Genomic DNA, 103900 nt, shown 5'->3' with positions numbered 1-103900 from the left:
TCAAAACTGAAATGACTCATCAGTCATTTGAGATGTATCAAGAGAACACCATAAAACAATCTAATCTAATCAGTAAATACCTGCCTTTGATGGCTTTCAAAATTGTGTGACAAAGACTGTGGTCCATAAGGAAAATGACTTGATAAAGATGCATCCTGTTATGAATCGGGCACAATATACACGTCTTCTTCTTGTAAGTCTGGGTAGTTGGAGTTATGTGTTGGGTCATTGTAGTATATCCCATCATCTAGTGAATCACACTGCAGGTACGGGTCCTCTTCAGGTTCAACAGGTGGCCTTTAGAGACACAGTAAATGTTCAGAAAGCACTATTCTGCTGTAAAAACCATTATGACAAAAGACATTTATTATGTAAACTGTGTGTGGATTTCCTTTTTCTTTTTTCACATGGGAAAAAACGTATGAAACCGTAGAGGAGCACACAAAATGCAGACACCAAATTTGCAGATATTACGACAGGCTTGTGCAAAATGGGGAAATTCAGCCATCACACACACACACAGTGAGGAAACGTGAAGAAATCATCCTCTGCTGTTGCTTGGGGCTCTGCAGTTTCATTAATGGCAACATTTCCTCTAAACTCTGAAAAGTCTGAAAACTGAACGCCTTACCTGCTCTGCTTTACAGGATGCGGGCTGTGGCGAGCCGTTTGAGTCGTCAGGTTTTCATAGATTGGACTTTGTCCTGCTGGCTGCTCTCTGATCATGCAGCTGTACTGATGGGGCTCTTCCTGTGGGCTCTCTGTACAGTCCTCCTTTCCACTGTTACTCCTTTGTCCAAAGGGTAACATATCCCTGATTTTACCACGGTATATGTAAACAACCACACCAGCTATGACGAGCAGCAGAAAGAAGACTGTAAGCCCTGCAGCCAGACCTGCAGAGGAGCTGGAGGGAGAACAGTCTGTGTAATTATCTGGTGCACAAGTTCTATTCATGATCTGCAAAGACAAAGATACAAACATCACCGTTTAGACCAAAGAAACATCACTACAATCATCGGTTTTTATCCACAGAGCAATGCACGGCAAGTTTAAAGAGGTTTTAGTCATCTATTTATGTTTTTTTTTTTATCTAAAAAACACAAAAATTACTTATAATGACCAGGATTTATCTCAAAAACAAATATACAACTACAGTTCCAAGAAACTGAAGTATAAAGTCATGGCAACCTGGTTTCTGGCAAAGGTTATTGTTCTTACCATGCAGGAGTGTGGGTCAAGGTCTGTGCTGTGTGTGAATCACACACTTTATCTCTTGCACTCACTCTTTGTAACAGTGAAGTTCCCTTTTATTGAAATCATGGAACTGGTCAGAAGAGCTGAAACCAGAAAATTTCCTGTAAAAAGTCCATCTGAAAATAGACAGCTGCTGACAGCAGTGAATTATAATGGTTTTGACTCAACTCACAAATAGCTGACCAGACCTTGTACTTATACTTATACAGTTATTATTTGGCTGGACATTGGTTATGATGGAAGTATTGATTATGTACAAACAGAAGTACAACATTTGCCAAAAAGAAGATTATTTTTTTAATTGCTTGTGCAGCTGGATATAATCTTTTTTTCAGTGTCTTGTAGGATAAAAGTGTGTGTAAAATCAAAATAAAATGTTAATATGGCTTGAAGTGAAATACACACATACATAGAGAGGGTGGAAGATCTTTTTTTTCTCAGCGTTATCTGTCACAATCAAGCTTGGGGGTTATCATGATACAAAGTGAAAGGAACACACACTCGTTTAGGCTCGCTATTGAGGTCAACTTTATCTCTGCCTCCCCCTGCTGGCGGCCTCAGTCTCTACATACACCCACCATGGTGCTGCATTATGCTTTGAATTTTATTACCTGCCTGTATAACTGCAAAATTTGAACTGAATTTTGAGAACTTTATAAACGAACTGATGATTCTATTTTTATTTTGTGTGGTTCCACTGACTGTAAACTCAAAAACTCGCACATGAAGGTGAGAGTTTCACTACTGTCGAAACAGCATCTCACAGCATTTACAGTCAGTTGGACACACAGCTTTATCTGTTCACTGTGCAAACTTTCAAAGCTGCTCCAGCCTGGTAGGTTCTTAAGCACCAGAGAAAGATCTTATCTCTGTGGATGTTGGAAGATAGAAAGGGACAATATTTCCTATTTCATCAATAATTAGCACACACACGCACACACACACATAATCTCTAATGTGCAGTCTGCACCGGGCCTTTGGCATTCACAGACACTGTTCCATCATAGACAGTGTCTAAATCTTCCAGGTTTAAATTATAAACTGAAGTGAAACATGTTGGCTGCCTGAGATGTTGCTGTTTGTTAGGCTCTTTCTACAGTCTGTTTGCATTAGATAAACATTAACAACATTAACAGAGGACAGCTGGATGCAGAAATCCCCCCGCAACATGTGGGTTTTCCTTGTTTTCACAGGCAACTGGAAAGTTGTATTTTTCCCCAGGAGGCTTATTCAGCAATAACAGTTTAATCCTGCACACAGGCTCTTTTTTCCCACCTGCCCTGGAGTTGCTTCTTTTTCTATGTTACCATGGTTACTTTACAACCAAATTATACTCTATAATGGCAGGTGAAACAGCTTGTGTGCCATGTAGCTTGAAAACACACACACACACACACACACACACAATAATTGTAGGTGTGGTGTTTGAGCTCTCAGCAAAATTACTTATGAAACTGAATATGCATGATGAGGCATTATAATGAGCTCAGCACATTTGTATAAATAAAACTCACTGATATCTCTGTGTGAGTGTGTTTGTGGCTAGTGCTTTGCAGCTTCTGGTGCAGCAGCAACTGTGAGAGTAAATGACCCGCTGCAGTCAAGAAACAGGTTTGGACATGCAGAGATCTTTGTCTACTGATGAATGCATGTGTCTTATTATTCAGTGGGGAAATGCTACACAAATAAAGCCAAAATCAATAATTTGATCCCCTCCTAAAAAACAGATTCTCATTGGGTGCAGGAAGGGTTAAATACTACCGGATGCAGGTCCCCACCAGTGTCAAAAGCAAATCTACACACTTGGATATAATCTCTCCCTCTTTGTCTTACATAAAAGCTCATATGTCACCACGAGCACATCACACAGTGTGCATTGAACTTGTGTGTCTGCTCTGTTAGAGAAAAAAAGGACACTGTTGTGAGTATTTATGCTCAGTCAGCAGGGTTGCACACACACCTCCAGAGGGGGGCAGACACTTCCACTTCCAAGCTCCAGATTCAAGTCATAGACAATTAGACCAATCCAAAAAGCTATAGGTGAATTCAAAAAACAGTGAATAAACTTGATTTTGGATTTTCTGTGGTGTATGACTTCATCCCCCTTAAGTGTAAATAATTACATACAACACATATATATTGTGCCAATAAAAATGATTTATTTGTAGCCAAAGTCATTGATTGACTAAAACAACAATATTAACCATCACCATCCCACTCTTTACGGTTTGATTTCACTAAAACGTGACATGCACCAAAATGTTTTCTTAATTGGTTAAATTTTGCGGTTGTTCCGCAGTCCAGATGTGCGGCGCGTCTCCACTACACCCCCGCGCGGCGACGTGAGCACGCAAAGCCACCCAGAGCAAAGTGCGTCAAGTTAAACGGAGACGACCCAAAAAACACCGGAAGCCAGGCGATATGACTTTCACAATAAGAGCGGCCATGCTACACTAAAATTGGTCACTTTTGACCAGGAAAATGTAACCATAAAATAAAAAAAAGGCAGCATTTCATTTGGATAAGGAGTTCATGCACCCTCTGCGACATTTTGAAATAAATAAATTACACAGTCTGCACTGAAAACATTTTAAAGTTAACCTTAGCGACACCAAATGAAGTAGGTAAGTATTTACTAAATGTAAGCTAAATGTTGCTGTCTGAATGATAAACTATAAAGTGTGGCTTATTTTGCACTTTAATACCGCGCTTCATAATACTCTTACTTTGGCGTGTCTTTAACCGGAAGCTGAGCGTGCTCGCTCCGCGGTACTTCACGCTGACCATTGAAGGAAAACGGAGCAGAAGAGCGAAACATGGCGACTTCGAACAATCCGCGGAAATTCAGCGAGAAAATCGCTTTACATAACCAGAAGCAAGCAGAGGAGACAGCGGCGTTTGAAGAAGTGATGAAAGACCTCAGCATTACCCGGGCTGCGAGGGTAACGACACCGTTCTCTTGCCCTTTTTCTTCCTCCTTTTTGTTTTCAACGAGCTGTCAAATATGCATTGGTAGCGCAGCGGCAGCGGCGGCGGCGGCGGCAGCACGCAGCCAGGGCAGAATAGGTAAACAATAACAAACGACGCTTCCTGCCAGCTGTAGCCTTCTTCTCCTGCTCCCAGCAGGGACGCGGAGCGGAGCTGGCAGGAGCTGTCGGTCCTGAAATGAAGATGGGGATGACAGGGACCCTCGTCCTAAAAAAAAGTTATTACAATTTTTTTTGTCCCACGCAAGTGGAAAGCAAAGGGGCGTGCGTGCGTATTTGACAGCGCGCGCGTCCAATTGCAGATATTCTGCTCGTCTCGTGCTCTCGTTGAGGAGGCAGTTAACCCAAACGACACAAAAAAATAATGTGATGCATGTATGTGTTTGTGTCACTCATGATGATTCGTGGTGTTTGTGTTTCGTGCGTGGTTCAGCGTGAGGTGTGTGCGTGTGCACGCTCCGCGCTTTGCGAACTTGTCCGACAGGTCTTCAGGCCTGTGTGCAACATGGGTGACATTTATGGCAAAGATGAAGGACAGCAGATTATGTGGAGTTTAAGCCACACACAGCCTACAGCACGGGCCTCCAAAATACTAAATCCTATGGAGGCAGGGCTTCACCCTGCTGCAGAGTGGACACACACACACACACACACACACACACACACACCAAGCATGACACTGTGGCAACATACAGAGAAGAGTAAGCCTGTTGTGCATGTGGAAGATACATTCATTATTTTCATTGTAGCATTCTGAACTCTTTTTCTTCAGTTGAATCTGTTTTCATGTAAATGCCGCCTTTAAAGAGCTGATCCAGAGTAACTCTGCATTGTCCTGTTTGGACACCTAAACAGAAGTAGTTCTTTTTTTATGATGGTGTTTTTTTTTGCCTACAGCCTAATGTATATTTAGGATGTATGAGCTGAAGGTCTGTGTCTCATCTCTTTGTCTGTAGATTTATTTTCATCACTACAAAGACAAACCTCAGGAAGCTGTTGTCTGAGCCAAAGTTAGACCTGTGGGAAGCAGGCCTCAGGTTTAGTGTTTCACCCTCTTCGCTCTGTCGCCTCCCTCTGTCTCTCCCCTCCAGTCTCACTTTGATTATCTCTCTCTCTGTTACCTGTCTTGCTGTTTAGTTAAACACAGATTTAGACCACCCTCGTCCTCCTATGTGATCTTGTGCAGCAGATAAGGTATTTAAGAAGTAAACAGTGAGGTCAGAGGCTTATCAATGTACACTCGGTGATCGGGGCATACTAATTGTTGTTATTTAGATTTTCTGCCCTGCCAACAGTGAGCGGTGGGCTTGGAGCAGCAAAGGTCTGGCACCATATGTTCCTGCAGAAAATGACCCTCAGCTATCATTATTAACAACATTATAGACTTTGTCTAGCAGGCCTGTGGTCTGCTCATAGCCCTTTAACCTGGGGGGTTTCCCACCGTTTGAGAACAGATAAGCTAACTCTTGATTTAACTGACGCTCTGCTCTTAGTTACAGCTGCAGAAGACCAAGTACCTGCAGCTGGGACAGAACCGTGGGCAGTACTATGGAGGATCTTTGCCAAACGTCAATCAGATTGGAAACAGCACTGGTGATGTGCCTTTTCAGGTGAGTGACTGGTGTTCCTCTTTCACATGTGAATTGAAAAAAACTTTATAGATATGTTCTAAAAATTCATATGTGTTCTACACAGACACACGTAAGGATCTTGTTGCCTAAGTACTAATATAAGCCACTCTATTAAGAATAAAAAGAAGGCAGAGTAAACACAGAGCTCACCATAATCTACATTATTATCTGCTTTAATAAGTTAGAGTCATGCACAGAGCTGCATGTTAGTACACTGCCTTATTTCACAGGCTATGACTTCTATAGAAGGAGATGCAGATTTCTCCTGCTGGCAGAGGAGTGAACAGAAGCACATTACAGGCAAAGGTTTAATGTGATGCCCATGTAAAATGTGCCCAAATGTAACTTCCTCCTGCCTTTACTGTCAGACGGTCAGCTTGTATTATGTAAGCGTGAAAAGCTGCTTCATGTTATATTCTTTTGCACTGCTACACACAGACACGTCTTTGTTAATAGCATCTCTTGCCATCCATATGTCAGACAAAGGCTATGACACCTACACAGGACAAAAAGAACCGTTTAATAGAGATGACATCATTAGCAGCTTGATTTCCAGAGACAGAGTGTGGTGGGAGGTTGAAATGTTGTTTCCTGTCTTTTGGGTGAATCAGCTCATAAATTACAGCCCATGCAAACATTGTTCAAGTAAGAAACATGTGAATAGAACAGAATGGACACTTTCCTTGTGTTTTCCACATGCAGCACATGGTTTATTCTCTTGCAGGCCATTACAAGTGTAACTAAGATGCTGATGCAATGCATTCTGTAAATTAATGACTTCAATGTTTAAGAAACAAAACTGTGTTAGAGACTCACAACAACATTCACTTGAAACTTTTTCTTACTTTTTTTTTTACAGAATTCAGGGCTGGACGCAAACAGATCCACACGACACCACGGATTGGTGGACAGAGTCTACCGGGACCGAAACCGAATCACGTCACCCCACCGAAAACCCCTGTCTATTGACAAACACGGACGACAGATATCCTTTAGATTCTGCTTCATCTCTGTCTCATTCTCTCTTCTCTGTCCGAGGGCAGACACTCATTCTTCAGGACACGGACCATTTTTCACTTACAGAGGCTCTAGATAATAAGACCTTAGTGGGTGGAGTTTGGCTGGAGAAAGCTTTTTCTACACTAACAGATGAAAATGATCATCATAGTTAATAAGACAGAGTGTGTACACACCCACACAGCTCTGAGAAGAGGCCTTATCAGGCAACATAAGTGAAAACACCTGGGGGGGCTGAGCTGCATGTCTGTTTGTTACATCGCAATAATCATTTCATACATACAGCCTATACTGTACAAATAGGTCATTATACTACATATCTTCTGTTATTGTGCTATTTTTACTATTGCACTATTGTAGTATAATATAGTTTTGTCTGTGGTTGCAAATGACAGTCCTAATTAAGTCAAAGTACGTGTGTGCTGGCAGAATATAAATACAGTGAGTACAGCAAATTAAAGGGACAGTTCAACCGAAGTACGAAGGATTTTCCTGTGGCCTACAGCACTATTTACACTTTTAGATCATTTTAGTGTGAGATTCAGAGTTTTGGAGATGTGAGCTGTAGAGATTTCCGTCTTCTTGTGGTGCTTCACCTTGTGGTGCTCAGAACAACAAACAAAAACGCATTTTCTTCTAAGAAAATCCCCACACCTAGTTGTGAAAGGTTTCTATAGCAACTAATATCCAAACTAGACCAAGCCACTGTATCACTGCACAAAAGGCAACAGGCATCCACCCATGACAAATGTTACGATCCACCTGAGGACGCTCCCTTTAATGTTTTCATCCTGTCATGGAATAGTAAAATAATTCCTACATGAAATTTACAGCCCTCTGTAAAGTAATGTTAGATCCCATTCTGGCTAGTGCTCTGATTATTAACATGTCTTTGTATGGTGAAAGAATTCACACATTGAACCTGCCAAGACTCTCAGTCTCCAGCTGTATTTTCTTAACCTGCAGTCTCACATTGACAGCTGTCCTTATGGCTCGGTGTACCTGTCGCCACCGCCTGATACAAGCTGGAGGAGGTAAGACATCAAACTGTTGTTCCCTCACTCTACCACACCGGCTGGCTTCAATGCACTGTTTACCTTTTATGAAGAAGCTTCATATGAAGAAGCTTCATAAAAGAAGATGAAGAAATGAAATCAGATTTAGTTAAAAATTCTACTTGTTTTCAATCATTGTGGCAGCTCTGTTTGATCAGAGAGATCATAAACCCTACAAGCGGTGCCAAATGTGTGGGTGAGTTTAGCTTTTTGGAAGACCATTATAGACTTTTCATGAGCTTAATACGAATCTTGATGTTCAATCTGTCAGCCTAATGGATACAATCTGTTGATATTTGTGGTGTGTACCCAGCTGAAAGGTTAAAACACTGTAAGTGCTGCTGTTGGAGAGTTATGAGGGGTGATGTCAGTGGCCGAAGGGACAAGCTCTTCTAATGTGCCCATGCAGTTCTGTTGGATTTAAGTATTCCACAACATTTCATGTCTCAAGTGATTTTCTTAAATATTGCTTTTCAATTACCTGAAACAGAAATACAACAGTTACTGGCTTCAAACAGCGGTTTTGTTTCTTGGCTTTACTCCACTTATCACTCTGGGCTTTTACATAATTTGCTGCAGGACAAACTCTGACTCTGCGTTGCATCAGAGCACACTAACTCCTGCCCAGCAGGCCTCCTTCACCGGAGGATCACAGGAGCTCCAGCCAAAACGAGGTGACCAACATTTTAATTCAGACCTCTGTTTTTGTTTTTATATATTGATTATTAACATGTCACCATCTAAATATCATCTGCAAGGTTGAGAGTAAAACATAGTACGTTGCTACCACATCCAGTTGTCACTGTTATCTCTGCTGCAAGCCGGTATGGTGTGTTTAGATCATTTTCATCGGCTGAGCTGTGTTCTTGTAATCCTTTTTGTTTTCTCTGTTGTTTTGCTTTTTTGTGGCATTTTGTTGCTTTCGCTTGATGGCTCAGTCGAGGGCTCTCCAGTGTATGATGAAAGGGTTTGAATGTGGCTTTGAAGGCAGAGGAGGAGAAGTGATTGAAGATGTGAGGCGTTCAAGTGTCCTCTGAATTTAACTGCTAATTTTTTTTAATGTTTTTATATGTTCTGAATGTCACACTTCTTGTTTGCTGTCTGTTTTTGTTTTTCATCCCACATTTAAATTCTGCTTGATCACATTAAACAAAGACATGTGGGCTCCAGTTATTATGAGCTCAAACAAGCTGAACTTCTGTAGACCCAAGAGACTGAGGAGACTTTGCTTTCTTCTCAGTTCTCCTTCTGACTGTACCAGGGTCTGAAGCAATTGAACAAGACGACGATGAAGATGGACAAGAACAGAACTGGGACTGCAAAAAGGTAAAAAAAAAACAAGTTTAATATTCACTTGTTTTCATGTTGTATTTCAGCTCTTTAACTATATTTCCTTTTAGAACATTTCAAGGTCCAAGCCCTGCAAAGTCCCTGGGATCCAGTGAGTATTCTTCAGATTTTCCACTGTAAAGTTCACGTTATGTGAGGATACATCTTCTGAAGCCTAAACACCTTAAAATGACCTTAAGTTAAGTGACAATTTGCACACATTTAATGAAGCGATGTGTTTAAAACACAGTTATAAATTAAAGCTGTCTAACTGGAATTCAATTATTTTCTTGCCAAAGTAAAAGGAGTTTAGAGCCAAAAGATTTACAAAAACACTGCGGGCCAAAAAAGCATCAAGTCCAAATATCTCTGGAGTTTGTCATGGAAAACATTTCCAAATAATCTGCATAAGCTCTCTGGTGTTTGTGATTCTGATCCTTTTTCATCGAGCTTGCCATGGCTGCAGACTTCACAGGGCCCGTCATTTTTCTGCAGCATATTCCCGTCCCCGGACCAGCAGTTGACCACTTCACTGAAACCAGCAGCCCACAACACTGGCGGCTCTCTTCCCGATCTGACCAACATCCAGTTCCCTCCTCCGCTGCCCATCCCGCTCGACTCGGATGATGCGGCTGCCGCCTCGTTCAGCTCCTCGAGCAGCACACAAGGTAAAGCTGCAGACGCTGTTCTGTGAATGGGCCATTTCAGACTTCCTAGTAGTAATTAACGAGCAGGATATTTAAAAAAAAGACAGTCAGAGAGTGTCAGAACTCTTTCCTTATGCTGTGTGTGTGTGTGTGTGCTGGGTAGGAGTGAACACCGCTCAGCCCACAGTAACCATGGAAATGCAGACTGGGCAGGACAACATGGTTCCTCTTATCCTTAATGCAGGAGACTCCCACCAACAGCAAAACCTGCAGCTCTCCCCAGCATCTCCTCCTCTCACACTCTCTCAGGTATGGCCCTGAAAATCAGTCATGGCTGCTAATCATAGTTCTATTACTATCTATTATTATCTATCTATTACTATCTTTCTGTTTATTTTGGGCAGTTGTCCTTTTTCTTCATCTAATTCTTCATCAAATAGATGTGAACTGATGCAGTATTAATAGAAAATAATGTATTTTCCATAACATGTTGGAGCTTGTCATCACTGTGTTCACCCAGGCGGCCATCAACGCCATGAACCTTGAGCAGCAGCTGTCCCAGTATGCCTTCCTCAACCAGCAGCCGTCGTCTCAGCCACATCAGAACCAGCAGGCGAGTTTCTGTCCAAAACCTTCAACACTGTCCTCATAAATTCTTCAATTTTGTGGGCCAATGAGAAAAGGTCAAAAAGTATGTATATATATATATATATCACCTACATTGTGGGCACTTGTTGAAAAACAAAATGCCTATCATCAATCAGTCCTTTCATATCAGTAGTTGTTTTGCACATATTGCTATTTTTTTATCTCTTTCCTATTTTAAACATCATAAAATTGAGTTGTCATTGTTGCTTGGCAACATCTAGCTAAACAGGAAAGGGCTCACAGAGCTCGCAGAAGAGTTCTAAAGTCTGCTTAGTAAAAATTTCAGCATAGCAGACAGGGATGCCTTCTGCTACACAATCTTATTAAACTGGCTGTCAAGAGGAGACATTGACATTACGCAGCACTGCTGCCTGTCCCTCCGCCCTCTCTTCTTTACCCTGCAGCCGTTCCTCAGTCTCTACCAGCTTCAACATTATTACCACCTATAGAAGTATTGATTTACAATGGAAAATAAACACCTGCTGTCCATCATGTAGATGACTTGTTTCTAAAAGTTAAGCCCATGCCTCGCAGCCTTGTAAACGTTAATTTTAGTTTTTCATTTTGCTTTCTTTCTGCTTTGAAACCTTAGATTTAAGTTCATCTCAAACCAAATTAAACCTGAATCTCATTAAATCGGTTCTGAATGCTATATGTTTATCCCAAAGGATTAACCCAAACATTGGCCCTGTGCATGATTACAATCCGCAGTGCAGTGTTTCTAGAAAATCTGCTTCTGTGCCGCTAAATAAATCTCAATTTTGTGCGATTTTCTTCAGAGAAAGAGACAAAACATTTGAGTCAGTCTACTCAGATTTCAGTTGGACTTAAAGTTCTTCATCAAGTCTGAGTGTGCGTCTGCAGCTGTCTGTGTTTTTAACTGGAACGACAGCAGATGTGGGCAGACCTTACTGTGAATAAATCAGTAAGATTAACAACATCTGTACTGACAGTTAATGAAGATGATCTGTTATTACTATTTTCTATCTGATAAATGAGCTGTGTAGATTGTACTGTGGTGTTTTTTTAAAACCCGTCAACAGTAAACTTTTGATATAAAATCACAGGAGATTGTTAAAACGAGTACATTAAAATAGTTAAAATATAAGGATCTAACCTACAAATGCCACTTGCAGCACAATGAAAGACGATGTGTAGTATCTGTGTTAAATCTATACTGCAGTATCTAATGACGACATGATGTCTTTTTATGACTCTGCTGCTTGTTTTCCAGCAGACAGGTCTGGTCCAGCTGCCGTCGTCTGTGAACTGCTCCACGTCAGACAACCAGACGTCCTCGCAGGCCAACATGACCATGGACATGAACACGGTGAGCGGTGCACATCTGCATGCACAACAACACAGGGATGACTGGCAGCCATTTTTATTAGCTGAACTGATACTTTCAGGTGGTTTTTAGCATTTTTCATCCTAGCAGTTTAAATTCAGAGCAGTAATAGGCAGAAAAACATGTGCTGTGCGACGCTGCACTCTCTGATGTTTAAGCCATAATAATAACAGACTAAGTATGTTTCTCTGCATGTTTAAGGCAAAAAGTGAACAACGAATTGTGCAAAACGTCAGGAAACATCAAGGGTGCGTCTGTAAGGCGCTGCTCGTCCTTCAGCTCTCGGCTCTCTCTGCTCTGCTTCTGTTGCAGTGGGAATGTGTTTGGATTACTGCAGAAATGAAGTGCCCTACATTTCTATTCAGCTCAGTGAAAGACTTTGCAGCGTGGGGTCAAGGCTGACATTGTGAGAAAACTCAGTAAGACTGGAGGTCTGCCGTTGTGTTCACAAAACATGAAGAAGACTCTGCCTTTTGTTTTTATGTAGTGTGTTTTAGCCATGCAGCAAGTGGAGCTATGGTTAGATAATGTCAAATCTTCCATTAGATTTCAAACAGGTTCAAACAGAATAAGGATGTTATCATGTTTTAGATCTGTCTCCAAAGACCATGAACCGCTTTATCTCTCTCTATCTCGTGTTACTAGTGTTTGGGTGTCTGTCAATAGACCTGAAGGTTTAAACTGTTGATTTTGATGAACGTCTAAATCTAAATTACTCAATTATACTCATTTGTTATTTACTTTCACAGTTTAATCACTTTTTTGGACTTGAAAGAGAAGATAGTACAACACAAAACAGAGCAGAGTCTCTTCTCTCTGATTATTGGTTTTTGAGGTTCAGTATTTTTCCATAAATAATTAATTCCCTGTAGTTTTGACTCTTCTCTTTCGTTTCTTCCAGATATTTTTTCTGTATATTTAAAGGCAGCACACGGAACTTTCCTTTACACTTGATCCTTTAATTTCAGCATCAAAATCAACTTTTCCTGAAAAATCACTCTTATTGTGAGACAAGCACCACCAGCATATATAACACATAACAAGCACACAGCCTCCAAAAAAAAACACACCCTCCAGTGTGAATAACTCAAATGTATCCTCTTGCATCAGGCCTCCTCCCTCCAACAGTACCGCAGTAGGGTCGGATCCTCTGCCAATCAATCTCCAACCTCCCCCGTCTCCAATCAAGGCTTCTCACCTGGAGGCTCGCCTCAAGTAAGGGCGTGTGAACGAGTGAGCTGCTGGCTCACTTCTGTATAAACCTCACCGTCCCCCTGCATCGTAGTTCTGTGGTTATCGTTGCCGAGTAGGAGTCTGTGGCTGCCCCACCCCTACAGCAGCTTTTTTGTTGTTGTTGATATTAGCAGATCTGGGCAAAAAATGTTTAAAACATTTAAAACATCCAGTAGTATAATGTGTTGTACAAATATGTATGGCATCAACTAAAATTAAAGACGCAGATGACCTTTTAACTTTAGGAAATTAAAACTAACTATTAAAAACTGCTCATTTGAGGGCTTACCTTACAACAACTGATATACTTTGAAGCTGATGGAGGAGTTGTTGTTTTGCCCAGATCTGACCACCGGTCTCTTTCAAGCAGTCCGTCTCATTGATGTGTTGTGATGTAGCTGTGTCCCTGACCTCCCTCCTCTGCTGCTTTTGTGGTATTTGCGTTGCATCTCCACTGTTTCCTCCCTCAGTCTTTTATATCAGACTACAAACTGGAGATTTTTTTCTTTATGTCAGTTTAATGTGTTTTTTTGCATTAGCCTGGCGGTTGAGGGAGCATTAAGGGAGATATTAGTTTGAGGGGAAGCAGCTGTTGGATCTTGTGTGAACAAACCGAACCTTGTTTGCAGGGTGGTGCTGTAAGATAAACTGAACACACCTAAAGTAAACATGAATCAGGGTTGTTAATCTGTGTAAGACTCAGTATAAGCATTTGAGATTTGAAAGTGGTATTCTTAATTGCTCACTGATAGAAATTATGGGTTGTAGAGTACAATCAGATTAATGATCTCAGTCTTTATCACCCCAGACAGTCAGGTGACATTTTAAATCTGCATTTGCTTCTACTGAATTGTAATTGTAACTGTGTGCCTTTGAGAAGCAGACGAAGATGTGTGTGTGTGTGTGTGTGTTTGTCCTGCTGTTTGCTTACCCAGCTCAGTCCTCCCCTGTGCTGAAGTGGCTCACTCTGTAGTCTTGAGGTTATCCACGGGCTAAACGACAACTGACAGCCTGCATGCTCTGATCTCGCGCTCTGCCCTGTGGGGACATCTGCAGCACACACAGATAATTTGGTTTTGAACTAGGAGGAGCACGGGCTTAGAATATGATCCAATTACTTATACATTAAGAGGCCATGATGAAATAGAAGAGAATTTCTGTTGCTGGTTCAATGAGGACATTCAGATGAGAAACTTCAAGAGAATTAGTTCGCCCTGGATGAGTCAGTGGAGGGAGAGGGAGAATTCAAAAAGAGGATTTTCAATGACTCCCTTTATTTCATACCTTCTATTTGGGTTTTGTTAATTAAAACACCAAAAAGCTGTGGAGGAGGCTCATGTCAGCTCCCCTTTGAAACTAAGGCATCTCTGTCTATGTTGGTTTTGAACATTTAGTGAGTTTCATCCAACAGGTATTATGTGGACAGAGAGCTTTAAGAAAATGGCACATACATAATTACTATGAATCAACATGCTTTTAATTTTGTGCAAAAGTATGGACTCTTTATAGTGTTTCTGAAATTCTAAGTTTGATCATTAATAAATGGAACATATACAATATATATACAACATAATAAGATTAACAAATGCTGTGTGAGATGTAGCTTGTCCACATTTTAGCATAGCCGCTTGAATAAAATATATTTTAATAAGCTACAGCACCTAGAGCTTTATACCTAACTAGTTGTTGAATTTTAAAACCTTTCCTTTATCTAAGGAACGTCTCGTTATCTGTACGCAGATGTCAGATATCGTCAGAACTCTGTGTATTATGTAACTTAAAATATGTGTGGAGCTAAAAATCTGCTTCTTACAAGCATCTGGTGTCCTGCCTTAAACGGCAAAATCTGAATTATCTGCCTAAAATAGAACTTCTTCAGTGGGTGCCATGCCTTACGTTGTCTGTCAGTGTTGTTAATACCAACATCCATCAGGACACAAAACCAGATGTTGTAAGCTGATGTTACCTGGTTGTACCTGTGTCGCTGCTTTGACTGTGTCTTTCATACTCTATGTTTTATGTTAAATGTAAAACTGGAACCTGGATGAAGAGTTTTCATAGTGGTGGTCTGCACTAAGCGCTTTCTGCCTGCATCACTGGATGTGACTTACTTGTTATTGCAGCATAACTCCATACTGGGCAGCGTGTTTGCAGACTTCTACGACCAGCAGCTGCCTTCTATTCAGGCCAGCGCTCTGTCACAACAGGTACAGGCTCCGTCTGTGTTCACATTACTGTACTTTAACTTCAGGGATGGCAGAGATGCAGAATTTCTTTCTCCTGTGATTGATAGTTGGAGCAGTTCAACATGCTTGAGACTCCCATCAGCTCTGACAGCCTGTATAACCAGACGTCCACCCTCAACTACTCCCAGGCGCTCATGATGGGTTTGACTGGCCACTGCAACCTTCAGGACTCTCAGCAGCTGGGCTACAGTAGCCATGGCAACATCCCCAACATCATTCTCACAGGTGCTGTTGCAACATATCACTTAGCTTCTTGAGTCATTCTGCAGGTGGCTTGTTAATGCAGACTTTAAATTGTAGAAGAAATCCCAGAGCAGAGTGGAGCTTTTTTATCCCTAATACTGTGTCAAGAACAAGTGAAAGTTATTGTTGATAGATAATACAGACCATCAAAATAAACTGCATCAGAGCGGTGCCTTGAGATAAATGTTAACATAAAAAATGCTAACATGGTGATGTGTAGTAATGGCCTGGTTCAACCTGTCAGTGTTTACTAGAAGTCACTCAATACTTAGAGCTGAGGCTGATGGGATTGTCATTAATGTTTTGTGTCCAACTAAAGAACTTACAATTGAGAGGAAATTGTGTAAGACTAAAGAGTCATCCTACTTTTAATGCTGCTCTGTAGCATGTAAGGGGTTTGTCCTCTGGGCAAAAGTCCATCTATTATACTGTTTATATGTCAGTCTAGCCTGGGAACCAGGTAAACCTGAGAGTATATGTAATTTGCTGAGGCAGAATACTTTTAACCCTGCAGTGCTGTGCCAGACAAACATGTCACAGAGGTCACTGCTTTGATCGGTCTGTGTTAAATCCATGCCATTTTGTGGGTACAGATCTTTAAATCTGTCCACTCCATAGAGTTGAGTTGTTCCTGTAAAGGCAGAGAGAAATGTATAAAGTTGTATTTAACAGGATGTTACAGCCCCCTGAGTTTCTGTCTTTTCCCTGAAATGTATAATTAAAGTGTCCTCTAAGTTCTTATCGAACCATAACAGAGAGTCATCTGTATTGTTTCTCTTGTTGTTGTCATTGTTTTCTTCTCTAATTTTAGCCAGGAGGTTTTACTTCTCTCCCACAGAAACCTCACATAGATGAATACTCATCTTTTGTTTTTATATGTATGTGCTGTCTTTCTGCAGTGAGTGGTGAGTCTCCGCCTAGCCTGCCCAAGGACCTGACTGGCCCCTTGTCCACCGATGTCAGCTTCGATGTGGACTCCCAGTTCCCACTGGACGATCTTAAAATTGACCCGTTGACCCTCGATGGCCTGCACATGCTCAATGACCCGGACATGGTCCTTGCTGACCCCGCCACAGAGGATGCGTTTCGCCTTGACCGGCTGTAAGCACCACTTGTTCACGCTCTGGTGTGTGTGAATGCTGCTGTGTGGGGCGGACTGGTGAAGGCCTAGCCTGGGCAGGGCACCAATCAAACCCAGCAAGAGAGCTTTAAAAAAAAAGATACATCAGTGTTTGAAGACCTGCTGCCAGCGACATACGGTACGGTATGAATCCTGATTCTGTTGTCACTTTTCACCGATGATAAATCCACCTTTAAATTGGTTAAGATGCGTAGTTTTTATTTGGTGAAGCTGAAAACATGAGGGCAGGAACAGCCCGGTGTCTTATTCTCTATCAATGACTGACTAAACTAGGTCTGCAGAGCAAACCCTTGACAAACTCCAGTATATTTATCACATGCCTGTTACCATAGAGTAGCTTGATGACTCAGAGGAAACACCTGTCAGGTTCAGCCTCCCTCTGTGCCAAGCAGTAATAGAAGCTCCGGCGAGGCGATGAATCACTTTTTGCAAATCCAGTTTTATTTATAGGAAATGCTGAATTTTGATTTCCACCATATTTACTAAGCAGTCATCAGTTATTATCAGTTATGCATGAAATCACAAATCACTGTGCATACTTGTTTTGCCTTAATAGCTTTTGGTTTTCATGCAAAGATGACTATAATGTAAATGAGGAAGAAGTGATTTTACTGTTTTACAGGCGGTTTGTCCTTCATAATTGTAATGTATCATTTTCATCTTCGTTTATCAAACCTAAAACGGATAAATGAGGTCTCTAGATGTTTACAGGCTTGTTTTGTTTTATATTTTACATGTACAGAATGTGATAGATTTTGCGTAATGTTATCTATGCAAAACTAAAGTGGTTGATTTAGGACTGTAAAGTAAAATAAAACACAGTGAACCCTTATATATATTTATGTAGAGAGAGAGAGAGAGAGACAGAGAGGAGGCCGAGGTGCAGGTTTCATACAGAACGCACAGACATGGTGGCATGTTGTTTTTCTTTCTGATTAGTATAGATTGTGAGTGTGACAGTAGTAACTCTCCTGAATTACTCCCAAAGATGTGACCTCAGCGTAGTCTGCGTAGTAGTAACACACATATATACATATATATATATACATATATATATTTTTCCAGACAATTGAACTGCCTCTATTCTAGAACAGCATTGTTGATGCAACCAGAATGTATTTGGGTCACATCTGTACAGTCGTGCTGTTGCCATCGTCTCAACCTCATTGCCTCTCATGTCTAGCCTATATTATGTCCTATAGGACCAAAACATGTTGTCACCTGGTGTTTTTTTTTTTTTATCTCTGCCAAGCAGCTACTGTTCTATAATGTGATGTTGCTGACTACAGTGACACTGAATATCAGTTTCCTCGTTATGATCATGTTGCTCCACGTCACGTTTTTATGGTTTTTGCATTTATATTATGACATCATGCTCGTCAACGCAAAAGTGCAGAACTTTATCGTTTTAGTAAGGGTGTGTTACATTCAAGCTCCTGCCAAGCAAACGCACACATTGCTGGTTAAGTACTGTATACTAGAGTACTGTCCTATATATATATATATATATATATATATATATAGATGCCCCTTTGAATGTGGTATCTGTGGTTAAAAAATCGGAGAAGAAGAAACTGCCCTCCCTTTCCTGTGACTGTTATGTGCACTGGACCTGTTTTCTCTGTCTTTGACTAAACTTGCCTTCTTGTAAAAACAATAGAAATATATATATATATATATAAAAGCTAAATTAAATGATAGTTATTTTTGAAAACACTAAATATTCTATTTAACAGAGCTGTTTTTACTTAATCGGTGAGTTTGTATCTGTTTACAGACAGAACAGATGTGACAGGTCCCTTTACTGCAGCTCTGATTGCTAAAGTTTCAGTAAATAAACTCTGTAGGACACTTTCTGTAATAAATCATAGATAATTAGCAGAAGATTCTTATTCAGATGAAAGCACCTGCAGGAGGTCTTATCACAATTCTGTGCCAGGTGGGATTAATAGATCCATATTATAATTCAGTGCAGGTAAAATGAATATTAACGTAACTCTGATTGCTTTTCCTAGTCATTCTCCATCAATATTCCACTTTATTAAAGGCTGTTGTGTAGCTGCAGCATTATGTGTCTGTTTATATGTGTCAAGGTTCTCCGGTTCCAGCATCCTCCACTTGTATCCTCACACTGTAACACATCAGTGTTCAGACAACAGTCATAGGAATCAGTTCAAATGAAGTTGTTAAGTTTGTTAACGTTAATGTTTTTTTTAAGTGTTTTGGGTGCATTTTTATTATTATTATTATTACTTTAATGATGAGACTGCATGAATCTCCTGACACGTTTGCTCCCTCTTTACGGCTCGATTTGTGTTTCCTTTAACCGCTGAGTTCGGGTTTGTTTGTTTGTTTGCTGATATTGCCCTCTGTCTGTTTTTAATTCAGTGTCATGTGTAGACTCGAAGTGAAGCCTAAACGCATCAGATGTATGGTGGTCAGCTTTGTTGGGTACTACGTTTTAAACTGCAGTATACAGTATGTGCTTATTTTCCCTGTGCAACACCCACAGATCTTTATTATGTCATGGTAACTCTATAGACTAGCTTTGTATATCGCTCTGTGTTAGGAACAATGTTCTTTTTGTGCTTTATGTGATATGATGTCAAAATGAGAAAATGCACTGAGAAATATATGTGCTGCAATACGTCATTGTGGCTCTATGTTCTCTGCTGGACCTCCAGACTTTATTATTATTGTGAGCCCGGCCATGTTTGTGGCTTCTTTCTGTTTCTTTTTCTGTAGATAGCTCTGATAGCTGATGTGTCCCCTGTTACTGCCACCTTTTTATGCATCAACGTTCAGGTATCCATTGGTGTTCTTCTGCCAGTGTTTACAGAGACAAGAGTTTACAGCAGAGCAATGTTTGTTTTTTTTTCTCTACCTGAGATGTTTCAGCTCAGATAAATACTTTATTTGGAATATGTGAACCACTTAGCAGTGTAGATTAGCAAAACTATTTGAATCATAATAATTTCAATTCTGTAAAAGGAGGTTTTAAAGTTGTATGGATGCTTCATCCATATTCATTTCAAAGCCCTGAAAGCACTTTTCATTTATTTTACAGATGGTTAGCTGCAAAAAAAATCCCCTTTATGTGTACATTTTATTTGTTTTTATTTGTTAGATTATATGTAGATTATATTGGATTTATAGTTTGTCATCGGCGCTGTAATCTCTTCTCCTTATTGTAACATTAAATCAACAGTTGAACCAAAGTTCAAGACAGCCATAAGCAAAACTGTTGAGTCTCAGAATATTCTAACAGGATACAAATGATTTCAATGGTGGACCTTTGTTTACACTGAACATAATTACTGCAGCATATAAGAGATGACATATGCTGGAAAACTCTTTTCTGCATGGTAGTGAATTTCAAAATATCTTCACATTTTGTCTTTTACTTTGAGTTTTTCAAACACTATTTTGCAATGAAACCATCTGAGAAATAACAGATAGAAACACTGTACAGTATATATATATATATATATATATATATATATATATATATATATATATATATATACAGAGAGAGAGAGAGAGAGAGAGAGAGAGAGACCCATGTAGGTTAAGACATAGGCTGAATCAGGAAGATAATCAGTCAGGCTATGAATCCTGTGTGTGCATTCTGAGGACAGCCCCCCTGCGCTGGTTCAAGCCTCATACAATGGCAGCTAAAAACGTTATTATTATTATTATTATCACGTATCTTGTTTCTGACACTATTCCGAACACTGCAAATGCATTTTACTGCCGTGAAGAGTGCACTATGCTCCCATAGTGGACTCACAGCAACAGGAAACGTTAATGCTCATAATATGCAAACTCTAGCATTGTGCAGCACAGCTTGGCAAGTTTTTTGAGCTAACCCTTTAAAAAAAAGTTCAAATGTTGTTCTTGGAAATTGTGCGTTTTCTATTTTAACTGTTAAAATTGGACCAAAAGAATCCAAGTCGGCTGTAAATGTGTGCTATATTCAAGATGAACTGTACCTGATGTATTTTTCTTTTGTGGAAGCTTCTGTCTTTGTATCTTTGCATTATTATTTGTAAATGAAATGAAAATAAATATATCTAAATAAGCCAAAAATGATCTCTCTATACGTATTATTTTGTCTTCAGGTTGATGTACTGTTGTAACCATGAAGCACAGCAGTAGCTGCATGATAATTGCAGCCCCCATAACTGGCATAACTTAGACTTTCTCACCCACTCCACAGCTTCAGGCCCAGCAGCTGCCCTGCCTCTCCCACTCTGTCCACATGAACGCTTTTAATGAGTTGTTACTGTTGCATGTGGGATGGCTATAACAAATGTAATGACAAGGAAATATGTGGTAAGATTTCTGCACTAGATAAATGTTGTGATTGTACTTAGAAGACTTATAGCACATGTATTATAATTTTATTCTACCACCTCCCTTTTTGCTTGTGTAATAAAATATAGGCTAATAGACATTTATTTTCATTTAGAAAATAAATATATGCAGATATTGATAACAGTTAGAAATGTGCAGGTACATTCACCACTCTGGTTCAAATATACTGATTATGCCTTTATTAAGGGACAGGCTGTGCTCTTTGTGCATTTATGTATTTTAGAAACTGTAGAGCTCCATCTGCTGGTGGAATCCAGTAAATGCATTTAATATATTTCTATAAATGATGCAGGAGACAGAGCCACTGATTGTTGATGAGACACAAAATGATTTAAATAAATTAAATGTTGGCATTTGACATATGTGTTCCTTTGGTCCACACAGCGGTTCAGTCCAGAATCTGATCTGTTGATTAAGATAAATGGAATCACAATGATCACAATAATTGATAAAAATACAAAATATAATAGAAAAGCAATTTTAAAAGTGTATTATTTTATGTATCGTAAGTTGTATATAAAACTGTGCATGTGATATAATATGTCTATCCTGTGCCCGCTGGGCATTAAAAAGGAGCAGCGGGTAACCCCGGGACTGTTGGGGACGTGCATGGATGTTTACTTGGCTACGTGCATACGTCAAAGCGCGTTGGTATCCCGGCATGCAGCAGGAGGCCGTTGAGAGATCCAGCAGCTGGTAGTGAGTTGCTAGAGCGCCGAGCAGGCAGCAGCCAGCAGTCAACAGAGCAAACACTTCTTCCCACTCCATGTGAGATAAACCGAGCTGTCTACCTTACGGGCGACAGAAAATATGCTGTTCGGACGCCTGACGTGTCACCGAAGCGGCTTTTGAGTCATCATAGTCACCCCGTTTTCCTTTTGGAGGATTCCTCCCTCCATCCTCCGGATCGCACCAAACAGGCAATGACAACGGTCTCAGCAACCCCGCAGCAGATGAAGGACCGGCTGCTGCAGGCCATCGACAGTCAGAGCAATGTGAGTACGCTAAAGCTAACAGGCTACCTAGCTAACGTTAGCTTGTTTACCTGCACTCCGAAAAACTCGATATGGTAGTTCGCCCAGTAGGTGTCAATGACATTTTCTGTTGTTTAAAACAATAAACAGTGTCTGTTTGAGCTGGCGGCGACACGTTGAATGTCTTCGAGAGGCGTTGAGTCGCAGTTCTCTAAAGTTGACAGCTCGTTAGCTAATTTAGCCCCAGCGTTGCCTCGATTAGACCGTAATCTGCCGTCAATGCTAGCTGGGTTACATAGCATGCTATCTGCTAACCTAGCTACAACACCAAAGCGGGTTTAGTATATTCAGTGGTGTGAAGGAGCATAATCCACGCATTATCTGTGTGCGGTCTTATTCCACTAAAAATTAATTTCATGCATTTGGGATTTCGTAGTAAATTGTTTCTGGATTGTAATCCCATAATAGAAGAGTATAAAAGGCAGCTCGCTAACTATTAGCCTGATTGCTAAAGCTACGTTTTAGGAAATGGTCGGACCCTTCTTTCTTAAGTTAGTTAGCAGTTCGCTACCGCTAACATTCAGCACAGGTAGGTATACTGAACACTGGGTGACGTTATCGACAGGTTAATAAAACACTCTACGCCTAAAGTTGATCATTTTGTACTCTATGCCTTTGTCCACACGCCACGGTTGTGAAAAAACGTTGGTATGTTGGAGTTTTTTGAGTTGACAAGTTGCCATCTTTACTTTGCAACGTCGTTCTGTCGCCCTGAAGCAGACAGACAAGCTAATGTTCCCAGGCTAACTTGTAGGCTAACTTGCTGCCCTTACACACGTTGCAGGCACGGCTCAGTAGCTTCAAATTGTATCCAAATACAAGGATATTTCCAGCATTACTTCAAGGTATTAGTTTAAGGATTTTCTTCGGAGGTGGCTGACATTTGTATTAATTATAACAACAGTGTGATTGCAATTCTTATTCAGCAACTTCATTCAGCAATATTTGTTTTTCTTGCAGATATGCAATATGGTGGTTGTATTGGAAGTTATTGCCTGCCTTGAAAAGTATCCTATCACCAAAGAAGCACTTGAGGTAAGACAACTAACTACATGAACTATGATTTTATCCAGAGTGTGTGTTGCCAAGTTTGTCTTAAACTCCTGGTCATATTATTATTCATGTAGGAAACTCGATTAGGAAAATTGATCAATGATGTAAGGAAGAAGACCAAGGATGAAGACCTTGCAAAGCGTGCCAAGAAACTCCTGAGGAACTGGCAAAAGCTGATTGAACCTGGGGCTGCTGTGGCTGCAGGTGTCCCCGGGTCTACCAATGGCAGTTCTCACCCCTGCAGGACAGACGCCTCTCCTGACGTTTCTGTGTCAGGGAAAGGTGTCCCTGAAGTCAAGATCAGAAATGATGTTCACAACACTTACTCACCGAAAGCTGAGAAATCCAGCAGCCGCAAGCGTCGGGCAGAGAACAGAGACAGTGGAGTGCACTTACCAGAAAAGATTTCCAAGATGTCTTCATACGATAACTCTGTTTCACCACCACCCACCAATGGGATTGCAGGCAGTCCAGATGCTCTGCCTGACCAGGAGGTTGTCCCGTCTCCTGATAGATCTCGATTAGAGCACCTTGATAATGACAAAATTAACAGAATCCCAGTTAATGCTGTCAAACCTCGTCCCAGCTCGCCTGGAGTGGCCAAACTACCTAGCACTTCTTCTTTGATAAAAGTTGCTGTCATGCAGCAACAGGCCAGATTGGATGAAGGAGGAGGGGGCTATTATCAGGCCAGAAGCCCTCGCGGCCTCAGTACCAGTCCAAGGAGCGTGAAGCAAGATACAATGACCAAGCGCTCTTCAGCATATGCACCAAAAGGAACGCCAATCCCAAGCCCTTCATCCAGGGACTCTCCCCTGTCTTTCTCCCAGCCAGTATCCTCTCCACCACCACAAGCGTCTTATGCTGACAAGCTGCCACATTCTTCCCACAGGTCTTCGATGCACTGGGCAGGTTCGTCGGATATCCCCTCTCAATGCCCACCACAAGATATATCTGCAACACTGGAATCTCCATCAGCCTCCTCCTCACCCTCCCTCTCCCATCACAACTCAGAACTTCACAGACTGACATCTGAGGGTGCGATGCCTGTGTCTGACACAGAAGGGACATCTGTACCCAGCTCAGAGCATAAAAGGAGGAAGTACAGGTCTAGAGACTACTCTGTCAACTTGGATGGCCAGAAAATAGAGGACACGACTAAGCCTGTGCGATTAAAAGAACGCAGGCTAACATTTGACCCTGTCACGGGTCAGATCAAACCTCTGGTACATAAAGAACCTTCTCAAACAGAGGAACCCCCTACTCCTGAACCTGCTGAGCCTAAGCAGAGAACTGAAAGCACTGTACAACAGCCTGCTGTCCCAGGTCCCGGTCCTGGTCCCGGTCCCGGTCCTAATCCCTTTCACCAGACAAACTGGAAGGAGCTCTCTAGAAATGAAATCATCCAGTCCTACTTGAACCTTCAGAGCAATGTGCTTACCTCCTCAGGGGTTCATGCCCCTAGCGCGCATTTTTTCATGTCAGAATATCTGAAAAGGGAAGAAAAGGAGACTAAAGAGTCGAGGAAGATCCACGTCCTGCAGACGGACAGGCCGACAGGGGATTTAGCGGGCGTTAGCCGGGAGGTGACAGACGAGGACCTGAACAGGATACACACAGAGCACTGGCCTGGGGTGAACGGTTGTTATGACACCAAGGACACCTGGTATGATTGGACAGAGTGCATATCACTGGACCCTCACGGGGATGAAAGCAAATTGAACATCCTGCCATATGTTTGCCTAGACTGAAGGGTTTGAGAAGGCCGCTGTCCTTTTCCACTCCTTTCCTCGTCTCCCCACAGAGACGAGACACTTTGTGATTTTGTTTGTCCACCATGAGTTTGGCAGAAACAAACAAAAAACAGGCCTGCTAAACTCCCCTCCCTATGCCTCTTCCTCTTTCTGTGATAATCTCTTTAATATTTTGGTATTTAAAAAAAAAGTGTAAAGATTAAAAGAATAGTTGAGTTTGTAATATCAAGGGCTGTTTCTGTTTTATTTTTCAAACTGAAAGCCACAGAAATGATGAGGCCCGTGTTGCAGAGTACTGCATATAGTAATGAAGGCAAAAAAGTGGACAGAATCATCCCGGATGACCTCAAATGGCGTCACAGTGTAAAACGAGGCATGCTGGGATAATGCTGTTTCCTTTTTATACCACCTAGTCTCTAAACGAGGAGCTACAATTGAGGGTTAAATTTTGAGGGGGAAGACTGGGGTTTAGCTGTCCTGCCAAGACCACCACCATGTTGGTGCCAGGCAAAGGTGTTGATAAAGAGTTCACCTAGCACAGTTAGAGCTGAACATATTTGGCAGTTACAAGAAGCTTTATGTGAGATATAAAAGAGTAAATTATAAATTTCTTATCATGTATACATCTATTTATTTTGACCAGTTCATTTATGGGATGTTCATCAAAACAGATATTAAAAAAAATATATGGATTTTTTTTTTCTGTGTTTGCATCACAATGTTGTCAGCCTACTCTTCAATGTTAAAGGGGACATGTACAATTGTTTGCATGGTCTTTCCTAAAGATTAGACCTGTGCGTTTGGTCATTAACATTCCAGAATCCACCCTTCACTTTCGCTCCACCTTCATACACCATATTGCCAATTCAAATGTTTTCAAATGAGTGGTGCTAATCTAAAATCTGAACAAACAAAATCTGTATTCGCTATTTGAAATATTGCAGAATGTCACATCAGATGGTGTTTGGAAAAAAAAAAGAGACAAATATGTTTGAATGCTGGAACTCACTCTGTCTCCATTCCTTTACGTAGTTTGCCTTCTTGAAATTCCTTGACAATATATTTTGTTTGAGTTTAAACAGCCTTAGTGAATGTACAGGACTAAGACCTCTTATGCACTTGTACATAACGTGTTGGTCATTTCATTTACTGACTTTTTAAGTGTGAATAGTGACTGATGCTACCATGAGTTCTGTGCCCATAGTTTGTTCAGTCTGACACATTTACAGTTCTTGCAGCTGCTTTCAAGAGTTTAGGAAACACCTAGGATGCAGGTTGAGGTAGAATTTCTTTTCATTCAGCAGACGTTAAAAAAAGGAGAGCGAAAGCTGGATGTTCTTGGCATTTTTCCATGTGACAAACGACTAATGCTTACGTTTGATTTCTCTTTATTCTCATCGGTCACTACCACTCCTCTCGCATGATTTCAATTAGGATTGGCTTCTGTGCAGCCTCTCTGTCCATTCATTCTTTTCAGTCATTCATCCCTACCAATGTGCCTTGGTAAACGGTAAATGTGGGTTTTGCCTTCCGCAATGAGAGACCCCCCCCTGTCCGAAAGCTGGGTTTATGGGCGAGAATTTCAAATCCCATGATCTATACGACGCTGTTATATGCACCGTTATTTCTGTTACTTTTTGTACACAGCGATTTATCGAGGGTGAAGCTGCAGACAATGAGAAACTGCACAACAACAACACAGCTGGCAATAAAGGCAAAATGCTACAACTGGTTGATAACAATCTGTTTTTCTGGAGTTTTGACTGGGGCATCTTTATTTGTTCAGTGTTTAACATCTCTCAATTGTTTGAAAATAAAAATGATCTAAATCTTCAGCTCAGTTAACTGACTTGTGGGTCATTTACAGAGATGTGTCCAGTTTTTCTGAAACAAAAGCAGTCAGTCTGTTATCATCTACCTTTGTTTTGGAGCTTCACTTGAAGTTGGTGTAGTTCACCTGTTTATCCATATGGGGGTGCACATTGTCCCTTGGCTTCCTTTGCATTAGTATGTGACAGCAAATGCTGAGAGAGATTTCAGTTCAGTGGGAATTATTTCACTACATAATTTGTGACCATTTGTAAATAGTGTAAACAGTCTTTGTAACAAAATATCCTTATTGAGTGCTGGAGTGACACTGCACAGTTTGCACTCTTGATCCGAACTGAGTGCATATGTGCATTATGTATTTATATTTTACTTAAGTAAAAATAATAGTGGATACTTTATACTTTTACTCCATTACATGTTGCAGCTGCTACCTGTACTTTCTACTCCACTACATTTCTACAGTGTTTGTAGTTACTTGTTACATTTGATGAACACAGTGCTGGACTGATGTGAGGTCAGACTCTGCATGGAGGTGGTGTCACGCTGCCAGCTGCGTTTCTATAATGAACCTCAGTCATGATGCCAGTGCTCTGGCTCAGTTAGCTAACTAGTTAGCTGCTGTCTGCTAACGCAGGTCCATCCATTAAAGTCTGATTAACATGAATTATAACATGAATCTACAGCAGGAATACTGACACAGTAAAAATGGTGAATGCCTGTTTTTTATTAGCAGCCTCTCTGTTCACTTGATGCCCACAGCCTGCCTCATGACACACAGACCTGTCCATAGCTGCTTCTGGACTGAACATGTAAATTACCTACACATTGTCCATTTTAATTATAAGATTATTTCTTTAATTATTTTAACCTGTTCATGTATCCTTTGCAATGGAAATCAATAATATATATTCTATTTACTTTTAATACTTTAAGTACATTTAAAAGCACTTAAGACTTTTACTTAAGTAGGATTGTTGAGGTAGCACTTCTACTTTTACTTGAGTATATATTTTGCTGGGTAATTGTACTTTTACTTGAGTACCAAGCTTCAGTACTTCCTCCACCACTGCATATGGGTCACAACATGTTTGATAGACTCTAGGGTGTCACAACTACATCACTCATTGCATGAGTCGCTGAGCTGATGTAATCACATCACAGATATGAGGATGAGTAACCCCTCCCCTCAGGGTGTATATACTCTGAGTAAGTCCTATGCACACCTGATGATGTCATCATGTGTACTCAGACATACAGCTGTTTTCAGGACCAGACAGGAGAGACACCTGGGCTTAGGTCATCGATGAATGTTCAAAATGTCTTTAATAGGTTAGGTAAAGGGAAAGAATGGATCATCTCAGCCAATCAATGAATCAAACTGACTAATGATTTGTCTGGGCTTTTTAAAAGATACATTCTTTGCTATGGGGCAGTGTTAGTTTAATAGATTCAAAAAGTAGTAAATGTAGTAAATATAGTGTGTGTCCTACCACGCTCAAATCGTACCCTGAATCTTTAGCCACTTACATCTTCCTGACTGCACCCAGTCAATAAATACCACTGTCCATGACTAAATTATAGCTGTCCTGAAAGCTGGCCACGAGTCACTGTGTGCGTACATGTTCATGTTCACAGGAGTGATTACTAATGTTACAGTTGTTGTTGCAACATTAGAACAGTTCAGTTTTATTATAAAGTACAAATCTCCTTTTACAGCCATTGTGTTTGGTTCATAGTAAAACGGTAAGAAAAGTAAAAGTAAAAAAAAAAAAAGGTTTTCAAAGAAAGAAAAGGAAACCATCCTGCCCACTGCCTCACAGCCTCAGTCAGCAATACATGAACTCAAGTAGTTATCTAAAAACCCCACAGCAACAGCATTACGTCACCTCAGGAGCTCTTTACTTCTTTTTTTTTTTTTTTTTACAACTGTGACTCAAAAAAGCGCGACCATTAGTCTCGTCCAGTGCACGTCTGGTATGCAGGGTGGGACCAGAGGATCACTCCCACCATTCAGGAATTTGGGAAGTTTCCTTCCATATAAGGAGTTTTTGATATAAATCGCGGCCTAAGGAAGAGAAGGGGGAAGGTGGAGCCTAGGATGGAAGAACGAGGGTACGACACCGGACGTTCAAGAGGAGACGTTCTATGTACTTCCGCATTAGTTTCAAAGATTATTACTGCGTATTAAAAGTTGCCTACTTATATTCTTGTATTGATTTCTGCACTTTATAAGATGTAATTTAGATGTAAAAGTCTAAAGCTTAATACGTATTTACGGAGTATTATCTATCGATAAGAGGAAGCTCTCCGGCCTCTCCTCAGCAATCAGCAGTGAACTATCTTGACTCTCGGCTCGGTACTCTTCGGCAGAAACCGTAGGAGCGCTCTGATTGGCGGGCGTAAAAAAGAAAGGAAGTATTTAGTCCTCTCCGCGGTTTCATTGGAGGAGAAAGTCGAAGATAATATAGCGCAGTTTTTATTCACAAGTCGGCTTCTCCGAACTTTTTAAACCCCAAATAGAAAACTCACAACGCTCTGACAATGGCTTCCTTCAACAAAGGTCCTTCTTATGGATTATCTGCCGAAGTTAAAAACAAGGTAGGTGTACTTTATTCATACATATTTTATCTAAAGTATCAGTTGAAGTTTTCAACTTTTTTCCCATCATTGCGCTTCTCTTGGAAGCCGAGTATGGGAGTCACCTGGCCTCCATTTTGATATGAGTGTCCAGGTTATAAGGTAGGCAGCGGCGGCGGCTGGAAACACTGTCAACAACGAGACAACAGTTTTTTTTATTATTATTATTGTTAAACTAAACTTTATCTTACATGTGTACAGGGTGTACAAAGTGCATTTTCTTTTCGTGTTCGAGGTTTTCGTCTCGGAAGTTTTCCCATCTCTGGACACAAACTTATAAAACACAGCATGGGCGTTGCCTCTTGGCGAAGAAGTATGTCGTTGTGGCAAAATTGTTACCCCGGTTTCCTGCAGCTTCTTTGCCCCCGTGCAGCTCGCTGACTGGCGTTGTGACCCGCATTAGCAGTTAATGTAATTCACCTATTAGTCCCAGCATTGGGTGGCATCATTTCCCGTAAACTGGACTCATCCGTGTCTTTTCAATGCTTCTTTAAAATAGCAACAATACGTTCCCACTTCCCCCTTGCGGTAAAGTGTCGAGCTGCCTTTCGGTGTCAGAAACCCCCTTCTTCTGCTACTCTGTGAAAGTCCACACCACACACACACACAGTAAAACGGGCTTCTTGTGAAAGTTTTCCTCAAATAGAGAAGCACCTTGTTTATTTGGGCCTGTCTGCACAGCTCTCCACACATACTGATCCACTTAAATACCAGTGCTGATGCCGGAGATTATTCCCCTCATCAGGAGAACTTTCCCTTTCCTCAAATGCAGCACCTACTATCAATGTGACTTTGAATTATTACCTTATTGTTTTTGCTTGGCTTTAAACTTCCCCTTTCTCAATAGCAAATTGTGGTTAAAGTTGCAGCAGCTATCTTTTTAGGTCTGTCCTTGACTCACAGTCACCTTCAGCTGATTGTTTTTTCATCTGCATTCCTTTGCTTTGCCCTTGTATGGCAGAGAAAGGGTCATGTCCCCTCCCCAAATTTCCACAGTCGGCTACATATGCCTGACGTAAAGAAAGCATGTAGACTTCCTCTGTCTTTCAGCAGAGATGTCCTTGAAGGGGGGTGCTGCTATAGAGATGGTATTTCCTGCCATCGCTGTGAAATGTCCGGCATTTAATTGGTTCAACACCTAGCTTCCTTTACCTTATAATTCTGAACGTAGAAATCTGGCATCACTGGGAAGTGAGGAGTTGAATGTCAGCACGGTGCATGTTCATTCATTGGATCAACACACACAGTCCTTTGCTTCATTCACCTCTTTTATCCCAGCACTGCAGGCTAAATTCCTTGAGTTCAGCTTGTCGTTGTAAATTACATCCGTTGGATTCTTTGTGGGCAATTATAGTAGCCAGTGTTGTCTTTTAATATGTGGATAGCCGAATATGGGAAATGTAATTAAAGACTGGACATTCCTGAAGAGTATAACCAGCTGTGAGTGTGGCCAGCTATTATGTTTATAGTAAGTTACCATGTGGTTTAGTTTCTCACTGCCCTCGGGGACAAGAAGGGCATTGTTTGCTGGCTGAAAGTTTGCTCATTCAACACCTTTATCCTTTAACTGGAGGTGGAGAAATATTTACCTGTCTCACTTTTCTCCCATTTCAGCTTCCCAGTGTATTCCACAACAGACTCGGCTGTCGTTTTTACGTGACCGCAAATCTATGTCTGAATGGCCTCTTTCACAGTGTGTTTCTCCGTGTTATCGACTGGAAAAAAAGCTTATAAATCAGTAACACCTCAACAGTGACACCTTGACTAAAAAGTCAGTCTTTGTGCCGTGTTAAGCCCTTTAAATCTCCCCCTCCCTGCCCCTTTTCAGCAGCAGCCTTCCTGTGCTTCTGGAGAGATTTTTTTAGTAGTTTACTAAACAGGATATCCGTGTGTGTGTGTGTGTGTGTCGTGGGTCATGTCGGTGTGACCTTTTTTTTTATTTATGTGGACTAAGTAAGACAAACCCCCCTCTGTAGACACAGCACTCTACACAGAGGCAAAGGGAAACTTTGGGATGACCATGGAATGTGATTACATGCAGTCACAATAAACCTCTGCAGTCAAATAAGCAGTTAATGTTCTGATATATTTATCAGACATATAATTTAATCTGCTAACAAACAAAGAAGAATATTTAAAAATGCCGCCTGGTGGAACACATGTGTGACCTTTGACCTCTCTTTCCCACCAGATTGCACAGAAGTACGACCCTCAGAAGGAAGAGGAGCTCAGGATCTGGATCGAGGACATCACTGGCTGTCCCATCGGCCCCGACTTCCAGAAAGGCCTGAAAAATGGAGTCATTCTGTGCGAGTAAGCAGAGAACACACAAAGGCCTTCATCACCTATCTCTCCTAAATTTGTTAAATGTACAATGAGTTGGAAATGTTTAATACTTTCTTCCTTTCTTTTATATCACAGTCTTATAAACAAACTTCAACCAGGCTCTGTGAAAAAGATCAACCAGTCAGCACTAAATTGGCATCAGGTGAGTCAGCTGGTGACGTATGCAGCTGAGGGTGAGACCAGCTTTGTGTGTTTTTGTAGCAGGTTCATTGACAATAGTGATGATCAGTGTGCGTACTGTTGCATTGTGCTTTGACTTTTTTGATCTCAAAGATGTCAGTACACTGAGTCATGCCATGTCATCATTATACTTGCACAATGACAGTGTAGATGCTTCCTTTGTTTTTGCTTCTTCATTTCTATATAGTACTAATTAACTCTAGCTTACCTTACTGAAGTCCCTTTCTCACCAGACAAAAAAACCCTCTAAGACCGACTAACACGTGTTGTGTGTGTGTGTAAAAGGAAAATGTTGCTATTTCAGCCACAGATTCCACCAGTTTCACTTTAGGCTGCACATCAATCATCCAGTACACAACAGATTCACAGATACTGATATGCGATTTGCCAGTATCGGTTGATAATATCAGCCAACTGTTGAATCGGTTGAACACCACTGAACTGAAGTGTAACCAGTCACACTGATCAAACACCTACATTTCGGATTGGCTCAAAGTTGTGCACACATGATACTGATGAAATGAAAATAAAAGCTTATCTGTACAGACAATACTGTTTTTGGAAAACTTGTGTCATTTGTCGTTTTAGCTGGAGAACCTGACCAACTTCATCAAAGCCCTCACCGTGTACGGTTTAAAGCCTCATGATATCTTTGAAGCCAACGACCTTTTTGAGAACGGCAACATGACGCAGGTTCAGACAACACTGCTTGCCCTTGCAAGTATGGTAAGTATGGTACTGTCGGATATACACACACACACACTGTTGTATTTCTGCTTTAGTAATCACCCTGTGTTTTCTCTCAGGCTAAGACCAAGGGCTGCCAGTCACGGGTGGACATTGGAGTGAAGTATGCAGACAGGCAGGAGAGGCTGTTTGATGAGGAGAAGATGAAGGCTGGTCAGTGTGTCATTGGACTGCAGGTAATACAGCCACTGTTGTTGTTTCAAAAAAAGATTGTTGGTGAGACTTGACTTTGATGGACAGATGCTGCTAACATATCTGAACAGTAGCTCATTGCTGCCTGCAGTGAAACTGTTGTGCAAGTAGAGACACTGTCATGATCTCATGTCGAGCGTAGCATTCTTGCTTGTGAGAGCTGCTCATTGTTCCTGCTGCCCTCTAAGCTTCTGTATTTGTTATTGTTTCTGACACCAGGAAAGATGTCATGTAAATATGAGGGCAGCAGAGGGAACTTACAATAGAACCTCCTGTCTGCATCATCATTTGAGAAGTGTAGCCATGACAGAAAGATGACTGAACCTTTCAATCATATGTTTGCCTCATGTAATTGTGAAATGCAGTGATGTTCTGCATGTTGAGTTTGTGTATAAGTGATTTATTTCAACGTTCTGTTTTAGATGGGGACCAACAAGTGTGCCAGTCAGGCAGGTATGAATGCATATGGCACCAGAAGGCACTTATATGACCCCAAAGCTCATATCCAGCCTCCCATGGACAACACAACCATTAGCCTGCAAATGGGCACTAACAAGGGGGCAAGTCAGGTACTGCAACATTTTAAAACTGCTCATAAATGCTGTATTATAGGACTGCAGTGGAAATAACCTCCAGTCTTTCCGCTGTTGTAAAGCAGAGACTCATGTTCAGTCTAGCAGAAGCTGTAAATTCCTGCAACGACGCAAAGCTGACATTTGATCAGCAATTTGTTTGGAACTTTTTAATGTACGGGAGAAGCTAATGACAGGGGAGAGTGTACATCTGGTTTTTTTTAACCTGTCTTTTCATGACAGGCTGGGATGACGGCTCCTGGGACAAGACGTGCCATTTATGACCAGAAGCTGGGCACAGATAAGTGTGACAACTCCACCATGTCACTACAGATGGGATACTCCCAGGGAGCCAACCAGAGCGGGCAGAACTTCGGTCTGGGACGGCAGATCTATGACGCCAAGTACTGTCCTAAAGCCGGAGACGTCGAAGGCAATGAAAATGGGGCGGGCGGCAGTCACGACTATATCCCAGACTACAATGACGAGGGTTACCAAGGCTACCAGGAAGAAGAGCAAGTGTACCAAGATGATGGGACAGATTACTAAGAGGGAACTGGGGAAGGGATATTTAGAATGAAGGTGGCATGTTCTGCAAAAAAAAATCCTCAAGGCAGGCAGGTGGTTTATTTTTATATCCATAGGATGTTGTACCTTTGTTTTTAGGTCATATCCTTTTTAGTATTGAATGAAATTTTTTTTAGCCCTATTTGTGCAAAACCATTGCTACACATATCATGATGAACTGTATGTCTGTGATTAGTTTTTTTTTATATATTTAAAGTGACCACAAAAACCAAGGGTTTGGCACAACTAGTTGTCTATCCCAGGGATGTTTGTTTAATGTGCCAAAGCCCCACTATTTTTGTTTTTTAGTATTTCTGACTTGTCGGTTACATTAAGGGAGATCCCTAGTTTTTTTTTTCATGGGTAATATGAAACTAAAAGTGAAAACGTTCGGGAGTTTTTTCTGTTGTTATTTTGATGAACACCCATATGCATGTTTCCCTTAATAGCTGTATCCCTGTGAATGAGAATGTACATTTCTTTGTGTTTGTTATTCAGTATCTTTTTCATCCCTTCAGTATTGATCAGTGGCACAGTTGTTCAGACAGAGGAGGGAACAAAGTGGATTTGTTAGAACAAACCAGTCTCAACCTTTAAATTCTGTCTTTCTCGCACTCTTTTTTTTTTTCATTCTCTAATGGAGGAAATACTTGCTTTGTTTGCATAACCAGTCCAACAGGGGAGAAGCTTGTTTTCTTTGGACTTAAGACAGTGGGGGAGTGGATAAAATAATACTCAAGTGAAGTTTTGAACATTCCAAGCAAGAATACTGGATTCTTCTTTTTTTACATCAGTAAAATATGTTCATTATGTGAATCATTAAAATATTGGTTGACATGATACCAATCATGCAATTTTATTTGATCATTTAAGATAATTATTTATACACATTGTGATTTGAATGGGGCTGTTTTATACCTTGACTCTGAATAACAGTTGGTATTTACTATTTCCTCTGGAATAATCCTTATGCCAATGGGAAAATACATGTTTTGGAGACAAATGTTGTGAGTACCAGTGTAATAAAAACAATGTCTTCATTATCCTGTGTTTTTTGTATGGTGGAAAAAATATGCATCGCAATATGTAGGTGTCATATATCACCCTGGACTGGTGACCTGTCCAGGGTGTACCCCGCCTCCCACATGTAGATAGCTGGGATAGGCTCCAGCCCCCCGTGACCCTGCACTGCAGGTCGAAGCACGTTCAGCTAATGAATGGATGAATGGATATATTACTCTTTAAAACATATTAAGGAAATAAAAATAATCAAGAGCACAGGCCTATGAGTAAATTAGAATTATGGAGTAGTAGTAGTTCCACCCCTTGTGATGGACTGGTGACCTGTCCAGGGTGTACCCTGCCTCTCACAGGTAGTTAGCTGGGATAGGCTCCAGCCCCAAGCCTATCATAAAAACGTTAAAGGACTCACAATTTTTTCTCATTATACAATAACTACTATAAGTATTTACAATAAAGTTTATTTCTGCTAATAAGATTATAAAATCAGCAGAGCACCCAGCTTCCTGGCACCATGCACAATTGAAGGAAGGCCTCTACACCCTCTGATAATGGCAGCATGCCTCTTCCTACACCTCCTACCCAGTGCTGCAACAACCTGCCTCTGCTGTTGCAATGTTTCCTAAACCTCACAATCTGGTTTCTTTGTGTTAGACACAAGTCAGACCAAATGTTTTATACACTTATTCACGTAACCATTATTTAAAAAAAAACTTACATAAATGATAATCACACACTAAACATTAATGGTGATGAAATTCTATTTTTATATTATTATAGAGGAAACATTTAAAAAAAGTGATTGGTTATTTAATGACGGTAGCCTATCTGCTGATATGCAGAGCTAACACTAAATTAAATGGTACAAAAACTAGAATGAAAACAGCACACGTTGGTAGAAACGTGAAATCAGACAGAAACTGGATTACAGTAGAGCAGCACCACCTAGTGTTCTCGGAGGGGTTGGCTGCCGGAAGACATTACCGGATGTTTGCCTGAAATCGCGCGATATCTGGCCTAACGAGAGTTACAGCCGTTCTTTTCCCCCCGGAACATCAGGCAAGATGGTAGGTGTCGTTCGGTCTGGAAGCTTGGCAAATCATAATCTACACCCATCTGCTCTTTAAAGTGGCTGGCTGTGAAAGATACTAGTGTCATCCCACAGATACACGCATGAAATAATATCTCAGTGGAAAATTGTTCATCAAATGACTTGGGAAAACAATGTTTATGGGTTGTGTGCTAGCTATGGCTACTACCGTCTATAGCTAAGCTAAACCGGTAGTCTAACGCAGTCTACAGTAACAGCTGATACAAACTATTACACTGTAGTGTAGTTGGCAGTTATGATAAAAGCTGTAAATGTATGTGCGTAATTGTGACAGTTGTTGGGAGTTATGGGTTAAACGTTTGATATTAAATAAACATGCTGGCGGCTAATAAGCTACATACTGACTGGGGGTGATGTCCTTTTCCTCCAGGCGGATACCGAGATCAAGAAGAAGCGTACCTTCAGGAAGTTCACCTACAGAGGTGTGGACCTGGACCAGCTTCTGGACATGTCTTAGTAAGTGATTTACTGGTGCTGAGGCTGCAACAAGCTTTACATTGTAGTCTGTTAGAGAGACAACGTTGTAATCCATAACTTGTAAGCTGACATTCAGTCTATGTTGCTGTAAATCTCAAGAATACCCAAGATGTATGTGCACTTACGTAATACACCAAACGTGTGTAATCTCAAACATATTGTGGTATATTTTGGTCTTCGTGAATATATTCTTTGTCCAAGTGATGGCATGTTGTGCTTGAGATTATGTACTGAAATCTGAAAATTATACATACTGGGATTTTATAAGGGGTAAAACTTTGTTGCCTTTGACTGAAATACACACCACACATCTTATTACTAGAATAAATGTATGAATATGCATACCTTTCTTCAGTATGCCATCTCATATTTGACAGACATGGCTGCCAATTACATGGCTGTAATTTACTTTACCAATGGCCAGGAACTTCACTGACATCTTTGTCCTCCCTCTGTAGTGAGCAGCTGATGCAGCTGTACTGTGCCCGCCAGAGAAGGAGGCTGAACCGTGGCCTGCGCCGCAAGCAGCAGTCCCTTCTGAAGCGCCTGCGCAAGGCCAAGAAGGAGGCTCCTCCCATGGAGAAACCAGAGGTGGTTAAGACTCACCTGAGAGACATGGTCATCCTGCCCGAAATGGTTGGGTCCATGGTTGGAGTGTACAACGGCAAGACTTTCAACCAGGTTGAAATTAAGGTATGTTCTGTTATTCAGACATGCATGTCTCAAAGAAATGGTCTGAGCCTGTCTGGAAGAACCAATGTGGGCTTAAGGGACACATTCTCTCCATAAATGCTAACTTTAGGGTAGAGTTTTGTTCCTTGAGCCATGGTTGCTGAGATACTGGGCACAACTAAAGTTGTCTTTCAACATAAAGTGTACTTCATACATCACTGAAGCCTGTTACATGTAGCATGTAAGCATGGGGCATACGGACAACACCTGGGTGTGAATCTTTTGTCCTTTCATGGGGTTTAGACCCAGATCCATTAGGATGCATGCATGAATAATATATTGGTTTATATAAAATATCTAGACAATAGCTTTAACATTTAACATGCATTCTATTGCAGAATCATAAGAATCAGTCCAATGACTAAAAAGAATGCAGTATGCACACTATAACCATTATGGGTGTAGAACAAATGTGCTGACATTACAGTAGCATCCAAGCTAATAAGTACTTACTGCAACTGTTATCTCCCAAATACACTGGCCCTGAATCCTAAGCTTCTGGCTTTAGACGTGTCATTCAAGACTTGTCTTAAGCATTAGCTACCATACTGAATCAGACTATTTCTTTAAGGGTTGCATTATGTGTAATTTTGTTCCGTTTAGCTTTTAAATTGTTTTTTTTTTCCTATTTTTTGACATGTCACCACTACACACAATGAGTTTTATGTTGTTACTGAGCTAACCGTGTTTGTCCTCTCCACAGCCTGAGATGTGTGGTCACTACTTGGGAGAATTCTCCATCACCTACAAGCCAGTCAAGCACGGTCGCCCTGGTATTGGAGCCACACACTCTTCTCGTTTCATCCCTCTGAAGTAGAATGGCTGTGTTCTTTGTATAAATAAAAAAATAGGTGCTCCACACAATTTGACTGTTGTTTTGTTTTCGTCTCCACAATATCTGAAATGAAAACTAAATTGTTAAAGGATAGAAAGGGCATAGAGAAGTATTTGTCTGTTTAGATGTTTTAATGAATGCCTCAGGTCCCTTAAAGAATTGTGTACAGAATGTTGTCAAAGTATTGTTGTTTCTGAAACACTTTAGTTACACCTAATCACATTGCACCAACAGATGCTATAGAGTTTTTTTTTTAAATAAAGGAGATAACGATATAGACTAGAAAAGCATTTCCTGAAGAAAATGCAAGTTTGATTGCCGCAGCTGAAGCATTGCTTTGAACGCTGATGTGAACGATTGCTCTGAATTGCTGGAGAATCTGCAATCTGAACTTAATTTGCTGAAACACAGTTAAGAATTTAGAAAGATGAAGCTCTTATCTGGAAAAGTAGAAAATGTTTTAATATTATGAAGATATGAAAGAGAAACAGCTGAAGACAAGAACAGTATGAAGTCACGACCTTAAAGAATAGCCTGTGAATATACCATATGAAAGGTCTGAGGGTGGAATAATACCATAAGACTATAAGAAGCTCAGGCTGTGTGATTTGAATGTGGAAAAGTAGTATACAGCTGAAGGATGATCAATGTGACAGATATAATGCTTAAAGTCTGATAAAGACTACAAATATGGCCGCTTTGTATGCTTCTAGTGAGTCAGTCTGTCACCATGGTAACGGCCCTGCCTGCCTGCCTGCCTGCCTGCATCCATGGCAACCGGAATGTTTATCAGCTGCCCCTAACTGCAGCTCTCTTTCCCCCTCCTAATGCATTTCCTATGTAAAACCACCCTCCGAACAACGTCTCATATTCTCCAAACCGAAGACTTTAGACAAAAAATAAGAACACCGTCAGAATCCCAAGAAGTTGCTCTACAACTGGTACGATTTTTATGTCTGGGATGTCGAAGATGTGGAGATGGCGGCGAGTTAGAAAATATGGCAGCTCTGCTTCTCTGTTTTTGGTTTTACATTATGTCTTAATGGAGGAATGACCGGCACTCTCCCCGAACAGCTCGATCTACAGGCAAAACTGTTTGGTGTTGAGTTTTAAGACCGACACCAACAGAACCCAGACCATTTTTCCTTCGAACTGGTGGCCAAATTATCCCTGTCAGATAAAAGGTGCAGACGTGACAGCAGGATAGAAACGCAGAAACTGGTTTAATTTTTTTCCCTCCCGCACTCTGAGCGATGACTCACCCACTCTAGCTCCCAACATTCCACGCAATACACACTAATGTTAAACTCAGAAGAGACCTCAAAAACCACTTCATCTTTAATCCCCTATCATTTGAAGACGGAGCTGAACTTCCAAATTCTGAATACAACTTTTGAAGACCAAGACGTTGGAAGTATTTTAAGCCTCGAATGGTTTCTCTAACTTAATATTTGTAGGAGCAGTAGCATTTTGCAAAATGCATGGTTTGAAGGGCTCTCCCATTGACTCCAATGTTAATTTGAGGGTGGAAAATGTTTAATATTTTTAATATTATAATATTTGTAATTATTATTGAAGGTTTCCGGGAATGTCCTGCATGAGCTGAATCTTTTGATGTTTGAATGGTTTGAATCGGCCCATGCATTCTGAAGATATGCTGAGCCAAAAAACGTACGGAAGAATAATAATAATAATAATAATAATAAAGACGTAGAAGAACAAGAGTTTGATTGCCTAGCAACGGCAATCAAACTAATAAACGACAAAATAGGAAATTTTAAAACATTCTCTGCACCTAGTGTTCTTGGTGTAGCTGTTTTTTAATTGATAAAGGTAAATCAGCATTAAGCCTTATAGAAACGTATTTGTAACATGCTATATTGAATCTAGTTCAAGGGGAGTGATTCGACTTGATGCTTTCATTGATGGTGAGCAAACACCGAACAGCCCAGGCCGTCTGACGCCAGAGCGGCAGTGCGGCTCTGAAAAAAGCACGGGTGTGTACTGCATCAGGGCGAAGGTTCCGCCTCTTTCCCGATCAGAACGCCAGCTGCATTTTGTGTGGCCATTCTGGGCCATGGATACAGCCTTTAGCAGTCACAAAATCTGTTTATTGACACCAAGCTAATAGAGTGTATAACCTGCTTAAGGTAACAGTGGCCACATTGGTAAGTATTTTACTTAATGTTAGCTTGTTTCGTAGCGACGTTTCGCCCAGCGTCTGTTTTTTTCTTTAGAAAATCAGTTAACGCTTGCTAGCGGCTACCTAGCTTTCAGCTAGGTTAACGGTAGCTAGCCACTTAGCTTCCAAGCGAAACTGACAGGGGAGAACTGTCATTTCAAAATGCACCAAATCAAGATTTTTTAAACAGACGCAGTTTAATAACTGCCGGTTTCTAACAACTCGGACTTTCGTCATTCACTTCCAAATGTTAGTAACATTGGTTCCGTTGAAAATTCTAACCTACGTGAATGTGCCGGTGTTTTTCCCGGTGTGACCGAGCAGTTCCAATTCGAGAACAAAGATCTATTGTAGGCTAGCTAAGGTGAACTGTTAACATTAGCGGTACCGTCATTTTACTCTTTTGACTCTGAATCGCCCCCCCTCCCGTAAGATTAGCAGGCTAAAACATACCGGGTATCTAGCTGAGGCTCGATTAGTGTTTACCGTTACAGATTGCAGCCCTGTTCTTTCCATATTAACGGAAGGCATGATACGGCAGAAGCTACGTTAAGTTGAAATGTAATGTTCAGCAGATGTTCCTCATACGTATGTCCACAGCTGGAACCAGGTGTCATCTTTACTAGTAGCTGTGATATTGACTTCGTATGCACGCTACTTGGAATGCTTGGAATAAATCACCACCCTAATGGGTGATGTGTATGTTGTGAGGTCACTGTTAAAGAAATAAATGCCAAAACAGTCACATAAGAAACCACTTGGTTATCTGTACTCTGTCTCCCCCACCCATGTCCTTTTCTCGTACTAGTCTCTTGACAAACACAGATTATAATGTGTAGAATGTGGAGTATTCCCTGAACTCTCTACTACAGTTGTAGACTTATCAGCTGTTTTGTGTTGCTAGACAAACATAAAAGGTCTAACTGGAATTCCAGTAAACCCTTTCTCTCTCTCTAACTGTTACTGTTGAGGAATTGCTGCCCCTGTTTTTAACATATTTAACTATTTTAAAAATGTTATACTGTACTTTGTTCGTAGGTTACAAAAACTGGAGTGAGGATTGTTAACCAGTGAATGCATAGAGTCAAGAAGGTCAAACTTTGTGACAATAAAGAGGGTATCTGGAAAAGGTATGGCATTCATATAATTTCAATTTACTAATGCGTGAATAATATTTAAAAGGACACTTTTTACAGAAGCCATTCAGACCTGATGGATAGGTGCATTTAAAATGGATCAGTTGAAATGTACCAGCACGAGCAAAAGCCATCTGTTCCTACTATATCTTGTCAAAAATAATTATAATTTTTAGTTTTTGCCCCACCGATTAGTTTTTTTTTTTTTACATCCAGCTGTGTGACTGTGAGCATGACTGCTGTGGACGGCCTTTCGGACAGCACAGAGGTGGTGGAGATGGAGGACGTCCCATCCCAGTTTTTCGTGGAGAAACACTCATGGGAGGGACTGCGTGACATCATCCACTGTAGCAGGAAATATTCGGGCATGATTGCCAACAAGGCTCCTCATGATTTTCAGTTTGTGCAAAAGAAGGATGAGAATGGACCCCATTCCCACCGGCTGTACTACCTCGGTAGGCTGACAAAAGCTTGGTAACAAAATGTGCAGGCTCATTCTTAGTGTTTTCTTCATTTTGCTCTTCTGTGCTCCTTTCACCTGACCTCAGGTTAGTTATGCTTTCCTGCTTGAGGGAGTAGAACGTGATTGCCTTGTGACATTAAAACAATCACTGTAATAAATTTAGCACATTTTTTGTTTGCTGCTGTCTTCCAGGAATGCCTTATGGAAGCAGAGAGAATTCATTACTCTACTCGGAAATCCCCAAGAAGATTCGGAAAGAGGCCCTTTTAGTGTTGTCATGGAAACAGATGCTGGATCACTTCCAGGTGAATTCCTGTTTGTGAAGCAGTGCAACCACTTAACAACACAACATGTTATTGAAACTCTAAATATTTAGCTTTCAAGTATAAGCTGTTCAGCAACATGTTTTATTGTAGTCATATTGTATTCATATATACTGCAATGTACTGCATAGCAAATGTGTATACCTGTATCTCTTCAGTGAATTACACTTTTATGATTTCCGTATGATTTCCTGTGGCTTCTCTTAGGCTACACCACACCAGGGGGCTTACTCTCGAGAAGAGGAGCTGCTGAGAGAGCGTAAACGTCTGGGTGCATTTGGTATCACTTCCTATGATTACCATTCCCAGACAGGTCTATTCCTCTTCCAGGCCAGCAATAGCCTCTTCTACTGTCAAGATGGAGGCAACAATGGTTTCATTGTGAGAACACTGCTTTCTTTTTTTTTCTTCAATTTACAATTCATAGGGAAATGGGGGTTTGTAATGTAGAGGATGTCCATATCTGGCACTGTGCTTGTTACAGCAGCTATTATGGACAGAAAGAGGCACATAGGTAGATTTTGTTTCAGTGATACATGTTATCTGATGTCCAATAATCTGTTATTGTCCAACTAATGTAGATGATTGCCAATACTGATATATACACTTTTTTGTTTGCATCAGGTCTCTACTGTTTAAATCCCTCCTAGTGTAATTACGCATACTTTGCTTACAATGGCCCACTACCAGATGCAGAGTTAAAGGCCATATGTAGTGAGCAAATAGTTACATTTGCATATAAGATGTGCCCTGTTTTGTAACAGTTTCTATCAAAGCTGTAGATGATGCTGAGGTGATGATGTCACTTCAGTGATTTGGATCACACACATTTGCACAGGAGATGCACTGAGCTCAGTGGTGCTGGTGCAGCATGATGTTATTGTGCATCCTCATTCGAATGTTTTTGACACATCATCTTGTTTTAAGCAGTCTCTTATTTTATGACTGAGATGTTAAATTGTTAGCTTGTAGGATACTGCTCTGTCAGTGTCAGCTTTGTATTGAAGCTCTGGTAATTGTTACTGAGACGCCCCACTTTGCTTTTGGTTAAGATTGTGTTTGTTGGTTTTAGCAGTCTGCTCCTGTAAAGCCTGTGGAGATAAAGACCCAGTGCTCAGGGACCCGTATGGACCCCAAGATCTGCCCTGGTAACCCAGACTTCATAGCCTTCATCAACAACAACGACTTGTGGATAGCTAACATTAAGACAGGAGAAGAAAGGAGACTCACGTACTGTCATAAAGGTCTGAATGTTTTATACATCATTGATAAAGTCTAACATACAGTTAAAGACAAAATTATTCTTTAATTATTTTCCACATTCTGTTTAATAGAGCAAATAGAATTTAACATTTTCAAACATACTAGTTTTATGGTAAAAGTGTGTTTTCAATTTTCTTGCTTTATTAAACAAAAGTGGGAAAACAATTTGAAAAGTGACATTTTCATTGGGAAGCTAATATTAATGTCTCCAACCCCAATTATTTAGGCCTGAATGTACTTTCACATGAATGTAAATCCTTTTTCTTAATGTCTTTCATTTCTTCCAGGTGTTGATAATGTTAAGGACGATCCAAAGTCTGCAGGTGTAGCGACATTTGTCATTCAGGAAGAGTTTGACCGTTTCACCGGTTACTGGTGGTGTCCCTCAGCCGTAGAAGGTCAGCAGGAGCAGTAGTGTCTGTTTGTGTGCATACATTGTGCTATGTCTATGTAAATAATGCAGAGAATTTTCTTACTTCAGACCCCAGTGGAGGTAAAACAGCGTACCTTCTGTATGAAGAAGTGGATGAGACAGAAGTAGAAATTATTCACGTTCCATCTCCAGCACTGGAGGAGCGGAAAGCAGACGCTTACAGATATCCCCGTACAGGTCAGTGCAGCCATGTACACATGTATAATATATGTTTGTTTTTACATTTTTATATTTTACCCTAATGTCCTATTTTCAGGTAGCAAAAATCCCCAGGCTACCCTAAAACTGGCAGAGATCAAGACAGATCATCAAGGAAGAGTAAGACTTTTACCGACTTGTTCTTTAGCGTCATCATTTAGTGTTGCTAATGAATTTATGTGTGTGTACTTACAGATTGTGAGCACACAAGATAAAGAGCTGGCCATCCCCTTCACTTCCTTGTTTCCTGGGACAGAATACATCGCCAGAGTAGGGTGGACGAGTGACGGCAAATAGTGCGTTTCAGTCAAAACTTTGTTCACATTCACAGACTAATCCAGCAAAGGAAACACAGCTTGCTTGAGGGACTGAAAACATTTTGAGATTTGTCGGTTCTGTGCTCTTTTAGTGGCTGGGCAGTGCTGTTGGATCGCAGTCAGAGGAAGCTTCAGCTTGTTCTTCTGCCTCCTGCCCTCTTCATACCTGTCACAGATGACCCAGCTCTGAGGCAGGAGAGTCTAGAGGCCGTATCTGCTAGCACACAGCCTTACATAATCTATGAAGAGACTACTGACGTCTGGATAAATGTAAGTCCTGTCCCTTGGCACACTCTTACCTTGAAATTCATTTTTCATTGTGTTGTCATAGTATTGTGATTGTAACAGTGTTTTTCTTTTTGCAGGTTCATGATATATTCTATCCCTTTATTCAAACAACAGAAGATGAGTTTACTTTCATTTGGGTGAATGAGTCTAAAACAGGTTTCAGCCATCTGTATAAAATCACATCCCTCTTACATCCTGGCTGCTTCCATTGGACAGAGGAATATCAACATGTAGAAGGTAAGAACCCAGGAGGTGCTCCAGAAATTATTTGAAATCAAATTAGCCAGTATTTGTGAGCGCTTTGTGATCCGGGGTGCCCCCTTATTTGTATAAACTTCAATGCAATTTCCCCATTGTGGGACTAATAAAGGTTTCTTAATCTTAATTTTAATCTTTGTGAGAATAAATAGGTTTTATCTCTCAGCGTGTGAGAACTGTTTGCATCATTTTTTTTCAATGCCAAAGAACAAGTTGAATCTGTTTTCTTTTTTTGCAGGAGACTTCAGATGTGCAATCAAGGAGGAGGTTACATTGACCAGCGGAGAATGGGAAGTACTGGCAAGACATGGTTCCAAGGTTAGTCAAAGGATGTCATTCATGCATGCAGACATACATATTGAATTCCTGCCTCTGCATTCATTTGGAGATACAAGGGTTACACTGGCAGATGGTAACGACTGATTGACATCAGAAGGCATTATTTACGTTTGCAATGTTCTGTCAGGCTTGTACTGCAGTTGTAACTGGTTTCAGGATATTTTCTGCCTTCAGTTCTCTGCTGCTATTGTAAAACGAGTAAATTAATAATAACCTAAAAACTGACAATTTTGTACCTTGTGTGGATATTCTTGTCTTTCCCTTGCTAGATCTGGGTGAACGAGGCAGCAAAACTGGTGTACTTCCAGGGAACCCGAGACACTCCTCTGGAGCACCACCTCTATGTGGTCAGCTATGAGTCACCTGGAGATGTGGTCAGACTAACCAAATCTGGCTTTTCTCATAGCTGCTCAGTTAGTCAGGTATTGCAGTTTTTTCCACCTCAACTTATGTGCACATTTTACTTCTTTATTTAATTACATTTACACACATTCCTCTTGACACATACATAGATACATACAATATATTGCCAAAAGTATTCTTTCACCAATCCAAATAACTGAATTCAGATGTTCCAGTCACATCCATGGCCACAGGTGTATAAAGCACCTAGGCATGTAGACTGCTTCTACAAACATTTGTGAAAGAATGGAGCTCAGTGAATTCCAGTGTGGTACTGTGATAGGATGCCACCTGTGAAATTTCCTTGCTACTAAATATTCCACAGTCAACTCTCAGTGGTATAATAACAAAGTGGAAGCGGGAACGACAGCAACTCAGCCACAAAATGGTAGGCCACATAAAATGATAGAGCAGCCGCCACTGGACTCTATAGCAGCAGCTGCAATGGCACTCTTTTTGCATGTTAGTGGAGGAATTTCAAGTTTCATTGTGCAGATTTTGGTTTATTGTGAGTATAGCAAATAATATCTTTAGAAGAGTTATTAAACAATTTAAGAAAAAAACATCACATTACAAGCCTAGGTTTAAAACACACTGGCAATGTTTTGCTGTATGGGATAAATATTCTCTGACACAGATCCGATCCTCTCTCTCCCTTTCCTTCCCTTTTCTTACGTGGGTACTTTATTTTTCTCATAGTCATCATTTTCAGATTTCTCTTTCTTCTCCCATTTTGCAGAACTTTGACTTTTTCGTCAGCCACTACAGTAACGTCAGCACGCCCCCCTGTGTACATGTGTACAAACTGACCAGCTCAGAAAGTGACCCTTTACATGTGGTACCTGAGTTCTGGGCCAGCATGATGGAATCACCAGGTAAACAACAGGAATTCCAGGCACAACATGTCTTTATGGTCTGTACATGCAGATGGTACCCATGAACTGTATTCCTCATATGCAAACAAGAAGTGACTTGTACTAACAGAAATATTTGCCTCACCTTGCATCATTAAGTAGAAGTCAGCCAAGAGTCAGCAGCTGAAAGTGCCTCTAAGCATCTGAAGAATTCATTTAAAATTATTACTTAGATTATTACTATAAAGTAAATGTTTAGTCGTTTTTTAATTATTGGACAATAACCTATTTTACAAACCCTGTCTTAAAGTGTTCAGATCTAGTTTAGGTTTACTGTTACTGAGTTTACTTATCAGGAAGCCTGACCATGTGTGAATGCTAAAGTACCTCATCTCCATCATATTTGTCCTGTTGCTGTTATCTTTGTAACTTATAACTGTGTGAAAGAGAACTGCACACTGACTTGTGTCATTCCTGGGATTACTTGAAATTCACTTGTTACGTATATACATTCAAAGGGAGGCAACTGGACTTGTAGAGCTTTCAGATCACGTGTGTCTCTAATTGTGACCAACATCTACAAAGAATAGGAAGAAGTGGAGAGAAAAGCCCTGAGTTCCTTACCTCGAACCACCCCCACCTACTGGTTTAGATATGTGGATGAAACATTACAACCCAGCACGGATTGTGCACATTTACGCAGTGGACAGCAACATCAGATTTACTCAGGAGGACACAAAGGACAATAATCTGAGGAAGAATATTGTCATCCTATATTTTATTATATTTTATTAACCAAGACATCCCAGCTCATTTTATCCTATGTCAACACCAAGACAGAAACTGGTTCACCCGAAGGACAGAACTCTCAGGGACAAACGCAGTAATGTCAATATATGCAGTGATCTCATGTGTAAGACTATTGTTTTGTTTAATGCCTGTTTAAAAAGTGCCTGTGTGGATTACAGTTTATGCTAAACCCTGTACCTGCTCAAAGGCCTCATTTCAGAAATCACACTTGTTTGAAGATGTATTTTGAGGTAAATGTTGACTTGGATTTGACCACATTTGTTGTTGATGTGTCTTCCAGGATGCCCAGGAGATTACAATCCACCAGAGATTTTTGACTTCCCAGGAAAGTCGGGCTTCCAGCTATATGGGATGGTATACAAGCCTCACAACCTACTGCCGGGCAGGAAACACCCGACTGTCCTCTTTGTGTATGGAGGCCCACAGGTTTGTGGCTGTCCAGTCCATGCTGCCTCAGTCTGTGTTGGCATCATGTCATGAGACACTAATTGTCATTTTGGACCTCTATTGCCATGCACATTGAAAACAACCTCAAGCATTTTTAAGAATGTTTTGTGTGACGGTGTGTTAGGTGCAGCTGGTCAACAACTCTTTCAAGGGAATGAAGTACCTTCGTCTGAACACGCTGGCTTCTCTTGGCTATGCTGTGGTCGTCATTGATGGGAGGGGATCCTGTCAGAGGGGCCTTGAGTTTGAAGGGGCATTGAAAAACAAAATGGTAAAGTCAGAATAAGTCACACAATGTAACATGTAAGTAGAAATAAGGGTGGCAGTTTAAATCAGCCGCTGTTTGCCTCTTCATCTTCAGGGTCAGGTGGAGATTGAAGACCAGGTGGAGGGGCTGCAGTACGTGGCAGAGAAGTTTAACTTTGTGGACCTTAGCCGCGTTGCCATCCATGGCTGGTCATACGGTGGTTTTCTCTCTCTCATGGGCCTCATCCAGCGACCCAATGTCTTCAAGGTTAGGAGGATTTTTTTTCAGTTCTTCAGACTTCTTGTTTGTTGCTGAATTGTTCTTTGTTCAACAGTGAGCTGTGGACTGAATACATTAGAAGCTGATTAAGTAATATTGTGCTGAATTATGAAATTAGAATGAATGATTTCATTTGTGAAGTTTAATTCTCAAGAAGCTGTGTTGCAGTTGCCACTTGCAGCCACATGGTGTCTGCATTGGACAATATGTTGAGTAATGGCCTTTATTCCACACTGAAGCCTTTAGATAGGCAGCAGACCTAAAACAATCATAGAGTGTATGTTTCTAGCTCCTGTCTGAGCAAGATGTCACTTTTTCTGCCTTACATTCTACATTACATTCTTTACCATTTAACAAAACTTTACATCCGTCTCAGTTGGCTATCGCAGGTGCCCCAGTGACTGTGTGGATGGCCTATGACACAGGATACACGGAGCGTTACATGGATGTTCCTGAAAACAACCAGCACGGCTACGAGGAGGGATCTGTGGCACTGCATGTGGACAAGCTGCCCAGCGAGTCAGTACACACACACATACATACGAGCATCTGTGTGGGATTTCAATTGCATGCATGTTTTATGTATGTCAGGCTGACTTTTTACTGCTTTCCTGCTGGTATTTGTGTTATGTAAAGTCTAGAATTCCTGAACAAATCGGGTCTTAAACTTGAAGTGGAGTTTCAAGTGGAATTTTAAATCATGCCCTTTTTTTAAATGAGTTTGTAATTTTGGTTTTAGATGAGCTCCAACCTTCCTGTTTAAAGACTAAGAACCAGACAGCATGTAGGAACACATAGGGATCTTGAATGCTTAGGATTCCTGCAGCTGAAGTGATATATATCAATAAATCTCTTGTAATCAAGACATCAGTATGTTGGGCTTCACTTTCTTTCCAGAGCTGCATTGCACGTGTCACTGTTTCTCTGTTTTAAATCACATTATAACCATGTAAATTTTGTCATTCCAGGCCCAACCGGTTGCTTATTCTCCATGGATTTCTAGATGAGAATGTGCACTTTTTCCACACCAATTTCCTGGTGTCACAGATAATCCGTGCTGGGAAGCCCTACCAGCTTCAGGTCAGTGTCAGAGACTTGGTTCCCACATCATCAGTGTAATAGTCATATGGTGAAATGTTGAGCAATCCAACTACAACAGCATCAGTTTCCTTGGCCTCCACTTTTGTTTACATTTAAAAGGTTGGTTTCTAATGCCTCACTTTGGTTGACTGTCTGGGATGTTATAAATGATTATAAATGTCTCTTTATCAGAGGGTGAAGGCAAGAGCCTGCTTAGATATCCATGATCCCTGCAATTTGTTGTGGCCACTTGCTGTGAAGGCACCAGCTGTGTATGTGCCAGAAAAATAAACCATTCATGAACTCTGAAGAGAGGCTGTGTACAGCACACAAGCTGTGCACTTTGTCTGTAAAGCATATAAAGATGATGTAATGTGCTTAAATAGAGTGTGTATCAGAGCAGACCAGATGACCCTGCAGATGTACTGTGTATGCATAGACTCACACTCCAGTTCTCCAGGAGCACTTCTACCATCGGATTTTGTGATCCTAATGTTAATTGGTGGCTCTGTTTTAATTTTCTAGGTCTACCCGAATGAGCGGCACAGTATTCGCTGCCCTGAGTCTGGAGAGCACTACGAGATAATGCTGCTGCACTTTCTACAACAATACCTCTGAAATGAGACAACAGGGGAGAAGTGAAGTCTAGTTCCCCCCTCTGTCCTCCTTTACCCCTCCAAATGTCCGCCCATCTTTTATTCTCTGTGATCCCAAACTGTCTCTCTTCACACTGTCATCGAGAAACACATCAAACACCCAGCAGCCGCAAGTCGCCAGTCTCTCCTACAGAGCAGTCATCTACTTCTCACTATCCTTCTCCTTTCTTGGTCTGTTGCTCAGTTTGCTCTCCCTCTCTTTCCCGTGTACAGTCTGGGGTATGGTTTACGAGCACAGAGAGTTGCTGTCTCACCCTGAAAGCTGAACAAAGACAAGGACATATGGAGAAATGTTTGCAGGCTGTGTCACATTGACTCATCGCTCACCCACGTCCTCTACAACCATGATGGTTTTTGCCAAATGTTATTGTGTTGTTTTCCCCCCTGACCGACCTGCGTTATTCACTTCAGTCAGTGGTAGAAACAGAGTTACAGTTCACAGATATGAAATGGAATCTGGGCGCATATTTGCAGACATGAGCTCTCACACTATACATATATAAAAACACAGATTATCACACTCGTACACAGACATGCACAATCAGGTTTTGCAATATCCATACATACTGTGAGCCTGTACCTTGCAGTTTGTTCTAATGAAGAGAGGAAAATCATGGCTCTTCCTCTGTCCACTTGTTTTAAGTGTTGTTTAAAATCAGATATTTTTATGGAGTTTTATCCTTTTTTTTCTTTTTCTTTTTAAATCGCGATGGTGGAAGCCACTCATTGATATTTCTGTGCCGTTTTTTTCCCCTCACATTACATTGCTCGAGATGTCTGCTTGCCTTCTTAACACATAATTTATATTTGCCAAAGTACCTCTTGACTCTTGATCATCTGGTATTTCCTTTTTTTACTGCAATAAAGACAACAGGAGGGTGAGCACTGGAGTCTTACAACAGCTTTGTACCACCGAACTACAATTTGTACATGATAATGAATAAATGTATGAATCGATCAGATGCTTTATTCCACTGCAGTCCTGGTGTAATGGTGTACTTGGATGGTATTTGCTGCATGTCTTGCAGGACAGATCCAGGCAAACTTTCATATATAGTGCCTCAAATATACCCCTGCTCTTCACATGACAGCTGCTCCTAACCAAGCATGCACCACTGCTACAAGTAGTGCTTTCACACTCTGTAAACGAGGATGCAGATGGCCTTCAACCCCCTTCCATTGTGAGCAGTGTGGTTGCCTTGGTAACCTGTGGATAAGATTGGTGAGTGATACTTGCCTTTACCTGACGTCATAGAGTTTAGGCGATGGTAAATATGTATGTAGAATAATAACACATTTATAATGTTTTGAATATTTGTTGAAATTCTCAGATGCATAAAGGAGCCATTTGAAGTGGAACAGCCTTGTTACGATACTGTAAACTACCAGTTTTTGAGTATGTGGCTAAACAGACCGATTTTAACGGTCTGTGACATAACTGCAGTTCTTTACATCTTCTACTGCAGGAAAATCCTTTCATTAAAGCACACACTGTGACAACAAGGCCAGCACTTTCACTGAGAGGTCTGCTCAGAGCACCACTTCCATCAGACCAGCTGCTGCAGAGGTTGATCCTGACGCTGATCACTGCGGATGAAGCACATTAACAGTAAGCCCGACACAGGAGGAGAAAGTGGTGCACTGAAAATTAAAGTTGACACCTGGAAGCTGCTGAAGTTTGCTTGTAGGTAATGTAGCTACTAAGCTGCTGAAGCGTTTAAGGCAAAAGAGATCTGCCACGTGTGGATAAGTGAGAAGGTTTGGCTCACTGGGCCTGTGCTTGGCTGCTAAACTAAACGACACTAGGAATTAGTATATAATTTTATATATATATATATATATATATATATTTTGTGTATGACTTGGATAGAAAAAAGATACAGACAGGAAACAAGTGAGAGCTATTTGGAATGTATTCCTCTGCAAACGTTTCCATTTCAGCTTCATTTACGGGTAGCTTTATTTAGGATACCAACATGAAGTCTAGCTGCCCATTTGTCATTATAATTTGCTTTTTGTATTGTGTGTTTTGTTGTTTATGAGTTAATGTTTTCACTTGATTGTGGTAGCAGTGTCTCAGTGGTATAGCAGGGTTGTCCAATAACCGGAAGGCTGGTGGTTCAATCCCAACTCTTCCCTAAGTCCGCATAGCCTCCAGTGTACTCACTGGTTTATGGTGCTCTTTGCTGGGCTGTGTGGGACTAATTTAATTATATTTATACTGTGTACTGCAGAATTGTACATAGACGCACAACACAGACAAAAGTGTAATTTAAATCAGTTCATGGCTCACTGTGGCCATAAAAGTTTATTTTCTCTTAAAAAAACAAACATGGACAATATAAATTATAAACAGGAAGCAGCAGAAATATATATAATGATTCTTTACAGCACTTAAATAAGAAAAAAGGAACATCTACAATAACAAACTCTCAAGTCAAAACATCACAGACATCACAACAAATCAGTTATATTTCTGAAAACACAGACGACATTCCTTCAAATGCTATGTACAAAACAATGCCTCATCTTATAATAAGTCAATGTGACTCAATATTTAAATATCTCCACAAACAAATTAAAATGAGTGAAGAGTGTGTTTAGTTTGATTCAGATGTGCTGGCAGCATATACATTATATTGTACAAAAGGCTGGAATGGTCCAGAGTATCAGTGTTAACACAGTTTCTGCATCGTAACCCTAACTTTACATAACGCAGCTTATCCATTTAAATTAAGTCACCGTTTGGTCCACACCATAGGCTTCTTAATCAGCCTGCTTTTGAACTCCTAAATATAAAAGCCGCTCTGTTTACTCGCTACATGTCGATGAAGACTCTCAGTCATCCAGCTCATTTTAATTCAAACGTTTGAAGAGAGGCATCTGGACTTGTGGAGTTTTCTTTTTTGAATTTACTCGCAACATAACCACATTCAAAGTCGACAACAGCCAATAGATAACACCTTGCATCTGGTGAGGAGTCTCAGCTTGTTGGAAATGCTTTACGGCTTACAGCACAGTGGACAGGTCTGAGCTTGCTCGGCTCGGCTCGGGGGCCCCTCTTCCACACCAACAGGAAACAGCAATGGTGTAAAATCCGTTGCACTTTCTATTTTTGTCTCTTTTCCATCAGTGGCTTTAGATGTAGGGGAGTGTTTTCAGAAATCAGAGCAGTGGAAACTCACTTAATGAGTAACCTGTGCTTCAGTTTCGAGGAGGTTTGACCTTGCTGTGAGGTCATCATCACAGGGAGGCCTCATCAACCAAGCACCAAGAAAAGAAAATCTGCTTCTCGTCTTTCTGATCTTTATGACTTGTTTTCAATTGCAGCAGGGGCAATCATCATGATGCTGGACTTAAGAGGGTAGTATCTGCCCCTCCAGGTTTTCCAGAAGATGCCTTGTTTCCTCTGGTGCCGCTGCTTGGGTGGAGGGCTCTGGAAGTATCTACCATTTAGGTTGGAGCGACCACAGTTGCTGAACCACCACCCACCTGTAAAGACAGCATTATAGAAAGTTAGTTGTTGCATTGTTGAAGCAATATCACAATTTGGTGTCTGTAAACATGCTCATCATTGTTGCTTACCAGAGAGGTGTTTGGCGCAGTTGGTATCGGTTTTCTGATCGTTGTCCTGGTCTTGGGTGGAGAAAGGCAGACCAGAGGTGGCGTCAGTGCCCAGGGAGCTCTCCAGGGTACTGAAAGTGCCAGCCTCCTGAATCTGGAGTGAGTATTTTGTTTCCTCGCCTCCCAAATGGAAGGGGAGTTGGACAGATGCTTCATCATCACCCCAGTCGGAAAGCTTGATGTTGAGGATGTATCCACCATCTTTGGCAATAGAATGAATCTTTTCAAGACCCAACCAGAACTCTCCTGGAGAACAAGAGTAGAAGTAATGAGTGTTAAGATCTCCTAATATGACCATGGACTGGTCAGTTGTCCCACAACTCAAAGGAGCATTTACCATTCAGGGTGCCAAAGCCTTTCTCGTAGGCTTGCCATAGCTGGTCAAAGTCCACGGAACCATCTTGGCGCTTTTGGATCACTGTCCATCCACCATCTGGACAAAAAGACAAAGAGAGGTTTGTCAGGATGGTTCTATACAGCAAAAAAGCAGCTTCAAAAATCAGAAGAGGTTTAGCTCCGCTCACCTGCTGTCATCTCACAGAAGACTTTAAAGGGCTCTGAGTTAATTGGCTGGATGGTGTACACGCCGCTGGTGCTCTCTCCTCTGAGGAACAGGTCATGGCAGTCTGTTGGCATTTCTACAAACAACAACAAAAAAACATATATTGTTAGGACAAACTGCCTTGTACACTTTTCCCCTAATTTTAAACCACATGTTTTAAGCCAATTTAAAGTATTAATCTCTCATATGTTTTGATTATCAAGTGGCATTTGAGATTCTGAGCTTGTTTACTTCACAGCTTTCATAAGTAGGTCAGTCACAGTTTGACAACCTCTCAGCAAGCGGTGTCTGTGCACAGCCAGAGCCAAGTGTTTGCAAATAAGAGAAGGCAAAGTGAAGATTATCGCAGTGTCTGGAGATATAAATGTGTTCCCGATAATGCCTCTGACCTAGCTTCAACAAGACTCTTTTTCTCTGTTATAAATATGACCTTTCTCCCAGTTCCCAAGCAGACACCCCTCCTTACAGCCTATGGAATTACACACTACCCTTTACATTCCTCACACTCACACTCACACACACCCAACCCCCCTCCCCTGACATGTCACACTTCCCTCACGTGCACAGCAGCCAGCTGGTGACGAAAGCATGCATGGCCAGTGCATGCATGGGGAGTGAGCAGAGGGTGGAGGTTGGGGCTGTTGTCGTAAAGAGACATCAGAGAAGGCACCACACAAAGAGCAAAGAGGGGCGGAGGGAGGGTGGGGGGTGTTTGGCTGCCATGTGCCTAATGAGGCACAAGTATAATAGCTCCCCACCAGTGAAACCCTTATAGTGTGGATGTCATCATGTGGTGCAACTTAATGTTTGAACCAGTCAAAATAAACCTTGAGTGGTTCTATTTTGATTTTCTGGATTGTTTTCTTCGTTGTAGCTCATCAGCTGATCAGCTAAACACAGTTAGTGTGTTGTGACCTTTCCTCTAGATGGGTGAACTTTTGGTGGCTGCAGTCTGCCTCAGGGTCAGGGGTTCTCCTGAACTTTGGCACACTTCTCATTCATTACAATTGTAGAGAAGGAGATGGAGGTGGGTTTGTGTACAGGGATGGGGGGAGGAGAGGATGACCTGAGAGGAGGAGGAGAAGGAGGAGGAGGGATGTCAGACTGATGGATCTAGGGGAAAGGTTGCTCATTCTTGAGGGATGCACAAATGTTTGTTTTACACATAAAAAGGTCTTAAAATGGGGGAGGAGGTGAGTGTCTTCCAAACAGAGGAGGATATCTGTACAAAGTTCACAGATAAATTTAGACTTGGTCCCATTTTTTCCTCCTCTGTTTTTTTATCTTTACTTAGGCACAAGGCCAGTAATCTGAGGAACTCCACATGCAACATGTACAAAGCCTCCCTTTGCCTTTTCCAGGTTCCCCTCCTCTACCTCTACCCCTCCACCTCCTCACAGAAATGATCAGTGAGAGTAATCCTGCTGAGCTGACTGACCCGGGCTGATAGCTCTCAGAGAACAGTGAACTTTCCCCCAGTTGAAATCTTGCCAGAAAGAAAATGTTCCTTTTATTTCTCATTCCTTAAATCCTGCTGATGTCAGAGCTTTGAGGTATTATTGTAATTTGTATTGACTGAACCCAACTGTTGCCTCAGCCACATTCACCTTTTACCCAGTTCACAGCCATGGCCATCACAAGTGTGACATTTATTCATATTTAATGAACAGCATCAGCTTCCCCCTCTCTATCTGCTGTGTTTGTTTCTTTCAATGAAACACATTGAAACCAACATGCTGTAAGAAAGTGTCTCAGCGAAGTCACAGTGATGGACACTGTTAACATTTTAAACTTTTAAGAAGCTTATTAATTTAATTGTGCTGATGTAGGAAAGGCACCTCGTATTAAAGGAACAATGTTCTAAGGATTTTAGAAGCTAAAAGGCCAAACGTCCACCTGTTTCTGGCGTCACGCAGCGTGGAGAAGCGTGTCGCAAATTGATTAGATTCTTTGAGTTTAATTGCTAGTGATTTAAGCTTCTTTGAGGCCTTACTAAACAGATGGTCTGGCACATTTGGCGTCAGGTTTGTCGCCAGCCGACTTAAGACAGTATCAGGAGAGGATTTTGGAGGACGCTTTTTCCTGCTTTACTTACCGATTGGCGAGTCGCGCTGTTCCGCGTCAGAGCTGCTGCTGCTGTTTGGCACGGATGCGTCGGCATTGCTGCTCCGCGGTGAGGCTCTCTGACGTGACAGCTGGATCTGGAATAAAAAAAATAGTTGCTTGTCAATGATTTTAGGAAACACAGAGCACAAAAAAGTCTTCTGATTATGAAAAAAAACGTGCTTGACGTGCGTAAAAGTGGCGGTTCCTTACTTGACTCTGCAGGGTCCTGATGCGCACGTTCTGCTTGTCCAGCTTCTCCTGCTGCAGTCTGATGCGCTCCATCAGATCGTCAATGCGTCTGTTCTGAGCCTCCATCATGAGCTGAGAGAAACATAACACAAAGGTACCACATTTTTAACATTTAGTCAGCTTTATTCAGCGTTATGTCTGTGCGTAAAAAAAACACCACTATGGCGCCACGTGAGCCTTAAAGTTAAAAGAAAAAACTGGCCACCTGCAGGGCTCCACGGAAACCCCTGAAGCATGCAGACACATTTTCACCCTTCAGTGACAAGCATTTGTTCTCTCCAAGCGGCTGTGGTGAGGTTATGTAACTCACTCGCAGCACGGGATTTTCCATCTCACTATAAAGACTCTCTCAGACTCACTCGCTGCTTTGTGAAAGATGATCTGCTCGGAAAGCACAACTTTTCCGAACCCCCTCCACCTAATATTCTCCAAGTTGTAAAATATGACAGCTGCGACCAATTATTCACACATTCTTGCAGCTGATGCTTGCAGATGCCTTTTGTCTGGCGGCCTTTTAGTGCCTGTGCACGTACTGCACGTTCTTTTTACATGGCTTTCAGGCTTACTAACCACCCCCCACCCCACCCCACCCCTCCCACTCCTCTCCACCCACCACCCACTGCTTGCTCTCTCTGCATTTTTAATTTAGTGCCTTTGAGGCTACAGAAAAAAAGCCTCACCATAAAAGACAACTGTAAAAACCACAGAGTTTAACCAGTGCAGCCACACTTTGACTGTGTCTAAGCAGTGGAAAGCCTCATTTAGCCAAACTGATATCATTCCACTTATCTTAACACATTATCATCATCATCATCATCATCATCATCATCAATACAAATGCTCACCTGGATGTTGCGAGCATCACTGTTGTTCTTGGCACCAGTGTTATCATGCAGCACTGCGTCTCCCTGCAACATGCTGTCCACCTTCTCCTCCAGCCGGCTCATCCTCTCACTCATTGTCCTCCTCTCCTGCTGCATCTCCTCGGCCTTCTCCCTGAGCTCGGCCGTGACATTCAGCAGCTGTCCCTCTCTGTCTTCCAGTCCCTGGGCCCGAGCCTTCAGTGCCTCTCCCTCTGCTCGCAGCCTCTGACTTTCCCTCCCCAGCTCGGTTACTGTGCGATTGAAGACTTTCAGCTTGGAGGACACGTCCCTCATCTGGACTTTGGTTTTGTCCACATGCTCCTTCAGCCCCTGACCTAGTTGCAGAAGGCCGTGTGCAATGACATTCACATCATCCCACGCCGCGTACTGGACACGCTTCTCCTTGGTAGCACCACCAGCCGGTGATGCCCCTTTCCTCTCAAAGGGGAAGCCTGTGGCCATGAGCACCACCAGGCAGAGAGTCACAGTTGCCAGAGTTGTCTTCATTGCTGCTCTTGTCCTTAATCTAGCTTCTTGTCGTGTGGTTTCTTGTTGCAGAAGTGTGCAGTTCTCTGCCAGTCTTCTAAAGTTGAATCTCAGAGCTCAGGCTCCTGGAGGAACAGGCACAGCACTGCTATTATATACTTTCACAGCCCTCCAGTCTAAGCTGCGAGCTGCTGCCATTGGCCAGCCGAGGAGAGGGAGGGGTGCAGTTACTCTCAGGTTTCTGTCCCTCCTCCACCTCTCTGTTAACTATTCATGTCAGTGACAAGGAGGGACATGATATAACAAAAAGATCTGTTTTCATGTCTGCACACAGGGAGACATAAATCACATTATCTGCTAGGTGACACCAAACAGTCCATGTGTCTTGGCGTAAAACAAATTGAGAAGTGTTAGTGAATGGAAATATTTTAGACGAGGCAGGCAGGCTTATCCACACATCAGAGCAGGAACATCCTGAAACTGCCTGATAATATTATCAAAAGCCAAATTAGAGCTCACATTCTTCCTATAATTAGTCTCGGATGATTCATTCAATAAACCTAATGGAACATCAGAGCAGACAAAATATAGCTTCACACTAATTCAAGTGCAGATATCGGTCTATTCTACCGTAAATGTTATAACAGGGTGTACTGTACAGGGACCACACACACTCATGTCTGTGAAAGATGAAGCTCTGGCAGAGAGGACTCCTCAGAATGTAAATTCTGATGTGTTTGGCTCATGTCTTAATCACTGTCATTCGGTTTTATGGCCCATCTTTGTGTCATAGATCTCTGATCTTATCCTCACATCACTGAGAACAAATAAAGAATAATAACCATATAATGGTGTATAATGATGGGCTAATAGTCCATTCTTCATTGGATTCCTAAAGCCTAATTAGTCTGGTGATATTCATAAGCTTTTCCCAATTTCATGAAACTTTTTTACTGCATAATAGGAAAATCAGAATGAACTTTAATGTCATAATTTTTCTATATATTGAATGATTTGCTCATAAAACAGTGAAACTGTTTCCACACTTCTCTAAATTGGACTAATCTTGATAACACATAAAAAAATGATTTCGTATTTGTGTGAATTATCAGTGTAAATGAATAAAATTAATGTGCTGATCATTTCCGTACAGAAACCTTGTCCTAAAGCACAGAGAAACATCAGCCTCAGAACCTTATATCAGGATTTCTTAATCGCGGCTCCTCGGATAATGTGAGGGATGAATGTCGTCAGGAGGGGAACATGCGTATGCTTTGGCCTGAGGTGCTGCTCGCTGAGGATCTCCACCTCACTTGGAGGCTGTGAGGACTGTGAGAATTAGGGGAAAGTTCGCAGCACAGAGAATGCCCACATTACAGGGCCTTAGGGTTTTTAACCAGTCTCCACCGGTTAGCTCGCAGGCCATACGTTCTCCACAAAAGAAGGAGCAGGGTTAACCCTCTCCTGTGTGTAGCCCAGACTAAGTAGGTGAAAGGTAACTGGGAGACTGCTGACAGTGCTAAGGATGAGAAAACTGAGCTCCCTTGTTTATGTTCCTGGAATGTGACAAACACCCATTATTTCCCTGAATACCTCAGCAGAGAGAGATTTTTCTCAATGACCTGCTGTGTTCTGGTTAAAAATAGGCTTTTCCTAATCAATTTGAACCCGCCGTTTCCCTTTCAGTGGGAGCACTGAGGTTAATGCAGACAGATTTACCTGTGTTTGTTCAGACTGCAGTGATGACTCACGTCCTCTCAGTACCAGTAAAACAGGATAACCTCAGAACATCATCAGGTTTTTTTGAATAGCTGGAGTATGTTTCACAGGTAAATGATCTGTGTAGAAGTGCGTGTCAGACACTTACAGTAATGATTGAACTTGATGACAGTTGTCCTCTGGAACTTTTAAAGCAATAAGGGTGTAAATGAAGGAAAGCTGGCTTTTTCATATCATACTGATGTCTGTGGAGGTTAAGGGAGGCAGAGAATTCATTTTATTGCTTGTCAAAGAAACATTAAATGGATCTCTGACAACCAGAGTTTGACAGATGTGTTGAAGGATGTGTGGTTTATGGATAAATTATAGTGTGTCAGTCAAGAGAAGCAGAATGTGAGTGTGTTGAAATTGTTTCAGATAATAGTTGTGTAATGCATTTATGCATGGAGTAAAGGACTGTCAGAATATGTGTGTGAAGTGTCAGTGGACGTTGCCCATCCCATATGTAGATTAGTCCCTTATCATTTCTTTTCATTCTCTGAGTGGATGCTATGGATCTAATTTAGTTATTATTATGGATGTAGCTGAGTATTTTTTGCAGCACTTCGTTATTATTATTAATTATAAAGTACAGTATTCAAGTGAATTTTCATCCACTACTGGAAGTCTGTAGACGATACATGGGAACAGACTAAACAAATAGATAAAATAAGCTTCGGTCCCATCTGCTTGCTGTGAATATCTTCGAGGCTTGTAGGAATTTCTCCCTGTATGTTACTGATCATCACTGGATCCACGCCTCGCCACAGCTGCTTGTTCAATTTCCCAAAATGGCCACTCCCATCTCTAGCCAGCATGGTGACCTTTTACCCAGATTCCAAACACAGAACATCTGTAAATCTCAGTGCAGCCCCCTGACTTAGTCATGTTGGAGAGGATGGAAAGAAGAAGAAGAAGAAAAAAAAAACAGGTGCTGGAGGCTTCTGGAGCTGTAAAACCTCTGGTTCCCATGGATAGACTGTGATCTGTGATCTCTTTCCATTTCTGGCCTTTTTTATGAGGTTGTAGTAGCAGATTTCTTTCCACTTGTGTTTGCCAGAAATATCTGAATAAATGTCAATCAAGTGAGGTAGATAAATGGAAATGGTCCATTAGGACACTGTGGCATCATCCCTGTGCTCTTCAGAGATGGTATGATGAGATATTCATGAGAAGCAGACCATAGGTGACCTTTTCAGCTGTCAGCATGCACAGATAGGAGTGGAGCTCATGACGGTTCATCACTGAGCAGAGAGATCAGAGATCACTCATGGACTTGTTAATAGGGGTGCATGATGATGTTGGCATGTCATTAGTATCATTAGTATTAGTATCATCAGTTGGTAAGCATGGAAGAGGGACAGATTTTTAATGGCTATAAACTGCTCTTTGCAAAACTACTTGCTTAGAGAAAGAGGAACCAATTCACTAGAACCCATCAGCAGACACTTCATCTTCAGCTTTGCAAAACTATGTGATTACATCAGCCATAATAGAAGCAATGACATTGGTATGTTGGTAATAACTCAACACAGTGATTCAATGTGTTACACTAACAATGGTGACTACATGTGGCTCAATGAGCCATAAAGAGTTAACATGAAGTGTACAGGAAGCCTGACACACCTGACAGACTGCACTTGATAAGTAGCCCTACAAACAACCAAATCAGTAAAAAGCAGAAAAACCTGCTGACACACACACACAAACACACACACACACACACACACACACACACACACACACACACACACACACACACACACACACACACGCATGCATGCATGCATGCACGTGAGGACTTATAATGAACCAGTTTTTCAATTTTCATACTGAGGACAGCCACGTGACACACTACTGCCTCCCAGTGGTCCAAATTAAAAACATCACTTTACTGTATTATTACCCCCAAGAACTGCATACTGCTGCACATAACCTGCAGTTAGCTTTTAGCCTGCAGCTGTACTCCGAGACGAGGTGTGACTTGTTTCACCTCTGGTTTGGACCAATGCAAACAGGCCCGGGCAGGGAGAGCAGAGCTGAGAGGATATGAGATATTTCCTGTCTGACATGCAGGAGAACTCTCAGATTCTCTCACACACATGAACTTTGAATCCCTAAAGAGGTCACTTTAGAATCATATGTACCCCCCCCCCCCTTTCAAAAACACTTTGATATAAGACAACACGTACAGGGCCATCTTCTTTTCCTTTCTTTACATCACATGCTAAATTTACACACACACACATGTGCTGCATGACATGCATGTTCTTTAACATGTGGTTCACTGACCGCTGTGAAATTTTTCTCAGAATGGATATAACAAGCAAACTCCCGCTGACAGACGACCCGGGTGAGTCTTTTCTTAGACAGACTCTGCTACATGCTCTTCCTTGCTCCTGCACTGAATGACCGTCCCAGCTGGCAGGAAGCAAAGAAAACTGTACAGAATGTACACATATTCCAGTTTGGAAAATTTAAATATGTATACACTGTGGCTGTATGTGTATGCTGGCAGCTCTTTATGGAGCTGGAAGTGATTTACTGTATCTATGCACACTGAACAAACACATGCTGGGCGTGTAAGACTGCAGACACTGTCAGACTTGATCCTCAGGCATAAGTGAACGCATGAGGTGAAACATTTCTTTTCTTCTCAGCACCAAGATGACCCGCTGACTGATACTTATGTATGACAACAGGACAGGTGATAACAAGGAGGTTACTCTGAGTTAAAACTGTCGAGTGACAGTGAAGAAAAAAAAAGAAAAATGAATGATTTTTCTTTCCCAGATTGTCACAAAAAAGATCATTGACTCTGTTATATGTGATGCTATAGACAGATGATGCTTAGCTTAGCTTAGCATAAAAGACAGGAAACAGGCAACCAGCTATCCCAGCTCCAAAAATAATGCAATATACATGATGAGGATCCCTGCTGTAAGTTACTGTTTATTTAAAAAACAAAAATCCATGGAGTCCAAAACAAGTTGCCAAGGTCAGGGAAGAATTCCATACTAGCTGTAAATACATCAAATGCATGTCTATAACGCCTGGGGATTCTGAGGAAGCTGTGGCCTCTAAACGAGCTCTCCAGAACCAAACCTTAAAAATGCATTCGCTGTTTAGTCTCCCCAGAGCTTCAGAGGACACAGCGCTGATTCTTCTTTGTCCCCAAAGTGAGCCCCTTGGTGTGCACCCCCAGCTATGGAGCCTGATTCCCACGAAGTCATTGGCCTCCTGTGGAATATTCAAGCACGCCATACCACAGTGTAAGTAAGTGCTTCAGGTCACTGGGTGTAGGTTACTGATCACAATGATACTTCTTCACCTGCCAATTAATTTTAATCAACAGGAGAGGAGGTGGAAGCAGGTCAGATGGAGGAGACACTTGAAGTGAAAAGGGATCTCACTGTGAAAGAGGCCTGTTCTGGGAAAGATGTGGGTATTGGCAGACGGCCTCTGTCGAGTGCTCAGCAGCTGGTGGTTTGGAGGAGGAAGAAGAAAAAAGGTTTGAATTACACAGTGTTCTCCAGGACAGTGGGAGTTCTGACCTACAGTAAGACTGTAACACTGCAGCTGTGTGCGCTTTAGCACTGACATTTCTGCAGAAATGCAGCTTTTATGTCTCCTATTCCTGCTGCAAGAAGGGAAATAACACTGTAAATTTGTCCAGAAACCAACAACCTTCTGAAAGAAATAACACCTCTAGTGTTAACAAGAGTCTAATCCTTCCCAAATATGACAGCTGGAGCCATGTCACCTAATGACAACTGAAGTAAGGGCCTGACTTAGATACACGTTCACAGTTTGTAAGGACAATCCATTCAAAAGAGCAAAATTAGACTACATGCTGGTAGGTAGATAAATGAATCCATTTACCAGTAGTTTGTGGTTTATGTGTTGCATTCAGTGTCAGGCCTGGTAAGCAGGGAGCAGCATGGAGGGCATCGATGAGTGATGGGGTTTGTGGATGAGGGTTGTAGAGGTTACTGCTAAATAAGGCCATTGGTGTGTTATAACACTGTGTCGAATCACACCAGAAGAAGGGGAAATATGTAGCATGACTGCAGCCACTTGGTGTGGGCATAAAAGGTGATCCTACTGAAGACAAAAAAACAGATGTTAGTGACATACCCAGCATCACATTGAAATGTGTAAAAGGGTCATTGGTCTGCTTTATTTGGCTTGGTTTGCTTTATTTTCCTGTTTCCTAGTTAGGTTTGGTATCACTTTTCTGATGTCTTCTGTTGCTGCTTGGTCAGATGTAGGTGGTTAGGGATTAGATTAATGTTTAAACCTTTTGACAGCTTTATCACTGAAATCATCTATGGACCAACGTGAACATTTTAGTGTCAAACTGAGGCACCATTGTGCATTTACAGAACTATCAGATGTCACACTGACCTCTGACCATCTGTTGAGCCACGGCATTAAAACCACAATAATCTCTAATGAGCGCCTTGATCCACGTTAATCTCAAATCCAGACTCCTAATTGAAATTGAGTGGCCTCAGAAAGTACTTTAGCTCATTTTTTTCTTAAGGCAGTTTTTGACACTTACACAAGTGATGGGTCAAATCTTCCGGGATTTTACATAGAGTAGGTTTTGATTTACTATTGACCCAGGTGTGGGTCCTTCGTGTGTGCAGCTCAGGGTTTTATTGCTGCATTGAGGTTTTCAACAGCTGTAATATTTCCTTAAACGAGTGCCGCTTTGTGCAGCAAAGTTGTATAAAATCAGAATGTGTACATGCAGTCAGACTAACCTGTTAAAAACAACCCAGAGGAGTGAAAAACAGATGTAGCATCAACACGGCCTCTTACCCTTATTTTTTTGGCTCATGTTGAGACTAAACGCTCGCCCAGCAGTGGTGAGCAACAGGTGTAACGTGCAGGCACTAAACAGGTCTGATCACATCACATTTTTTTACACAAGGCCACACCAGTATTTTCACCTCTGGAACAATACTTGGCTGTGTGAGCCGGTGTGTAGTGCCAAGTATGCGTTGTTGTTCCAGGGGACACAGTCCACGAAGCTGTGCTGTTGTGGTGCTGTTGTGGTGCTGTTGTTGTGGTGGTGGTAGTGTTTAGTAAGAGACGTGTTGAAAACAGCCTTCAGCATCAACAGGCTTTGTTATCATCAGCAGCTGACCAACCCTGTGTCACGTTCTCTGTCTGTTGGTGCACCTGCTGCTGGTGCAGTGAATCGTGAGAAAAACACATCTAAGTTGACGTATGCTTTGCAGGCGATGGAGCCTTCCATAAATAAATGGCGGGCTTGCTTTTCTGACCTTTGCACCTCAGAGTCCCCCATTTACACTTTAACTCACTTAAAGCGCATGAAGAATGTCCAAACTGTGTTTAGCTTCACTGCCATCCTTCCTGCTGCCGTCTCTTCATTTCTGGTTTTTAGTTTTTTTGTTTCTGCATTGAGTGTCGTTTCAGATGTTCCTCCTGCTATCCTACATGTGGTGAATAGTTATTTATCCCCACAGCAGTCAATGAGTGCTTTTAAAGACATTATTAGCCCTTACTGAGTGAGTGTGCCATCTAAGTTTTTCTCTCATTGCTGTGAGCTGTGAAAAACCTGAGCTAATAAGAATAGTGTGTGGCAAGGCTACTAAAGTTCAATAATCATGGAGGGACAGAGAGGGGCAGGGACTGACTTTGAGTTACCTCTGGGGTGACTTCTTTGGAGTCCTGGGGGCCCTATTCGTAAATTTGAGGTCCATGACCCGGGTCATAGTTGAGTTCAGAGTGTGTAAATCAGAGGCCTCTCTCTCCCTGTGGAGACTCCATGACCTCCCCGCTGCACATCCTGTCGCCCCAGCATGGGAGAAACAAAGCAAACCTTCTGCCAAGTTCCTCCATTTTCCAACATGTCCCTTAACACCAGTGTAAGGAGCTGCTGTGTCAAGTAGAAACTGCACAGGGTATCAGTCATAATCTTAAGAATCTGTGACCTGAGGTAAATTCTTTTAGAAATATTTAACCTAACAGTACTGTTATATCAAGTACAGCTGCATATATGAAGCAGGAGAAAAACAGCTGCACAGTCAAATCCAACAACAGTGTGCATGATGAAAACATTTTAAAGGCTTCATTCATCTTTTAGTTTAATAATGTTTTCTGCTGTGTAGAACTTGCTGACACAAAGTAGCCTAATGACACAAGTCCTACACTATATATATTTGTGTGTGTGTAAACATGTATATGTGTGTATGTATATATATATACACACATAAATATCTGTCCTAGTGCTGCAGATATCAGACAGTCAGACAGATCCACTGCTGCTGTTTTCTACTGGCTGAGTCAGACCTTGGTGGCATGCAGACAAACAAGGATCGGCCTTGGGGTGGATCCTGGGGTTTCTAACCTGGTATAGAGACAGGGGGGAGATGGTAAACACATGCCTCTCGTAGGTCTGGAGGGGTGGGTGGGTGGGGGGAGATGGAGCGGCGTGGAATCATGATGACAGCAGAGGCCAAGGTGACACTGGGTGTTTTCATGCAGCTGAGGGGCATATTTTGGAAAAACCTGTTTATGCACACAGACGGAGATAAATGCTGTTTATCCAGATTCAATTTCGAATGATTTATTTATTCGTTTTTCTGTCACCCGCTGCTCTCTCACTGTCTTATTACTTCTTCAGTTATTCAGCTGTCAAGTGCCTGCATGCTATCTCTCTCTCTCATAGCTAAATAGCTGCCAGGAATTAATTTGTGGCTTGGTGTCAAATTTCTGTGTTGGTTTCACTGACTTGTTGTTGCTACCCTAGTTGAGCCACACATGTTTTTATGACACAGGAAGCTGCAGAAGTATTAACCATGACAACCAAAAATAAAAACACAGCCCTTTTTATTTTTAAGTCTGTTTTTCACCACGCTGAAACACTACCACGATGTGGTTGGGCTTGGCTTTTCCTTGGTCGGGTTAGGATATGGCACAGTTTCATAGAGGAGGAGGCCGTGTTGTGATTTACTGCATAAGGACTCACAAAAAGTGACACTGTTTGCAAGACACAGCAAATTAATCAATGCTACACTGTGATAACCAATCACACAAATCATTTTAACATCATCCTGTTTCAATTTAACTGAAAAGAGTTTTTTCACAAGTTAATCAGCTTATTTAATACATTTTTACATTTTTGGAGCACCTATTAGTATGGCTGCTTGTGACATCAAGTGAAATATATGCTGCACACAAGCAGGTCAGTTCATACCTGTGTGTAAAGTAGGTCAAAGTAAACTGGAAAATATAAGGTCATTAAACCTATAGTGTACACAAAGCAGCCAAAGAGCACATAACTCAAACTGAACTGCTTTCCTGTTCCAACAGCCACGCGTTCTTTAAGCTGGAATCCAGTCAAATACCTCTCTGCTAAAAAAAAAAAAAATAAGTAAATAAATATACCATATACTGCGGGACAGAGAAGTGCACAAGTGGAAAGAATTAGAAAATAAATATTCTCTAATATCTGTGGTTGTTCCACACTGCAGCATGAGTAATGAGGTGTAAAAGGCAAGAGGCAGAAAATATGTTACATGTTAGCGTACAGTTTGACAAAATGATACCCGACTGTTTACTCTACAGACTGAACAAGTATTTAGTCTGTAAGTGATGCTGCAGAAACTAATACCTGGCCCATGCTACCCTCTGCTGGACAGAATGCATACTCCACAACTGGGTGCTAAAATGTTCCTTCTCTTAAGATTAAGATTTACTTTATTAATCCCTGTGGGAAAATTGAGTTGTAGTAGCAGCATTTTAAAGGGATAAATACAATAAACACAGCAACAGAACATGTGGAGCATCCTGCTGCAGACATTGAAGGACCTGAGTCTCCTCAGGATGTACAGTCTGCTCATGCCCTTCTTGTACACAGCCTCAGTGTTTGTGGACCACTCCAGTTTATTGTCCAGTTGGACCCCCAGGAACTTGTAAGATGAGACTATGTCCACATCTTTCCCACTGATACAGACTGGGAAGGGCCGGGGCTTATCCCTGCTGTAGTCCACCACCATCTCCTTTGTCTTGGCCACGTTCAGCTGCAGGTGATTCTCCCCACACCACCTGACAAAACACTCCACAAGGCCCCTGTACTCATCCTCCCGTCCGTTCTCCACACACCCAACTATGGCTGTGTCATCCGAGTACTTCTGAAGGTAACAGGTCTCAGAGCAGTACTGGAAGTCAGCTGTGTAGGTGGTGAATAAAATGGGAGACAGCACAGTTCCTTGAGGAGCCCCAGTGTTGCTGGTCAGGGTGTCAGACACACAGCTCTGCACTCTCACAACCTGTGGTCAGCCTGTCAGGTAGTCCTCAATCCACAAGAGTAGGGGGACCACTTATTGGTGGAACCAGATGTCAGTTACATGTGATGAGCTTAAATTGCAAGAATATCAACATCAACTCATACACACAGCAGTGCAGGAGCACTGCCAAGTTGTAATTTGCCCTTATGCTCACTTAAAAATAAACCTGCTCTTGTTTCAGTTGGCAGAGATTATTATTTACTGCCTCTGCACCAACATGATATTAATCTGATACTATTATGGAGTCCAAGCTTTTTTAACATTTAACATTTGATCTGACACTTGGAGTCTATTTTACTGTTGTCCTGTATGTGCCTGTAGCCCATAGTTATGCAGTTTAGAAAAACCAGATTTCAACTTAATTACTGAAGATTATGTCCAATGTTCAGCACTTTTTTACATCTTAAACAAGTCAATAACAAAAAGTCAGTTAGCAGTGAGAGCCAACTACTCACAAATAACTGGCATTAAATAAAAACAAGACTTCCAAACATGTCTCAATACCCAAATTTATTTCAAAACATCTGAACAACTTGCAATATAATCCATTGCTGGCGGAACTAAGGTCATCTTCTGCTCCACAGCGACGGATCGGCACCTCAGAGTTTCTGCGGGCACTGTGAAGACAAGAGATCAAACACTTGATTCTACTTGTTTACCTGGACAGTATGAGAGATCAATGTATCAGCAGAGTGACAAACTCATGTTATGCATTTACAGCTACATTTGGGCACGTTTCAGGCTGTGCCAATAGGAAAAATAACCTTTTCACACCAGAAAGTGAGTCGCAGCAATTCAGCAACATATAACTGTATCATTAAAACCAATCTACCTAATTGTCTTGGTGGACCTGTCCCTGTGAGGGCTGGTGTGGATATGCATATTGGAACAAGACATGAGCCCTGGCAGAACCCACAAATACATTCAAATATTGTTGTCTCTATGAAGGTCTGTATGTATGTTAACTTTACAGAAGTGTAAATTCAAGGACTGCCTACAAGATTTTCAAAATACTGAAACCTCTTTTAAGTCTTGTAAAACCAAGTTTATTTTTTAAAATCCGATTAAAGGATAACGTCACCTTGTCCATCACACTGCTCTCACCTATCGCAGCCTTCTGGCTTCTCTTTCAGACTCCAGGAGTGTCAGCACATCTCCTTCTCTGACTGGGCCCTTCACATTTCTGATGATAGAGCGGTTGCTGTCATCCATGAACTCAACACGGACCTGAGGGGAAACATTCAAAAACTACATTATCATCACATTATTCAGTTTGATCATGTCCTTAATGACAAGTGAACTCTCACATGGTTGTCTGCTTACACAGATAACCTCACATTTGACAGTAATTTGCTTAATTTGTAAGGCAATGCTTGGTGCCAGATTCTTCAAAGTTAGAATTTGCTCCTTTTTTATTTATATTAACTTTTTTATCATTTAATTAAATGGCTGGAAAAACAGTCTAAAGATAAAAATTTGTAGTTTGCCAAATAGTGGCCATCTGTCGTTATTTTAATTCATCATTATGGTTTAATATATAATGAATAGTGACTTTATTAGATAATTATTGGACAGAATAAGCAATACTATGACAAACGGATCATTATAGCGCCTTTGCTTCACAAACATATTTTTATTACAATGAAAAGCTTTCTTGTCACCAAACTTTCACTTCAACACAGGTCACACACAGGTATTATCTATAACATTTAAAAACAAGCCTCTCCTCTGCTCCTGAACTCCGTAAATTGTATCAGTTGTGCGTTAGCCACGTTAGCATACCTGTGTACATTGTCCCTGGGAACCAGTTCTTCCGAGCACCTTGGTGACCTGAAAGGAACGTAAAGTTGTACATTAATATCACAGATTTAGAAATATGTCGTATTTTTATGACGTGACGAAAAAAAGCCCAAATGAGCTTCCAAAAGGCTAACACTGAGGCAGCTAGCCAACACCGCGGCATGAGCAGGCCTCCATGATAGAGGCACGAGAGCAGAAGAGCCGCTCGCTATTTGGCAAATAAATGTGAACTTAGCATCAACGTTTTAGCACCGGCCGAAACGTGATACATTAAGGTAACAGTCTATCCGCATAAATGTGTTTACTTTTACAATATTACGTATTTTCTTACTCTTGCAAGCTTGATCGGCTGCACGCGGCTGGCGTCCATGTTGTCAGGTTAGACCGGAAAGGAAGTCACGTGGTGCACGGATACCATATATAGCAACTGAAATCCTTATGCTTGTTAAATTTTTAGTATTTTGTTTTAAATATAGTAAAAACATTAACAGATAAACCCAAATATACACATCAAGAACGGACATTAAACAGTTTAATAAATATAGAAATCTCATTTTATTTACGTTCTTACTTCCTTTTCCGGCGTAGTGGGCGATACCATTCACAGGCGCAGCAAGGGCAAAACCATTATTCACTGTGCAGTATTAACTTTATACTCTGCGGATACACAGTAGATTCGTAGGATTTTCCATTGCTTCCAGGCCAATAAGCTATTGATTTTTTTATTTACTAGAAGTCTCTTTAACTGGGAAAACAATAAACCCCAACATACAATACATATACATTAATCCTCATGTTTCTTTATTTTTGCAGCATTTTTTATTTTTCTGTGCACTTTTTGGGCAGTACTGTATATATTTATTTATTTATTTATGTGTATGTTTATGTGTTTATTTTGTGTATATTTATGATTCAAAACTTTAATTTGACAAATTCTTATTGAAATGGGCACAGAGTACTTGTTCTATTGAACTACTAAAGAAATCTCTGACATCAGGGATTAAGATATCACTGAGGAGAATGCATATAAGGCTTTGTTCACCATGCACAGAAAACGGAGGGAACACATGCATCCAAGCTTATTTTACATATTCAGCAAAAGGTCAAAAGCAATACAGCTAGAGATACTTGTCTAATCTACCTGTAGCATAGCATGAACATCCTGTGGGAAGGCTCTCTGAGCCTCGTTAGCAATGCAATACTGTCATCACAGCACTCTCTCTGGCTATCCTCCTCTCTCAGAACTCAAAGCCTTAAATCACAACACTAATCCTTGTGAACAGTATTTTTAACTTGCGTTGGGACAGAAAGAACAGCAATAGGATTAGAGAATCAGTGAAGAGGCTGAATCCCTAACTCATGCAGTTGATCTTCTTGCACGCTGACTGAAAAGCACGGAAGCTTTCTTTTATTTTTATTCCCGAAAGCATCGGTTTCAGACAACAATACTTTTGCTTTAATGGAGACCTTGTGGAATATTGTTGTTACTGATTTGCATTTACTTGAATAAGACTTGGAACCAAACTCTTCACTTTTGAAAGTTGTCTAAGGAGTGGTCACGATGGCCACAATAAAGCCTAAGTTGAAAGTGCTGAAAAAGCGTCGCTCAAGCCTTTTTGCATCCATAAAACGGGATGTAAGCTTCTCACAAAGCATTGATGAGAAGGAGAATGAATTCCCTTTTTCACAGGACAGCTTGGTGAAACCATGGACATCTATGGACAATCTTGATGCTCCCAATGAAAATGAAGGTGGACGGAAAGAGCAGCTTGCACCAAACCCATGGAATGTAAATATTGTCAACTTGAACGTGGGTGGAAAGGTGTTTCACATCCCCAAACAGTTGGTCCTTCGATACCCGAAAACCAGGATTGGAGTTCTGGCTCTCTGCAATGATCCAGCTAAGCGTATGACGCTCTGTGATGATTACAATGTTCAGAGCAATGAGTTCTTTTTTGACAGGGACCCCATGTTTTTCCACTACATATTTCACTTCTACTGCAGTAATGTCATGTGGGTGATGGATAGTCTTTGCCCAGTCAACTTTGAGGAAGAGATGTCATTCTGGGGGCTCAAACTCAAGGACACTCCAAGGTCTGTTGTAGTTAGTCACTGTGCTTTTCATGGCTTGGTCTGTGTCATGATAATGGTTTAATAGTAGTAAAGCTCTTCCTCTTCTTCTTAGGTGCTGCCGCATTCTGTTTGAGGAGAAACTGGACGACATCAGAGACCAGCTGAAGGTCAACCAGGAGCTGATTGATGAGATTAAGCCGCACCAGGATGATGAGGGCTACAAGTCCATGTTTTGTGGAGCTTTCCGGAAAGCCCTCTGGGACCTGATGGAGAATCCATATTCCTCCTTGTCAGCCAAAGCCTTTGCTGTGTTTTCAAGTCTCTTTGTGCTCATCTCTATTGTTGCCATGACAATGAATACAGTCAATGAACTAAGGGCATACAAACTTGCAGGCAGAACCTACATGGAATGGGTAGAAGTTAGTTCGATCCTCTTCTTTACTTTGGAGTACTTTTTGCGGCTGTTCACCACATCCAACATCAAACACTTTGTAAAGAGCGCCCTAAACTTTGTTGACCTGGTGGCTGTCATGCCGTACTTCATCCAGATCCTGTTTGAGGTGTTTGTCATAGATTCAGAAGATGCAGGGGCACAGGAAGACCTGAAGACCATGTCAAGAGTCAGTAAAGTCAGCAAGGTGCTCAAGGTGATCAAGTTGATGCGCATCTTCCGTATCCTGAAGCTCGCCCGGCACTCCACCGGCATGAGGGCATTTGGTTTCACCATCCGCCAGTGCTCAGAGCAGGTATGGAGGAATTTTTAAATGATCTAACACCTGCTATAAAAACACACAAATATTTCCCTCATGTTCCTTGTTTCTTGTTCACAGAAACTGTAACTTAATAAGAGTGATTATTGTTTTCTATCTTACTGTATCTTATTTATACAAACTTCAAATCATATTTATATAGAACTCATACTACTCTGCCATATGACTTAATGAATTGCCTAATTAACTTGGCATCCCACTGTTACACTTCAGGTGTGCTGTCTGTTTCTGTTCATTGCCATGGGCATCTTCACCTTCTCTGCTCTGATGCATTCTGTGGAGGTGGATCAGCCTGGGACGCCATTCAGCAGCATACCAGATGCATGGTGGTGGGCTGCAGTGAGTATAAAACTTCAATTTGTGCACAATACATTGCTAAAATAGTGTGTATAGGTGGCCCTGTGTGTAATCAAATTCTGCAAATGGCAAGAGTGTAACTTATATTAGTGAGCATAACAAATATGCAGATGCAGTTTTATATGACTTGAATTGATATTTATATAAGAGAGCTATAAGAGAGTTGCCCCACTCTTCAGGTCAATAAATGTTGTACAGCTTGTGAGCTGTAGTCAGCTCTTATGGCTGCCGCTCTTCTTCCGGATCAATTAACTGACTTGGGTATGTTGGTAAGCTCTTCCTCCTGCCAGTGAAGAGGAGCTCATTCACAGGGGTGTGCCAGTATGATCAAACAGTACAGTGTATTTCGGGTGTCAAGGCTTAGGCCTAGCAGGGATTTGTGCTGCCTGCCGAGTCACATCAAGACAAAGGTGCAGAGTCATGTTGTGGGGTCAAGAAGCGGTGAGCTTGTGATGGTGTTCAAGGGTTTTTGAGTTTTATTTCAGTAAATGAACGGTTAGCTACATTTGAAAATATATAAAAATGTTGTTTAACAGAAGACCTGAATCTACATTGTGTCATGATACTGCACAATAATTATGTTCATAAATACAGATTTGACCAAAGAGTACTTTGGTTTATTTACTAAGGTTTATGTCTTAAAAATAATAATAATTTATTAGCTTTGTGTACTGGTGGTCAATGTGTAGAAACAGACATTTGAAGAACATTTATGTTCAAAAGTCTCTACTAGAAATAAGCAGCCCTACAACCCAAAATTCTCCATTTTATTTCATGTTGTATGAACAAGCAAGATTCTTTAATAATAGGTGATTATGTGTAGAGGTCTATGGTCTGCTTTATTGTTCAGAATAACACATGTTATTGTGTATTAGTATAGGCTGTCAGCCCGATTCTCTGTGTTTTTTCCAGTTTCAGTTAAGAACTTGCTTTTTATTTATCTGGTAGCAGCTGTTAACTTATGTGTCTAATCCCCTGTAATACGCTGTAATGCGTCTCATTTGTAGCCAGACCCTGTGATTAAATTCAAGGGATGTAAATGAGATGCTCTACATTTCAAAACACCAAATGAGTTGTACAAAAAAATAATAATAATTTGAGGCCAAATGCTATTTTTAGAACAATAAGCAGGAAAGAAGCTTTAGAGTTCATGTTTCCTGTGTCTATTTGTGGAAATGTCTGACATAGCAGTCTCTTTTTTATCTGTAGGTGAGCATCTCTACTGTGGGTTATGGAGACGTTGTACCTATCTCCTATCTAGGCCGTTGCGTGGCTTTCGGCTGCATCTCCTTTGGCATCATCCTCAATGGCATGCCCATCTCTATTTTGTTCAACAAGTTCTCCGACTACTATGCCAAACTAAAGGAGCAGGAATACACATTCTCAAACACTGAGCGCAGCTTCCAGCTCAAGAAACGCCTGAGACGCAAGTTTAACAAATGCTTCAAGCCCACACCAGAGGACTCTGATGATGAGGTACACTATCGGCCCAGTGGCAGGCAAAATATCCATGAGATTGAGGAATAAGAAGAGCCGCCCAGTTGTGACATTGCTAACCCTAAATGGCCTTATCACTCATGGGTCTAGAAAGTATAAGACCCCATCTGCCTCCAGCCCTGAGCCTGGGGTGGGGGTGGGGGGGTGGAAACAGCAGCAAGTTGAGATAATCTCTAAGCCTCTGCTTTGCACTAACTACTGTTTGCTGAGGCTGATGACTCCTCTGTCAAATGAACAAGATGCGTGCACTGGACAGTTTCTATGAATAGCACCCAGCTGCAGCCATTTTCTGAAATAGATGTTTGACACAAGGAGGTCAAGTAGTAACACTATTAGAGATCGCTTTAAGGAAGAAAAACTGCATTCAGTGGAAGTGCTATTAATAATCAATTCTGGACAAACTTCACATACTCGATATTCTGCACAAAAGACATTTTGACGAAAACGTTTAGCCAGAACCAGCCATTTACAAACCATCGTCTACCTTTGTAGAAATACAGAAAAAGTTTGACATCATCAGCGTTAAGCTCTTCAGGGCACGTGCATTGTGTGTAAGCAAAGTGGCTCTCTTTAAAAAACACACACCAGTCAATCACTGTGGTCTTGAAAGCACCAAAACAGGAGAAGAGGTCTAGCAGGAGGTGTGTCAGTAGCGATCAAGAGCCGCAGTATAATTTTGTTGTCATGGATTACCAGGATTTGCGCTTATGCCTCCTGCCTGGTCAGACAGGGCTAAAAGTCAATTACGTACTGTGCTATTTTGGTAGCACAGAGGATCAGATCAGGTCTCTACACTAAGGCCCTATTTAAGTGCTTACAAGCTGATCTAATGGATGATTGTTTGACATACGATGTATTCCTTAAGTTGGACTGTTTTTGTTCTTATTCACACACAAATAACAGCACTGATAATTGTCATGTAGAAGCTCTGTATTTGGAAAACTCTGCAGGAACAGAGAACTGTGAAAATCTGTCATTGACCCTCAGATGTCAGGATCAAGCTTGGCCAGCCCTGCAGTCAAACTGTCCTTGCACTGTGCTGCTAGCTCATTGGCTAAGTGTATTATTAATGTATTATCCGACCCCAAACGTACTTTACATGCCCTGTTTTTTATGCAAGGATGAGAATTGAAGATAGAGATCAAATTCTGTTTTTTGACTGAGATTTTTTGACAGTGCAAAAATATTTTTGAAGGCTAATGTTTTTTTTCTGTGTCCAGTTTATGTTTGTATTTTAAGCAAAAACAGTAAGATACGGTTTTAAATGATCGAGGTGTGACTGCACCCTGTTTGATATATTTCTAATGCTCACTAATTCCAGTGTTTTCTGAGATAAGTAAGAGACACACAAAACACACCACAAATAATCAGCACAGTCACACATACAACAGAAAATGTCATTGTATATCACAATATGTAAATTCTCATTACCTGTCAAACATAAACTCAAATAAAAAGAATAAAAATTCTTCTCAGAAAAGCATTTTTGTGAACTCAGTCTGTTAGCTGCACTTAGATGATAACTTTCAGTGCCTGCTGCCTGTCTAATTGTATTAACAGGATATAATAAAGGGAGAGATACCAGTGGTTAAATAGTGTCCTCCCCATCAATTAACACTCATGCGACTCAGCCAACCAATAGAAATAGACACAGTCAGGAAGGATGTTTAAAGGACCAGTGTCCGGGATTTAGTGACATCTAGTGGTGAGGTGATTGCAACCACATTTAGCACCCCTCTCTTTCCAAGGAATATGTGATATGGAGTAGAATAGACAACTAAACTAAGACAAAAGAAATAAGAAAAGAAAGAAAGAAAGAAAGAAGAAGAAACTTACTTTAAGCTTAGAAAAAATAAATAAAATAGCAAAATAAGCAAAAACTGTGCACAGAGGTGCATTAGTTATGCATTACTTTCAAAGAGGGAGAACATTCAGAATGTGCAGATGTGTTTACTTTGTATAAACATGGGATAAATATGAATAATATTACAAAAATAAATTAATAAATGTAATAATTCAAAAGGTGTAGAACACTCATAAACAGCATCTGTGCACAGTCTACAATAAATGCTGTGCAAGAGTCAGTTAAGGTGAAAGGAGTAAACAAGACTGGTGTCTCATTCTCGGCACAGCAGCTGAGAGTAATAAACCCGTCATGCTTACCAGCGATATCCTTATTAGAGGTTAGAATGTTAATCATAGCCAGAAGTGCATTGTAGACGTAAAAGTGCCATCTTTCATATTTTTTCACCAGCTGTGGAAATGTTTAACAGCCATCCGTGTCATGATAATGGCTTTAGTGCAGCCTGAGGTGACCATGTGTGTGAATAGTTGCGTCAATATCCTTGACATCTTTCGCTGTCTCACTCTCTTCCAATTAGTTGCCATCCTTCAAGATGTGTTGAGATAAGGTGAAAAAGTAACTGATATTGCAGGGGAAATGGTTCAGTTTAAAAACAATCATAGTTAAACTGCTGAAGGCTAATCTAAAACATCCATACAAAACAATAAGACATGACACAAAAACCACAATAAGGTCTGTAAGCACAAGGTTCAGCATACTTTGAACAAACTGAGGTGTATATGTTGTTCCACAGAACTCAGTGATGCCCTCGTGAGTCTCAATAACCCCAGATGTTCCTCACAAACTGCTGTAATGTATTTAATAACGTGCTGTAGATCAGTGTCAGAGCAGGTCTTTATCTCAATGAGAGTTTCAGCCTTGAGACTTCACATCACTTTCATACTTAGCTCCAGATCAGGACATGCTTTTCCCTCACCAAGGCTGAATACATCTTTCGAACAATCTGTGGCCTCAGCATATTTGAAAGCAGCACCAGGGGTTCACACACTCCGACTATATAAACCCCCTCACGTTCACCTCATAAGTCACCAAAAACGCTCTCATACATTCGTTTTCTGCCTCTGCTGATCAACCGAGGATTGGTGACATATCACACAATGTCTGCCGCTAAGTGCTTGGCGTCTCTGATGGTGGTGCTGGTGGCCGCAGCGTGTGTGGTCCATGCGGAGGAGAGGATTAAGATGTGTGGGAGAGACCTGATACGTCTGGCCGTCTCATCCTGTGGTAACTCTCGATTAAAGAGAAGCATCCCAGACGCAGAAGTGGATCAACATCAATACACTCCCCACGGTAAGTACTTTACTTTAAACATCTTTATGATGTTTTTTTTGCACAAATTTCCAGAATTACCTCTAAATATTGGATGTATTACCTCACACAGGGGCCCAGGACGCCTCCTTAGAGGAGCACCAGGCCCCAGAGACAGACGCTATTCTTCCACAGTCTGATGAGGAGAATGATGCCTCGACTGTGGCTCCTCACTGGTACCCCATGTCCTCTCGGATGAGACGGGCTGCTGGAAAAATATCTGATATATGCTGCGAGAAAGGATGCAGCATGAAAGAGCTGATTCAGTTTTGTTAAACACTGGGGCAAATATCTGTGCTTGGAGGTTAAAAATGACCATGGCCATGTTACCTAATGTTTGAGAAATCATGTAGAAATATGTTTGTAACATTTCCACTGATGTAGCAGACACAGCAATAGTTATTTTATTTTGTCTTATATTAACTTATTCAAGTGCATGTTGTAAAAAATGCTACATTAACTAGTCCCCCCCTATGAGAAATAAATATTTTGATGATCATAAAGAAGTTTAAGAAGCATTTTTTCCTCAAGCTTTTGGATCAACCTGATCAATGCACAGATCCAAAATGGCAAGCCAGGATATCATGCTTTTTTATTTGGATTGTGCAGACAGGAAGCAAAGGAAGTCCAGCAGCAGTGTTTAAGACAGTAAACTCTGAATTTTCTGAAGAAACTAACCTTGAAATTGCAAATGTACGCTTTGAGTAAAAAGCCAGTGTGAGCCTGACAGAGCTAAATCAGATTGAGTCTATTTCCTTCAGTGACACAAAAACAGAAATAATATCTGTAACCCGGACAGGAGGGTGTCATTCTTTCAATGGATAATCAAATGTGCTGCTGATTATCTGCACTCTATACTGCTGTCTGCACTAAATGACTTGGTAAATTAGTTTTAATTGGGGAGGGATTGATTGTTTTGTACAAACAATTAATTTTCTGTGTAATTGCTTTTATTTGCTGCATTATCAGAGAAGAAGACAAGATAAATGTCACATAAGGATGAGCCTGTTACAGCAAATCTGTGTGGAATGAACCACTTTGTAGATTTCATGGGGCCGGACAGATGACCTCTAGTCTTGTAAAGCACTGACACAGACTTTCAGGTCAATAGATGGTGCTCCTGCATTAATACGACAATATTACATGAAAACCTGAGACCTTTACTGTGCGTAAATGTTACCTGACCAGCTTCATTTGCAGCGTTCTTATTGGTTAATATATGTACATCTTACTTGAACATTGCTCAGTTAGGTGCTTCAGTAGAGTTTCATACAGAGAGCACAGTCTAAATATAAACTTGCACTTCACAGTCTTGTATCTTCATGAAAAATGTTGGTAGTGTTGGGTGGAGCTCATTCACAACATGAGCATCATCACCACCTCCATGACTTTACTGAAGATTTGGACACATTAGTTACAGTATGTTGTCTTACTGAGACAAAAAGCTGTTTAACTCTATCTGCATTTAGCCAGTGCTGACTCGGAATGGATCACAACTTTTGGCACTTAGTCATTCACAGCTGCTATTAAAGCATAATTCAATGCATGTAAATAGGTTTTTAATTATGTTTATGGTTTTTATAAAACCAGCGATGTAATCTTTAAAACGAACCTCTGTGAAATTCAAAAATGAATGGTGGAATCTGCCATCCGTCAGCCACACGCACTTTTATTCAATTCTTCTTCAGAGCCTCCGACCCCCCAAAATTCATGGACATGTCTACAGCCCTCCTCAGAGTGGCAGGGCCTCAAGGATCAGGTAAAGATCAAAGCTCTATGTTAGACGAAGCCAGACAGGCACCTCATAAAGGGGCATCTTAATGTGGTCCTGTGGCTGACCCAGGACTTGAAGAAGGAGGATGACGAGGAGACATCTGACAATGAATACATTGGATTTGAATGGCTTACTTCACCTTTAGCTGAAGTTTTATTGTTGATACAAATATATCAAATATTTGCATTTCTCAGACTTTTGCCTTGCCCTCATGCTATGAACTACTAAGTGCCACATTCACAGACAATTAATTGTTACAACAGAGTGCAGTCTAAGCACTGTGATTTGTCAGCTGTAGTAGTTTAAAGTGAGAACAAGATGACTTCTGAGGGTCACTTGGAATTATGCTTTACATAAATAAATAATTACAACTCCCTGATCTTTAATAAAAAGTGTCTGTCTTCATAGCAGTTAAAATATCTGCTAAAAGTCTTTTAGCTATCATAACCATATGTTGTAATAGGACATTGTTAGAGAATACAATTCCAACATTTTGAATCTGTACATGTACAAAAAGAGCTTGGTATCACAAAATGAGACAAACAAACAAAAAAAGTTCAAAGCTCTAAGTACCATAAAGGACTGAAACCACTCATGCACACTTCACTGTTCATGTCAATCAGAGGCTCCGACAGTCTGATTACTGAGGCACTAATGACTAATGATGACGGAACTTTCATTTTTTTTTTAAACAGAGCACTTTCCTTCACTATTAATGCGCAAATAAGGGACTGTATCCCTAACCCTAACCCTTAATCACATTATTACAGCAGCTTTCACAAGGCAGCTACACACCAGTCTTCTAAATGACATTCAGCCAATAATGGTCCATCTTTCACCCCATTATCATCATCATCATCAACGTCATCATCATCATCATCATCATCATCATCACTAATTTCATTGTGAGCTTTTTAGTCTCTAAGAAATGTTTATGAATTGTTAGATATTCAGATCCAGTCAATCAAACTGCTACACACAATATGTAGCCCCACACAAAATAATGATGTGATTAGCATTACTGTCGTATTCAGCTCTAGGAGTTGTACTCAGACTGCTCCTCTGTCAACAGAGCAGGTTGATTGCTTACCCTGCTGCCAAAGTCCAGACAGGAAACCCCCAGGGCAACCAGACAGTGCCATAACTGCAGACAACCAGGAAAGAGCAAGAAATATTTATACAAAAATATTTACAAAATGATGCTACAACCCTCTCTTACGATGAAAGTAAGACAATAACAAAGTGCAGCATATGGTTGGAATCTTACTCACCAGGTAGAATACAAGGACTATATAGGGTATGAAGATAAGAGCAACAGTGACGTAGACAGGCACACTGTTGAGCGCTGTCACATAAACCACCACAAAGTACATGTTGATTGCACAAATCCCCAAGATAACAATGCCTCCCAAAATCTTCCACATCCTAGAGAGAAAAGACACTTTATCAGACCATGGGGATTACTGAACTTACTTTTGTTTTGATTGACAGCATGTAAAGACTACAGCACATTCATGGCAGTTTGTATTATTACAAGATATCAACAACTAAGAAACATTTCACTCACAATTTATTGGCAAAGTCATTCATTATGGACGTTAAACTGGTGAAGGTCAGAATTGGAATCAAAGCAAATGGAAGCTGTTGGATGAGAAAAGAAAAATACAGTGAATACTTCACAAGGTAAGTACTACACAAAAGGAGCAGTAAATATGGCATATGTCAATAAATGCCTTAAAACGTGGACTTTTTAATCACATCCTGACCTGTATGCTTTGAATGACATTGAGGAGGTCATTCATCAGTGTCAGATGCTCAACATCTTTGAAAATGGCTACCAGCAGTGTAGGCATGATGGCGATGGAGCGGGTCAGCAGCACTCGTGCAAAACGAGTACACCGCAAGTTCCAGAAGCCCTTAGCAAACATGAGTGTCACACATGATGGTTTTTTTTGTAAAGCTACACACAATACAATACATTGATATACTGTATACACAGTAGGTGGTCTCACCTCCATCACAAACTGCCCAGAGTAAGTGCCTGTCATGGTTGAGCTCTGTCCAGCTGCCAGAATCCCTATAGCCCAGATGTAGAGAGCTGCAGGGCCAAAGAAACAGCCCAGGACCACTCCCTGAACAGATAAAGTAACATCAAGTCATCTAATTCTCCATCTGCAAATTAATCCCTATCGATTGTTTAATACAACAGAGGTATAACAGAGGTGGGTGATTATCATCAAAGCCACACAGGAAAGAGAAAATAACATTCTTTATTTTATCAAGTGTGAAGAGTTTTAAACATTTATGGCACTAGTAATGCTAACCAGACATACCCCTTTGTAAATGTCCACGTCCAGTGTGGCATTGTTGAGAGGGAAGAGATTTGAGAGGGGACTGCCTGTTGCATTGCACTGCTCATTCTGTAATTAGTGAACATGTCGTTTTCAAAAACTTGGCACTGTGTGCTCACACTTCATCGTTTCAAAATGACAAATGCAAGCTTCAATGGTGCTCTGTATATATTCTTCACACTGTTTACTCACCACCATCATATTAGTTTTATTGTAGAAGGCCTCAGCAAAGACTGCAACAACGAAGACATTGATGAGGAAGGAGATGAAGAGTGCAATGGATGACTCAATGAAGAAGTACTTGTTAGCTTCCTTTACTTCCTTCTTATTCTGGCGATTAACTTCCCGAGACTGATTAATAATGGGGGAAAAAAATTTATTCAATTCTTAAGGACACTTAAGACACAGGTCTTAAAGGACATTCTTAAAGCAGCATTGTTTGAAGGGTCTAGTTTCTAACCTTGACCAGCGCTGAGTGCAGGTAAATGTTGTGGGGCATAATGACAGCACCTATAATTCCCACCGCCTGCTCCAGCTGCGAATGCCCACAGTTGGCACAGTTGGGTACAAACATCCCCTTTAGGAGCTGTCCTTGGTCTGGCTTTACTACCACATACTAAAGACAATAAACAATAGTCAAACATGTTAAGCAGCCACAAACTGCATTAAAACAAGACGGAAACTGTAAAAAGGATGGAAACTTGCCTCATAACCAAAACTAAGAGCCATTACGGTGATCAAAAAAAAAAGAAAGCTTCAAGTTTCCTCAGGCCTGCAGAGATTTAAGCATTTATCAACACTGGAAAGTATGAATCGAATCACATGAATGTAGATAAATAAAGGAGAATAGCACACCATATTTGTCAAAAAACAGGAACACAAATGTGTCAGTGATGGTGATGAGAACTCCTCCCCACAGTGGAATCCTGAGGAGAAAGAGAATAGTTTGTATTTTTGACCCATATGTTTTGTATCATTTAATAAACAGACATTTAAGATGTTTACCTGCCCACAGAGAGAAGGCTGAGAGCAATGGCACAGCCAATGACTTCCTGCATGTCTGAGCCAACGATTGCCAGTTCCACCATCAGCCAAAGGAATATTCGAGGTACCTGCACATAAATAATGACTTCAAATATTTACAGAATTTAAGAAATTGACATATAAACACAGGATTTTACAGGAAAACTGGGATCATGTTAATGAACAATAAGGCATACAGAGTTACGACAACATGAGGGTAAGGCTTACAGTGGGATACTGGCGATTGCAGACTTCAGCCAGGTGCATGCCTGTGACGACCCCAAGGCGTGCAGCTAACCCCTGCAACAGCAGCCCAATGACGGTGGCTCCAAGGAGCACCCACAGGAGCTGAGAAAGAATGAAAGGCAAACTCAGAACAGGACACTACATCCTGCATCCTTATGCTCACTGTGGACAATGTGCTGCAGCTGCAATACAATTGAAACAAGGTCCCTTTAAAATAAAACCACAACATAACCACAGCAGAATCACTTCCTCAAATATGGGATGAAAGGGTGCATTACTTTACTTTTATTCATCACCTGAAAGCCAGCTACAGCTCCAGACTGCAGATCTGACTCGATGTTTCCTGGATCCAAAAAAGCAATGCTCATCAAAAACCCTGGTCCAGTGAAGGCCCAGAGTTTACGGAAGCTAAAAACCTGTACGGGGAACACACACAGGACAATTTTAACTTTAAATCACAAAATATGAGCAGAGTGAGGTGGTACCTGGTTAACATCCTCTGGAATAGGCACCCTATCCCCAAGGTATGTGGAGAAAGGTTCATCCTGGTCCAGAGGTGGGGCAGGAGGAGAGATGGAACTGTACTGGTTTGTCTGAACTCCCCCGTCCCCTAAACAAACCACAGGAAAGAAAAACAAGAAGACTTATATACCAGAGAAGAGTAAATCTACCATTGAATAAAAAAAATGACAGGTTGGCAAAATATCAACAGGTCAGTTAATACTCACTTACTTAACGTAAGGGTTTACAGTCTATACATTTGGCACATACCTATCAGTGTTGCTAGGCTGAAAAAAGAATGTATTGTTCATTCTAAAACAGTGATTTATTTTAAAACTTTAAATTACATGTGTAAACTCAGTCAATATTATAGCACCACATTATTCAGATCTTAAACCCAAGCAAGTTTTAAGAGAAAACAAGAAAGGAAAAGGATTATATAAAAAAAACAACTTTACTCAAAAGCTATATATATAATTATATAAAGCAAGATATATAATTATTCTTTTTCCAACAAATCATTAATTATTTCTTCTTTGAATGCCTGTAGTATTCAGTGTGCTACTCACTCAATCTGGACGTCTCATTCTTTCCTCCCTCCATCTCCAACTCACTGCCAGTCCTAAAGTACACTGATGTCTAAACCATGTTCCTGCTTTTATATGACGCTGCTATGTATGCACGTCAATTACGGGCATGAGGATGTCAATAAAACAACAAATCCCACCCTTTACTCCCACAGTTGAGTTGGACCACAATAACCACAGCCACCAAAAGGCAAAAATGATCGAGTAAACCTCACATATAGTCCAAGATTAGAATAATCTCATCCCTGCATATATACAGGCAGAGAACGCATATGTAGCGCTGTTTGACATAACTGCTTTAGGACATGGTGAGTGTGGCTGTAACATGATGGCCATGTATCAGTTATGTTAAGCAGTTACCTTCCAGGAGGTCTCCTTCTTGCTCGGCCTTCTTTAGGACAGGCTGAGGGATGCCTGGGAACTTGAGAGATAAATATCAGCCTCCCTGCAGAAAGACAACAACAGTTAATGTAGCCTGAGTGAGAATGAAAAATGTGACTGTTAAAAATTATTTTCTTTAACCAAAGAGTAAAACAGTAAGGATCATTACTGCAACCAAATATTCCTTTAGGCCTTTAATAAAAAAACATCACATCAAGACATGATAATAAGCAAAATTAACATTAAGTCAAACAAAGGCAACAAGTGGCAACTACTCACATGAAAGCATTGACACCCCTGGTTTCACTTCTACTACTTGCATCATTTTTCCTCCTTATTGACACATAAATAAATAAATAAATAAATAAACTTAAGCCCCATAAAATAACTGTGCAGTGTCCTTTAAACAATATAATCTAATCGGGGTTAACATGCAAAATCATACCCAACAACAAAAAGAGAATTTGAAACACTAAGCATACATGTGCATGATGTGCTGCTGACTCCTGCACTGTGTGATGGATGGACACTGTGCATGTAGCCAGATCCAAAAAAAGTCTTTTCAGATAAATTGTCCATAGTCGCTTTTGACAAAAAAGTCCCCAAAGGGTTTGTAAAGTTTATGCTGTAAATTGATGACGATGATAATGATGTTGTTGCTCATCACCAGGGCAAAACATTCTAAATGATAGTATAATATTTGTTATTTACATGTTTTATTTTAAATTAAACTGCATGTATCAGTAAGATATATAGTTTATTATAAATGTATTTGTTTATTTGTAATGATTTCTGGAAATCATGTCGCGACCCCTGTGGGGGGTTCTGAAACCCACTTTAGGAACCCCTGTTGTAGATGACAGATGCTACACAACATGAGAGCGAGGTCCTCTGAAAGCACATGACCATGGGATCATGTGCGGTAAGAGACAAGCTGAGACAAGCTCATCAGAGATGCTTTTTCAGCAGTCAAGGTTTCCAGCAGAGAGCCACTTCCTCTAAGTAGTGGTGTCTGAAGTCCTGCCCGCGGGCTGCGATCCTGCCATCTATGAACAGATCTCACTTTCACAGTACTGTCAATTACTTGCCTGTTGCTCAATTATCACAATCACACAAAAACTGAGGTCATTGTTTTTGGACTCAAACATCTCAGAACTAGATTATCAGATAATACATTCTCTCTCTGGATGGCATTACTTTGGCCTCCAGTATGACTTTGAGGAACCTCGGAGTTATCTTTGATCAGGACATTTATCTCTCATATTAAACAGGTCTGTAAAACCGTCATCTGTCACCTAATATTGCTAAGATCAGGAGCATCCTCTCTCAGAGTGATGCTGAAAAGCTCATCCATGCTTTTGTTACTTCTAGACTGGACTACTGCAACTCACTATTGTCTGGACGTCCACATTACTCCATCAACAGTCTGCAGCTGATTCAGAACACAGCGGCTAGAGTTCTGACAGGAAGCAGCCAAAGGATCATATCTCTCCTGTCCTAGCGTCTCTTCACTGGCTCCCAGTGGGCTCAAGAAAACACTTCAAGATCCTTCTCCTTACCTACAAGGCTCTTCATGGACTTGCTCCATTATATCTGCAGGACCTGATTGTATCGTATGTTGCTAATAGGACACTGAGGAGGACGAGCTTTTAGCTATCAGGGATCCGCTATTATGGAACCAGTTACCAAGCTGGGTCCGAAAAGCAGACACTGCCTCCACCTTTAAGACCAGACTTAAAACCTTTCTGTTTAGTAAAGTGTATAGTTACCCTTAAACTTAGTGTGGCCTCAGCCGCAGGTATAACAGGCATCATAGGGCCGATAAAATCTTAACTTTTAGCACAGCTATGCTGCTCTAGGCCTATGCTGTCGGGGGGCACAAACATGATCCACTGAGCAGTTTCCGCCTCTCACCCTCTGACCTCTCCTCTGTTCTCATTAGTCTGGTTCATACTAGTTTTTAAAGTCATAATCTGTGATTGCTGTCTTCCTTGTAGTTTGGTGCCTCTCTCTCTCTCTGTTTGCAGGTCTCTGCCTCCAGACCTGAAGTCCAGACCCTGAATATTCCAATGCTTATTACCTTCACTAGTCTCTGCTGCTGGTCTTTGTTTTAATTATTATTACCTATTGACTGAAGATAGATATAGATATGCATTATAATATAATCACTGTTTGATCTTGCTTGTCAACATCAACAACCTGTCATGTTTGTCCTCTGTAATGTATGATGTTGCTGCATGCTTGTTCCCCTCTCTCTCTCTCTCTCCTTCATCCTCTCTGTCCTGTCTCCCTCTGCTTCTCCTCCTCTACCCGGCCGACTGTCAGCAGGAAGGTTCAAGGCTCAAGGTTTCTTCCTGTTAAAAGGGAGTTTTTCCTTGCCACTGTTGCTCTTAAGGGGGTTCAGGCTCTGGGTCTGTGAAGCGCTTTGAGACAATTTCTGATTTTAAAATGCGCTATTTAAATAATATTTAATTGAAATTTATTATAAATGTATTCATGTATTTGTAATGATTTCTGGAAATCATGTCACGACCCCCGTGGGGGTTCTGAAACCCACTTTGGGAACCCCTGGTGTAGATGTTGTAGATGACAGATGTTGCTACACAACATGAGAGCGAGGTCCTCTGAAAGCACATGACCATGGGATCATGTGCAGTAAGAGACAAGCTGAGACAAGCTCATCAGAGATGCTTTTTCAGCAGTCAAGGTTTCCAGCAGAGAGCCGCTTCCTCTAAGTAGTGGTGTCCGAAGTCCTGCCCACGGGCTGCGATTAGCTTGCTGCTCTTAAAGCAGACCTGCCATATATAATCAGATCTTACCTTCACAGTAGTGTCAAAACTTGCCTGTTGCTCAATTATCACAATCAGTTTCTAAATGTTTTAATTTCAGACAACATGCTATCTGTTCATCTGAATACTAACATTTTAAATTAAACTTTGTTTGCTGTGTGAAATCAAGTAATTAAATAACATAATAGACATCTTGTATTGCTTAAAATAATGTCAGGACTGTTGGCCCTCAGAAACTTTCGCATTATCAAATATGGCCCTCCCTGAAAATAGTCTGGACACCCCGGCTGTAGGGACTACGTAGACTCAGCGCATGCGCAGCTCAATCATAATAGATCCCGTAAAGTCGCTAACTTTGCGTATTACGGTCGGGGGTCGGAAGGGCTGCTACATATGGATCGACAGGTACTGAAAAACTTTATTAGGTGTTCTAAAACTGATGTCAGCGCAGCTTTAAGACGATTATGACGTGTAATTTGTGTAATGGGGTTTGTTGGTTTTCGTAGCAGACTGTCTAGATAACTAGCTAGCTAGCGTAACTGACGTGGTACCTTGTGTTGTAAAACTTTGTTGGGAAGCTAGCTGGGCCGTAACAAGATCGTTTTATTTGGAGTGTTGCATGTTAGTTAACTGTTAACCATGTTTTCGGCACGCCACAGTGACACTGGCTTGCAACGCGAGCATAATGTGTAATATATGTTGATGCTAATGGGGCGGCACGGTGGTGCTGTGGTTACCACTGTCGCCTTCCCGGTTCGATTCAGAATTTTTTCTGTGCGGACTTTGCAAGTTGCCCTGTGTACTCTGGCTTCCTCCCAAATTCTTGGATTAATTGGTGACTCTAAATTGCCCGCAGGTGTGAATGGTTGTTTGTCTCCATGTGCCCTGCGATGGACTGGTCCAGGGTGTACCCCGTCTCTCACCTGTAGTTAGCTGGGATAGGCTCCAGCCCCCTGACATGTAATGTAATGCGCCTTTGGAACTTGTTTTTGGAGTCCTCTGCAAACAATCAACCTGCAGGTAATGTGTCTGTATTTGCTTGTCTCATTTTGCTTGTTGTGTTTGTGGTGATATCTGAAATTGATGAAGATGTCTCATTAATTCTCCCTGAGTAATTTACTGGAAAAATGCATTTAAGTAAGGGGAGGGCCAGATTTGATAATGCGAAACTCTCTGAGGGCCAACAGTCCAGAAGTATCACATTGCTAGCCGGAGTCGCTAGCCACATTTGCGTTCAAACCTTAGCCACATTTAAGCCAATCCGGCTGGAGCCACCTCCGAGAGGTGGTCTATCTAGATATATCCCGATTCGCGTTGTTCAGACTCAGAAAAAACTATCCAGATATATCCGGATAAGGCCTGAATCCCGCTCCAACCCGGATTGATTTCCCCAGTGTGCCTTAATGTTCACACAGGTTTGCTGTGCATGCCAACGAGACGTAAAAACGTAATGAGGTGCCTTACGACAGACGCATACTGAATTACGGTGAAATTAAGTGCCACGGCTCATACACTGTACAGCTGACAGTTTAACAACAACAACGACTGAAAATGTTCTTCAGAGAATCATGCAAACGTTACATAGTGAGTTAAAAACGAAAATAAGAATTGCCTGTTGATTTTGTATGATTTACTTCCAATTGATTTTACTGTTTGGCTGGCGGGCCAAAAATAACACATTTTAAGATAGAAGATGCAGGGCCGTAGTTTGGACATCCCTGATTTAAGTTTATGCTGAACTTGGATGTGGACGTATAAGTTTAATGCAGTGGCTCATATTAACCAGCAGAGAGCGTCAGATAGCTGCTTTCTAACGATGTACTGCACTGCTTTCCTACCATCTGACATTACCACTCGCCAGTCTCCGTTGATGCCGTGGTGGAAACTGATTAATTCTGCCAGCTTGAAGTTGTTACTTTTAAATTTCAGTATTACCGCTTCACGTTCAGGCATTTCAGTTGTGTTCCTGCCACATTTCCTCTCCTGCTGTGATGATCAGTCTCTTGAAGCTCATTATTATAAAATGCTCAATCACCTCAAGTGACACTTGATCTCCTTGTTATAAGAGGAGAAATCTGATCAGAGGACACTTGTAGGCCTCAGCCCATCCTTATTCAGTGCCAACATGAGATGACAAATGCACAGAGGCATGGGGCCTCTTTGATGGGCTCCTCTTCTTGCCTGTTTTGTCAACTGAAAAGCTGCTAAACCAAATATGGAAAATGAAATCAGAGCCTCTATCTCTCTCTGTCTTCCTATCTCTTTGTGTCTAGTTTCAGTGAGCAGGAAAAGCAGCAGGGCAGAATAGCACCTTTACTGAGTGCCAGCACACACACATGCACAAGCACACAGGCACACGCATGCCAGACAGGAGGGTGTGTGTGTGTGTGTGTGTGTGTGTGTGTGTGTGTGTGTGGACTGGTGGGTGTCAATTTACATGTAAATGAAATGGCTCTCATTGCTCTTGTTCCAGCAGTAAAAGTGTCGAGGCTAAAGATACTATATTTGGTGTATGTGCATGTTGCATGTTTTCATGTTTCTATGTTTGCATATATGCTCTGCATAATAGCATGTGTGTGGGTGTTCAAGACCCGGGAAGCCCATTTCAACTCCAGGGCTACACTCATCTATAAAAGCATGTTTTTTTTTGTGCCAGTGTGGATTGTGAATTATATTTTGTAACCTCTGAGCGCATGTGGGTGTGCAGAGGGGAGCAGAAGTCAGGCAGATGACTGACATGTCCATTTCTGTGTGTCCATTATTGTTAGGGCTTGAGGCATGTTCCTGCACAGCATAAACTGTCAGATGTCAAAGGAGTCCTCAGTGCCACGGTGAGTGTTTTGTCTTCTATTGGAAACATGAAGACGCGACTTCACTGTGCGATCATTATATGATGATGTGTAAACTGAACAACATGCTGTAACAATGCATAAAATCTGAATTGATTATATATAATTTAGTTGGTTTATACATGCCTAATTTCCAGGCCTCACAGACAGCTGCAGGTTTGTATATGATTCTACAGGGCTCGGCCTATAAATATCACCTTCAATGCTCAGGTTTTCACTAACATTCCTATTTCTTTGTTTCTTTGTTTCTCTCTGCAGTGACCAGAAAACCACACACCCTCATGGTCAAGATTATGGAGACAGAATTCCCCTTCACACTGATTGCTTTAAACAGAGTGGACAACGGCGGATGAGTTCACAGCATTAGGTAAGGTTGGACAACTGTATGACTGAGTTGGCCATGCAAGACATAAACATACTGTTTATTGACAATATAACTCTAATGGCTTGGGTTTATTGAACTGAAAGTGAGTGAGATGCCAGAAACCTACAAACAACATTAACATGTGGTAATCCCTGGTTTTAAATGGTTTATTTATAACAGTCCTCATTTATAGTCCTCATAAATCTCTACTGTGACAACTGATATTTTATACACTGACACATCTGGTTAGAATAAGAGAACATAATAATTGTATTAGATGATCATCGTAGGGTGTACATGAAAGACAGCCTGAATGAAGTCTTTTTTTATTTCTGCAGCAAAAAAAGAGAAACAGCAGTTTAAATACAGTATGTCATTTTCATTGTTCCAGCACTTTTGTAGGTCCCTTTTGTATTTGCTTCATTTAGGATGACCTCCAAGGCTTGACATTAATCAAATTTGCACTCTTGATGAGGTCATTTGAACTCTGTAAACCAATAAACAGACCATCAGCCAAAGGCACACAGTTCTGCCCCAGAAACTAAAAGCTCTAAAGAAGACATTTCTCAGACTGATAAGTCTCTTGTTCACGTCTGGAAACTCTGTCCCTAACTTCGTTACCTTTCCATCCGGACCATCCACCATCCCCTACTGTGAAGTGAGGGGTCTGTCTTCTTTTCTGCAACATTTCAACAGTCTGACCAGCAGTGACAGCTTCAGGAGCTTCCTGTGATTAGACCCTGCTCCCATGGGAAGAGGCAGAGGAAGACTGAGCTACTAGTAAAACAGCTTTATTGTTTTGTTCTGATGCGCTCTTATCTCCTCTCATCTGCCTAGCTGTATTCCTGGGATTTATGTTATGCTATATATAGCCCTGTTACTACGGGATATAGGAAATTACTTTTTAGGGAAAACAGTAGAAAAGTAGCCCATCGGTATAATTCTAGTACTTGATGAAATGTAGTGATGATGCCCGTTTGTCGATATTTTTTTTGCATACGTTTGCTTTTTGTTAGCATGCCACAATAGAAATCCCCCTATAAGACAGATTCATTACTTTAAATAGACCAATCTAATAAATGACAGGCTCTCAGGAAAAACTTATGTAGATTAAAAAAAACACAATTTATAAAAGTTTTGGAGTTGGTAAAAAAAGATTTCCTTCTGAGAGTGACGCTGGTCACAATTGACACAGTTGATGGTCTTTCTTCTCCACTCGGCTAGAAAATAAAATGTTGACCAAAACAACATGATTTATAAAGGTTTTTATTTAAATGTGCAAACTGTTTGAAGTGCTTTGGGCCAGTATTCAGATTTTGTCTCCTCCAACCTAAATGTCCCCACATTTTTTTGCTAGTGTCTTCTGAACCAAAGCCAATTACTAACTCAACTTTCTTAATTGCCTTCTGCACCCTATACAGTCTTTCATATGCATGTCATTATATTCGCTTAATCTGTCCGGTGAAAGAAAAAGAGCACATGCAGCAAACACTACACACATATACACACACATACTGAGACATTAGCTGCTTCTTTGTCACAACCTTGGGGCCTCTGGGAGGTGGTGAAGCTGAACTAATAGAGCTGAGCTGGTAGAGGGCAGTGTGGCAGCAACAGCAGCCGCTAAACTAACTGCAGGCGAGTTTTCTGCAGCTGCAGAGCTGAATGTGTGCACAGAAAGTGATGCTACGTGCTGGCTGCTGCTCATAATCTGACAGCTTTGCTGAATAGTAGAAAATCCAGTCTTTGTACTGCAGTTAAGATATCTAAGTGGAATATAATTTTTAACTACAACTGTCTGTATGCTGAATGGGAGACTCAATTTTGACAGCATCTACAGCAGTTTAGGTTTGTCATATGACAATTATGCCATACTAGCAGCAGCAATGATTGTGATGAAATATTGATATCATGTTAAAAATAAGCATATAATAATGAGGCATAAATAATCCAGAGCCTCTTTCTGTGTTTGTTCTCGCTGTGTCATATTAGGTGAAAGAAATGCACCTAAGCGACTAGCACAGTGCAAAGTTCATTTGCCAGGCAAATTAATGTTTATGATTCACTCCATACCAGGAAACATTAGCTCACTGTGTTGGTAGAGCAGTAACACCATGCACATTTGCCTAAGTTGCAGTTAGAATGGAAAAACAACATGGAAATGTTACAGTATGGCCTTAGTTGTGTTGTTAAGTTTTCATAATTAATGTGTGTGATAAATTAGGTGACAAATTTGAGTGATATTTGTGACGTGGTGCTGCTCGTGTAACAGTGTGAAGTGGTGAATCTACAGCAATCATACAAGCAGGAAGCCATTTACTTGTCGAAGGCACCGAGAGTCACCTGTTCACATGTGTGCGTCTGTAAATTTAACATGTGAATGCAGATTTGTGTACAACTGTTGAAATGCAGAAATAGGTGACAGAGAAAAGTTGTGTAAGAATGAGTGTAAAAGGTGTGAAGAGAAAAATGAAGGAGAGAGAGGGAGCCAGCGATGGGCAGGCCCAGAAAAGTGATTACTCCAGCTGCTCCTTCACAGCTGCTCCCAATTGCTCCATTGCACCTTTTCCTCTCCGTCCATCACTCCCTCCATCTCATCCCTCTGTACTTGTGTGACCGGGCTGTTTGTAGCTGATATAATCTTGACAAAATACTCCTTAGAGAGAGCACTTAGCAATTTCAGTAATGTAACTACAATTTAAGGTTGCTTGTTGCTGTAAGTATGGTGGAGAGGATTATATCTGATGGGATGGTAACATGTTTGTGCTAAATAATTTAGTGGAAGAATCGATGCTTAAATGGCTGTCTTGACAAATAAATGTTTTTAAATGCCTTACTCTATAAAGTGAAATAAAACACAAGTCTGGAACCCCTCTTACACAAATACTGCACGTCTGTTGGCTTGTCTCCTTTGATATTCCTGTCACTGGTATCAGCTGGGTCCATCTCAGGGGTAGGCTGCTGTTAAAACATGAGCAGGCCATTCAATACACTTCACCTAATCAAAGCTAAGCTGCTTGTGTAACTTCCAGTTCTCCAACCCATCAGGATGTGTGCTGAAGACAAAATGAGAGTGCACAGGCTTCCTGGCAAGCTGAGATGTGTGCGTATCTGTTTTTTTTTTTTTTTTGGTGTAGCAGTTTTTGTGTATGTGTGTGCGTGTGCGACTCAGTGGGACACTTAAGCCCAAAGGTGTGGAACAACAGCAGGTACAGTATCTCTGTACAGTGCTTTTTAAGAAATTGAAACGCTGCTGCTTTGTCACCTCCACTAAGCGGGCCTATTAACAAATATAGAGGCCTAATGGTTCAGGTTTTGGCCCCCTTGTGTGGTAAATGTACCATTAAAAAGGGTTCACCTGAACCTGGCAGGTGCACAGGAATAACTTTACTTTAACTTGGAACCAAAACAGCTACAAAAGAGCTGCCAATGGAAGCATGGTGAGACGCTCACAGTGTGCAGTGGTTAGGTGGTTGGAAAATAGATGAATAAGGAAAGCTTGGAAACATTTGATCGTGTTTTTAAGTTATCATCTCATTTTATTGACTCGTTTTTTAGCATTTCTGCCTTTGCTTTAGCTTCACACCTGTGTGTATCCTTCTGTATAGGTGTACAGCTGCCAGAGCATACTGGGACAATGCTGCCTCTTTGATCCAGTTGTGCCACGTGTTGGATGCATGCAGATCTTTCACACCCTCTCCCTGCTGTCTATTATTACTGGTATGTATAAACTCAGGGAGGAATCTTGAGTGAAATAAGTCGGTGGAATAAATAAATGAAATATATTCATGCAATTGAACAATTTTCTTCAAATCTAGAGAAGAATGATTAGAATTTGGAAGTCAAAGACATGATATTCATTTGAAGAATGACAATCATTTTACAGCTGGTCCACATGCTTAGCTGAAGCATTCAACCTCATGAATGCATCAGTACAATTGTATTTGTGTTATTGTAGCAGAACAATTGTTATTAATACAGAATCACCTACAGTCAACACGAAGGGCTCTCATGTTTTTCAGCTTTCGCCACCTACAACCACCCTTAAGCATGACAGACGCCCCTATGACCTCCACCTCTTCTTCATTTTTATCTTCTTTGCCCTTCCTACTCTTGCTGCTCTCCACCTGCCTTCTCATCCCTCCGCGTAGGTGGGTACTCTCCTCTTTCCCTCTCCATCCTCTCCTCCACTCTTTTGCTCCAGCTGCCCAGCAATGCATAATTAAGTTTCTAATGGTAATGCACCATCCCTCCCTCTTTCTGTATTCTCTCTCCCTCCATTTCTCTTTCTTGTCTTTCTGTCTTTCTTTGCTCTTTTGTGAATAGAAAAAGTGTGAAGCCAGCATGGGATTGCTGGACATCTCCATTTTTCTTCCTCTCCTCCTCGCTTCTCTTTCCACCTGCTCTTTTTAGGGCCGCACTGGGGCCGAGTGCCAGGCCCGTCTTGTTAAGTGATAATGTTAAAATGCTAAATCACACCACCACAGCCACTACTGTCACCGGCTCCCGGCCCACCTCATTCTGTAAAGGGTCTCTGGTTTCACTTTGTGCTGTCATCCTATCCAGTCACACTCATCAATACGCAATGTAGGAGCTCCATCAGCCTGTGTATTCCGCTTCCAACACTAGACAAGGTGATGTTTGAGGCCTGACCGACGACATGTTAACCTGCATGTTAATGAGTTTGGAGGATCAGACTTCCATTCATTCATTCCTTCCATTGTTTTTGCAGTTTCATGTCTTTTTCATATATTCACCTAGTAAAAACCCAGCAGAAGTCCAGTGTAGTAGCTTTGAATTTGTTCATGTGAAATAGTGATAGTCTTTGTAAAAGTATATCTCAAAGCCAAAAATTGCTCATTTCAGAAAAAGCATTGGTGGTGACTTGCACCACAACAACTTTTAATCTCCTACTGGAGTAACACGACTCCATTTGACTCCACAGTTGTTTTATTTACGCTTGTGTGCTCTTAACCAGCTCGCTAATGTTAGGTACTGTTACACCACTGTTAGATCTTTCAGAAATTACTTGTTCTTATTCAGACCCCGCTGCTTAAGCTAAGTGATGGCTACTAAATACCTCCAATCCAAACACTTTAGCCAACACTGTCTCCCAGAGCTGTATACAGCTAAGTCGTAATAACAAAATACTTTTTAATACTATTGCACAAGTCCATCTTATCAGCTAATGCATTTTCCAGCAGCTACTGTACCACTGACCCACAAGTGGCCTTGTCACTAGCTTTAAGGCTTTACAGGATTTAGACTGGTAATGTACCTGGCTGGTTGCTCACCCATAGCTGACATTCGGGTAGAATATCAGTGCTTCATTACTCAAAAGGTAAATCAAAATGTCTGGGTTATCCTGAGGTTTTGTGCAACAACCACCTCTGAGGCACAACCAAATAATTTAGTCTCAAATGTTTTTGTAATGAAATACAAATCTAAATGTTAACCAGTAGTGTGCCTTTACTGGAGTCTGTCCAAAGACAACCTTACTAGGTTAGCATTCATGATTATGTATCTGGTACCCACAAGCACACAGAGGCAGTTCCTGTGTCAGACGTTTCCATCACACTAACTTGAGCCAAGCCTTGAATATAATCCAAGGCCATCTGTTGGGTAGATCCTTCGATATGCTAATTAGCTTGTGCCAATCTTTTGTATTTATACAACTGACATGTTTTCAGTACGGGTGTTATGTCTGTCTATGGATTAACCTTCAATAATAGTAGTCACCTGTTTTTTGTTGGTTTGGCCAGTGTAAAATTTACCTCAAACTGTAGCAGAGGAGAGAAAAGGTATACACCTCACGCAGCTCACATGCCAACTCTGTGCCGCTTATGATTTTATGTGGGAAAATTACCACAGATACCAAGTTCCTATCCATTCTTTACATTCACCGAACTTAATAGAATTTTGTCATTGGTTCAATCACCATTGTGTTATCTAACCTGATAAGAGAAAGTCGCTTTAGATACTTAAATAAAAAGCTTAATTTCAGTTCTCTTATGATAAAGTTATTGATGTGATTTGCTGATGAAAGTGTAGCTTTTTTGGAAGTTCACTAATTTTAATTGGTTAAACAGATGGAACACATTCTGCACCAGATAATTGGATATACCCAATGGTAAAACTACAAATGGCTGTTTTTGTGCATGAATTTTGAAGGTGGTGGTTGGCAGTTTGTAAAATGTAAATATAAATGAATTTTTTTTCATTTTTGTTTCTTACGACATATTTACAGCTCTGATTACAAAAATGTTAGTAAGTTAGGTATGAGCACCGTCTTATAATATTCCTGGATTTAGAGTGCATCAGTCGCATATAATAAAACAGTCTCGTAATGTGTCGCTATCAGTTAGTCCGGTCCAATTCCGTCTGATCTTTGTGAAAATTAAAGTAATGATGTAAACAAATCAAAATTTAACTAGACAACACTAAATAAATAAGTGTGTATGTGAAATCTGTTTCAATCCATGTTTTCTGTCAGTTTATCACTCTGCTTATTCAAATCTTCAGCAGGAGCTTTAGTCAGTGTCTAAAAAAAGGACTGACTTGACGGAATGGGAACATTGGAACATTCTCAGTTTTGAACTCTTCTTTTAAAGTCCATTTCAGTTCTTTTCTTTTTTTTAATCTTCAGGTTGCATTGGTTTTATGTGGTTTGACAAACATACGTTTTATAGCAATCTATAGGAGACATTGATAGGAGATTGCAGTCATGTTATTTACCAGTGGTGAGATTACGATTACATTTGGGTCACTGCAATTTTATGAAAAGAGATCCAAAAAAAGTCCATAAATGTAAAAATTTATACTGAGTAATCCCATTTTCAATATTTCATCCTCCTTTGCATGAGCAAATACAGATAGCCCTACACATGCTTGGATTGTGTTCCCAAACCATGCATAAATATGTACATACAAGATGTCTGACTCACTTCTAACTACAAAAAATTTAAGCCCTGAAATCCTCCTCTTACAGCTGCAGCTTTGGAATACAATCCATCGCAGTTCATGATGAAGAGGCAGCTGCTGTAAAATCCAGTTGGAGGTTTACAGGGATAGATAGAGATGAATACCACACTCCATCACCTCTCTCTCTTCCCTCTGCCGTACTAATGCAGAAATATTGACAGTCTCACACATAGACACACTTCCTTTTGCTCTTCGAGTTACATGAAATCCACCCACAATTACGCAGCGTCCTGCACACAACTGCAAGAGAATCTTTCAGCAGCCTGGGTTCGGTCTCAGTGGGCATCGCTTCACTGCTGAGTGTGCAGCCTCTCCTGCCTTGGTGGGGGGAAGGCCTCCTCTGTCGAGGTATTATCCACTCCCATCTAATATTCATCAGCTGCTGGGAGATTCGTGACGACAAGTCAATTTGATCGGCTAATAATGCACAGAGGTGGTCGGTGTTGTGTGCACAGGCAGGTATGTGAGTCTATGTTAAGGAGGTACAAAACGACACACACATGGGAGCACATGTGCACTGAGGCCGAGGGGAGCCACCGGCAGATACAGACTGCAACTGATGTGTAATAATAGTGATTAATTAATGTATGTATACACATACTTTTGCAGGAAATAAGGTTAGAAAAGTGCATTGGATTATTGTCTTACTGCTTTAAATAATTATTTGAAATGCTTAGTACTTATTTTAAATAAGAAGCAAAAGAAGTATAGCTGTGAAATTGTCAACAGAGGACTTTTCCACAGTGCCTCAACACACGAACGCATTCACCCGCCTCCTCCTGTCCCCTCTCTCTCCTCTTCCCCTTTCCCTTTCTTTTTGGCATCCATCACTGTCTGTGGCAATGGACTGCGAAACAAATTTCTTTCACTATACATTACAGGTTAAGAAAGGGAGCTGGGAATGTGTTATATATGCCAGGTTCGATTTTTATGTAGCGTCTACAAGCTCGTCCATCATTGCTCCGCTAGGCACCCTTGTGCACTGGGCCCCTGACGAGATGTTGTCTTGGCACCGCTATCAATCACCTGAGCCTTGCCTGAGCCCTGTGCCCGATGTGCAGGAGGAGACGGGGGCATGTGTTGTAGCTGCAGGACTCTCTCCCTCGCTGCTTCCAGCCCCTGACTCCCTCCGTCTGCCTCTTGCAATCATTCGTCATTTGAATTGTGCATTGAGAGCATGTGTTTTGTATCCTGGGCCTCCATCCCTGCATGACCTCTGCGGGCATTCTTTTGTGTCTCAGCGCTGCAGAGAAGCCCATGCTTTTAATGGCAGGAGATGATTGGGTAATAATTATTAAAGCCATGGGAAAACAAGGTTGGTTTAGATCCACCATGTGCTTTGTAATGCTTGGGTCAATGCTAAACGAATATGACCTGGATGACTGAGAATTTTCATCAGCTTGGGTCAAAGCTGTTAGGAGAATGTGACCTGATGCCATCAGATGGAACAATATGTAAACCTTTTAAAGGGAGCAGCATTTAAAGCGACTGAATACAATGCTTTGATTTTTTTCACCCGATATAACTCCAACCTGGATTTAATCTTTACTGCTCTGATGCCTTTGTGCATCCTTATAGATGGCAGAAGGGGTTAAACAGTCACAGGATACTGAAACGTGTCACTGCTGCTCTAGCTACTGCTAGGCTAATCCCTTTTCTCCCAAAGTCAGGCGGATTATGATTTCAGAAGTACTCCTTTACCCTTCACACTCCATGGTGAAAGTCACCAACCTATCAGAAAATATTGGGGACGTTGGGTGGTTGGGAGTGAAGGTGGAGGAGGGGTAGAAGGAGGGAGAGGAGGGCTTAATTAGGCCAGATCACCGTCGTTCTTCACCACCACCATCCCTAGTCCTTACACTATTCCCTTAGATCCCATCCACTTAATGTTCTGTGAAATCATATTCCACTCCCCAGAGAAGAGAGAGAAATCAGAACAATAAAGTGACACATTTTAAAGAGAGGCAGCACCACGGGGGAAATAGACTGCTAGTGACACATGGAAGATGTGGTGGGCTGATGGATAGCAAGCACATCTGTCTGGCCCATTACCAACAAACAGCATCAGACCCAAAAATACAACAGTCTGGGTGAAGCTTCTGCACATCAGAAGTTCTTTTACATCACATATTTAGGCTACATTTTGTGGATGCAGACAGAGGCACCTGCAATGGTTTTATGTGTGACGATGTGTGTATGAGTTGTGGAGATTTTCCCATGACTGGCTAATAGTTAAGTTAAGTTAATATAGGAACATACATTCAGTTGCTTGTATGCATGATCTGATGGTTTTGGTCACTTGCCAGAGCTTGTGATTGTGATCTAGATTGCAGTACTCTACCATCCAGCTCTCTAGAGAATCACATCCCATCCTGAGAGCTGTTAGGAGCAAAAGCCAGTAGGTCCCCCGTGACAAATTGGTCTCAGAACGTGAGCCTGGAGAAAGAAAACCAGGGCTCCTACCTGGTGCCACACGTGAGGAGTAACGTCACCCAGAAAATACTGCATAGAGCCACCACCCAATGGGATTGGCTGTGTAGGGTCAAATTGTGCTGGCCCCTGCACCACATAAGCAGACAGCAGTAACTAGTAATAAAAAGTATATATTGTTAGTGTCCTTATCTTACAGGCGTTATGCACTTCTGTTGCATTCGATGCTGTACTTTCTTCTGTGATTAATATTTATTTTAGAAGAAATGTAAGTTTATTAAAGATTTAGTGTATGCTTAACTAATTGCCGTTCGGTTGTTTTGAAGAGAATTGTCTTCTCTGCAGTAGATTGATTGAACTGCTGCCCCATTTACTTATGAATGGAATAACAAAATAGAATAGATATCTTCCAATCAGAAGGCAGAAATCAGTAACTAAATTTAGTGTGAGCTGTTTCAAATCCTCATGGCTATCTTGTCAGCCAGGCAGTTGTGTGTTAAAAATACTCTGTAGCCTTGAGGGATTAGTGGTAAAAATACACTGAGTAAAATCTAAAATGTCACCCTGTCCCTTGAAGGTTAAGACAATACTGTTATTAGCTGATGTTTCACCATACTTAAAGATTATGGACATGAGGTCAGTTTAAGCTGCATCCTGAGGAGCCAATTCAAGGTGCATGGTTAAATTCTCAGTTGAACAGACCTTGTTACACATTAACTTAAGCTGCTTTAATTCCTTAATTAGGCCTATGTCTGTGTCATTGTTCTGCATTTTCCCTAGCTCCATTTTAAATTAGCCACAGTTACCCACATTTACACATGCAGAGCATGTTAAGCTATAAACTTATAGGGGCCTATAAAGGTTACATTGTGACTAGCAAAGTAATGTTATTTTTGAGCTGAAGCTTCTTCTTTTTTCTTTTACATATTTTGTTGTCAAAGGCGGGCAGAGGCAAAGAGGCAATGAAGCAGACAGACGACCCGGCATGCAGCAGGCAGCGAGCAGCGAAGACGTCCAGCAAAATGGAGGTAGTCAAACAGACAGAGGCACCTAGCGTCAATATGCAGACAGACATGAAAGGGAGGGAGGCTGTCAGAGAAAAGCTGGACCAGCATAAAGATATACATGGAATACAAATAATACACAGACTGGACAAACAGCTGGCCTGACAAAAACACATGGAGACTGACGGATAAGAAGCAGGCAGACAGGCAGAAATCCAGACATGCATGCAGAGTAAATGGAGGACAGACAGACCAACAGGCAGCAAGGACAGACAGACTTGATGCCTCTCAGTGCCTTAAGGACACTTTGGCTGTATGGAGAAGCTAAAGCTAATTTCCCTGTGTTTAGCCAGTTAGGGCCCTTCAAGTGGCAGGGAGCTTTGCTCTTCAACAAGAGAAGGGAGAGAGAGGCGGGGAGGAGAGGTCCAGCATTTTCCAGCAGCATCTGAATGTTTTCATTACAACACCAGGCAGGATTATCACCCAGAACATCTGACTTTACCCCCATCCACTACTCCCATCAAATTATTTCTAAGGCTCTCTGTCTCCCTCCCTCGTCTCCCAATCAGAAAGCTCTGTTTTATACTTTACTACCTGCGTTGCTCTCTTTTTGTCTCTTCATTTTACATATTTCTCCTTGTTGTTGTTCTTTCTCCTTATTTCTTGCTAAGAAAGTAAAACACCACCATTAGGATCCTCACAGCTTGGTTTTGCAGACATGATTTTTTTTTTAATGATTTATTTTTTTTTTTTTTAGAAGATATAGATATGGCTTGGAACGAAGTGGAAATGTTGCTGCTCGAAGCACACAGTTCATCAGTTCAGTAGGCTCAAATTCAGTTCAATTTAGTTCAATTCAATACAATTCAAAGCACTAAACTTGAAGCTTCAAATAACTGGAAGCAGTGCATTGATAAGCAGAGGCTGAACTTCATAAAAGACAAGAAGCCAAAACTTGTCTGCAGAGATTTACATTTTTTAATTTAAAATGTAAAAAATGTAACTATTATTTTTTTGTACTCTGAATTATTTAAAAGCCTGTTCAGCTAATATAGAAATGGGCAACCATGTCAGGATTCACATTATAAACATAAATACTAAAATGCATAAGCAAACATTTATGACTGAATTATTTCTTAGTTATTTTTGCCGTTATTTTTGGCTGATGGAATTATTTTTTAATTTAAGGCTGTTTCTTCAAATTCCAGTTTCCTTTAACACATTCATACTCTTCATCTGCTATGCGGCAGTTTTGCCTTCTCCTGTTCCTGTCAGTAATTATACGCCTCTGATTAAGTGCCTGAGTGAATAATGCAGCCAACCAGAGGTGTCCTCTCCTTCTCTGACGTCTGTCTGCCTGTGGTATGGTAAGCCTGGGTGTCCCCCCACCGTGTGACCTGCAGGTGATGGGGAAACCTGCCATCAATGCGCCCGGAAACCCTTGACGCCAACACGGCGCAGCAGCTTGAGCTAAAAATAGGCCGCTGGTGATAAATAATAAAACCTCTCCCCATATGCCAAGCATCCCTTTACTTTCCTCCTGGTTCCAGTCTGTGCAGATAATTGCACAATTTAATTTGCTGTTGTATAGAAATGCAAGTGCTCAGGCTGTTAATGGTGGACCTATGGTGAAGGAAAATTGCTCACAATTTTTTATCTAATATACCCAGGTAAAAAGAATTATGATTATTGTGGACGCAGGAGGCAATCACCATCAGATGTCTGGCCTGTGTAAAAACACACTTCACTCTAACAAATGCAGCCTAATCGTGACTTTAATCCTATTAAATGAATGTCAATGTCTAAAATCAGTCTTTTTAATGGCAATGCTGGCCTGCATTAGTGTCAATGGCTTTAAGTAAAGCATATATTATATCTATCTAAATGCCATTACATATAGTGCAGGTTTGTCACTGAACACACACACCTAATCTGCATCCCATATCACTTTCATTTAATAGTATTACACACCTCTGCATGATTTCTCTTCCATTATCCTTTTTAAAGGAAGTGTAAAAAATCATGCTAAATCAAAAGAAAGCAGTACCGTCCTGCATGCGTTGAGGGAATGACACGGCGCTCCCTTTTTCTGTTTTTCCAGGCTGTCTGGTCACGATTCAAAGCCCTCACAGCAGGGAGCTTTGTGTGGATGCTGCTGCAGTTGAAGTCCGCATGGGAACCCCCACCACCTCCCTCCTCCTCATTACCCTGCTCCTTTTCCTCCTTTTTTTTTTCCCTCCTCTCTTCCTCTTCTCCTCCCTTCTTTTTCAATTCTCGCTTATGTCGCTTCTCTCCCTCCTCCTCCTCCTCCTGCCTCTCTTCTCTCTCTCCTCCACCCACGCATGGCTCTCCACGACCGACAGGCTAAAAATAGCACCAGGAATCCCCGCATCAATTCAGAAAGAGGAGAAGGAGGAAGAGGAGGAGGGGGGAAACGTCAGCTCACACAAGGTCATAAAACCCCCCCTCCAGTGCCTTTCTTGATTTGTCACAGCTCCCATCAGCATTTTTGTTTTCTTTCACGAGACCGTGTCAGATTGTATTTTATCGCCTTGAACTGATAAAAGTCCAAATTGTATCGATCCCTTGTAAATCACATTAAACGCCCCTCCCATAATTAATTTCCTGACTCGGGGATGGGAATGAGATTTCGCTGCAGAATCAAGACAAAAATAAAAATAAAATTGAAAATAAAGGCAGAATTAAAAACACACTTTGCAGAGGAGAACCCTGGATTTATGAGCGCAGGAGAGAGAAG

General features: G+C 41.2%; 9 protein-coding genes, 1 long non-coding RNA gene and 1 pseudogene across 13 annotated transcripts; 8 read left to right on the top strand and 3 right to left on the bottom strand.

Annotated features, from left to right (window-relative positions):
• The first annotated feature begins 4054 nt into the window (after positions 1 to 4054).
• On the top strand, positions 4055 to 19005 carry crtc1a (CREB regulated transcription coactivator 1a). Of its 2 annotated transcripts, XM_028428570.1 has the most exons (15): positions 4055 to 4199; positions 5738 to 5854; positions 6735 to 6860; positions 7865 to 7926; positions 8527 to 8621; positions 9188 to 9273; positions 9348 to 9388; positions 9772 to 9944; positions 10087 to 10232; positions 10444 to 10536; positions 11809 to 11901; positions 13030 to 13134; positions 15276 to 15359; positions 15446 to 15623; positions 16541 to 19005. In XM_028428570.1, the coding sequence occupies exons 1-15, from the start codon at positions 4074 to 4076 to the stop codon at positions 16744 to 16746; spliced, it is 1731 nt and encodes a 576-aa protein (XP_028284371.1). In that variant the 5' UTR covers positions 4055 to 4073; the 3' UTR covers positions 16747 to 19005. The 2 variants fall into 2 exon arrangements, with proteins under 2 accessions (XP_028284371.1, XP_028284372.1); XM_028428571.1 differs by lacking the exon at positions 13030 to 13134.
• Positions 19006 to 21820: 2815 nt separating this feature from the next.
• Positions 21821 to 26742, top strand: crsp7 (cofactor required for Sp1 transcriptional activation, subunit 7). Its single transcript, XM_028428564.1, has 3 exons — positions 21821 to 22154; positions 23154 to 23228; positions 23321 to 26742. The coding sequence occupies exons 1-3, from the start codon at positions 22083 to 22085 to the stop codon at positions 24995 to 24997; spliced, it is 1824 nt and encodes a 607-aa protein (XP_028284365.1). The 5' UTR covers positions 21821 to 22082; the 3' UTR covers positions 24998 to 26742.
• Positions 26743 to 29251: 2509 nt separating this feature from the next.
• cnn2 (calponin 2) lies at positions 29252 to 34612 on the top strand. The gene is made up of 7 exons (XM_028428629.1): positions 29252 to 29428; positions 31659 to 31780; positions 31889 to 31955; positions 32582 to 32719; positions 32800 to 32916; positions 33355 to 33501; positions 33748 to 34612. The coding sequence occupies exons 1-7, from the start codon at positions 29372 to 29374 to the stop codon at positions 34051 to 34053; spliced, it is 954 nt and encodes a 317-aa protein (XP_028284430.1). The 5' UTR covers positions 29252 to 29371; the 3' UTR covers positions 34054 to 34612.
• A 1480-nt stretch (positions 34613 to 36092) lies between these two features.
• rps15 (ribosomal protein S15) lies at positions 36093 to 38275 on the top strand. The gene is made up of 4 exons (XM_028428653.1): positions 36093 to 36158; positions 36573 to 36658; positions 37138 to 37372; positions 38115 to 38275. The coding sequence occupies exons 1-4, from the start codon at positions 36156 to 36158 to the stop codon at positions 38226 to 38228; spliced, it is 438 nt and encodes a 145-aa protein (XP_028284454.1). The 5' UTR covers positions 36093 to 36155; the 3' UTR covers positions 38229 to 38275.
• Positions 38276 to 40260: 1985 nt separating this feature from the next.
• LOC114450426 (dipeptidyl peptidase 9-like) lies at positions 40261 to 50894 on the top strand. Of its 2 annotated transcripts, none has more exons than XM_028428528.1 (21): positions 40261 to 40414; positions 41467 to 41558; positions 41781 to 42019; positions 42220 to 42332; positions 42558 to 42731; positions 43426 to 43594; positions 43901 to 44011; positions 44095 to 44223; positions 44303 to 44364; positions 44440 to 44540; positions 44654 to 44831; positions 44927 to 45086; positions 45346 to 45425; positions 45716 to 45868; positions 46588 to 46723; positions 47793 to 47938; positions 48084 to 48230; positions 48321 to 48473; positions 48862 to 49004; positions 49454 to 49565; positions 50091 to 50894. In XM_028428528.1, exons 2-21 carry the CDS (start codon positions 41503 to 41505, stop codon positions 50181 to 50183), a joined length of 2655 nt encoding a protein of 884 aa, XP_028284329.1. In that variant the 5' UTR covers positions 40261 to 40414; positions 41467 to 41502; the 3' UTR covers positions 50184 to 50894. The 2 variants fall into 2 exon arrangements, with proteins under 2 accessions (XP_028284329.1, XP_028284328.1); XM_028428527.1 differs by having other exon boundaries at positions 43423 to 43594.
• A 1620-nt stretch (positions 50895 to 52514) lies between these two features.
• angptl4 (angiopoietin-like 4) lies at positions 52515 to 58132 on the bottom strand. Its single transcript, XM_028428589.1, has 7 exons — positions 57608 to 58132; positions 56724 to 56834; positions 56503 to 56608; positions 54370 to 54483; positions 54183 to 54278; positions 53807 to 54091; positions 52515 to 53713 (listed from the first exon to the last, which is right to left on the bottom strand). The coding sequence occupies exons 1-7, from the start codon at positions 58130 to 58132 to the stop codon at positions 53529 to 53531; spliced, it is 1422 nt and encodes a 473-aa protein (XP_028284390.1). The 3' UTR covers positions 52515 to 53528.
• A 10552-nt stretch (positions 58133 to 68684) lies between these two features.
• On the bottom strand, positions 68685 to 70395 carry rps28 (ribosomal protein S28). Of its 2 annotated transcripts, none has more exons than XM_028428661.1 (4): positions 70325 to 70395; positions 69976 to 70023; positions 69275 to 69420; positions 68685 to 68810 (listed from the first exon to the last, which is right to left on the bottom strand). In XM_028428661.1, the coding sequence occupies exons 1-3, from the start codon at positions 70361 to 70363 to the stop codon at positions 69298 to 69300; spliced, it is 210 nt and encodes a 69-aa protein (XP_028284462.1). In that variant the 5' UTR covers positions 70364 to 70395; the 3' UTR covers positions 68685 to 68810; positions 69275 to 69297. The 2 variants fall into 2 exon arrangements, with proteins under 2 accessions (XP_028284462.1, XP_028284461.1); XM_028428660.1 differs by having other exon boundaries at positions 69298 to 69420.
• A 1159-nt stretch (positions 70396 to 71554) lies between these two features.
• Positions 71555 to 74720, top strand: LOC114449690 (potassium voltage-gated channel subfamily V member 2). The gene is made up of 4 exons (XM_028427511.1): positions 71555 to 72087; positions 72179 to 72812; positions 73050 to 73175; positions 74403 to 74720. Exons 1-4 carry the CDS (start codon positions 71555 to 71557, stop codon positions 74718 to 74720), a joined length of 1611 nt encoding a protein of 536 aa, XP_028283312.1.
• Positions 74721 to 77651: 2931 nt separating this feature from the next.
• insl3 (insulin-like 3 (Leydig cell)) lies at positions 77652 to 78138 on the top strand. The gene is made up of 2 exons (XM_028428654.1): positions 77652 to 77844; positions 77936 to 78138. Exons 1-2 carry the CDS (start codon positions 77652 to 77654, stop codon positions 78136 to 78138), a joined length of 396 nt encoding a protein of 131 aa, XP_028284455.1.
• A 532-nt stretch (positions 78139 to 78670) lies between these two features.
• Positions 78671 to 84373, bottom strand: LOC114450507 (natural resistance-associated macrophage protein 2-like; annotated as a pseudogene).
• A 6265-nt stretch (positions 84374 to 90638) lies between these two features.
• Positions 90639 to 103307, top strand: LOC114450509 (uncharacterized). Its single transcript, XR_003672085.1, has 4 exons — positions 90639 to 90730; positions 94336 to 94447; positions 101080 to 101166; positions 103244 to 103307. It is a non-coding gene; the product is annotated as an uncharacterized LOC114450509 (long non-coding RNA).
• Positions 103308 to 103900: the final 593 nt, after the last annotated feature.

This window comes from Parambassis ranga, chromosome 17 (genome assembly GCF_900634625.1).
Source record: "Parambassis ranga chromosome 17, fParRan2.1, whole genome shotgun sequence".
Lineage (NCBI taxonomy): Eukaryota > Metazoa > Chordata > Actinopteri > Ambassidae > Parambassis > Parambassis ranga.
This window is presented reverse-complemented; position numbering and strand designations above follow the sequence as displayed.

What these genes read in the sequence shown, in the direction of transcription:
- rps28 (XM_028428661.1), bottom strand. Translation starts at nt 70,363, where the DNA reads ATGGACGCCAGCCGCGTGCAGCCGATCAAGCTTGCAAGA. An exon ending in AGCCGATCAAGCTTGCAAGA is followed by an intron (nt 70,024 to 70,324) that starts GTAAGAAAATAC and finishes CGTTCCTTTCAG; the next exon opens with GTCACCAAGGTGCTCGGAAG. An exon ending in CCCAGGGACAATGTACACAG is followed by an intron (nt 69,421 to 69,975) that starts GTATGCTAACGT and finishes GTTTCCCCTCAG; the next exon opens with GTCCGTGTTGAGTTCATGGA.
- angptl4 (XM_028428589.1), bottom strand. Translation starts at nt 58,132, where the DNA reads ATGAAGACAACTCTGGCAACTGTGACTCTCTGCCTGGTGGTGCTCATG. An exon ending in AGGCTTTGGCACCCTGAATG is followed by an intron (nt 54,092 to 54,182) that starts GTAAATGCTCCT and finishes CTTGTTCTCCAG; the next exon opens with GAGAGTTCTGGTTGGGTCTT. An exon ending in CTGCGCCAAACACCTCTCTG is followed by an intron (nt 53,714 to 53,806) that starts GTAAGCAACAAT and finishes CTGTCTTTACAG; the next exon opens with GTGGGTGGTGGTTCAGCAAC.
- crsp7 (XM_028428564.1), top strand. Translation starts at nt 22,083, where the DNA reads ATGACAACGGTCTCAGCAACCCCGCAGCAGATGAAGGACCGGCTGCTG. An exon ending in CCATCGACAGTCAGAGCAAT is followed by an intron (nt 22,155 to 23,153) that starts GTGAGTACGCTA and finishes TTTTTCTTGCAG; the next exon opens with ATATGCAATATGGTGGTTGT. An exon ending in TCACCAAAGAAGCACTTGAG is followed by an intron (nt 23,229 to 23,320) that starts GTAAGACAACTA and finishes TTATTCATGTAG; the next exon opens with GAAACTCGATTAGGAAAATT.
- rps15 (XM_028428653.1), top strand. An exon ending in CAGCTTCTGGACATGTCTTA is followed by an intron (nt 36,659 to 37,137) that starts GTAAGTGATTTA and finishes CTCCCTCTGTAG; the next exon opens with TGAGCAGCTGATGCAGCTGT. An exon ending in TCAACCAGGTTGAAATTAAG is followed by an intron (nt 37,373 to 38,114) that starts GTATGTTCTGTT and finishes TCCTCTCCACAG; the next exon opens with CCTGAGATGTGTGGTCACTA.
- cnn2 (XM_028428629.1), top strand. Translation starts at nt 29,372, where the DNA reads ATGGCTTCCTTCAACAAAGGTCCTTCTTATGGATTATCTGCCGAAGTT. An exon ending in AATGGAGTCATTCTGTGCGA is followed by an intron (nt 31,781 to 31,888) that starts GTAAGCAGAGAA and finishes TTTATATCACAG; the next exon opens with TCTTATAAACAAACTTCAAC. An exon ending in CAGCACTAAATTGGCATCAG is followed by an intron (nt 31,956 to 32,581) that starts GTGAGTCAGCTG and finishes TTGTCGTTTTAG; the next exon opens with CTGGAGAACCTGACCAACTT.
- LOC114449690 (XM_028427511.1), top strand. Translation starts at nt 71,555, where the DNA reads ATGGCCACAATAAAGCCTAAGTTGAAAGTGCTGAAAAAGCGTCGCTCA. An exon ending in AAACTCAAGGACACTCCAAG is followed by an intron (nt 72,088 to 72,178) that starts GTCTGTTGTAGT and finishes TCTTCTTCTTAG; the next exon opens with GTGCTGCCGCATTCTGTTTG. An exon ending in ATGCATGGTGGTGGGCTGCA is followed by an intron (nt 73,176 to 74,402) that starts GTGAGTATAAAA and finishes TTTTATCTGTAG; the next exon opens with GTGAGCATCTCTACTGTGGG.
- insl3 (XM_028428654.1), top strand. Translation starts at nt 77,652, where the DNA reads ATGTCTGCCGCTAAGTGCTTGGCGTCTCTGATGGTGGTGCTGGTGGCC. An exon ending in ACATCAATACACTCCCCACG is followed by an intron (nt 77,845 to 77,935) that starts GTAAGTACTTTA and finishes TACCTCACACAG; the next exon opens with GGGCCCAGGACGCCTCCTTA.
- crtc1a (XM_028428570.1), top strand. Translation starts at nt 4,074, where the DNA reads ATGGCGACTTCGAACAATCCGCGGAAATTCAGCGAGAAAATCGCTTTA. An exon ending in GCATTACCCGGGCTGCGAGG is followed by an intron (nt 4,200 to 5,737) that starts GTAACGACACCG and finishes CTCTGCTCTTAG; the next exon opens with TTACAGCTGCAGAAGACCAA. An exon ending in CCTGATACAAGCTGGAGGAG is followed by an intron (nt 7,927 to 8,526) that starts GTAAGACATCAA and finishes AATTTGCTGCAG; the next exon opens with GACAAACTCTGACTCTGCGT.
- LOC114450426 (XM_028428527.1), top strand. Translation starts at nt 41,503, where the DNA reads ATGCATAGAGTCAAGAAGGTCAAACTTTGTGACAATAAAGAGGGTATC. An exon ending in ACTCACGTACTGTCATAAAG is followed by an intron (nt 43,595 to 43,900) that starts GTCTGAATGTTT and finishes CATTTCTTCCAG; the next exon opens with GTGTTGATAATGTTAAGGAC. An exon ending in TGGACGAGTGACGGCAAATA is followed by an intron (nt 44,541 to 44,653) that starts GTGCGTTTCAGT and finishes GTGCTCTTTTAG; the next exon opens with TGGCTGGGCAGTGCTGTTGG.